The 139,590-nt window shown below is 47.2% G+C and overlaps 3 protein-coding genes and 1 long non-coding RNA gene across 4 annotated transcripts in view; all 4 read left to right on the top strand.

Moving 5' to 3' along the window:
- Positions 1–24,207: 24,207 nt before the first annotated feature.
- On the top strand, positions 24,208–28,990 carry LOC126537973 (endothelin-converting enzyme 1-like). The gene is made up of 2 exons (XM_050185089.2): positions 24,208–25,926; positions 28,599–28,990. The coding sequence occupies exons 1-2, from the start codon at positions 24,245–24,247 to the stop codon at positions 28,942–28,944; spliced, it is 2,028 nt and encodes a 675-aa protein (XP_050041046.2). The 5' UTR covers positions 24,208–24,244; the 3' UTR covers positions 28,945–28,990.
- Positions 28,991–46,073: 17,083 nt separating this feature from the next.
- Positions 46,074–73,063, top strand: LOC126538546 (tissue alpha-L-fucosidase-like). Its single transcript, XM_050185391.3, has 3 exons — positions 46,074–46,598; positions 59,881–60,168; positions 72,236–73,063. Exons 1-3 carry the CDS (start codon positions 46,258–46,260, stop codon positions 73,011–73,013), a joined length of 1,407 nt encoding a protein of 468 aa, XP_050041348.1. The 5' UTR covers positions 46,074–46,257; the 3' UTR covers positions 73,014–73,063.
- Positions 73,064–92,286: 19,223 nt separating this feature from the next.
- On the top strand, positions 92,287–102,962 carry LOC126538500 (alpha-L-fucosidase-like). Its single transcript, XM_050185352.2, has 4 exons — positions 92,287–92,376; positions 92,756–93,193; positions 96,472–96,759; positions 101,341–102,962. The coding sequence occupies exons 2-4, from the start codon at positions 92,853–92,855 to the stop codon at positions 102,116–102,118; spliced, it is 1,407 nt and encodes a 468-aa protein (XP_050041309.1). The 5' UTR covers positions 92,287–92,376; positions 92,756–92,852; the 3' UTR covers positions 102,119–102,962.
- A 22,232-nt stretch (positions 102,963–125,194) lies between these two features.
- The window catches only part of LOC126537614 (uncharacterized), an 18,372-nt gene continuing 3,976 nt past the window's right edge, over positions 125,195–139,590 (top strand). Inside the window, exon 1 of the long non-coding RNA XR_011893443.1 lies at positions 125,195–126,751. This is a non-coding gene — a long non-coding RNA (uncharacterized lncRNA). The remainder of the gene's footprint in view (positions 126,752–139,590) is intronic.

The raw sequence follows: 139,590 nt of genomic DNA, 5'->3' as shown, positions 1-139,590 counted from the left end.
ACGCCACCGCGTCAAATGTGCACAAAACCCTCTGGAGCTCCCTGGCCGTCGCCACATTAGCCACATTGACAGCTGTAATTATCTGTGACTCCCCTCAGAAACATTGGAGAAACTGCAGCGCTTCCCTTTCTAGTAACGTGCGAGGCCAGAGGGGACGCAGATGGAATTGTATAGAGGAGGAGAAGAAGCAGCTCCCATACAAGAGAGGGGGGGGAAGTGACGTGAGAAGGCAAGGAAACCTCACTACTATACGACAGCGGTTGCGGGGACACAGGATAAGCTCAAGTTCAAGGTATGGTACAACACGTTGCTGCTATTTCTGAAAAATAAACGTCACGTAAATATGCCAAGTGGGCAACTTATGCAGGGCGCGCAGAAGCAGAGCCGCATTAATTAAAGTGCACCACAGGGTCGAGGAGACACTACGGAAGCGCTCGACCATCAAATCAACACTTCTGTGCCCGCCACGTCAGCTTTGCGGCTATGGCATTGCTAGAGGTCGTGGATTTGATTCCAATCGCGGCAGCTGCATTTCGACGGGGGCAGAATAGAAAATGCATGCGCACTTAGATTTTGGGACACGTTAAAGGACATCATGGTGTCAAAATTAATCCGGAGTCCACCGCTACGGCGCGCCTCATAATCCGAGTGTGGTTTTGGCACGCACAACCGTATAATCCAATTCAATGCAATACTTCTGCCGCAACGCAATGTGCCATGTGAGGCAATGACAACGCTCAACCCTCTCAGAGGTTGTAAAATATGACCCACAACAACGCCTCAAGCAAACACCTGTCCCCGTGTGTTCTGTGTACTACGCAGACAAACAGCAGTGGTGCACGCAAGGTAGCGTTTAACATCAACTCACCACTATCGGGTTAGCCTAAACGTTGACGAAATTAGGCTTTAGCCGTCAACATCACCGCTAATTATCGTCACTTATAGCATCCAGCACGGAAAGCTTCACTTACATCAATTCCCACAGTGCATAGGATCTGCATAATTTTTTTCATTCCATCGCTCTCTGCGCGGTCCTTAACTTGTTCTCGAGCTTTTTTGTTAACCTGCAAGTTTCTGCCCCATATGTTAGCTCTGGTAGAGCGCAATGATTGTACGCTTTTCAACGACATTGGTAAGCTATCAGTCAGGATTTGATTATGCCTGCCGTACACATTCCAACCCATTGTTATTCTGTAAATTTGACTGTCATGCTAAGGGTCCCCTGTAATTGACCTAGATAATTGTGTTCTTGCACATAATCTACAGGATTACTCGCGATCATGAATTCTTGTTCCCTTGCCAGGCTATTGAAGATTATTAATGCGAGAGTATTGCTTGGCTTATTGTGCGACCCTGCCGTCACCAGAAAGCCGTGGCAGGAAAACTGCACATTAATTACGTTATCATCATCTAACTATGAAAACAAAAGAGGCTGGGGTGAGGATTCGCTCCTCTGACCCACCGCCACTGCCACAGGTCCGTAGCCGAGCCACAGAACACCTATAATACTTGGAGAAGGCAAACTGTACCTTCCACAGTGCAACAGAAATAAGAGTAGCGGCAGCGTCGTGAACTAAAGTATGCGATCAAATATGCCGATGGCGAAATCAAAATTAATGTCACCATTACATAGTGACCAATAAGGCCGTTGCAGTAGCGACTTGTGAGGAGATGGTTTCCAGCGCACACTTGAGGTCAAGAAAAAGGAGAAGGGAGGAGAAACCGAACAAAAACAAGAAAATGCCTGTAGCTAATCGGAAGCCGCGTAATCCCAGTGCCCACGGGACATATGAAGTAAAGGAATGTGCAGAACGGATTGCCGTAGCGTGGAAAGGCAACACGGGTGGCGAGGGCAGACGTTACTGTAGATGCAGCAGGTTATATCAGTGTTGCGCTTACATGGCGCCATAATTGTAGCTCCATAACTTCGTCAATTCGATTACAATATAAAGAGTAGGGAAGGTATGCAAGGAGCGAGATCATTGCAGTGCGTCCATCTCTAGTTTCGACTCGGCTAAAAATGGGGAAAATGAATTTACAACGGTATATATATCGCTTTTGCGCCTTTAATTCATTGACTGCATTGTGAACTGTTCTGATGTCTTACTTATTCTGTTAGCAGAAGCTAAAACATTGTACGTCGTGGAATTAGCGCTGTAAGAGTTGGGGTCGGGCATATCAAAAGGGTTATTTTAGCACCGTCCAGTATTGTCAACGGCACCGCACTGGTGCCAGAAAGAAGGACGGAGTTCTATTCGAAGTTGCCATAAATGCATGCGCGCGTCACTCAAACGAAAGCTTGCGCACACGCGAACAAACACACAAATCAGAATTTCCTTTTTTTTTTCTCAAGATTCCTTCTGCATATTTAAACTTATGCGAAGCGCTTTCAGCTCTGCCAAGATCGCGCCCCCTAGTTATCTATTTCTTACTAGATACTGTGACGCACATGAAATAAGGAACTTTCTTGTATGGTTAGGACTCTTGTGCATAATGTTTCCCTTCCGGTGGCAGTTGCCAGCCTGCTCCTCGCATTCCCTTTCCTATTAACTGTGTATATGTGTTAAAAACAAATAATAATAATATTTACTAATCGTGTAGCATTCGGCAAGCCAAGTAATATTCGGGTGAGTCGGAGTCCAACTGTGCCCGGCTTTGTAGAATTATGATGAGCCTACTTATCAGAATATATATATATATATATATATATATATATATTAATCTCAGCCTTACATTGAGCACAGCCTTGTAAAGTCACAATGTACGCAAAAATTAAAAAAGGGGTTGACATTCGCATTCTACAGCTCCTCCTAGCGTCATGAAATTTTGCACTGCTTCTTTGCGGTCTATATACTTAGTTGTTTGTGGCTAAACAAGCATCGCGTTGAATTCTGACGGAAGCGTATACTCAACTAGATGAGTTTCGCGAAATTTTCCGTGACAAGAACTGCCTAACTAGCGAAGATGTTTTTGAGATCCGTTACTTAATTCATCCGCACAGCCCTGTGGGGTCCTCGCACAATATTACAGAAGCAGAAACTTTGCCCTTCATTTTTTGTGCTATGTAATAAACCTCGGAGAATTCCATTGCTGCAGAGGAAAATTAGCGCAAACAAAGAGACAACTCACACAGGAGGAAAACACAAAGGCAAGCGCTACCTTACGACTGTTTAATAGCGGGAACGGTTTTCCATTTATACCACATTTTCATGCATGCGCGCAATAAAAATACGGAAGCATCGCATGTAGAACACGTGTAGGTCAAAGGCGGTTGCGCAAGATGTAGAACTTGAGTAAAGAAGTGTTATGTACGGCTCACTTATACAACGATCTCTGTTATTTTAAATAAAAATAAAGACTTCCAACAGAAATTTACGAGAAGCTTTGCCGCTGCGGCACTGAATCGTAGTTCATAGAGTAAAATACATTTCATTTCATTTTATTACCTTAAAGACCCACGAGGGGCATTACATAAGGGGTGGGTACATATCTTTTGGTGAGCAAATGTTAACACAACGAAACATGACTGGTAACATTATTGGCAAAGTTGGATGAGCACGTGACAGCTGCGATTTCGTTGGATAGGGTCGTTCCAGTCTGCTGCAGTACGTGAAAAAAATGATGCGGCAAAGGTGGTAGTTTGGGCACGAGGTCGGGAAACTTGAAAAGGATGACGAGTGCGATGAGATATGTAGGCTGGAGGGACGATGTAGGATGCGCGGCCTAGTGAACTATGGAAAAATTTATGAAACAAGCAAAGGCTGGCATTGCGGCGACGAAGTGATAAGGGCGATAAGTTGGATTCAGCTTTCAACGCTGGCACACTGATGTCGTAAGAATATGATGAATGGATGAATCTGGCAGCTCTGTTTTGGGCTGATTCGAGTGCATTTATAAGGTAAGCTTGGTGCGGGTTCCAAATGGGTAAGGCATATTCTAATTTTGGTCTGACAAGGGATTTGTACGCTAATAACTTCACATGTTTATGGGCTTGGCGGAGATGACGTCTTAAAAATCCAAGTGTTTTATTAGCGAATGAAATGATGTTCGTAACATGTGTGCTCCAGGACAAGCTGCCACACAAGGTAATGCCTAAGTATTTGTATGATAGAACCGGTTGTACAGGGACGTTAGCTATGACTTATGGGAAATGAAGTGGGTTGTGGCGACGCGTAAAGGACAAGATTTTACATTTTTGAGGGTTAAGTTCCATTAACGAATTGGTACACCATCCCTGAATGCGGTTAAGGGCGTCTTGAAGAGATGTTTGGTCAGAAACGTTATTAACCTTGCGATAAATTACACAATCATCGGCGAACATGCGAATATTACTAGAGACATGCGTTGGTAAATCGTTAATATAAATTAAAATCAGAAGCGGACCGAGGACAGACCCTTGCGGGACGCCTGACATTACTGGGATAGGATTGGAGTTGTGGTTGTTAACGGTGACGTACTGTGAGCGGCTAGTTTAGAATTCTTCTATCCATTTAAAGACCTACGTAAAGAGCGGACACTCGAGCCATTTCACGACGAGCAAGCAAAGGTCTGACCACCCGCCAGGGTGCGTAGCGATGTCCGCATCTACTTCACCTCAAATGTTGAGAGGTCATCGTATGCCTACGGGGTTACGTCCGCGCATTCCGTTTCCATAGAGACGTTGATGCTGCGCCGGTCATGTGCCGCTGCTTACGCCCATCCCACCGCGCTTTTCCACGCGTCGCCTCGCTCGTGCTAAGGTGTTTTCTCTTCTCAGGGGAGATAATTTTGCTGTTTCTTGGGTTAAGAACGTTCTTTGAAAGACGTTTGTTATGCTGGATGAGCGTATTTTGCACGTGTAGCATATAGTCCGAGCCGTGGCAGCCGTTTACCGTGCGTTTGATTTTGCACTAGTCTTTTCCGGAAGAGCATATGCGTGACTTCCAACGCGTAGCTCTCCACAAGTCACTCGCGAGGTCTTCGGTTTAAACCACAAGATTTGTTAGCTGTGGCTCAGCCGTACCATCGCACAAACGTTTTATTTGGCGCGGCTCGAGCAGTGTAATGTGCATTTGGGATCGTTTTGTGAAGGATATTTGCCTTACTGTATATGCATGCTGCGTGCGCCTGGCTCGGTTCGCAAGTGATGGTGGTGGTGCTGGTAATGGTGGTGGTGGTGATGTTGAAGCAGGCGGGGTTAGCCTGGCATACATAGCCGGCAATTGTTCCGCCTGATCCTCCTTAGAGTTGAGATCAGGGGTGTGTCACTAGGTGTCGATGAGCCCCGTGTCTCGCAGGAAGGCTATCAGCAGTCGTTGCGCTCTCTTCCTGAATGCCGCGGGCCCTCCGGGGAAAACAACGTCTTCAAAGGTCCTGTGCGTGAGACCGCTCTTTTGTAGGTTGGCGACCATCGCTTTTCTTTCTGTGTCAAACTGCGGACACAGCCAAATGAAATGTTCGATGTTGCCAATGTCACCACAGAAAACACAGAGTGGGGAAGAGCGAAGCCCAGTCTTGAATAACCAACCTGGGGTGTACGCGGAGTCGGTCCTGATGCGGTATAAAAGCGTCGCTTGTTCGCGTGTAAATCCATGAGTCACACAGGATTCGTGTGGATCCTTGTGCATCTCTCTAAAGTGAAGGCGGATTGCACCCTTAGGGTTTTGAAAAGCTTTTGGAGCTTTCGGGACACATGTCAGCGCTAGGCGTGCAAGGGCATCAGCTTTCTCGTTTCCATCAATTCCTACGTGTGATGGAATCCATTGAAACCTTATGTTAAATCCTTTGCTCGTGACACATTTACTTGACGCGTTGCTTGTCATGTCTAAAACATTCTTCTTGTAGTCTGTATGTGTCTGTGTCTTCATCAAGTGTGTGACCCAACATTTTTTCTGTGGAATACCCTATCTAAACAAGAAAACAAACGTTTTTGTAAGGAGCAACAGCTTCCTATTGTTTGCAACTGAGGGAAGCGGCTCAAAAATGGCAAAAGAATTGCGATAAAAAGAGCTCTGATCGCATTAGTTTTTCAATATGCATGAGCCAATCTAGCCTTGCTGAGGTTCTTTGAGTAGGTTGGTGGCTTTTTCAGTAAAAGGGTTGCGATCCGAGAGTTTAATGCGTCTATATGTACGGCGTGCTTAAAAATGACATATTAAAGCCCTTGCGCTGCACTATAGACGACGTAGTTGAACATCTTAGCAGCAAAAGGCAAACTAGAATCGAAAACATTGAAATCGAAACCGAAACCAAAATAGAGCTAAACCACGTGTCTAAAACCTTGAAAGGCAACATTAGCGGTCTCGCCAGCCGCTCGGTAAACTGGCGTCAAGGCATGCAGTAGCGGTCGATTTAGGATCCTTTTGCCACCTTGAAGCCTTTGGGTTCAGCTATAGTGAACTAGAACACCATAGTTCAGCGAGAGCAGTGGGGAAGTAAACATGTCCGCAACCGAGAATAGTAAGAGGCGATTGAAAGATTGGTGGAAGAAAAGTAGGGAAACGACAAGCAATGGAGGCGTACTGAAACAAAGCTCACAGTAGGGGTTCAGAAAGTTTGGTTATGGGAATTCATCGTATGTTTTCTTTCTTTCTTTAACATAGGATATTAATTATTAGACAATATGATAACAGGAGCTTGGTGGCGCAACCCCCACCCCGTTCCAAAGGGGACGCTCATAGCATCCATCCATCTGTCCAGCTTGGCCGCAGGGCTCTACGAGAGTGTCACCTCTTGACCTATATGTTTCTCTGTGCCTAGTCTCCGAAAAACGAGCCTCCCAACCCCAAGCAGTAACGTGGGCCAACATATGTGCGCCCGTGCCTTCTTCCTTGCTTAATTTTTGCGCATGCTTGCTTGAGTAGTCGTTCACCCAACGCTTGCTTTGGCCGATATACACTTCACCGCAAGGCATCGGGATGGCATAAAACACCTCTGGGGCACTTGCCGAAAGGCTTCTCATGCCTTGTGCGGCAACCTCGTCTGCTTTCACAGCAGACTCGAGGGCACAGCTTTGAAGCTGTTCGCGGCAGAAAAAAAAACTAGAGCCACTGGGATGGATGGCAACCTCTTTAGGGTTGTGTTGCACTACATGCTCATACGGTGCAACTTCCAGCCTCAACTTAGGACATTGGGCCTATGCCTTACCCTTCGTGCTCCACACTTTACTTTTTGCATTAGTGTCTCGGTTACAGCATCGCGACCGACAAAGAGAGGTCAGCTGCCAAAAGCTCAGTCAAGTAGTACAGGAGGCATACGTGAAAATATTGGGAAGTATTTAGAAAGATTCCACAGCTACATTGGTTCTCCGCAAGAAAATGAGAGAATTACATATCAAGAAAGGGGTGCGGCAAAGAGACACAATCTCTACGATGCTATTAAGCACAACCTTAGAAGAAGTATTCAAGCAACTATACTGGGCGCGAAAAGCGAAAATGCCCGTGTCCCGAGCATTGGGGGCAAGTTAAAGATTCCTTGGTGGCGAAAATTATGTGGAGTCCCCCATTACGGCGTGCCTCCTAATCAGTCATGGTTATGGCACTTAAAACCCTAGAATTCATTCATTTATCAGACTGGGAAGGCTCGGGAGCGAGGGTCAACGGCGAATATACCAGGAAAACTTCAGTTCGCGACGCGGCCCACAACTCGGTTGTGCGAGAGTGCATGCTTCTCGCACCGGTGGGGAAAGTCCGGCCACCGACCACAAAAATGGGCAAAAGGGCCAAAGGAAGCTATTCGACTTAGGATGGGTTGAATCGGCATACGGCGGGCATTACCAAGTCATAAATGTGAGCTTACTCGTATCCTCACTGCTGGCTGCTGAAGTGTTTTCTGCTGTTCTTATGTGTGTAGCATTAGTGTCTGCAATATTTATGTTTTCCGGATACTTGCAACTGTGTCAGTGCAGTGCGTATGTTACATAAACAAATGTTCTCGAAGCCAAGGATAAGTACTGGCATCACTTTCCTCAGGTGCACAGAAATTATAAGAGAACGTCGACGGTGACGTTAGATGACGCAACCTCGAATTCAATATATAAATATCAAGTTTTTCAGGATGCGAAGTGCATATATTTACGGCGTCTTTCTTGAGAAAACAAGCTGGGCAGTCTTGCACCAAAATAAAGAGCTCTTACTGGAGTATTGCTAAGAAAATAAGGTCTCGAATGACGTGCACAAGTTTTTGGAACTATCGGGAACAGGTCAAAAAACATGGCTGATCCCTCTTTCAAGGAATGGGTCGAACACGAAAGTGTAAAATGTTTTCGCAGAAGCTGTTGCATGTTCACTGTACGTGAAGAATTAAGTTGCAAGTAGCCATCAGCGGCACCCTGCCATCTCACATGGATCCTCGACAATTTCCGCACAAGCGAAAGTTGCCGAACGACCGGGAAACATCCGCCGGAGACACTGCTACAGCCCCTATTCCAGCCACTGTAACACTGCATTGCACGCGCCGGTGCACTGCGCAAACCCGCCAGAAACCACAGGTGGTCGCAAACCGTAAAAGCGAAACCGAACGGGTTGTATGTAAATTGCTTCGTCAACTCGTGGTCCGCTGCAGCGAAAGGCGCACGATTTGCCGGCCGGCGACCGTGTTGCAGGTTTCCTTGGCGCGCTGCGCCCTGCTGGCGAGTTGCTTCGCCGAAGGTACGTGCATATTGGTCCAGCTCCGTAGTGTCTCGTGCAGCCAGTTGAGTTGCCACGCGCTATGCTTCAGGAATGCGAGTGGCAGAGTTCGCAGCGTACGCCGCGAACGCGCGAAGGCGTTCTGATTTACGCTAGCGCGTCTCTCGCCGGACCAAAGCGAGATTCACCCGTCGATGTCGTTGCCTTTCTGCGCCGCTAAGCACAGCAGTTTTCTTAGTTGGTGCCATCGCAAGCGAAGCAGTAGGCGGCGTGTAGGCACTGTTGATGCATGTTGAAGCTGCCCTTCGTAGGCGACGAGGCGTGACAGGCTAATCGACGCGAAAGACAAAATATGTGCAGAAACTGCGTCGTCACCTCAGCAAAAGGCCAACACCGCCTATACCAGGCTACACCGGGTTGGAGTCTCCGCTGCGCTGAGAATGAGTGTCGTGATGCAGTACTTCACCTCAACGCTCGTAGATGACGTTACCATCCCTGTCAAGAATGTGAATTTTATTAGAATGTGAAGACGTCTGCCCAGCAGTCGATGTAGGCACCACTGGCCTCCTTGAAGCCCTTGGGTTCAGCGAGAGCAGTGGAAAAGTAAACATGTCCGTAATAGAGATTAGTAAGAGGCGATTGGAAGATTGGTGGAAGAAAAGTAGGGAAACGACAAAAAAAAAAAAAAAACACGGAGACGTACAAAGAAAAGTTCGCAATAGGGGATCAGAAAATTGGGTTGTGAAAGTTCATAGTGTTTTCTTTTCTTTTTTTTTTCTTTTTTAACCTAGGTAGGACATTAGGCACTATAATAGCAAGAGCTTGATGGTGCAACCCACCGCTCCGTTCCAAAGGGGACGCTCATAACACCCATCTATCCAGAGAGACGATATTTTACGAGTTCGCGCCGACGTCACATCCGTTACAGCAAGTTGATCGTGGACCTCGGCATAAAACAATTTCGTGTTAAAATACGAAGTCCACTTGCCCACAGCCATGTAATAGCACCCACGAGAGGTCCAAGAAACCAATACATGAATACGGTGGTCGTGCCGTATAGTCAGAAGTTGCTGGTGGAAATTGTATTAGTGTTTGAAAAACGTGGCTGAAAATGTTTCTACCTAACCACTGGGTAATCAGTGGGGAATATTACAGTTTCATCGCACGAGAGGCCGTTCATAATTTAACACAGCGAAGAAGGGTGATTGTCGAAGCCTCACCCCGCCTGCTTTTCTTGAAGCCTCTGGCTGCAGCTGTATGGAGAAATATCTCTAGAGCACAGCTCTTAAGCGCCCGTTCCTGCGTTGAGCGTTGGCGTGCCTCGGCATCGCCGGCGTAACCGAGCAAACGAGCAGAGCGAAGTATGAAAGAGCGAACGCGGAGCACCACGGGGGATGAAGACCGAACAGAGCGTGAGGATGAAAGCGGGAGAGGAGGCTGCAGTCAAAGAATGAGGCAGAAAGTGGAAGAGGAGGGTACGGTGAAAGTGTCAGAACAAAAGCATAGTGCCACTCTGCGGCGACGCTGCTGGCCACGAGATGGTGCTAGAGTAGCGCGCATCGACTCTTCACCGATGGCATGCGGCGAGTGCGTCTAACGATACTATACATGAAAACAAAGTGCTGCATTAGCGGAGTTCTGCTTACGGCGGCTGCTGTGAATCACGCCCTCGGGTCACCCACGCGCTGTCTCTTGTGTGATCTCCCGATTGGCGACGCATTCGCGCCATACTTCGCTTAGTTTGCAACGTGCCGCACGAGACAGATTGTCCGCGCCAGCGATATATAGCGAAAGGAAGTCACGTATAGAGCTGCTCTCAAATTTCGCATTAGGGAGTATCGTAATCATCAGTGAATTTTTTTCGACATGAGCACACAAATGTGAACTGATATACATCTTAAAGTTGTTTCTTCTGAAGTTTTTATTGCGGAACTGCAAATGAAAGCGAATCCTGCACGTATTCCGCGGCAGTCTAGGCTGCAGACGCGCCTACTTCTGCCTCAACAATATGGCTGCCGCGGCTCCACTCGCTCCCATAGGCGGCTACAGGGACTGCCACTCCGAAAGATTTATTGCGATAGCAATTCTGTGGACACTCGAGGCGCATTTCAGCCGTCGTCGTCGCCGTGGTGTTCCGTATCAAGCCAAAGGGCGATAATATCGTCGCCGAGCGCGGTATGCTCTATGCGCGAGTGACAGCTTGCGAGGGTGAGCCGACGATGGCGGCGCAATCTTGCGCGCCCAAGGGAAGAATGCGGCGAAGAAGCGCGCCACTTCCGTCGTGTGCAAAGCACCGAGGGGAGGGAAGGGGGGGCGTTCTACTTTGGCGGAGGCTGCCTATGACGCGGCCGTGCGGGCTCTATCTTGAAAGCGATATGCAATGGGGACAGGGTGCGCCGAGTGCTGATAGCTTCGTGTGCGATGTGTTCTGGCCGATTAGTTCGCGTTGAAGCGAGAGGGAGCAAGAATGTCAGTTTGCTCGCTGCGGCTGCCGCGCTTCCTCACTCCAGCGCTTTGACAGCGAGTGTGCTTGGTCATCGAGCGAGATATGCTCATGTTTGCTTGTGCGCGCGATACACCGTGCTTGTTAATTTAATTATTAAGCGAATGATTACAACGTTTTACGGCTTATAAAACTCCTATCCTTACTTCGTATAGCTGTCTACTAATTTGCTATGGCAATCGATACTTCGCCTTTCGGGCAAAATTGCGACTTTTGTATGACCTCCTTGCACTGCTCTAGCTCGGTCACACCGCCACCGTCTCTACCAGTCTTGCCTACTAGAAATAAAAAACCCGCAAGTCGAGACCCAAAAAAATTCTAAAACCCGTGATACGAGCATCCGAAACCCCTAAAAGCCCGCTAAATGGAAACAACAATAAGAATCACGTTGGAAATATTTTATTTCTTATTTAGTAGAAAAAAATTAAATTGGACAGAAAAGCGCGTTTCTTTTCATATATAATGCAATAAAAGATTAAATTATCAATACTAATAAGCGCTTTCTCGCGTGACTGTGAAGTGCGGAAACGTATTACGAAACAAAACTAAATATAAATACATTCACTGACCAGAAAACGGGTTGAACTACTGGCTAGTGATTGAAATTGCATTAAAATACGAGCTGTTTCATCTTGGTATGGTCGCGGGTCGTCTGAGCGTATTCGTTCGCTGACGCGGCTAAGTCCATGGTCGTTGCCACGGCTAAGCCCGTAGACCAGTATCGATCGTGCCGATCTTGTGAACAACGTGCTCGGGCGGTGTGTAACTGACGCAGCACGTATCGTTCAGCACTCCGGTGGCCCGAAGCCTCAATTGCAGAGTGGGCACACACGAACATGGTGAGGGACCCTTCAGCAGCGCATGAAACGTGAGACTTATTTTGCGGCACATTTTGTGCATTGTTTGCCTACCGGAGGAAAATGGTTCAGGAGCCGTAATCTTTCTATGTAGCAGCGTGCTCGACTAAATTCCCGCGCTCTGCACAAAGTTCTACTTTGCAATAGGGGCACTTGGTTCGTCTTGCGTCACCTGGAATTTTCATCAACCATTCAAATGGTTCAGGAGCCGTATAGCAGCGTGCTCGACTAAATTCCCGCACTTTGCACAAAGTTCTGCTTTGCAATAGCGGCACTTGGCTCGTCTTGCGTCACCTGGAATTTTCATCAACCATGCAGTCTCGAAGCACTAGTTCTTGTAGACATACCTCCCTGGATTTTTTTATGTATTAGCTATTTCACGTGGCAACGTCCACTTAAGGGCGCGTCTGGGAAAATGGTGAAGAGTGAATTTGCTAAGAACTGCCGAAACTGCTAGATATCTAGTCCAGAAGAGGCAAGGAGACATGGAGGATAAATGCAAAACACACAGTTTGTGAAGGAGGATAATTCCCTCGAACTTTCAAAGGGGCATGTATAAGCTACACATGTGCGACAGGTGAAGTGCGAATTATTGCACCGCCAGAAAAGAAGCCATCACATGAAAACCGCTAAAAAACCCGCCGCACGCAAGTGAACAAATCTTCCCGCAAGGCAGCGTTAAAGAAAGCTCAATTTAGCAGAAAAACCGTTAAATTGGCAACACTGCCAAAGGTCGCACACTCTCAACTTCAGCAAATCGCCACAGAGGGCGCAAACCATAGAGTTTCTAAATATAGTAGTATGAAACTCAATGGCGGAAACATTCACCGCGGAGCTTCTAATAAGACAAGGCATGCATAGTACCTTCACTAAAAATATTCCCTCGTTAGCACAATCTCTCCCGCTAGAGACGCCGTAGTAAGCACAATTTTAACCAACAACCTTTCTCCATACCTATCGAAGCGTTTTTATTACACGACAAATAATTCTAAATTATTATTTCTAATTATTAATTATACTCGTGAGTAATAACTCTTTCTTTTATAGCTATCGTAAACGCAAAATAACGTTCAGCATCATCGATCTCCCACGTGACCTCTGGCCTTTGTTTAAGATTTTTACCCTTACGTTCGCGTGCAGGCGGGTACAGATTAATTCGTTCGTACACTTACTCTGCTTGCTTATTTTGTTTTAAAACCATTTTATTGCGCTTCGATATCTCGCATTATTTAACTTGTGGTGAAGTGACGTGTTTGCGAGCGTAAATGCAAGCCCGAAAGCTAGGTTTTGGTCGTGAACCATGCGGAACATGTCTGCATCGAAACGGGAGCCGCATTCTGCTGCGACTGGGATCGGCAATACCGGTGGGTCGTTTAAGGTTGCCGCCTGGATCGTTAAGTAATATTGGTCAAGTTAACTACAGGTGGAGGCAAGCTAACGAACTAGATTCTGTATTACATATCGGCAGTCAGGACAGTCCACTGTTGTTTCTGAAATAAATATTTAACTAAAAAGAATTATGGGGTTTTACGTGCCAAAACCACTTTCTGATTATGAGGAACGCTGTAGTGGAGAACTCCGGGAATTTTGACCACTTGGGGTCCTTTAACGTGACCTAAATCTAAGTACACTGGTGTTTTCGCATTTCGCCCCCCTCTACATGCGGCCGCCGAGGCCGGGATTCGATCTCGCGACCTCGTGCTGAGCAGCCAAACACCATAGCCACTGAGCAACCACAGCGATTAATCTTTAGTTGCGAGTCAGCGTCAGTGTTTGTCGTCGTCTTATTCGTGTCTTACTTTTTTGCGCTGTTTATCACATTAAGGACACACTCTACGACAGTTGGTGGGAGAAAAGCCGCACACTTGCAGCAGTCCATAGTTATACACACACAATCATGAGAAAAAAAAAGTGAGCGATATCGGAACGTGCGTCACATTTTTCATCTTGTAGCCGTGGCCATGGTCGACTGAGTAGTCTTCTTTTTTTTCCGCGACCGCTGGCACCTTCTTTCGTCGCCAAAACCGAATCACCCTCTGGTAAAATTAAGTGAAAGTACTGAATTTAATGTAATATAGACATTGCACACATGGTGTGCGATTAATTGCTGAACTTCTTGCCTGGGTTATTGTGTCTTATGTGTTACTGTTCTGCTCCAATAGATCTTGTAGAAAGCACGTCTCGCGGGCTCCTTCTGCAGTCGGCTGTCGCTCAAGATGCGTTCAGAGCTGGTGTGCGGTGAATTGCTCACCATCTTGTGCGTGTTCTTGTCTCATCTGCTACTGCTCTGCCCCAACAGAGTCGGCGCAAAGCACGTTTTGGTGCTCATCACAGGGGCCCCCATCTAGACCAACAGCAAGGGGCACGATCCAAATTCACAAGGTCGTTTACACCACGATTAGAGCAGCGGATGCAGAAGTATTTCGATGAGATATCAAGTCGGCGGAGGCCTGTGTTAAGACGGAAAAGAGCGTCAGCCATCATTCCGCCAATACTGATATTAGCTCAGTCTTTCAGGTACTTCAACAAAGACTTTCAAGCAATTCATCGCGTTCAGATGCATCTGCAACCTCTGGACAAGCGCGGACAACGCTGGCCAGAAGAGTTCCGTAAGTTTACCCTTAACCCCTATTTGACAAGCCCAAAGCGTACCTGGCAAAAACACTTAGCCTTCCAACAATAAAAACCTCAAGAATCTTGATTATCGGCAGTGACAGGTATTTGTACGAAACTCCTTTCGGCAACGTTAAGGTAAAACTTGCCTCGCAAGTATTAAGTAACGGTGCGCATTTGGCAATTGAGGCCTTCATTGCTTTTAGCGCTCTACCTCCTACTGCCACACTCACAGGCAGCTTTGTAGAATAAATGGGCAGTCTGTTCGAAGCTTTGAACAGCCCCACAGTGCGCACAAAAGATCGGAAAAGGAGACACGCCGTTGCTTCGTCCACAGAGCACAATGAATATTTTAAGGCTTGCATGCTTTGAATTAGGTCCTGTAAGTTCAGTTGCCCTCGCCAGCCTTGGACTTTATTTGGATAGTGGATCACAATCAAAGGAATCTTGTTGCTGTGACAAGACCTTCAGAAGCCGTTTAATTTTTAAGTATTGTTGACATAGCGGCTGAACCAGGATCCCCTTGAGAATATATTCGGGCTCATCCGGCAGCAGCACGGTTGCAATGAAACTCCAAATGCATACCAGTTTTCTGCCGTCTTCAGGCACAATCTTGTATCAAAGCTTTTCAAGCTTTCTGACAAGAGCAACTGCGAGTATAGGGCATGGGTGTTCTTTCAAGCCACTTCCATTGACCAACTTTAGTCGAACGACTGAAGAGACACCTAGCTGCACGAGTGCTGTTTTTTACAGGATGGCCATCTGAAAGTAGTGAAGAAGCAATCGATGCGCTTGAGTCAAACATAGATTACTATGTGTGTGAATATCTCATGTGCATATTCCTAAGAATACGCAGTGCAGCTCATGCCACGACCTCCTTAGGGAAAATAGCTAGGACCTCACAACACCTGGCCAGTTTTTTTATGATGTTTAAAATTGCGGAAAGAAAGGGCAAAACCGTCGGTCATTTAGCTGTGCCAGCTGAGGCAGCATATGAGTAAGTCGTTAGGGTGGAGGACAAATTTACATATGCAATAGATGCTATTGCACGCCATCAAGGTGGCACAAGTGAGTCGTTCTTTATTGTGACAGAGGAGTCCTGCGATCCCTTATTTTGAAGTTAAGGCTGCAAGCAGCAACTTTTGCAGCTCTATGTCCTCATTTGGTTTCTTTAGCATTTGCAGTTTAAAACCGCGAATTAAGCTTGTCAAGGCACCTAAATCTGCTGCCAGAAGAAAACAGAAGCGGCAATAGGTATTCTGGGTTTTTGACAAAACTAAGCATAATATATCGTTTCTTTTTCGCTTCGACGACTCGTGGTTTTCGGTTTCCTTCCCTTAATCAGCTTCCTGGCCTTTTCAAGTTAATCAATTTGTGTGAAGTATAATTTTTTCTATCAATGCAAGGTTTTTCATTCTCCGTTCTTTTTGGAGATCACTCTTCTTCCTCTTCGAGATCATTCTTCTCCCTCATCCAGACATAAAGGTCAATCGATCCTTTGCTCATCCTTAATACTAGTCACTGTCTAATAGCATGATAACATACATGTTTATTTATTTATTTCAAAAGTACCTTACAGAGCCCAAGGGGAGCATTGAGTAATGGGGGCGTCAGTGAACAAATGACAAGAGAAAACAGATAGCTGTGAGAGCTAAAAATGTTTTTAATGATCACGTGCTTGCAAAACAGTGTAACAAATAAAAACGCTAAGTCAATACAAAGAGTTGTCGAGAAAGGAATGAAAAGTACAATTCACGGTAACATAAAACGCGATGTAACACTCGTGCAAAATAGCGTACATAGCGCGAGCACATAAAGCAAACAAAATTGAAACAACAATAACAACAAAAATAAAGTCATGACCCATATGTGACACGTATTATATGACATGACATATGTGCAAATGAATATATTTGTTATGATGAAGACTGTAGGTTCAGTAGTTGTCTGAATTTATCATTGCTAATTTGAGCAACAGTGCTGCTAGGAAGCGAATTCCATAACCGAATCGCTCGTGGTAGAGCCGAGAAGTTAAATGCGTTTGTGTTGCCATAAATGCGAGTGAGGCTTAGATCATTATAAAGTCGTCGTGATGTGCAAGACGCGCGTTCCAGTGGCAAGTTTGATGGCTTCATTCGGTGAAAATATCTATGGAGCAAGGACAGGAGTGCTATGTCACGTCGGCTACTCAGTGATTGAAGGGAACGGTCGAGTTTTATTTGAGCAATGCTTGACTGGTAGCTGTAATTTCGGGAAATAAATAGACTAGCTCGGTTTTGGATGGCTTCTAACATGCGGATTAAGTATTCATGGTAGGGAGACAATATAAGGAACGCGAACTCAAGCTGAGGGCGTACATATTGTACCAATGCTAATTTATGGATGTTAGACGGGCAATTACGCAAGTTGCCACGAATATACCCAAGAAATTTGAAAGCGTTTGCACATATGGTTGCAATGTGAAAGGCCCAGGAAAGAGTCGGTGTAAGATTCACGCCTAGATATTTATATTCTGATGCCTAAGGTACTATATTTGAGTTTATATAGTAGGAAAAGCTATGAATTGATGTTTTTCGCGTGAATGTCATTAGTTGGCATTTAGATGAGTTAAGTTTCATTTGCCAGTCTTCATCTCGTTACCATTTGGTAACGAGATGAAGGTTCTCTTGAAGGCTGCGAATTGGTCGATATAATATACAATCACCGGCGAAAACATGCATGCAGGAGGAGAGGTTATTGGGCAGATCATTGATGAAAATAAGAAAAGTCAAGGGTCCTAGTACGCTACCCTGCCAAAACTGACACCGAAACTGACATATGCAAGGGGTGACGTAAAATTATTAACGACTGTAAATTGCTGACGATTTGTTAGGAACTTACGAATCCAGGAAAGCGTTAAGCAGTCTAATTTGAGAACGGATAACTTGGAAATTAAACGGCAGTGAGCCACACGGTAAAAGGCTTTGGAGAAGTCAAGAAAAAAGCAATCTGTTTGAAGATTACGGTCCATGTTAAAATGCAAGTCTGTAGTGAATTCTAGTAACTGCGTCTCACATGACAAGCCTTTCCCAAACCCATGTTGGTTAATAAAAAAAAATTATTTGATTCCAGATGATGATATATGTGAGATGCAATGATATGTTCAAGCATTTTGCAGCAAATAATTGTCAATGATATTGGACGATAGTTTTCTGGGGAATTCTTGCTACCACTTTTGAGCACAGGTATCACTTTCGCAATTTTCCAGTCTAAGGGAAGCCGGCCTGATGATAACGACTGGCGGAAAATAATGCATAAAAATTTGCTAAATAGCGTGACTGTATTGTTTAACATTTTTGAGTTAATATTATCGACACCCGAAGGAGTAGTTGACTTAAGGTTATTTATGATACCTGTGATACCATGCTCTGTCCAAAACCTGGACTCAGGCATCGTCTCCGTGCTCTACAGCGCAGCGTCGCCGGTCAGTTTATTCGTTTCGTCAGTCGAAGCGGACGGCGGCGCTCTAAAGTATCAGTATATTCTAGTGTATGTTGCCATGTGCAATTCCCTTTCTTAAATAGCTGATGCGGCATCGGCATGTGTCTTGCGTTATGTGTTAGCATAACATGTGTCAGCCTTTGCACCGTGTGCTTTGTGGGATTTGACTTTTTCTTTATGTGTTTGGCCTTCAGTTCTTGCAGAGCGTTGTAGCTTATTTCTTGAATGCAAGCTTTCTCATACCCACATTTAATTCCTGGTCTCGTTAAGGATTGCTCTTCTCGCTCGGTAGCCTGAGTTTTTGCGCAAGGTAGACCGGAGTGAATGAGTGTAGGGTCTGGATTAGTTGCTATCCCACTTGGCCGTGGTCGCTGTACATGTGCTACGTTTCTTGGTTGTGCAGACCTGTTCAGTTGCAGTGCTTACCTTGAGTTCAGTCTCTCGAGGTAAGCATTTGCTCCTGCAGTCTGCACAGCGATATGACTCCGAATTTGCACGCACAATAATTGCTGCTCCCCTTTCGTGCTTTCCTGCTGCAGCCGTGGGCAAATCGTGCTTGTGGCCTTCCTCGGTCGAGATTTGGCGCAAACCAGCATACGTGCTTACATGGTCCGAAGTATATGAAGTTGATAGCCAGGTGGCCGGAAAGGCCAGCAAATGTGGCTCACCGAAGATGATGCCCACCAAGCATGTACATATTATGTAATTAAACCGAGCATGAATATGTTGAGACAAAGTAGGCACCAAGTGTGTGCGGCACATTAGCGGCCTCTAAAAGAACAAAAAGAGACGTGCGCGTTAGAAAGGAAGAACTCTAAAATGTCGGGTAGTCCATGTCACTGTGTTGGCTGCGGTAGCAGACGGGGCAGAAACTTCGAGGTTAACAAAAAAGATAGAGAAGATGCTAAGAACTGCCCAGGTGAGCTGGGGTACGAAAAATTATCAGTTAGCAATGTAATCCCCCCCCCCCTGCCGCCCCTTCGTATCACGTGCGATTTACTCCCAATTGGTAGCACGCCAATAAGTTTGTCGGCAGTTTCCATGAAAGGCGTAGCAATGATACTGAGAACAACGTATTGGGCAAATACATGAAGTAATTAAGGTTCGTAGCTCTAACGTCCTTGTAAATTGCAGTAAGCGTTCACTTACAAATAAATGAACAAGCATGGGGTCGCACGTGCACAGGAATATAAGAACAGATATTACTCATTGAGGGCGAAGAATCGACGGATGGATGGATGGATGTTATGAGCGTCCCCTTTGGAACGGGGCAGTGGGTTGCGCCACCAAGCTCTTGCTGTTGTACTGCCTAATGTCCTACCTAGGTTCACCAAGGCCACGCGTCCTCTAGTGGCGGTCCTACCTGCACATGCCATATACGCGACGCGTTTCGGCAGTGGCAGTATGGTGTGTTGTCGCTACATAGCTCCAATTGCTAATCGCATTAACGTTGACAGTCATCCTGATAGGGTTTCAGCTGGAAGTTCTTGTGCTGTTTTCAGACCGTGGCCATTCTGTCTGTGAAATTATCGTATTCTAAATTCAGTGCTCATTTAGTATTCTAAATTCAGTTTTTCATTAGGCTCGAAACTACTGACGTTTATATTTGCGCGGGGCCTCCGCGGTGGCGACGCCGGTCTGGGAGGCCATGATCAGCGTGTGACCATATGCAACGTGAGCGTGCGAGAACCAGAAGAAGAAGAAGAAGAAGAAGAAGAAGACGGAGCTAGCGGGTTGCGCCAGCGTACAGGCGAGCAAGCAACATTATTCCGACTTGAGCAGAAGGGATGTCGAAAGCCATGAAAGTCGAAGGCAACGAGGAGGGCAAGTCCGAGCGGAAGCCTGGCCGTAACACACCACATGGCGCGGCCAAGGGCCTCCTTCCGAGGGCCACTCGCAAGTCGCACAGCTCGCGACTTCCTTCCAAGCCGGACGAGTCGAATCGAGAGACGCTGAAAGAAGCGATGACCCCGCCGACCGAAGTCCTTTCCGCGGAAGATGCACGTCGCAAGGTGCCCCACGAAGGCAAGTATGACCAGGTCGGGCCAGATATTCCCACCCCTACTGCTGAACTCGACCGCGAAGCGTGTGCTAAGCGGGACGACCAGACGCACGATGGCAAGCGAGAGGCCGTCCGAGACATCGCACACTCCGAAACTGCGCCTTACGCCACGGTGGCTCAGCGGCACAGTCCGAGTGGCCCAACAGTCGACGTCGTAGGTTCCACCAGCGGCAAGACTGCACGGTCGACAAGCGACGACCACGGTTCGCGGTTGTTGATGTCAAGGGCGGACGACCAAATCCTGGACTCAGGCATCGCTTCCGTGCTCTACAGCGGAGCGTCGCCGGTCAGTTTACTCGTTTCGTCAGTCGAAGCGGACGTTGGCACTCTGAAGTCAGGGCAGTCGACTACTACGGCCGTGGCTACCGCCACGACTGACCAGTCAGTGGGCTTGGGAAGGGAGGCCTCTCGTGACAAGCCGTCGCAAAGGCGTCGCATACAAGGTCCGAGAAGACGCCCGTCGGCCAAGGCGATCACAGTCGATGACCTCAATGCCCTCGTGAGTATAGTTCGTTCAATATGGTGTTTACTGTTGCGCACGCTTTTACCTAGTTGAAGGCGAGGGAAAGCGTATTAAAAATACTTTATTCAGTCGGTAGTCTTGTATGGAAACACCTGAATTATCGTAGTTTGCTGACAGACATACGTCTAGCTGCAGTGCCGCTTGGACACCCCTCTGTAATACGGCCAGACATGCCTTCCAACAGGGTGTTCTGCGTTGTGCCTCCCCTTAGCGTTCCATTATGACGCGGCGTCGCGTCATAATGGAAGCTGCTCTGACTGTTGGAACATCGTTGAAAGTTGACGGAACTCGTCGGATGCGGTGGTTTCGGTGAATGCAGCCAGATACGTCGGATCGTGCGCGGACTCTTACAATCTGTGCCTCTTTGCTCCAATCTGCTGCTTAACTTATGAGCGTAGAGGCGTACAAGTCTGCAGTATGCGAATGCACACTGTAGTCGTACGTCGGAACCGTGGCTACCGCTGCAATGAGCAAAGCATTCGCTCGCGGCATAGAATCTATATACAATTACCATCGCGGTGGCTTAGCGGCTATGGGCGTCTTGCGCTGGAGTTTGAGGTATTGTAGCGGCGCCTGGTGGCGGCGCGGCAAACGACATCTGGGTTGTACCAGCTTGGGTCGTATTGAGCCCTGGCTGTGGCGAAGCACGTTTCTAGGCCGAGTTTTGCGTCGATTCGCACTTTTTTCTGCCCTGTTGCGAGTGCGAAAAGGCTCGTCACTTCTCACAGACCACGTCGACCACGCTGCGAGCTGGCCGCAGCCTATAGTTTAACGAAAACGGACTCTCCGTGTGCCGTGGGTCGTAATGCTGTAAGCAGAAGGAATCGGCGACGCCGATCCGGAGGGACCTAGCTCAGCATCGAAAAAGCGTCACCGTCGATATTGCTGCGTCGTGGGCTGCCATGAACAAGAAGGCCTGAATCCTAACATCCGATTCTATCGTTTCCCTTCAAGGCCTCACGAAGCAGAGCGTCGGGCGCGCTGTATAACTGCAGTTCGTCGCGCTGGGTAAGCGAAACTTCGCGCCATGCTGACTGCTTCACCTGTCTTGAAGCTTGCTTGATTATAGATCTGCGTTCTAAAATTCGGTCTTTTGCACCTACAGTCCCGACGGCAGACCGACATAGCAGCAGGCATGGCTGGTGATTCACGATTCGAAACCCGGCCACAGCGACAATTAACAATTCGACCGGTGCGAAGTGGTGAAGTGCCCAGGTGTGTGCAAATGACCACAAATGGCCGGGTTGATTCGGTGACAATTCACTACCCCACTACGAGCAGCACAGGTTAGAGAGTTAAATGTGCTCATACTTGACCTCAAGCGAGCATGTTGAGGCAGCGCAGCAAGGTAGTATTGATTACAGCAGATCGATTTTCGAGCGTTGTCATTAAAAGCTACATCAAGCGAGCAGCGCACAAGCTCGCGCTGCAGCGCGATTCGCACGTACGTGCGAGCTCATATGCATTCCATCAGTTATTACCAGTTACTAAAAGGGACAGATGGTCGCTACTACAACGCCGGCATAACTACTTGTTTAGCGGCATGCAGCCAACAAAGATTGCAGGAGACCCGCCGTTTCGCGGCATGTCGAAAGACCGCTGCCGTCGCGGCGCGTACCGTCGTGTGCTCGAGCAGTTCCGCACACATGATGTCTGCTTAGCGCTGCTGTGGATTCATTTATAGCAAGCATTTCCTCGCGTTTGTGCGCCTGAATCTAGCAGCGTGCAAACCTTACCTGAAGTTCCACTTCGTACGTGACTCGCTTCACTTGCGATTGACACCGCGCTAAAACTTCGCCGCTTAATTCTTGAACGGCATACACGTATTCGACACTGCATAATTTCTTCTTTTTACGCAGCGTGCCACTCCTGAAAAAATCTTCGGCGCCCGATATTCGCTGCAGGCCGTGATACAACACAACCGAAAGTGGCGGGTCCATATTGTAAACGTGCTTTCCGAAGCAGACGACCGAGCTTGGTACGACCCATTTTAGGACAGAGGGCGCTTTTTAGCACCTTTTTCGCAGCGCCCCCTGGGCAATGCAAGAGCCCCATGGTATTGCGCTGCTAAGCACGAAGTCGCGGAATCGAATCGCGGCCGAGGCGGTCGTGTTTCGTTGGGGGCTAAATACAAGAACGCCCGTGTCCCGTGAATTGGAGGCGTGTTAAAGATCCCCTGGTGGTCAAAATGAATCCGGAGTCTCCCACTACGGCGTGGTGGTTTTGGCACGTAAAATCCCAGAATTCAATCCATACAATTATTACGGTGTCAATGAGAAAACATAGTACAACAAATACGTACACGGCTGCGTTATGTATTCGGGAAGCATATATTGAATATCGAGAAGGCACAGTGCCTCAACAACCGCGGTTTTACGCGATTGGCTGACACGTTGGTGACGCTCGACGCCATTTGCAAGCGTTCTGAGAGAACGCCGCGCCATCTAACGCATGTTACGCTAACCTAACCTAGCCTATCGTGGGCGACATGCAAAGCCCATAATCCTCACGGCGTGACATCAGAGCATCGCCGGCGGCGTATCAGCCAATCGCGTTCAACCGCAGTTGTGAAGTTGCCTTCTTGAATTTCAATTACACACGCGGCAATTTCTACGTTGGTGGCGACCTGTTGTGGCACGGCGATCAACAAGAATGCTGTGTAATGTGTTACGCAACTCTTCGTACAAGAAAACAAAAAAATTAGTGACTTCTTCTTGAACGAAAGTTACGCACATGCGTATGGGTGCTGTTCCGAAATTTCTAAGCTATGCCGTCTTGTCTTACACCCCGCATTGTCACAAGCCGCCTAGTACATTCTTCGGGAGTCCCCTGGGCACGCCTAGCCCGCGCCATTGACCGGTCCTGTTCAGCTCGTGCCCGGCGCTTGCCGACGAATTTGGGGTCAGCCGACTCGCGCTCGGCCTGCCGCCGCTTGCGTTGCTGCTCCGTCCTTCTCGCTAGGCCTCTCGATCGCCAGATCCAGCGGCCGTGGCCATCCAGCCGTGATCCAGCCGTGACCACAGAACATGTAACAACTGCCAGAGGAGGTGAACTCAGCGCGCTTCCGCCAACGCTGGCCTCGGCATACAATCTATTACGCGCGGCGCCGCCCCCTTCTTCTCTTCCGCCCCCCCCCCTCCCCCCTCCCTCCGCCGAGCGCTCCTCCGTACTTTCCCCAGCGCGGGCTCCACTTCTACACCTCCACTCGCCTTCCTCCTCCGACGCTCGCTTCCTGCTCTCCCAATTCGGCGGCTTCCGTTAATCTCGCCGATTTCGCAGACGGGGAATGTACGCTAGCGCGTAAAACCTATTTGAGAGAGAGAGGGAGTGTACGCTTGCGCGTAAAACTTATTTGAGAGAAACAGAGATACACTTATTTCATTCTTTGAGAATACCCCCGCTATGAATATTGCTAACATGTTTACTCCAGCATGCACCCAGCCGTCATTGAAATAAATGTCACGCGCGTTTTGTTTGAGCACAGAGTTACAAGATGTCGCCACCACAACACACCTACCATGCTAAAAGCCTGTTAACTTTTTTATTGACGTGCAGTCGAGACCGGTCGCTCAGGATGTACCAACGCCCTCACCAGTATCTATGGCCGATAACCGCGAATTTGCCGTCATCGCCTGCGCCGTCGTCACTGTGATCGTCGTGATTGTGTGTGCCCTGATGGCTCTCTCGAGAACGATGCCGTCTGGAGCCCCGGAACCCGTGTGCGAGACGGAAAGCTGCGCCCTGCACGCACGGCTTCTCACCAAGGACCTGGACCCAAACTTGGACCCCTGCGAGAATTTCAGTGCTTACGTCTGTTCCGGTTGGTACAAGCGACAGCGTACTGACTACCTCCATTTCTCCAAGTCGACCATGGACGACGTGCGCAAGTCCTGGTTCCCAGCCTTCCACGACACTCTCTTTGAAGGCTCGCAGAAGCTCCGCGCAGGACGCAAACCGGTGGCCATGTACTCGTCTTGCATGGGCAGCCCTTCTGAATACGGCTCGAATTTGGGCATGTTCCGAACGTACATGGACGCCGTCAACCTATCCTGGCCAGAGGCACCAAAGAAGCCAGGCTCAGACGCACTTAGCGTTTTATTGAAGCTGGCGTTCCAGTGGCAGGTCCCACTGTGGGTGCGAATTAGGGAGGCCCGCTCGGCTCGCAGCTGGCGCTTCGCAATAGATCCCGCCCCCTTTCTGCCACTCATGAGACAGCACCACCTGAGCACAACAGAGGGCGCGTATTCGATGTACTGGGAGTCCTTCTACCGCCTTTTGAGCCTTCACCAGCGTAAGATTGACCCATCGACCGTCGAGGCGCTGCGCACCATGGAACGCGAGGTGCTGGAGAAACTGTACGCCGCCCGAACGCCTCAGATCCGGCACCCTGCAGTAGTTCCTGTTTCGAACATGGGCAACCGTACTGCGCCACTCACATCTGACAGGTGGCTCCGCGCTCTCGAACACCTGTCGCTCCACCCCACTGCCGCACCCAACGACATGGTACTGCTCAGCGACACCGGCTTCTTCGAGACACTCGGGAGCCTGTTCGCGCGGTACAGCAACGACCAGCTGCTGGACCTCATCGGCTGGGCCTTCGTGCAGCTGTGCGCGGCGGCGGCCGACTACCGGCTCCTGGTGGCGCGCTACGGGAGCGAGACGGCGGTGGCCAAATACAAGCCGTACTTCTGCGAGCGCTTCGTCGAGTCGTCCTACAGCTTGCTCGTCATCGCAATGTACTCCGTGGCGCGTTTATCCAGGCCGCAGCGCGAATCGGTGGACGCCGGGTTCGATAGCCTCGTGTGGGCCGCTGCGACCTTGGCCAACGCGACGACGTGGATGGACGAGGACAGCCGGCGGCTGACCGCCGAGAAGATGGCCTCGACGCGCCTCATGCTCTGGCCCCCGGACGAGTACCTCGACAACGACACCCTTCTCGAGGAACTGTACGAAGCATTCCCCAGCGCAGGCCAGTCGTTCGCAGACTATTGGGTGACCGCGAGTCATGTCACTGCCGCGGCCTACAGGTCGTTGGTGAACGCCGGCGCGTTCGGTTATGCGGTCAACTACGCGCTGCCCTACAACCATTACGACGGTCCTCTGGGCAAAGTGAAACTGGCCGTCGGTGCGGTGTCCAAACCACTTTACTACGCCGGCGGTACGAAGGCCATGTTTTACGGCGGACTGGGCTTCTTAATGGCGCTTAGCCTCGTACAGGCCGTGGACAGCGGAGGGCTCAGGTGGCACCCCGACGGGACGTTCGGCGACTCTTTCTTGTCCAGGTAAACGCAGAGAAGCGAGGTGCACTATGCCGTTTCTCACGTCATGCTCCTGACAGTTGCGCAGGTGATTGTCACCTCCATCAGGTCACGCGCTAACGCCCTCTCAGCTTGACTGCAACAAATCTGTCAAAGCTTCCAGTAATGCAAAAGAAGACTGATAATAACAGGCAATATATCGACTTTGCAATTGCGAGCGTGGGTTTTATTACATCAAAATAATTAAAATAACTGATTTATGTGAAGTCAAACTTCATGAATATTGAATTTGTCTCAGGTGGCCACTTTTGTCGAGATGGCAAAAGTTTGTTGCGTGCGGAGGGAGAGCATCGCCGCGACACCGTGTCACCCTCCCTATCGCGAGCCTGTGTTATCCGCGCGTTCCTTGTCCGCGCAAGCTCTCGCGTGTGTTGGAACTGTGCCTTCGTAATCGCTATAAAGAAATAATTGTATAAAAAACAGAATAAATTCTAGAGGCAGAACGTTGGCAGTAGTGAGTCTCGAACTTAAGCCCATGCTCAGAGGCCGCGTGTCTCAGCCACGCTAAACCAGCGCCCCTCGATAGCAGGCCTGTGCATTCGGCTTTATGACGTCATGCTACTCGGACCAAAATTTCCATTGGCAAACCCGGCGTGACTTCAAAATCAGTGCTGCTCACTCGGGAGCGTCCCCATTAAATTCTGTGGCAGCCGGGAAAGGTAGCATGACGTCACCGATCGAAGTACACCGGCGTTATACTGTCTAGGAGGCGTTGGTCAAGCGTGTCAACGCGCTCGTTTTACTGCGAGGCGTTCATAATTCGAAGGACCGCCCAGCGGCGTTCAACTGGGCATTGATGCTTGCGCATTTACAGCTCAGAAGTGCGTAGGTGCGTAGTGCGTAACTTTAGCTGGGAGAACCTGTACAAGCCGGCTTGCTGCACTGAGTGGCTAGGATTAGCTGCGCATGACCAGCCTGCGACGTCACGCGCTAGCAGCCTCTCAGCTTGGCTGCAACAAATCTCTCAAAGCTTCCAGTAATGCAAAGGAAGACTGAGAATAAGAGACAATACATCGATTTCGCACTTGACGAGCGTGCGTTTTATCACATCTAAATAATTAAGATAACTCATTTATGTGAAGTCAAAATTGCATGACTATTGCATTCGTTTCAGCTGGCCATTTTCACTGAGATGTCAAAACTTTGTCTTAATGAACCATTGGAAGTTAAGGAAAACATGAAAATGTAAACTTCGTCGCCGTCGCACTAGATATAGTATGCAAATGCATTACAGCACCCTTCCGCGTGAATTGGTGAAGCTTTCTTAAAGAGGCATCCATCCACCAGAAATAAAATTGAATTGAGCAGTATTATTTTAGTGTAGGTTAAACTGATTTTATTTCGATTGGGCAACCGTACTGGTTGACAATTCCATTGGGCTATTGCCGGAGTGCGTGTGAAAAGCAGAACAGTGGCAAATAATAGAGGCAATATGAACAATGCAGAGCTAGGGAAAATACTCAATAGTCGCTAACAATAATAACAATAAGTTTAAGGGAAGAGAACTAGTAGGACCCGGCAAGTAATTCCAATATTCAAGTACACAGGGAAAGCAGTTGTATTTAAAAGTGTCCGCATGGGCAAAATAAGGCGTGATGTTTAGATGATGGTGACTTCTAGTATCAGATGGTTTAGTGGGATTTAGGAAACTATCTGAAATAATCCGGCAAGGGGAGTTAATAATGCAAGGCGGAAACTCTAGTGATTCTGGCGTCGGCGACCTGAGAGTGGTTGCAAGCTAAGGAATGAAAGCGCTGTGGAAGTTGAAAAATCCCTATCGAACATATGCGGCATATGAAGGGAATCGCTTTCTTTTGGATGGCCTCGACTTGATTAATGTCGCATTGTTCGTGCGCGGACTCCACACAGCAGAAGCGCAGTCTAGTAGGGGCCAGATTAGTTATTTATACAACAGTAGTTTAGTATCCTTCGGTGCTGTGATCAATGTGCGGCGCAGATAGCCTACCTTTTTCAATGCTTTTGAGGTTAACGCATCTATGTGCTTGTACAAAGACATACTGGGTGTGAAAACGAGACCAAGGTATTTATATTCACTAACGCTTTGAATGGGAGTATTATTATATAGTTTTGCAAGTAAAAACGGAAGGCGTGGTTTCATTAGTGAAAGTCATAACGACGATGATTTATGTTCGTGTCATTCAAGAAAACGTACCGCGTGATTCTTTACAGAAATTGTTTAGATGTTGTATTTTAGTTTGTATGAGACATTCCTTTATCTTTGTTCTTATTGACTCGCCGAATGCGTTCCCGTGTTTTCCGGTTTCTGCCAGTGGTCGAACGGGTGGGGGGGAAGGGGGAGGGACCCTGCAAGCTTTCAGCAAACGCCTTTTCCTGTCGCCTCCTTTCGCACTGTAATGTGAAAAAGCAAAATAACTAAATAAATACAGTGGACAAGATTCGCGGCGATATCGCCTAAACTTACCTTCTTTCAGCTGCGCCGCCTCCTCAATGTTACCTCCTACTGGCATCTCGCAAAAGACAGGTCTGCGTACGCTGTTAGAAGGCGAACGACTACAAAGTCCCACGAAAGGAGCCGAAAAACGACACCGCTTTAATATAAGGTGGTATTCCTTTACAAATGGCGCGACATTCTCTGCGCGTTTGCATGCGAACAGAGACTCGACCACGGCGTTCGCCGACAAGGACGCGTGCCTGGACTCCGCGAAGGACGCCGGACCAAGCGACGCCGCCAGAAGCGTGTTTCCCGAGATCCCCGCGCTCGAGGTGGCCCACGCGGCGTACCGCACCGCCGTGGCCGAGAGCAGCAGGCCGCAGAACCTGGTCGGCGGACTCCGCGGAGACCAGGTTTTCTTCATGACGCTCTGCTTCATGACCTGCTCGCGCGAGCCGGTCGTCGACTGCAACAAGGCGGTGAGCAACTTTGCGCCCTTCGCCCGAGCCTTCGCCTGCCCGTCGGGCTCGCCCATGAATCCTGAACGAAAGTGCTCCTTCTTCGGTTGACTTTGCCGCACAGCACCCCACCCCCCTCCCTCCCTCCCTCGAGGACTGCGAGGATCGTCGTGTATAACCTGCTGTCTGCAGCCCAGCTGGTGACTCTGTAGGCGTGGCGCTTGCGATGCCAACACCACAGCGGGTGTGCGTGCTCATAAGCTCGTTGTTTTCCACCGCTCTTCGATACTTAGTTTGATCATCGTGCTATTTATTCGCTGCTCGTAAGAGCGGGACAATATATTCTCCGTGTTCGGTATTACTCCATGTTCAGTTCGGTATTACTTAGTTAAGTACAACTTTGTACAACTTGTACTTTGTACAGTTAAGTATAACTTGGTAACAGAGCACATTGCTCCTGTTAAAGCGGAGCTTTAACAGGAGCAAAGTGCCCTGTTAGGAGCAAAGATGCCCTGTAATAGTATACTCAGCGATACTAATCTTCAGTATACGTAAGGCCAAGCCCAGAGTACACCGTAGTTCGCCTAGGAGATTTGAGATCTGGTTTCTGGTAAAAAAAAAAAAAAAATCACGGTAAGTAGCCAACGTAAGTCAACGACCGCTTACCCGCCCTTACGTTAAGAGCATGAAATGAGTTTTATGAACTCGAAAAGTAAATTTGCATCACATCTGGCTCGCAGATCAGTCAATTGTGTTCCTTTGCGTCAAATTTCCGAAAATGCAAGGAGCTCTTGTCTTGGTCGTAGGAGTTACACATATATGTTAACAAAGCTGAAAAATATCACAAATACGTATAGATCTACTGCAAATCGCCGCGAAGCGCTCGTGAATGCGTGGCGCTGTTTAGTGTCTTTAGAAATAATTTACTATGGCCGATAGGTAGCTCGCAGCCAATGAAAAGAATGTGTCGGATAAGTTTATATAAACAAAGCAAAGCGCAGTGGCGGTGAGAAAGAAATCACCTTGGTTGTCTATCTGAAAATTTGACTGAACTGCACTAGGCTGTTTTGCATCCTCACTGTTTCTGACGTTAACATAGTTGTCCCTTCGACTCCTGGAAACAGGGCTAAGTACAGAGCGACGAACGGCATGTCTTAATTGATTGAATAACCATTTATTTGGATTTCACGTAGCCTAGGCTCTGAGGCCACAAGCTCAGATGAAATTAGCGACACCACCTCAACAGTTTATTTTGTAATTGCCAATGCATACACCTTGTAATGGTTTAGTATGCATTTTAGTGAAAAAAATGAAAACTCCAAAATTACCCATTGGAGCTGGTTGAACACTTTAGCCCCGGTTCGACATAGTAAGCGACATTAGCCACACCTGTATTAAGTACCTAATGGTGTTGTGGATTTGCCAGGCTGTGAGACGGCAAAAAGAAAAAGAAATACACACACCACACACACACACGGACACCACGAGAAACAATCGCTTGATGTGTATTTCTCCGCGTAAATTGTCGGTAGTTTTGGTTCAGTGTTTTGAGCGACACGAATCTGAACAGGGGCCAATGGGGGGTGCCATAGTTGAGGATGCTGAATAATCTTGATCTAGGGCTTCTTACTGTTAATTAGAACGTAAAGACACACGTGCCTGTAGTACTCGATAAAAAAAAAAAAAAAAACTACCGAAATAGCCGGGTTTGAAACCACGACCTCAGGCGAAGCAGCAGACCATTAGAGCCACTGAGACGACGCGGTGGGTTTCGTGAGTTCTGAATTGGCCGTGTGAATTGGCTTACATGCGGTTCCATTACCGTTTTGCCAATCCTTAGCTAAGAGGCAATTGCGTGACATAACGTGCTGCGTGCATAATGATATAAATGATTTCGGACGTCTTCCTTTAATGCGAGCTTGCGAAGAGAACGGAACTGCTCCATGCTGTTCAAGCTAATGCGCCTTACATAAAGCCTTTGATTAAAGCAGGTCTTTGAACGTTGACCAGTAACAGATTATTTTTTGCATTTACTCCCGTTGCTGACCAAGCCCTCAGTAAAGGTAATCGGCTTGTATACGTCCCCTAGGCCAAAAAAGAAAAAAAAGGAAAGAAAATAGTAATAGAAAATGTATGTCTGTAACGGTCATAGAGTTTCTAAATAAATACCCTAGGTACCCTATGTGGCGCGAGTGTCTACGAGGGCTCTCCTGAGTGTTGTTGCCTCAACCTACATGGAAATGACGGGAAGTACAGGCTTCGGATTGGCTTCTACCTTTAGTGGTGTTTTCTTGCGGCACAGTAAACGAAGCTATATTAATATATTCTCGCGTAAAATCTCATTTCTGGAGTACATTATATAATGCACAATACCTTACATAAAGTTTGTATGAATTTGACATCGAATTATGGTTTACCACCAGAGCACACCAGGGTTTGCATAGCTCTGCAATTCTGTTCCCGATTTAACGCCAGCGAATAATTATTTATTTTTACGACAGCAACAATAACCGTGGATGTGCTTATGTAAAAATACTCATTAAATATTTATAGAAATAAAAATTTTCTATTGTCGAATTGTGACAAGGTGTTGCGCCTTTGAGCGACATGCTACAAGCGTCGTCTGCTATGACGCCTGCTCGCTGCGAACGCGAGACATTTCTCGCAGACGATAGGCACTTGCCAACTGTCTCGCTCTTTCAAAACGCTGCGTCGGCAGTCACGATTGCTGAACGTCTTCAATTACTTATTAGCACGTCTGCTGCAGTGCTACCTGGGAAGCTTGTGGCCTCCTATACGAGTATGCGTCAATATATATTATGTTGACGTGTCGCTTATTCTGAAGCGCACGCCAGCAGTTGTTGCAGCGTGGCTTTGCGCTTACCTTTTTGCGACAGCAGACTACAGCCAGGAAGCAGCAATCGGCCCTACCACAAGTAAGTTCGTGTTATCAAGTGTCCTGAAACACACATTTCAATGAGCGCATAGACGAACAATTCGTAATGAAGCCCTCAATAAAATTTGATTGTCAAGCCACTAAAAGTACAACTGCGTATGTAGTAATCAAAATGCATTATGCAAGCAGTCAGCAGTCTTCCCATTGACTCTGCATCACTAGTACAAAAAAGCTACTGGCAGGTTATAAAAAACCCAGCTCATGTGTGTAGCTGAACTTTACAGCTTTAAGGCTCACACTGCAAATATAAGCACGTACAAGAAGCCAAACAGCTTGCAGCAAAGTAGTAAGTTGCATCTGCATAGTGATCACGCGAATAGCGACTGAGCGAAAGATGTTACGCGCAACGTTAAGAAATAGGAAGGGAGCAGTGCGTATCAGAGAACGAACGGAAAAAACCGATATTCTATTCGACGTTAAGAGAAAATAATCGAGCTGGGCAGGCCATATGTAAGCAGGCTATATGTGTAGGGCATATAACCGACGGACCGGTAAACGCCGGCACGATCAGTCTTTCCACAAGAAAGCATCAGTAGATGCAGAATTGTGACGCATTTTAATCAAAGCCCCACTTAAAGTTTTTTACAAGGCTCGCCATGTTTTCTACGTGCTTTGAAGGTTCTAAGCATAGAACATGTACTTAGTAACGTGCTTGTATCAGTAATACCTTCTTGTGGCTCTTCTGAAGTTTGATAAAGCAGGTAACACTACGGAGCCAGCCTGACACACTTAACAGACCAAGGTCAGAACAGTGAAATCACGTTCTCTCAACGTTTACGATGCCATCGCTTTCTCGTCGCAGGTTTGTCACCACACCGCGACACATGTCGGCCTATCCGCTAGCCCATCACGCTATCATAGAATAAAGAACCAGCTTTGGTGCTATCGTCACTTCGAGCAACAGAACAAAGAGCTTTGCGCAGCGCTGCCTGAATCTTGAAGATCCGTACGCCACAGGGTGTAAAAGCTGTGAACTAAAGGCGATGTCCGGAATTGCTGGGATTGGGCTGTACGTTATATATCTGTTTGTCCTATATAGCACATGGTCCGAGTAAGCGCCATGACCATGCGAGGTATTAGTGCGGCGTTAGCTCATTCCTTTCTTTTTCTTTCTTTTTCGAGAAAGAGGATCAGAAGCAATTTTTTTCCGGTTTTGTTCGTCTCGTTCGCTATATATGCCGCACTCACCCGTATTACAAAAAATTCAGCCTCCCAAATAGCCGTCAGATTCTTTTTATGCGGTCCCCTTTGGACATGACTGCTTCACACAGCCAAGAAAGGCAATGCTGAAGCACAAAGCTTACCCATTTGTCATGCACAGGAGGCTAGCATAGACATAGCATAGTGATTTCAACTCTACTAGACTTCAAATGCTCGAGAATGATGCCGGTGGCTGACAAAATTATTTTATACTGACTGGCGCTTAGGTGTTTCAAGGTTGCATTGCGTTGGCCGTACGCAAGCATCCACTCTTATGCTTTAGTTTCCACGCCAAGCGCTCGGAGAGCCGGAAGACTTTTCCAGTTCGGGCTGGCAATTCACAGACGCCGCTGCTCTTCGTCGAGCAAAAGCGGGTAAAGCCAAGATAGCTCGCAGAGCATACGCACATTGCGGCTGATGGTACGCGTCGCGTGTTGGCGCAGCCGAGAGAAATTTCCGCACATTGTAGTTACCGCTGCACCGAGAGGCTACATATAGCGGTTACGCGACGAGCTTGTATGAACTGACATCAGGTAAATTTCACAGACAGCGAGCTAAGACAAATTCCAATCGTTCCGCAGCACGCAACGGCAACACGTTCTCAGAGCGCCGCGCCGGATCGCCCAGGCCAGGGAGGAGGAAAGGCTCGCCGCGCGCCCTTTCCTCGTCGCCCGATGAAAAAGTCTATAATATTCTGCTGTGTGTGGTAGATCACGTGACAGATCATGCAAAAAAGCAACACTAAGTTATTTTAAGTAACACATGTCTTCAATAGTCGCGGAATAACTGGTAAGTAAGGAGTTTCATAATCGCTTTTAAAATACGAGGTTCCAAGTTAAATGGATGAATTTTTGCGGAGCAGTCGTTGGTGAGACAGCTTTTTGAAAGTGTTAGCCCCCCTTATTCTTAAAAAAATAACGCGTCTGTCCGCGTGTTATTTTTTCGGAGCTGCATATCTTTTCCTACAGTTCAACTGCACATTTATATATATTACGCCGTTTGGGGCCTATCTTGTTCGTCAAAGATAATCCTCATCTGCCTTGCCCGCATTTCCTGTTTTTAACGCTGCCAGACTAGTGTGTTCACTTCCTGCCTAGTGTGCCTTACTTACTGCCTAGTGCACGTTCACTTCCAAGTCACGAACGACTTGCGCGTTATCAGCATGACAGAGCATTCTCGACAGGAAAGTAGCGAGCTCCTAGTTTTCAGGAAAGGAAGTGCTAGCAAGGCAGATGACGATTATGGTTGCGGGACAAGTGTACACACCAAAGGGTGCAACCATTTTAAGACCTTTTTGTACGAAGGCGCATAACTCTCCGTACTTATTATCACTCGTTAACACAATGTTGTCCTAACATCGACTCCATGCTTTCATAATAAGTCTATGAACGCAAATATATATCTATTATCACAAAGAAAGCAACACGGATCTTGCGCAAAGTCCGTGTTCATTTCTTGTTTTTTCGTCAGTGTCAGTGTGTGCTCATTTCTTCAATGCACCCTTAAACAAATGTACACCCTTTGGGGCTTACCTTGCATTATAACAATAATCGTAATCTGTCTTGTCCGCTTTACCTTTCTTTAACGCTGCGAGCCTGGTACTTCGAAGTCACGAATGGCATGCGCATTATCAGCAAGACGGAGCATTCTCGACAGGAAAGTAGTGAGCCCAGTGTTTTCAAGAAAGGAAATGCAAGTAAGGCGGATGACGATTATCGCTGTGTAACAAGATAAGCCCCAAAAGGTGTACATTTGTTTAAGAGCGCGCTTCAATTCACCTTCAGTCATGTCATACTAACTAGCCCCAGTCGAAGCGCTTTTGAGTGTAATGGCGATGTTGAGCATTCGAAGAGTACTAAAATAATACCACATTTCGTTTTTGCGTGTGTGCGTGTGTGTGTGTGTGCGTGCGTGCGTGCGTGCGTGCGTGTGTGTGTGTGTGTGTGTGTGTGTGTGTGTGTGTGCGTGTGTGTGTGTGTGTGTGTGTGTGTGTGTGTGTGTGTGTGTGTGTGTGTGTGTGTGTGTGTGTGTGTGTGTGTGTGTGTGTGTGAAATGTAATGCCTAGCCCTCTCAACCATAACAAAAAATGCACGGGAGCCTCAAAGCGCCATAAATAACTTGAGTGTCGCAGCTTTTCTTGAGTTAGTTTCGTTTTAATATCTGAGGAGATTGCAGTGTCAGGACGTCACGGCGCAGAAAGTGCTAATGTGGGAACTGGATATTGCGACGTTTTGACACGCTGGGGCTTGCTGGGTCCTCTCCTGTGCTGCTACCTACAGCCGGGTCGGAGCGGGTGTCAGTGCATCGCAAAGTCGTGCTCCCACGTGACCACCTTCTGCATCATGACGCCGTGACACAGTAGAAACGAAACCAAGACTGTCCGTAGAAACGCTATCACAATAAATTGTTTAGGGCTATCAGAGGATTGCGAGTTTCTTCGCGGGCTTAGAGGTCCCAGGCCTTCATTTAACCCTTTGGTTGCCGTGCTTATAGAAATAGGTCAGTTTCATGGACATCTTTTTTACGTGTTGGTAAACATTTGTGTGCAAATTATTCTACTAGCAACATCGTGCACCGTCTGATATGACGACTGATCTTTAACTATTTGTCACATTTGGCAATTTTTCTGGCAGATTGAGGAGTTTAGAAAAATAAAAGTTCGACTCGAGGTATCGTCGAAACTAGCCTTCAATGCTTCAAAAATGCGCGCTTTTGTCCACTCGGTAAGGTAACTTTTAAATGACAGCATCATTGAAGACACAGAATTTTGTCTCAGCTACGTCGTCAGTTTTCTGATCCGACGTATAGGTAGTGTTAACAATGTCTGGAACGACGGTAGATACTCATGAGTGCGTGGTATTTTCATAATTGTGTTCAAATAAAATCGAGTCCAACTTTATTCACCCCCTCCCTCCTCCCCCTTCGGCTCGTGGGTTGCTTTTATACATCAGCGCTTCATTAACAGCGTATGTACAAATTGTTACCAGCAGTTCTTTCCGTCGTGTGGGGATTTACCTCGCGCAAGAACACACAGTGGATTTCAGACCGACCTTCCACCGAAACTTGACTGGCTGTCTAATATATTACAACTTGGACACAGCCTGTGCAGTTGCCCTTATTCATTGCTGTACAACAATGTATACAACGCTCCACATAAGTGTACAGCACGTGGACGCGCCAGCATCATTTGAACGCACGCTAGACCACTTCGCCTGCACAGCAAATGTGATCGAACGCAATAATCAAGTATGTGTTGGTTTCTGCGTGCTTCCTGACCTGACAACCATTGCTTTGCGAGCTTAAACAATGCAGTAATGAACAACCCAGGCGCCTGCTACGTTGAGTAACTAGAAATGGTCACTGCACAATAAGAACTTGGCGCTTATAACATTTGCCAAGCTACTGCTATTCCTCGTAGCATGGGATTGACTACGGCTCATATCGACGAAAACAAATCTTCGAAATAATTTTTCTGTTTTCGCGTGATCTGACCACAGACGTTCTGAACTAGGAATAATTTGTATATTTTGTATATTTCAGATTTTTAAACTCTCAGTACTTCTACTAAAGATAAGATATTATTACTTTCATTCGTTTTCCTTGCGGTGCTTCATTCATATGATAATTAAAAAAATTGTATGATCGATTGTCCCTACCATACATCCGTTCAAAACACCAGTGATCAGGCTATAACATTCAGTGTCGCAGTATTTGTTGGGCTACTACATCTGGAAATAAAAAGGTAAATCATAAAAGCAAAGAAAATGATCACATTTCTTGCAGTAATGAATAAGTTAGCACACCAACAGAACAGTGTAGAATACCGTGCGAGTTCGCATTTAAGTCTGCCCTCACCAAGTTGTCCGCGCACAATATGGGCCTTAGTATACAGGGCAGGCGTTTACTGGAGGTCAGCGTGTTGCCGCAACAACTATTTCTGAACGTTTGAAGATGCACATGTCTTCCAGTTCGCGCTTGGTTATAGATAGCTTTGAGAGAAAAAAAAAAAAAAAAACATGGTCATGAGTATACCTAACATCCTCTCTCTATCACATGTATAAATGTAGGGAATCTATACCAGGTGAACGATATGTTCACGAATTCAAATAAGTTGCCAAAAATATGCACTGCCGTGCAGAAAAGAAATATTTTGAACTCCAAGAAAACACAGGACGTGTGTTATGCAAGCCATACGAACAAGCTCGCATAATACCGTATGGACTTGGTTTATGAACTTTATTTTAGTGGCGGTCACTAGTTTAGTGGCGGTCACAGTAGTGGTAAGGCAGAGGTTACCTGAACCCAAGCGTTCGTTGACCAGTGTAGCATCGTGTGACATTTCCTTACATTGTGGTTATTTGCCAGCGTGCAACAAAATTTTCAGACAGTGTAGCACTGTTCAGAGATAACAATGACGAAGTGCGCTTTATGGTCGAAGCGTGGCGTACCAATGATGACGACAAGGAAAATAAAAATGGTTCAGATCCAACGCTCAGTTTGGAACCTACGCGGAGTGGAGTATTTGTGAAGCGGGTGAGTGCCGTAAGAATGGCCACATACTGCGATACATTTTGCAACAACTCGCTTGCGTACCTCTCCGGTAAATCAGAAAAACGCGGAAACCTACACCACGCGACAAGCGTCGTCGAGGCGAGCCCGGTTCACTCTGTCACCAACTTTCTACTACGCCATGGACGCCATCTCTGGGATGGACGCCATCTCGGAGATGAGAGCAGTTTACAATTGCACTGTGTCCAGGACATGCCCACCTATACAGGTAAGAATCCGCTCGAGCAGACGCACCAAACTACTGAGAAAGAAATGCGTGCAAATATTTCCTTTAATAACTGAATTATGTGTTCGTTGTATTCAAGATATTTATTACAGTTTGTTGTTTCACTCTGTAATTCACTAGAGAATAGAGCAGGCCCCCTATACAAATGAAGTGGTAGTATCACTACCCGTGTGCATTTCCATCGAGCGGCCAGGGTAAGACAAGAGACTATATATACATATAATTGAGAGAGAGAGAGAGAGAGAAAGAGGAGAAAGAGATGGAGAGAGTAAGCTTTTTATTGAAAAACAGAGTGGTTTTCTGGTGTATATTTGCACTCTAAGAAAAGTTTACACCCTTTGGAGTGTCCCTTCTGCAACACAACAATAATCGTCATCTGGCTTGATGCGTTTCCTTTCTTGAAAACGCCGCGCCCGCTACTTTCCTGTCGGGAATGCTATCATGCTGATAACGCGCGTGCCGTCCGTTACTGGAAAGTACCGGGCTCGCAGCGTTAAAGAAAGGAAACGCATCAAGGCAGATGACGATTATCGTTGTGTGAAAGAAGGGGCACTCCAAAGGGTGTAAACTTTTCTTAGAGTGTTGGGTCCTTCGTTTCCAAGTAAAACCCGATACTTATCCATTTTCGCAACCTGAACAAAATTTATGGAAATCCCTAGAAGATTGGCCTTTCCTAAATAATAATAATGAATGTAGGTGTTATGAAACTAGTGAACGCTGCCCACTTTCGGCGAGCAAGTCATGATGATATATTGTTCAGCATATTTTAATATGAATATGGTATATGCGTCTTTTCGCGTAATACTGAAGCAAGAACCGATATATATATATATATATATATATATATATATATATATATATATATATATATATATATATATATATATATATATATATATACCATAGAAACGTGCCAATGCGCTAGAAAACTAATTAACGCAGCGTTGACATTGCTCTGCATTGCGAACGGTAGCATTGACGCTGAGAGGTTGTTTACCCGTTAAAGCGGACGCTTGGCCGTTTTGGTAAGCCATATTGAAACAGAACAGCGAGGTTTTGACGGGGACAAGCAGGGAGAAACGACACGGACGAGCGCTGATTTGCAACTGAAGTTTATTGCTTGGAATGAAGAATATATACCAGCTCCAACCAATAGGAGAAACAAAAAAAGAACCATACATATATTCACAGTCAATCATACATGCTGCACTGAACCAGGGAGATAACTGTAATCATCATATCCGACCCCCCCCCCTCTCCTTCCCCCCTAAAAATGCCAGTTCTTTGGACGTAATCGATAAATAGGGGCTACTGACGCATGCGTCTTTTGACCAGGCGATGTGCGCTGCTTCGATGATTTGACGCGTTAGTTGGTTACTACGTTTACTTAAAACTTGTGTTCGAGTAAAGTCAGGGTGGCAAGCCCTGCTGTCGCAGTCTGTACAGTGGATGCCAAGACGCCCTTTCACAGTGTTATGCACATTGTTGTTGTGCTCCTTCAGGCGTTCATTAAGGCATCTCCCCGTTTGACCGACATAAAGCCGGCCACATGACAACGGAATGGCGTAGGCAGCTCCCTCTCTACAAGAGACGAATTGATTTTCACGTTTGATGTTTGAAAAGACGCATGCGTCAGTAGCCCCTCCTTATCGATTACGTCCAAAAAACTGGCATTTTTAGCGGCTGGGATATGATGATTACAGTTATCTCCCTTGTACAGTGCAGCATGTATGATTGACTGTGAATATACGTATGTTTTTTTTTTTTTTTTGGTTTCTCCTGTTGGTTGAAGCTGGCATATTTTCTTCGTTCCACGCAATAAACTTCAGTTGCAAGTCAGCGCTCGTCCGCGTCGTTTCTCCCTGCTTGTCTTCGTCAAAACCGCGCTGTTCTGTTTCAAATTGTTTACCCGATTATGTTACTTAGGATGAGAAAAGGGCGGCTAAATCGTCTGGCTGGCAATATACGATTCATTTCGTCAAAAGAGCGTACATCCGGAACAAGTAAAACAGAACAACAGACGAGAAAGAAAGTCCCGGCATATGGACAAGAAAAATGATCTCAATGCACATGATAACAATGGCTGCATTGTAAGGTAAGGAAAAACATAACACCTCCTGCGAAGTATGCCCTTGTGCACTATCTTTTGTAGTTTCTTCCTCTTGCTAAAGTCGAGAGAACAAAATACAAAAAGGGATCGCCAGACACGTCTCTCTATGTTGATTTTCTCAATGCGGCTTCCTTTAAGTGCATTAATAATGTCTGAAAACGAAGATCTGTAGAGATTATCTCGTCACATGATTTGCGAGCAGCTATCTTTGACATTACATGTTCCTGGTAGGTATTTCACTTGTTTCAATGGCGCGTTTGTATTCATGAGGAGACCATCGTTGTGGTAGTCCATTCTAAAAGATAACGGAAAAATCCCAAATATTGGGCTGTGAGACAACACCTACGATTCCTTCCCGGTTTTCATATTTAAAAATAACGCTGCCCGCCGTAGTTGCTCAGTGGCTATGGCGTTGGGCTGCTGAGCACGAGGTCGCGGGATCGAGTCCCGGCCAGGGCGGCCGCATTTAGATGGCGGCGAAATGCGAAAACACCCGTGGTGATTAGATTTGGGTGCACGTTAAAGAACTCCAGGTGGACGAAATTTTCGGAGTCCTCTACTACGGCGTGCCTCATAATCAGAAAGTGGAACCCCATAATTTAAAAATAACACCCGGTTTGTACCTCCCGACACCTTTATGTTGCAACTATAATTTTGGTGCAATTGCTCACAATACGCGACCAATGACAGCTGCTCCTGCGCAATACATTCTAACAAAGGACAGCATTATTGAGATTTTTCCCTGGTCGTTGTATATGTACAAAAATGTAAACAAGGTTCTTGAATGAGAGAGAGAGATGCAAATAGCAAGAAGGCTGGGAGGTTAACAAAGTTTCATTAAAATATTTGCCCTTAACTTGTTCTTTTCGTGGCCTTTACATTTTTCATGTCAGCAGCGTGGGGCGCTATAACGTAAAACTATTCCAAACTTTTATATTCCAATTCTGCACTCCGCCCACCGCGATTGGTCAAAAACATTTTTTGGCCACCCCCCACTTCACCTGTCTGTCACGCGACGTCACGAAAACCGCCATAGCTCCCCATCTGATATGACGTGTACACACTCATTATGCATAATTTGACCGAACAAAACAAAAATAGTTATTTCTGATTCAATGCCGTTTGCCATTAGCCCCCCAACTATTAGTCCAAAGTTTTCGGGCTGCACCCACTTCACCTGTCTGCCACGCGACGTCACTAAAACACAAAAACTCACCGCGTCGAAGTGACGTGTACGCGTTAAATATGCATTAATATGCCGAACAAAACTGAATTTTCTTCTGATTAGCCGCAGGCTGCTCCGTTCCGAAAGGAATAAAAGATGGCTGCCGCCGATCGCTCCGACACTCGCTACTCGCCCCTGCCGGAGAGCATGGGTTTATTTGCGTGTAATGAATGTTTTTGCTTGGCCGTGTAGCGTTTTCGAGAACTTTCGGCAGGTTTACGACCTCGCTCTGCCAACTCCTCTTTGCTGAGGATCCGTTTAAGCGTCATTCTTAAGCTTCGTTTACATGCCGCCGCGATTGTCGACGAGCCACCGCAAGCTAAGTAAGAGAAAGCGGACCAATCGCAGACGCCTGCACCAGCCTCTCCATCCGGCTATCGATTTTCAGTGCAGTGGCTCGGCCCCATCGAATCCCTCTCCACTTGAGCATGCTCCTCGCCTCTTGTGAGCCAATTAGACAAGACAAGCAGCTCAGTGCAGGCAATGTTATTTGTTTTTCAAGCAAACGAAATTGACCTCCTATGAACGAGGGGAGCATTTGATTGGTTTGTTCAGACGACCCTGCGGGTTACCGCCCGATGCTTGCGTCGGCGGTTACGTAAATTTGACGTCAGGACATTGGAATAAAAACATATTGGAATAGTTTTACGTGCTACGGCCCATGGATTCTTTAGCGCAGGTGAAAAAAAAATTTTGATATTCTTTTCTCTGACATGACGGCACAAATGAACCATCGCAACGCTTCGTCTCATCGGACCCCGCTGCGTGCTTTGTCAACTTGTCTGTTAGTATGTTGATTTGGCTTGTCTCTTTCTATGATCCAATGTACGACTTTAGAAAAGTCAATGCACCGATGGCGTCAAATGTTTGCAACAACATTAAGCCCACAAATTTCCGGAGTTGAAAATTGAAAGCACGATTTTGGAAATGTCAGTGCGCCTTTCGCTTCAAAAGTTTCAGAATTGAAATCCATGCGCTCCGTAGATTCCGCGGCCTCCGCGAGGTGCCACGACAAGCCTGCTCGCCATCTAAACGCCCTTGAAACTGTGCTCGGATGGGCCTGCTTGCGTTATCTGACTCCCGGTGCATGGGCGTTGCCGCGAAATCCAGCCCCATTTCGCAATCTTCGCGCTGAAATATCCTTTCGGTCGTGAAAAAGGGTATTTTAGACAAAAACCAGCATGATTTCCGGCGCCGTGGGTTGTTTTGGTCGGCGGCGCACGACAGCCCGAACAAATTTCGGGGGGGGGGGGGCTGAAGCCCCATAGCCCCTCCCCCCCTGGCTACGCCCAAGTGGCGCGTCCTGTTCTGATCGCGACAATATGAATGGCATGTAATAGTACATCTAACACGGACAAAATTGATATGTGACACATGAATAAAAAAAAAATCACTAACATGGAAATGCAGGTTCTGCAGAACCCTTGCACACAACGTAACAAGTTCACGTAAGATACAAATTGACGTATTGAATTTGTTCGCTTTGAATGATCTAATGGATGCTGTTCACAGAACCGCGATATCTGGCCTTGATGCAGAGCTTTTAATTTGTAAACTTCGTGCTTCCATTTTTTTCAGAAACGAATTTTCGAAAAAAATTTGCACGATTAAGGCCCTAAATTGAAATTACGCTTCCAACAGGCAATAAAGTTTAACTTTGCCGCTCAAATGCAACAAATTTCATTAAACTCGGTCCAGGGGTTATCCCCGAAAGGCGTTTCTGCAACTTGCCCGGATGTACTGGTTTGAGTGCACTGTGGCTTTTGGCTCAAGGTCACTTGAAGGTCGCCGACAGCGCGAGCTAAAATCATTTCATGCTTAAGAATGTGTGTGCGCACAACGCGCGTGGCCAACAGAATTAGCCAGATCGCGTCCCTGGCTGAGCCGATTTAGCGCAGCGGGATGGCACGTCTATCTGGTTTCGTTGCTTTTGCGGCCAAGCGTTCTGTGCCCTACACTCTTAGGCAAAGTTACACCCTTTGGCTTGCCCCTTCTGCCACACAACGATAATCGTTATCTGCCTTGATGCGTTTCCTTTCTTTAACGCTGCGAGCCCGGTACTTTCCAGTAACGAACGGCACGCGCGTTATCAGCATAGAACAGTTTACACCCTTTGGAGTGCCCCTTCTGATAACGCGCGTGCCGTTCGTTACTGGAAAGTTCCGGGCTCGCAGCGTTAAAGAAAGGAAACGCATCAAGGCAGATAACGATTATTGTTGTGTGGCAGAAGGGGCAAGCCAAAGGGTGTAACTTTGCCTAAGAGTGTAAGCAGGCCACCTTCCAGCCCTCTCACGCGTGGGAAGCGCATGAGCGCCGATATCATGGCCGCATAACAGTGACGTCGGCGCCTGAAGCGTCTGCACAATTGCTACCGCAATAAATAACGTTCGTTCGCAAAAAAGTACGACATTTATCTGAGCAGGCTATTGTCTTGCTCCGCGTTGAGTCATGCGCGAGCGAGACCTGGGCACTTCCACTGAAAGTGTATGCGTAGCTAGCCTGCAGTCCGCATCGACGATGTAAGACTTGCTGTTTTCGTGGCCATTGTTCAAGACTGCGTCACACCTGAAATGCGGATGTAAACACGTGTTAGCATTCACAGCATACTATTGGAGTATAAGTTCTGCTAAATAGAGGACGCGAGTAATCAAACGGCCGAGAAAACTACTGGACATGCATCTCGAGGTAGGCTTTCTATTTGGCTGAAACGAGGATGAACAGCGATACTTAGGCGCCTAATACCGGTGTCACACGTACACTTCTGATCGCTATCGGGACCGATCCGGATCGAAATTCGCGACTGCGATTGGCTCTCTCGCGCACTTTATGCAAAGGAGCCAATTACGACCAAGAAATTCGATCCGGGTCGGGCTTGATCACGATCAAAAGTGCGCCGTGTGACAACCATATTAGACAGCAGGTCTTTCTGAGGCACCTTACGTCCGTTGATCCAACCTTTATTCTACAGTGTGTTTTCGTGCATAGGCCTGAAAGTAGACTTTTTGTTCACTGAAAGGGCATTTTTGGCCTACGTCCTTCCATAAAGGACTAACGTGGTTAGTATGGACTTAAAACTTACTAAATAGTCACTTCATTACTTATCGAATCTTGAAATCTCGTGCAATTGTATTTAGTTTAGGGTGAATTCTGTAATCCTGTATTTTTATTTACTGAAGTATAAGCACATTTTTTCGTGTTCCTAATAAGCGTGTAAGAGAGCTTTCATTCGGGGTAAACATCACCACAACGTAAAAGTGCTAAAAATATTCTGTGAGAATAATAAAGAACTCTAATACATGCAGGAATTATTCGCACAATATGACCGGGATTAATTCCGGATTATATTCAGTGCAACCTATTGTTAACCAAAAGGATGTGGTTCGGTTGAGTGAATATTTGATGACCATCGTCCCAGGCTTTCTTATGCTCAGTGACGTTATCATTTGAGAAAGATAGCCTTCTTGCCGTTTTCTGATTTGTTCTTGATAATATCTGCATCGAATACCATGCCTCTTTTCATTTTCCTAGCTACTTCGTTAAGTCATCGGACAAACTACAACCCCCCGGGTTCAGCAGTGTGGCATGCAAAGTCTGAGAAAAATGCTAGTTGGGACATCAATTTATTTCGCCGTTGGTACTGAGGTGGCGTTTCTCGACGTGGGTGCTAAGCAGAAATGCTGGAGTAATTGTATATTACGTTACAGCGTGTTTAGGCCCAAAAACGATTAAATCACTCTTATTGCAATGATTTGCAAATGGTGTCCGCCTCTTCATGTAGCACAGCGAACGTGTCACAATTGCGATCTTTAACGCAAGAGATCCTTAACGCCTATGTCTCTCTCTATGAACAAACCTAGATAGCCCTGTACATGTCATCCAGCCGCCAGTGCGCGTGCGCAGACTTCACCGATTAGCTGTTCTCAGTATATGCAAACATTGGTAAATTGGTCACTTGTGCTTTATGGCTCTGTTACGGTGTCATGTCCAATTTAAGTTGTTTTATCTTCTCTCTATCTTTAAGCATATGTCTAATTTATAGAACCTACAAGATGAAATGTTGTTGCATTGCACTGCGTGTTGTATTGTATTGCACTATTCACCAAACCTGCATGTTCGGCTCATTGCTGTGGTGTCCAAGTTCCTCAAGATGTCCTAAACAAGTTTTTTTTCCTGGTCACCCGTTGCATTGCCTTTGTTGGTGTTTGCTGCAAATAAGTTCAAACTCAAATTGTGAAACAGCCTAGACAGGGAGCACGAAAAGCACACAACAGTTGCATGGGCCCGCACACTTCGAGTATTGTGTCTGGGATTCCTTTAGCGTTGTTCACACGTGTCACGTTTCACACAGGTGGTCTCAGTTTACTATCTTGGTGAGCTCTAGATAAAACGGCAGCTCAGTTTTCTACCGCTTGAAGCTTGGTTGCATTTGACGAAAGGTGTTTGAAAGGGAAGAAGCACTCTACAATAAATATAGATGAACATACTTATTACAATCCGCCTCCCATGTACGCCTCCTTTTCCTAACACGGCGACCAGCGTCGAAAGCACTAGTAACGTCCACTTGAGCTGGGGGGGGGGGGGGAGGGGGGGCAGCGTCCTGTGGTACGTCACTCGTCTTCTCATCAATTATCTGTCACTACGATTCAAGTCTTTATAAAGAGGTCATAAACAAACGTTGACCGTTGTGTGCTCTTCTGCCACTGCAGGTTTCTGTAAGCGAAATGCACTGTGTATTTGTGTTGATCGCAGTTTGCACGTGGAGAAAAAGCACTGCTCCAGCTAAGGCTATTACAGAACTAGAGCAATTCTGTTCGCGTTTGATTGAGCAGCTGCGTTGAGCAGATGGCAAACAATGGGCTCTCTCGTGCCGTTATTGCGTAAAAACAGTTTGAGATGACATACACGGTACTCACAATTGCGTAACTTTTTCGAATGACGGCTGCGCAGGATAACCTTTAGACGAACGGTGGCTGACATTCACAAAGTCCAGCTATTCGCTTCACCTGGCAGATCTTGGAACACTCAAGAACGAACGGCTTGATTGGCGAGGTGGAGGAGCCCACCAATACCGCGATTCTCAAGAGGCCGAAGCAACTTCTGGGCACGGATACCACGTGAACCACGTGCCGGACAGCAAAATGAGCCTGTCGACGGCGTGTCTACTTATTCTCATAATTTGTTGGGCGCTGGCAGGTGTTTCCTCGGCCGGTCGCTACAGCCCCGAATGGCAGTCACTGGATACTCGGCCTTTGCCTTCGTGGTTCGACGAGGCCAAGGTCGGCGTGTTTATCCACTGGGGCGTGTACTCGGTGCCGGGCTTCGGGAGCGAGTGGTTCTGGTGGAACTGGCGCGAAGGAGATCCCGCGCACGAGGAGTTCATGAGGTGCTACTACAGGCCGGACTTCAAGTACCAGGACTTCGCTCCGCAGTTTAGGGCCGAGTTCTTCAACCCCGACCGCTGGGCCGACATTTTCGCGAGGTGAGCGCGCTCTAACGCACATTTCCTTTTCCATGCTCAGCAGAAGATTGGCTCACACATCAGCAGTTGATGAGCTCCGATGGCTAAGGTCACTTAGGCGTTTTGTGGCAGTCAGTATGTTTCAGTAATTCGCACAGTTGCATCTTGTGGCAGCAAATGCTATTCCTGCCAAGGATGCTATCATTTTAAAATATTGCTGTGCGGACGGCACACAAGTAAAAGAGGTGAACGTGTCTGGTGGTTCGAGCGTATCCTGCCGGCCGTATCCTTTATGCATAAGAGCACTTGACAGACCCCACACCTTCGTTTCCTTTGTCTTCTAATGCCAGCGCACCGCCTCAAGGTAACGAGAGATGGCACTACAAAGTGACAGAAGCCGATTTTACGTCAGTAAAGATGTGAGAGGGCAGGCGCTCTTGAAAGGGCCGGATGTGTTAGCTCGTGGTATAATTGGCAAAAAGCTCACGGCCGCGTAAACGCTCTCACGACTTTCAGCAGGATGAATTCAGAGAGAAGCCCAATGGGTGCCACTCGGAGCCAACTCGTTGCTGGAGCACAGCGCCAAGCCACACTGGAAGCGTTCGCCATGACATGGGTTGGAGCATCACCTTGAGGGTATTTTAGCAGCACGGCATCCTCAATTGCTTGATTTGCTGCTGTTTTGCTGCAGCATCCTACCCGCCGTATCGTGCTCACCGTGATATCGCGATAAAGACGCGGACCACGCACCTTTTTTTTTGTCTTCTAATGCTGGCGGATATCTGTGCCTTCTAAATTTACCGACAGAGGGCGCTACATTTTTATAAAAATGCGCTTTCAACGCACTACCTCGCACTTATAATTCGATAAGATCCATACACAGCAGACTTTTACAGGTTGCAGAAAGAAAGTTACCAATTACAAATAAAAATAATTGATTCAAAAATATAATTGATAACTGTTACTAATTACTGGCCCACGAACGTGATTGATTGTTTTAACGTTAATTTCCTCCCTACTTTTGTTAACATTGCACAAATACAGTAAATAGAACGAGCTCGTCTGTCTTTATCAATGTGTGCTCAGAAGTCTGGCGGATTAGATTTCACGTAGAAATTGCCACAAGATAACTGAATTCAATTTCTCGACCTTAAACTTGGTTCACGAAGGCTCACATGGGTTGAGTGGTAGCGTCTCCGTCTCACGCTCTGGAGACCCTGGTTCGATTCCCACTCAGGCCATCTTGCAAGTTGTTTACCCACCGTGGTTGCTCAGTCGCTATGGTGTTGGGCTGCTGAGCACGAGGTCGCGGGATCGAATCCCGGCCACGGCGGCCGCATTTCGATGGGGGCGAAATGCGAAAACACCCGTGGTACTTAGATTTAGGTGCACGTGAAAGAACCCCAGGCGGTCGAAATTTCCGGAGTCCTCCACTACGGCGTGCCTCATAATCAGAAAGTGGTTTTGGCACGTAAAACCCCATAATTAAAAAGAAAAGGCCCACCATGTGCTGGATGTACAACCCAAGGGCTAAGAAAAGCCCTTCTACAATTTGACAGCGCTAACTCTGAACTCATCAAGAGGGGAATAGCTAACGCGTGGCTCAATTCGGCATTAATGAAGTCATGCGAGCGCAATGTCGTCACAGGTTTTAGTAATCACATTATCCGATTGGAAGACGCTCGACTTCCTCCATCCGTGATTACGGGTGTGTGCGAAAGGCTCTTGCAGAAGATAAAACGCGGGAAAAAAGTGCAGAAGTCAAAACAATGAACACGCGCGTAATACCACACGCACATAAGCAGGGGAAAACAGGGGGAAGGTGGGAGATGGAAATTTAAGACGAGTACAACGAGAACACGGTGAAAGCAGGAGCCAGCGTTTCGACAAGTAGACTTGTCTTCTTCAAGGCGACATATGGTTTCCTCGCCGCAGTATATAGAGGTGGGGTTCTTCTAAGGGGAGAGGGCGTAAGGGGGTGGGTGCGGCAATGTGCGAAGATGTATTAGCGGCGAGAGTGTCGAGTTGAGAATAAAGGAGTGCGGTGCACAAGGCCAGGAACACGGCCGTCTGTGAATCAAGTGTCAACAGCCGTGTGTCAGCCGGCGTGTCTGGGGGTCGTGGGCTATCGTGTCTCTGAAAGATATACAGTGAACTCTCACTTGAGTGAACTTCAAGGGACCGAAGGAAATAGTTCACTTAACTGAAAGTTCACTAAACTGAATATTCACTAGACCAACATAAGACATGGCATACAGAGTCAAAAGTTTGAAGTGCAATTCATGGAGCAAAAGACATGGCATCCTTAGTGTTAGAAATGTCTGAAAAGAATTTGTACATATCAACAAGTACAAGGTTCCTAACAGTTGAAATGCTGCCTTTCTCACTTAGAAAAAGAATCTGTAATCTTCTTCTGCACTTGTACTTTTAAAGCACAGGAAGTAACAAAACTGCCCAAAGAGTCAATGTTTTTGTGCACTTCTTCTGGAACAGCTTGCTGTTGAGACACAAAGTCTCTCAACTTTCCAATGTACCCTACAACCTCAGCTAGAATTATTGGGCTTGAAACTGGCTCGGCAGGTGCCTCTTCTTCATCGCACTCTTCTTCTTCTTCAGGACGAACCCTGGAAACAGTCTCCAGATCCTTATGTGCAGCACAGGTAATCAGTGCGCTGTCACACTGTGCGTAGTCTTCAAACGAAGTATTGCTATCGACCTCCAGCTGATGACAGATCTCTGTCCACATCGCGGAGTCTATCCTCTGAGCGAGTTCGTTAAACTGAAATATTGACTGTTCCGAAATTCGTTTAAGTGAAACATTTTTGCATAGAATCTGTAAGAAAACTGCCGGGGAGTTTTAAAAAGTTCGTTATTCTGAAATATTCGATAAACTGACGTTCGTACAACTGAGAGTTTACTGTAGTAGGAGGAGCGGCAGAAACAGGCGCTCGCAAAAAGAAAATTAAAGAAAATATAAAAACGGACCAAATAAATAAGCAAAAGAAAAAGAAGAAAGAATAACGGAAACCAAAAAGACGGAAAGAACTACCAAGCAACCGAACTAAGTGTTGTTGCCTATAGATTAAAGTTTCGCATAGCGAATAGATTCTAAAGCTGCCTTGAAACGTTTATGCCTTTTGAAACATATGGGTAACAGCGCAAATATACGACCACAAGAAGGAAGACACGTAATAATATGTGCGCACATGTCTCCCTTCTTGTGGTCGTCTGTTTGCGCTGTTACCCATATGTTTCAAGATGAACCAACTGGCCTAAGAAGTATTAATTTTGCCTATTGGTTGCAATGTCTTCAACGTACGGATAAGGTATGATTCTCTGTATTTTCTTTTTCGTTTAGAACGGAAATTTGACTGTAAGATGTAGGGTTTAAGTTCATCAAAGTTATGAGCTCGTTGGTTGCAAAGCTCGGCTACGGCATATTCAAGTTCTTTAGCTGTGTCCGCGCGATGTCCGTTTATTATGACGTTCATTGATTGTCCCGTTTCACCGATGCATTGTTTCTTAGAGAAGGAACATTCAAGCATATAAATCACATCCGAACTTGTGCAAGTAACAAAGCTGATTTTCGGGCTAGTTGGTACTGTTTACTCATAATGGCAAAGACTTTAGCGCAGTTCAAAAAGACAGTGACGTGCCAGAGACACAGGACAGCGCTACAAGTAAAGCTAGATTTGAGTGCGTGTGTATAACAATTTGGGGGGCTATTAATTTTAATGTCGCTTTGAAGACGCCTAAAGGTTTTGCACCTGCGGTGACAACATGCTTTTATTACGGGGGAATGATGTTGGCTGACTTTTGCGTGCACTAGCATGTCTTTAAAGTTCCAGTTGCAGCGATAGGTAACCCTTGGTACATCCGGGAAGGCTTTTCTCAGACGCTCGTTCCTTGATAATACTGGGTGGTATTTTTATACGATGTTACTTATGTTTGGGAGTGCATTAGAATATTTTGTTATAAAGGCTGGTGGTCTGTCAGATTCTGGTGTAGGCTGTTTCTTCGCTAATTCCGACTGTCTCTCCAATCTTGACGCGACATCATAAGCTCTATCGAGAGCAACTTGTGGATAGTTTCTTTCTGCTAGCGTTCTTTTAAGGTCATTTAGGTGGTGGATATAATCGTGGTCATCGCTGCATTGTGCGACAACGATTCCTTGATTGCAGTGTCGCGGGTGACGACTGTTGTAGTCTAATTATTGCTGGCTATCCGTAGGCTTCCGGTAAAGTGTTGTTCTCAGTTTTCCATTTTCTATGTAGACCATCGTGTCGAGGAAATTGATCTAACTAGTAGAGTCTTGTGAAAGCGATTAACGCTTAGAGTCGGTTAACGTAGAATCGGTTAACGTGCTTCTGACGTGTTCCCATCTTATAAGTATGTCGTCAATGTAACGCAGATAGGTGTGGGGTTTTAAAGGGTAGGATTTCAGCAGGTCTGCTTCAAGCTGTCCTGTGAAACTGTTCGCATACGAGGGAGCGAATGATGCACTCACACACATAAGCTGCACACAATATAAAGAAAGTCGCAGGCAGATACAATGTTGGCATTGTGTTTTCCGTCCCATGCAAACGGGCTAAGATTTGCTCTCTGATGGCGAATAGGCTGCCGGCTACATGCTTCAAAGAAGCACGCCACACGTTTCACCGATTGTGTTAGCGATGTAGTTTACAATATTCCCGTAAAGTGCGGAAAAGCTTATGTTGGACAAACGGTTACGATGCTTTAATGATCGAGCGAGAGAGCACCGGTTGGCGGTCAGCAGCAACATGGGCGGGCACTTGGCAGACAACTGCAAGCGCTGTAGTTGTGTGCCACTCCTGGGCAAAACTACCTTTCTAAAGAAGGCGAAAAACCGCACTGAAAGGCAGATAATCGAGGATTTCTTGATAAAAAGAGCAAGAAATAAGTGTGTCAGCACGTAGTCACCAGGATTGAGTGGCAAATAAATGTCACTCACAAATTATAGCTTCTAATCGCCGCAAAAATAGAACGTGCAGCTGCCTCATTTGGTTGCATGCTCGGATTGAGCCTGTAATGCAGGTGTGATTTAGGTACAGACTACGACAATTCAGTTCAGATCACTGGTTTATGAGCAGTGTTAACCCCCTATCTCTTTTGTTAGTTTATCTCCACTGTGATTACTTTGCACTTAGGTTTAATGTATAAAATTGCGTGTTCCTGGTGAATAAACAGTTGCAGGTTGGCGCCCCTATATGTTGTTGTGTCTCACTACGTCGTCGTCTGCTTTGCGCCGTAACTTTTGTTTTTAAGTTATTAACCAACTAGCTCAACAGGAAGTCTTGAAAGATGTAATTCGTTATGCGGATGCCTTATACAGGGTGTTTCAGCGAACTCTTTTGAAAAATGAAAAAAATTGCCTGTGGAAAATAGCACAATTCTAGTCCATGAGCTAGTCTACACGAAAACGCGGACATTACTTGAAAAAAAAAAAGAAATGGAAACCCATAGTCAATTAATAAAAAAAATCATCAATTAAGTTTGTACCCAATTATATTTTGGCACATATTGCAATTTACAAATTCTAGCGGTTGAGACTACGCGGTATATCCGCTTGAAAAGAATTGTGTGGATGGAACCATTTAGGAGATCATCATCATCATCATCATCATACTCATCATCATCAGCCTGGCTACGCCCACTGCAGTGCAAAGGCCTCTCCCATACTTCTCAAACTACCCCGGCCTTGTGCTAATTGTGGCCATGTTGTCCCTGCAAACTTCTTAATCTCATCCGCCCACCTAACTTTCTGCCGCCCCCTGCTACGGTTTCCTTGTCTTGGAATCCAGTCCGTAACCGTTAATGGCCATCGGTTATCTTCTCTCCTCATAACATGTCCTGCCCATGCCCATTTCTTTTTCTTGATTCATTAACTCACGTTTGTTCCCTCACCCAATCTGCTCTTTTCTTATCCCTTAACGTTACACTCATCATTCTTCTTTCCATAGCTCGTTGAGTCGTCCTCAATTTAAGCAGAACCCTTTTCGTAAGCCTCAAGGATTCTGCCCCGTAGGGCACTACTGGTATGACACAGCTGTTATACACTTTTCTTTTGAGGGCTAATGGCAACCTGCTGTTCATGATCTGGGAATGCCTGCCAAACGTACCCCAGCCCATTCTTATTTTTCTGATTATTTTAGTTTCATGATCGGGATCCGCGGTCATTACCTGCCCTAAGTAGATGTTTTACCTTACCATTTCCAGTACCTCGCTGCCTATCGTAAGCTGCTGTTCTCTTCTGAGACTGTTAAACATTACCTTAGTTTTCTGCAGATAAATTTTTAGACCCAACCTTCTGCTTTGCCTGTCCAGGTCAGTGAGCATGCATTGCATTGGTCCCCAGAGTTACTTAGCAAGGCAACATCATCAGCGAATCGCAAGTTAGGAAGGTATTCTCCGTTAACTCTTATCCTCAATTCTACCCAATCTAGGTCTCTGAATACCCCCTGTGAACACGCTGTGAATAGCAATGGAGAGATCGTATCTCCCTGCCTGACGCTCTTCTTTATTGGGATTTTGTTGCTTTAATTATGGAGGACTGCGGTGGCTGTGGAGCCCCTATGGACATCTTTCAGTATTTTTACATATGGCTCGTCTACACCCTGATTCCGTAATGCCTGCATGACTGCTGAGGTTGCAACTGAATCAAACGCTTTCTCGTAATCAATGAAAGCTATATTAAGGGGGTTATATTCCGCACATTTCTCTATCACCTGATTAATAGTGCGAATATGGTCTTTTGTGAAGTAGCCTTTACGAAATCCTGCCTGGCCCTTTGGTTGACCGAAGTCTAAGGTGTTCTTGATTCTATTTGCGACTACCTTTGTAAATACTTTGTAGGCAACGGACAGTAAGCTGATCGGTGTATAATTTTTCAAGTCTTTGGCGTTAGGAGATATGTGCTGTCAAATTTGCGGTAAAAATGCACTGTCATTCCACTTTAAGAATACATTGTTTTATACATTTAAGCACATAAGTAACCGGAACGCCAATGCATTTCTCCGCAACGTTCAAGGCCTAAGGCCCAAGGCCTAAGACTAAGGCCGGCAGTATCCTGTAGATAAATAAAAATAAATAAAATCTAAAAACTGGTGTCATATCCTGAGAATTCATTTCAAGTGAATCTGCCTTGCAAGCTCCAAGGCTAGAATTTGTAGACTGCAATATGTGCCGTAAGACAATTAGCTAGAAGTTAATTGTTGAATTTCTTTAATTACTCAATTATGCATTTCAATTTCTTGTGCAAATAATATCAGTCTCTTCGAGTAGACAGGCTCATGGGCTAGAATGTTCCCAGAAGCACCCGGCCATTCATAGCTTGAATATCATTATTCGTATCTACATATTATCACCACGCTCTCACAGTAAATTTCTGACACTAGTGAGCAGGAATATTAGTATCTTTTAGTGCCACCTTGAAAAATGACAGTACTGGGGAAGACAGATGTACTGGAATGTTTTTAAGAAATGCGTATGGTGCTTGGTTTTGAACAGCTTTTTTATTGAAGCGTAAATGTTTGTTGTCCGTTCATCACGTCTTCACTTCGAAAATCAAATACATGGAATAAAGCGTTGCACGGGGATTTTCAGGAATATCATAATTCACCTCCACTAGTAGCTTCTTAGCTCCATTTAATATAAATAGGTGGCGTCCGTCTATCCTAATATGAGCAAATTGAGACTGTCTGCTTTTGTTTCAATACGTAGGGAGTTAAGCACAGTGCATGTACTACGTAGGCAACGTAGTTCCGATAGATAGTCTTATTTGTTCGTGTAAGTTCTCGAGGAATCTGCGTAGTGCAATGTAAGGAAATACAAGGCATTGAACACGAGGGTAGAGCCACTTAGGGGGCGGAAATATCATTCAAGGGAAAAATGCACTGAGAGAATAACAGTTTGTGCGTTCTACTTTATTTTCCACTACCCTTTCACCGGCGTTGCAAAACCTTGCTGCATCCACGTCGCCTTATAGTATTTATCTAAATTTCATTAGTTCGACTAACTATATGATAACCTACAGCAGAATATTGACGTCGTTTGAACAAATGGTGACTAAATTAAATGAAAATGAGAAGCGAGTTACACTATGCCTTAACACGAAAAACAATTTGTGGAAAAATATTCCAGAACCTGTTTGCAGGCATATTATTTTATTACTCCAAGGAGGCGTTTAAAATTTGTTTCATTTTTGTTTCTACTATGAAATGATCACATACAAGACAATGCAAACCGGCACATCAAATATTCCTGCCAAGTTTCTACAAATTTTTGTGCAGCAACGAAATACTGTTAACGACTGTGCATTTAGGCACGTCTTCTGCTCCTAGAGATGAAACCAGTTTTACGTAGTTTTTTTAATTGATTCCGCTTCTGGCTGCAATACGAAGGACACTTTTGGCGGTCTAGGAAATATCTTGCAGCGAATCTCCCACCACTCAAACCGTTTCCAATCTCTTTAACGCGATTACAATGGAAATATATCTGTCTATAGCGGGGTACAACTGAAGACAGGAGAGGCCTCGCCCAGATGACCGAAGCGCGGCAGCCCATGCCTCCTCGACGAAAAAAATAGTCCCGCTGACGGGGTTCGGCCCGCTCGAAGCGCGGGCTGCATGTTCTCCGTTGGATGGAGTCACCCGCCGTCCGGCTCATGACGTCATTCTAGAGTGCTCGCCCATTGGCGGAGGTTCGTGAGCATCCGCCTTTTATGGGGGCATGCCGCTGCCTTTTAAAGTTGCACCCAATATAGCACTCCGAAATGAAATGAAATAGACTTCACACTCTGCGCTAACCCTGGCATCATACAAGATGTGGACGTGTTCGGCAAGGGGCGCTGCAGTGACCATAGGATGCTAAGAACTCGAATTAGCCTAGACTTAAGGAGGGAACGGAAGAAACTCGTACATAAGAAGCCGATCGATGAGTTAGCGGTAAGAAGGAAAATAGAGGAATTCCGGATCAAGTTACATAACATATATTCGGCTTTAACTCAGGAAGAGAACCTTAGTGTTGAAGCAATGAACGACAATCTTATGGGCATCATTAAGGAGTGTGCAATGGAAGACGGTGGTAACTCCGTTAGACAGGATACCAGTATGCTATGACAGAAGACGAAAGATCTGATTAAGAAACGCCAATATATGAAAGCCTCTAATTCTACAGCTAGAATTGAACTGGCAGAACTTTCCAAGTTAATCAACAAGCGTAAGACAGCTGAGATAAGTAAGTATAATATGGATAGAATTGAACATGCCCTCAGGAAAGGGGGAAGCCTAAAAGCAGTCAAGAAAAAACTAGGAATAGGCATGAATCAGGTGTATGCGTTAAGTGACAAAGCCGGCAATATCATTACTAATAGGGATGAGATAGTTCGAGTGGCTGAGGAACTCTATATAGATTTATACAGTACCAGTGGCACCCTCGACGACGACGGAAGAGATAATAGTCTATAGGAATTTGATATCCCACAAGTAAGGCCGGAAGAAGTAAAGAAAGCCTTGGGTGCTGTGCAAAAGGGGAAGGCAGTTGGGGAGGATCAGGTAACAGCAGATTTGCTGAAGGATGGTGGGCAGATTGTAATAGAAAAACTGGCCACCCTGTAGACGCAGTGCCTCATGACCTCGAGCGTACCGGATTCTTGGAAGACCGCCAACATAATCCTAATCCATAAGAAATGGGACATTCTCAGAGCATGAACAGGAGGTTGCCACTTTCCCTCAAGAGAAAACTGTATAACAGCTGTGTCTTACCAGTACTCACGTACGGGGAAGAAACCTGGAGGCTTACGAAAAGGGTTCTACTTAAATTCAGGACGACGCAACGAGCTATGGAAAGAAGAATGATTGGTGTAACGTTAAGGGATAAAAAAAGAGCAGGTTGGGTGCGGGAACAAACGCGAGTTAATGACATCTTAGTTGAAATCAAGAAAAAGAAATGGGGCATGGGCAGGACGTGTAAGGAGGAGAGAAGGTAACCGGTGGTCATTAAGGGTTACGCACTGGATTCCAAGGTCATGGAAGCGTAGCAGGGGGCGACAGTAAGTTAGGTGGGCGGATGAGATTAAGAAGTTTGCAGGGACAACATTGCCACAATTACCACATTACCGGGGTAGTTGAAGAAGTATGGGAGATGCCTTTGCGCTGCAGTGGGCGTAATCAGGCTGCTGCGGCTGCTGCTGATGATGATTATAGCTCTCCGTGATATTGTTCCTACTTTGTGACGTTTTGCCGCTCTTCAAAATCGTCTTTCAGCGTCCCTCCCAACCACGCTAATGTGTTTGCCCTTATGTACAGTTGGGATCGCAGTGAAACTCACTGCGCCACCTCCATTCAAACGTCGGACCATCCGTCTCTCGCCTGAGCGCGATCATCTCTAGGAATCCGAGTTCTTGATATCATCGTAGGAAGACAGTATTCACCAGATTTTTCCAATGTCGCCAGGATAAAGGAATTTCGGCAGAACCAATCTCAGGATGACTATCAAGGTGAATGCAATTAGCATTCAGACAATGTAGCCGAAGGCACCTCTATATATAGAATCTGTAGTGGTCGTTCTGAGATTTTATTTCTTCGGTTATATGCGACGTACAATGTCATTGATCGCCCCATTTCTCTGTGGCCTTTGCTCGCTGCGGTCGGCCGTCACCATGAGGATAGGATGACGGCGATATGCCGACGACACGGCGACGACCGTAAAAATTACGAGGATGCAATGACGTCGCTGGAATGACGAAGGCGGTGCGGAGACAGCGCCATGACGACTATGATACGGCGATTCTGAAGTAATGACGATGTTGTAATGAGGGCGTAGTTAACTTTTTGAAACGATGGTGGCGGTACGACAGCGTTACGAGGACGGCATGACTACAACGGGATTGAGATGACTGTATGACGAAGATGGAACCATCGCGGGCGAACGGGCGGGCGGGCGGGCGGGCGGGCGGGCGGGCAGGCAGGCAGATAGATAGATAGATAGATAGATAGATAGATAGATAGATAGATAGATAGATAGATAGATAGATAGATAGATAGATAGATAGATAGATAGATAGATAGATAGATAGATAGATAGAAGGTGCCTGAAGTAGGCAAACAATCGTAATGGAATTAAAATAGGGGGGCGTGTGTGTGGGCGATTACTGATTCGATTTTCCCTCTGACCGAAGAGCGCCGCTGATGTGCACTAGCCTGTGCAAAGTACCGATGCTGTGTAGTGGCATGCCTGCCCCGACTTTCCGAGAAACCGACAAACACCACTGGCCAAAAATTTTCATAGGTGCTGCAGGTTTTTTAAATTCTGAAACGGGCACTAAAGGCCGATACTAAGTCAAGCTAAATTGATAGATCAGTGCCAGAGAATCTCTAAGGCGTCAATATTATCGGGAACAGAGCCTTAATAATCGAGAAATTTAGGTAAATGCAGGAAATCGTTAGAGACTCTCCCGGGACATTCAAGCACTTGCCCGATGACGAAAGTACTCCTCAGTTAAGTTCCGTCGCTAGTACTCAACTACTCGTTGCGAAAAACATCATTGTATTGTAAGATGAAATAAAATGCTATATACTTGTCAAGTTGTATTTCATTTTTAGAAAGAACACATTGAAATTACCCTTGACAATGACGCGGGAGGCCGAAAGGTTTCGTTTTCGATCGTCTCTGCGCCTACCACGCTTTCGCGTTTCAGTAGTTCGTTATCGCGTAATGCTGCGCTGGTTTTGCTCGCTCATGAAACTCGCACAAACTGCAAGGAACAGAGAATTTAACTTCCGTGTGAGGTCGCGGAATGCCCAAACAGTCTACGCTTGACCAAAAAGCAGCTACAGCGGCGAATCCACCGCTCTGTCTAGGCTCGGTACCGCCGTGTGTTGGGCGCCGTTACTCACCGACGGCAGCAAAGGGTGGTGATGGCGTATGCAACGTCACCACTCCCCCGGTTGGGATCCGGGAGATCTGAATTTCGAAAAAAGGTATTCGTACCCTTCAGATGCAATTTTCTCGTAAACAGTCTTTTCTAGGCACGAAACAATCATTGCGAGGTTTCTGGAATGATATTCAAACAGTCCACGCCGACTTGGTATTTGCCTTCAGCGTACCTTTAAGTCTTGTGTCTGTCCGGCTGCAACTCGCGCGGCCGTATCTTGAGAGTGACCGGCGTTGGGGGCTGAGTCTTAGTACGTAGCGCCGACTTACCAAGACCTTTCCACTTTTTGTGCGTGCTGTGTGTCCTCGGCGCTCGCTTTGCGTTGAAGCGATAGACAGCACGAATGTCATTTCGCTCGCTGCTGCTGCCGCGTTTCCTCACGCCAGCGTTTACACGGCGAGTTTCCGCAGTCATCGAGTGTGATGTGCTCATGTTTGCTGTGCGCGCTGACACCACGCTTATTATTTAGTTAGCAAGTGAATGTTTACAACTTGACACGGCCGATAAGAGTGCTATCCTTACTTGGTACGGCTGTCTGCTAATTAGCTGTCGCAATGGAACGATCGCCTTTCAGGCGAAACGCAGCCTCGTCTTTCGGGCGAAACTGCGCTTTTTTTTTTTAAATGCCAGCGTCGAAATTACTCGCGCTAGCTATCATCGTCGATCTCTTGTTATGAAGCGCAGCGAGGCGGCGTTTTTTTTAAGTGACGGACTGGATGACTCGGGTACAGCGCTTTCCGTATTTTTGGAGATGTACACGAAACTCTTCCAACGGGGCGATGAAAAGAGGATATGTCAAGCACGGTGTACATCATTTATAAAAAACTGTTGACATTTTCTTGAAGCAGTCTGCTATAACCGCTGAGAAAGTCGCAAAGGCGAATTCATACATCCAGCCGCCTCTCCAAGTGAGTGCAAAAAAGAAGATATTTGCTGTTACTGGTGTATGCGTTCTGTGTTGCTGCGTCATGCTTTGTGGCTGAGTAATATTGAACATGTGACATTCAAAATAGCATTAATTTTTTTTTCTTTTTTGCCATTAAGAGGAGGAAGCAACTAGAGGCATTAATACCCTACCTGATGTCCCTGCGTCCGAACAAAAACATGCATTTGTCAACCTACGAGATGTGTGTTTGACGCAGGGTCACGTAGTCAACTAATAAGTGTTTCTATTGTGAATTTGCTAATGTAATCTTCGCCTTATATAAACTTAAGAATTCATCAAGAAACGTGCGCACACTCTACACATATGCACAAATATACGCACACCTTTTTGTCTTGCGATACTGGCGAGCCTTACTTACCCTGTAATCACTGCTGACTCATACAAGACGCATATGCCTTCTTCAGGTCGGGTGCACGGTACGTGGTGCTGACAAGCAAGCACCACGATGGCTTCACCCTGTGGCCCTCGAACGTCTCGTGGAACTGGAACGCCCAAGATGTGGGGCCGCATCGGGACCTGGTGGGGGACGTGGCCGCTGCCGTCAGGCGCCGCGGAGGGATGCGGTTCGGCCTGTACCACTCTTTGATGGACTGGTATCACCCGCTCTTCCAGGCCGACAACGCAACGGGGTTTTTGACTGCTTCGTTTCCGCCAGCCAAGACCCTTCCGGAACTCCTGGAGATTGTGAATAGGTTAGCCTTGTGTCGACATTTACGGTGCTCAGTTGACGTAGCATTTCATTATCATCATCATCAGCCTATTTTATGTCCACTGTAGGACGAAGGCCTCTCCCTGCGATCTCCAATTAGCCCTGTCCCGCGCCAACTGATTCCAACTTGCGCCTGCCGAATTCCTAATTTCATCACCTCACCTAGTTTTCTGCCGTCTTCGACTGCGCTTCCCTTCTCTTGGCACCTATTCTGTAACTCTAATGGTTCACCGGCTACCTATCCTACTCATTACATGGCCTGCCCAGCTCCATGTTTTTTTTTTAATGTGAATTAGCGTATTGGTTACCCCCGTTTACTCTCTGATCCACACCGCTCTTTTCCTGTCTCTTAACGTTCTTAACATTCTACGTTCCATCGCATTTTGCGCGGTCCTTAACTTGTTCTGGCGCTTCCTTGTCAACCTCCAAGTTTCTGCCCCATAGGTAACGTTTCATCGGTCACGTAATATTAGGTCTACAGAATAAGCGGATACCACACTCATATTCATTCACCAATATTTTCGCACGCTATGTACTCACTGAACTCAGGTGCACTCACACTTGTCGGCACAGACGCGCGTTCCTACTCATGCCCATTCCATGGTCCCAACACTCATTCACGCTTACTGGAACCCAGCCATGCTCATACGTCCATTCCCACTTGCGCGCACTCACTCACGCGCATACTCATGTCTACTCACGCTCGCTAAACAGCCACTGACATTCACGCACACTGAGAATCGGCGTCACTGACATTAGTTCAGACTCACGTTGGCCGGCACTCACTCCCGTTCATGCTCACGTCCACTCACATCCTTTGCCACTCACTAACACTCTATGTCACGCCTGGGAAATGAGCGTGAAGCAAGTATGAGTCAGTGTACTCGTGAGTCAGTATACCTAAAGCCGCTTTAACTTGGTAAAGTAGCGACAGGCCTTGAAGAGTGCCGCCTTCTCGCGCGCCCTCACCGAGGCCAACGCCGCGTCGCTGTTGGCCTACTGGCGTCACGTAGGACTTCGCGCCGGCTTCGTTTGTTCAAATATATATTACGGTCTTAAACCAGCTGCTATTGTCATAAATACTAGTAAAAGAAGCATAAATGACTTAATTAAAACATAAGTATTTTGAGAACAAGGATAACGGAATAAGGAAAAAAAGAGAGTAGCCTAATTGCAGATTTTCAGTGACATTCAAAGACCTGATCATTCGGACATATAATATTTCCGGAGTTCTTTAAATTTACATATTTCCAGCTGTATATTTTCTCTATTCAGTTTATTTAATAATCTCGGTAACTGATTTTCCAGTGTTGGAAGTCCATAGGTCGTGCGGTATGTTTTTACATTCCAGTATTCGTTGTAACGGGTGACATGGCTAGGGGCGTCACTACGTAAGTTCGCTAACTGTTTTAAGAATCTTGGCCACGGCGGCCGCATTTCGATGGGGGCGAAATGTGAAAACATCCGTGTACTTAGATTTAGGTGCACGTTAAAGAACCTCAGGTGGTCTAAATTTCCGGAGTCCCCCACTACGACGTGCCTCAATGAGATCGTGATTTTGGCACGTAAAACCCCATAATTTAATATCTTTTTCCGCTTTGTCAAGAAGGATTACCAGTGAAGCTGTGTATGTCGGCCCCTTTAATGGCGAACTGCAACTCCGCCGCGGGTCGGCCCGGTATTGCACTGGTTTTGGGGTCGGCTCACTTATGGGGAGTGTCTAACGCGTGCGTCACCTCCGCCGCGGGTCGGCCCGGCATTGCAATATCTACGGGATTCTTTTTCTACACGCGGATAAGATAGTGGGGAAAGTAGCCGTTAGCAGCGTGGCTGTAAAAAATGTTGCAGTTTTGCCCGAAAGACGAAACATCCATTGCCATGGAAAATTTGTAAATCGCTATGCGAAGTAAGGATAGCAGTTTTATGGGCCGTACAAACTTGTAAGCATTCGCTAACTCACTAAATTAACAAGTACGGTGTCACGCGCGCACAGGTAAACATGAACACATCTGCCTCGATGGTCTCAAAATGCTGGAGTGAAGAATCGCGGCAGCACCAGCGAGCAAATTGCCTTCGTGCATCTCTCGCTTCAACGCAAACGAAACGTCGAAAGCGCAGCGCATATGAAGTTACCGGCACTACGCGCACTCTGCGAACATCGGAGCTGGATTTGCAGGTGCGGCCCGCGCGGGCGCGCATTCTGGCCACGTCGCACATCGCTTTCAAGATACGGCAGCCGCACGGCCGCGCCGTAAGCAGCAGCCGCCGGAGAACATTCAGCCGCGTTCGCTGGCTCACGCTCGCAAGCTTTCACTCGCACGTGCAGCATACGGCGCGGGGTGACGATTTTATCGCTCTTGGACTTTACACGGAACCTCACGGCGACGCCAGAAATGCGCCTGGAGTGTCCATATAACTGTTATCGCAATAAAAAGCTCTTCGCGATACCTTCTGGCAAGCGCGACAGGTTAAGACGTGGGTTCAACGAATTAGGAGGGAGAACTGCGAAATGAGCGTGAAGCAAATATGAGCAAGTAAGTTGCGAGTCTCTCATTGTATAGCATGCGTCGATGCTTGCGTAATTTGCGGCAGGCCATAACGTAACAGATTATTTACTAGCCTTGTTTAGATCTAAGCCAATAGCTCTGTTTGACCCTTTCGTTCGTGTTCTTCGTTGGCGGTCGACCGTGAAGTTGCGGTAAAAGGCAACGATGAAAAGCGTGCGGGCTCTCCCGAAACGGAGTTACGGGACGCGTTCTTAGCCGAACGACATAATCATAGGTCTTTGAGATGTACGAGCGAATTCGCGCGAGATCTAAAGTGTGTTAAGGAGAAACTGTGGCAGTGGAGCGCTCGCTAAGAAAACGCACGGTGGCCCACTCGCTGCCTGGCTCGTTTCACTTCGTCATAACTTCACTAAAGGCATACCTCGCAAATGTTATTTCGAAGCGAGCGCAATCTTCTCAATGCATGCACCTCTAAATTACTGATGGTACAACTCCGCTCGCGACGTGAAGTGCGTCCCTTCGTGCACGATGAAATGTTACTAGAGATCAGTCACTAACCTGACGGACTAACAATAATTTACTCAATGTAAGCTCACTATGCTCTTGTTACCGCGTTCCAGTTCGCGAACGAATGCTAAAAAACTGATTTCATTTTCTATTTACGCAGAATCAATCAATCAATCAATCAATCAATCAATCAATCAATCAATCAATCAATCAATCAATCAATCAATCAATCAATCAATCAATTAATTAATTAATCATTTCAATATCAAAGACATTTGGTGGGTACAGACAAAAAGCCATTCATTAGGCTTGACGAGGTCTGCACCCCCGAATATTCGCAGACAAGGCGCATAACAAATGCAGCACGCCAACATAAATAAACTTTTTTTTTTTTTTCTTTATTGCCTTTTCACAAACGCAAACAAGAAGATCAAATACACGACATGTACATATTCTAAAAACACCAGCCACAGCTCGGCCAGTGTAAGGTGTTCAAAAGGGCTTCACAGAAGCCAATTGGTTTATTTATGTTGGCCTAATGGCTTCCTGTACTAGGCCAACATAAATAAACCGAACAGTGTACAGAAGTCAGGTGTGTATATATATATATATATATATATATATATATATATATTACGGTCTTAGATCAGCTGCTATTGTCATCAATACTAGTAAAAGAAGCATAACAACAAATTTCTGTGTAGATACAAACAATAAAATAAGAAAGAAATACGCTTGAGCACACGACAGGGTCACATGAGTACATGAATACTGCATGAGATTACGCATTCTATTGCGAAAGCAAAAAGCACCGATAAATAGAACGTCGCAGCAAAGCAAAGAAGACAATTAGGTGTGGCATGGTGTTATATTTGGAACTCTGGATTATTAAGCAGCGCAGGTATCTGGTATTTTAACATCTGAGTGCCGTACTTTGTACGTGTTCTAGGCACCTTCCAAAGCTCACGCATTCTCAATGTGCGGGCATGCTCAAGCCGGCGTACTCCGGACAATGCAGTAAGAAATGAATTGTTATTTTTCACTTCCGATTTATACCGTTTATTTAACATTATAGGGTAAAGCTCATTTACTGGTTATAGATTTAGGGCCTTAAATATTGGTTCCGGGTGTGTGTCGTATGCAGCATTAACGATGTTGCGAAGGGCTTTCTTTTGAAGTTTATGTAGTTTCTGAGTGTTTGTGTTGTCGTGCCCCAGACTAAATAGCAGTACGATAATTTCTACAAAAACAGGGATATACTTTTATATTCTGAGGCAAGGTGTGGCGATATTTGCACAAAACCGCTACAGTTTTTGAAAGTTTATTTAATGTTTCATTTACTTGAACTGTGCACGTCATGTGTTCTTCAAAAACGACGCCAAGACTTTTAGCTTCGCGCGATATTGGTATATCTGATGACCCGATTTTTAGACTGCTGGTTAAATTGAGTGCTTTGTGCTGAGGGCGAAATAAAACTGCTTTCGTCTTTGCAGCGTTTAAGTTTAATGAGTTAGCAACACTCCAAGTATGAAGTTTATTTAACACCACGTTGCCTTTTTCTATGAGGCTAGACGGATCAAACCCTGTTATGAAAGTACTTGTATCGTCTGCGTATATAATAAATTTTGTGTTACTGTCTATGTTTACTATATCGTTCACATATATGTTGAAGAGTATTGGGCCTAAGATTCTGCCTTGAGGCACACCAGCATGAATTGGTTCTACTTCAGATAGAAAACCGTTAACAGTGGTTTGCTGCTGACGATGATAAAAATACGATGTGAGAAGTGTTAGGAAAGTGCCTCTAAAGCCATAATGTTCCAGTTTCTCAAGTAAAGACTGGTGATTAATTGAGTCAAATGCTTTAGAGTAATCAATGAATATGCCTAGTGTGCATAGTCGTGACAAACGAAGTCCCGACTCGATGATCGGCCGCGCATATTTCTGTCGACTTTGAGGCACGAGGGACATAATAGTACCAGCACACATCTTCGAGCCTTTGTATATGCTTGGAAGACTGGCAAGCACGCACAAAGGCTAGCACATAGGCGGCTCTGTAGCTTTTAATAGTCTATCGAACTTTCGGAGCAACGATCGTTCGCGCCCTCTGTCAGTCTTTATGCGTCATATCTGATAGGCGCCGAAAATTCACCTGGTAAGGACAGTACGCATTAAGTCACTGAGGGCCTCCGGGGGCCGGTATGTCAGCGTTCGATCGTAAGCGTGTTATTTACAACCATTCGCGACAAGATCTTGCGACACGCGTTTGACAAATGTTGCGTATCTAATTGTAGCGTACGCGACACATTCGTAGTCTTCATGAGATGGCGTTAGCACTCATTTAGCTACTTTTTTTAAATGGTTATCCAATCAGTAAAAAAAGCTGCAGTTACTGAATTTGTATAATCCTCCATATTCTACGCTGTACACGACGTTACTCGGAGCTAGGAAGTAGAACGACCTTTTAAAGCCTACCGCCTTCGCTTTCTGTGGACTCGGCGAAACGTCGTCTGCTACGCTGAAGCATAGTAGGCGGCGCAGCGGTCGAGGAGGGAGAGCGAAAGAGAGAAGGGAATGGGAACGAAAGCGAAGCAGGAGAGTTCGCTACTTTGCGATGTTCCAGGGTTCTTTTTTTTTTTTCGGGGAACCCGTACGGGTTTTCTTTGTAGCAATTCCTGCGATTGGGTGGACGTCTCATTCTCCCTCTGTTAATAACTTCTCTCCGCCTTGCGGGTTTCCGAAAAACCATTACGTCAAACTCTTGCCTTTGCTTCGAGTTGTTGGCAAGTTCGACTTCGCCCGGCCATCTGCTAGCCGCCTGGTTAGCTGAGATGATAGAGCGACTGGCCCAGAAAGGCGGTAGTCCCAGGTTCGAGTCCCGGACCAGGACGAATTTTCTTTCAACTGCTAGGCTTTTCTTTCGAGGAACCCGTATGGGTTTCCTTTGTAGCAAGTGCTACAATTTGGTAGACGTCCCTCTAATAATATACCAACCTACGCACACGTCTGCAAATGGTAAATTAGCTTAACTTCAGAGCTCCGACCATGCAGTTCTTACTCAGCCGTCTAGCAATCCCTTTTACAACAGTATAGCTGTTATTCTTCACTCGGCTCCACGACACGCCTTTAATTAGCGCTCGTTTCATCGTCAGTGAAGCTGGATGACGGCACATGTTCACGTCTCTTTATATATCCCAGTTTATACTGTCCAAGCCCACAGGGTTTACTTGGTCCCTTCGAAGGCATTGGTGTAGATCTGTCTTCTTTTGTGGTTTTATATTCTACTGAAGTTAACCCTATATATTGCAACACCCTCTAAAAATAACTTTCAAATGTTTGCAGTGAGTTGTCTCTTGCATGACTCTTTGTTTTGTCTTTAAAAGAAAGCATTCAAAAAAGCCTACCTCGCTTCTTGTGTGCGCGCCGCAGCAGTGCTGCTGTCAAACATAATGAAAAGCAAATGATCGAGCATGTGGCGGCACTTCCTTTACAGGGTGTTTATTATGGTATGGCCGTGAAATTCATTCTAGCCATGAGCCTCGTGTCTGAGCGCAGAGCGGTTCGTCAGCGGTAAGCACATCGCCCAAGACAAGTTACCAAAATCGCAGTGGAAGCTATCAATTTCAACGTAAAGCCAACTCGAATCGAAGTAAATTGTAAGCGTGAATATACAACAGGCACCTCGATTAATTTCTACATGTCATGTTAATGACACAAACGAGCCATTACGGGGGCGAATTGAATTATTTCCCCGTGTGATTTCAAGCAACGCTTTAGCACTATGTTGCAAGCAGCAGGGAACCACTGTTTGCGTGCGCAGAAGTACAGCCGAAATCTAGATTTTGTAAAGATTAAATAAGCGCTAAACAACGATGACAACATGAAATCAGCAATATGCAATGGCAGGGACACGTTACTGACAACCAAGAAAGATAGTGCCAGATCATCAGGAATTTCAATGGTGTAGTAAGGACAGTAGATAAATTCTATACTGAATCGTACCAGAACAGCAACGTAGTCTTGTTTAGTCTTGGCTGCACAGAAAAATGTTGGTCCCGCGTGAAATTATGGTGCCGTGTGTTGCTTGGAGGGCGTCGACATCAACCACGCCGAGTACCAGGAACAAAATACAGACCTGACTTCATTTACATGACGATGCCAGACACCACACCGGCTCTGCGAACTTTTTTATGCCTGAGCAGCCGCAAGCAGCTGGCAAATTACCCCAGCACCTCCGAGGCAGCGCCCCCACATCTGCACCCTTGAGTATCTCCCACGTTGCACTGCATATAAAGGTTCAGTCGCCCACGCGGCGCACAATTCCTTACATAGCTACTAAATACAGGAGTTGCTTCTTGTCGGGAGGGTTCTTCAAGAGACATCAGGCTTGCACACTACGCAGTGTAGTCAATTGCTGCAGAGGACGGTGGGCCGAAATGCTAGAGTATCTTCTGGCGGTTGCCGCACCTCTACTCTTGGTGCTGTTGCAGAGTCTTTCTCAAAAATCAGTACTAAGTTCATCCGTTTGCGTTACAGCACAGCACCTTCCTAAGTGTGTACACTGTACGATACGACCTGGGGCACTGTGCCACGCTAGAAACTGTGGGAGACACACGTTCGAGATACCCAAGCACGAGTATCACCGATCAATGAAGGCAACTCCCTTACACGATGTTGGCGATTGAAGTGTGGTGCTTGGGGGTGATTACATTATGCATCATTGGCAGCAGCTACTTTTTGAGCGATGCTTAAAGGCTATAACTATCTTAGTTCTTTGGCCGGCCGAGTTCTGGACCGTTTACCTATGAACGTCTGGGCCGGATTAAAAGCAGAGACGCTAGGAGCGTCGCAATATTCAAACAAAGCCATATATTGGTCCTGAGCTTTGCGCAACAAGTTCTTGACCGCATGCATCGTGCGCTCTGCTTCTCCGTTGTACTGTGGTTGGTTGGGGCTACTAGTACTGCGTTCAATGCTATATGAGGCCGAAAACTGGCGCAAGGTCACTAGAGAGGAATAGTGATCCGTTGTCGGTACGCAGCATTGACGAGATGCCACGTCAAGCGATGATGCTCTTTAGGACTTGGATGGCACGCCCTGAAGTTGTAGCATTCATCGTGACGGCCTCATGGTACTGAGAATAGTAATACACCACTAGAAGGTAGTTCGCGACTTCGAGGTGAAACAGGTCGGCACCAAGTATTTCTGAAAAAAAGACTTGAAAACTGCGGTTTTGGTGACGTTCGGAATTATTTCTCGGCATGAATTCCGCTGTTCACATTTAGCTGCGAGGGTGCAATGTCCGTCTTTATCCCTGGCTACCATACCGATTCCTTAGCTCGTGCCGCGCACGTGTTCATACTTTGGTGGCTTCTGTGAATGAGAATCAGTCACTGCACTATATGCTGCTGGGACAACGATCGGAGTGCCCCTGAGCAGGAGACTATTACAAATTCGGAGGTCATACGTTAAGGCTTTTTTCATAGTTTTGTTGCTGCGTGCGCATGTCGTTGTGAAAGACCGATAAGCGAAAGTAACAGGCCTTTGTTCAGCTAAGGCCCCAGTTTGGAGCATAACGGCTCCCAAGCAAAGGAACTTAGATCCGCCGAGAGGACTCTAATGCCATCTCCGGCTGGACGTTTCTGAGCGCTCTGGAGCGCTCTCGCCAGCGGCGTCGTCTTCTGCTGGTTGAAAGAGCGTGCGCGCCCTGCGTTCGGCTGGTTCTTCTCGATTGCTCTCCTCCATCTTCGAGCGCTCTGAGGCGCTCCGAGCCCTGTCATCGGAGATGTCGTCCAGATTGAAACGTCATCGCAGCACCGCATCACTGCTGTTGGCGACGGCCCACCGTAACCGAGGCAACCTAGGCCGCTGCATGCTGGCGTCTCGACGAACGCTCGTCCCGCCTGCGCGTCCGCCGGTTTTCCTGGCAGCGCCGGGAGCTTTCGATAGACCAAACATCGCACGTTGGTAGTAGTCAAGTGGTTTTGCATGTGCCATTTCCTCCTCCAAGAGCGAGTCGCACGTTCGGCTTGCGCGCTTGTCCTCTACCGCTGAGCTCGGGGAACGCCGGATCAGCCCGACTCTGCTTCGGGGGATGGAGGCTACCAGTCGAAGATACCATATGGTATTGCAGATAATACTTGGCCATACACAGGCACGAGGTAAGCATATGCTTTAGTTTGTTGAAGAGAAGACAACTTCTTGTTCATGGAAACATGTTTACGAAGAGCTGCTTCTGAAAAGCTCTCTGATGGGAGCTGTTATTTCTGATACGTGAGGGAAGAAGCGTCCTAGATGTTTGATCCTATCTAAAAGGATTGAACTCCAGCCACCTTAGTTGGCGCGTGCATTTCTCGATAGCTTGTGTTGATCGGGGCGAATGCTACTTGCCAACGCCTCCACACCTAAGAAGCTTCACTTTGACGAAACCTGTACTTTTTGTTGAACGTAATACCTGCTTCAGAGAGAAGCTTCACTACTCGTTGCTTGCAGGAGTCATGCTCTTCCTAAAGTGCGACCAAAGACAAGGACGTCGTGGATCATGCAAACAGTGCCATACAAGCTCTACGGTATCGGGGTCATATACTTCTGAAAGAAATCATGTGCTGAGAAGATGCCGAAAGGCATCCGGCAGAAGCAGCAATGCTCATAATGAGGGATAAATGTGGTCCATTCTTGTCATTTTTCTGCGATCCTTACGTGACAGCTGTAACGTCTAATTTGGATAACAATGTGCTACCTCCGAGAAGCCAAAGATTTTGCCAAATGTGGGAATAAGAAGATGCTCTCTCAAGACAGCTTAGTTTAGCTTGGTGAGCTCTACGCTCAGTCATTACCGCCAGTGTCTTCACGCAAGACCGCTAAATGGGAGCACCAAGATGTAGGTGTATCAACAGACGGAAAGCCGGCTTGTTTCTCTAGATTGGGCGGTTTTAGGCGGACCACCTACTTAGGAATGCACCATTCAGCGTTGAGTAAAAACGGAAATTCGCCTCCCTTGAACTGTATCTTATATTCTTGACAGAGCCGAAGCCTTAGAATAAACTGTCTGTAGCGTTGAGAAAAGCATTTCCTTTAAAACAGCCGTGTTCTTCGAGGGTGTCTTGACTAGGGTCTATTTTTTCTAGACGAAGACATTTGGCCGAGAAACTTGATCACCAGGAGTCCCTGGACTGCTGGAAAACCAAAAAGCGGCACAGAAAAAGACCGCACCACTTATAAACGCTGCTGAGTTCACTTTCCTCTATAAAACAGCGTTGTCATGAATATGCCTAGAACACATCGTGACTTATGTCCCGGCTCTGGAGGAGTGTTGGTAATCTTATTGAGTGAAGGCGGCAAATTGGCAAAAGCGTCCTGGGAAAAGTGTCCTAGAATACTGAATCCTCAGCTACATAATTCACCTTCAAGACTTCACTGTTATCGTTGAGCATGCATTTGATGAACTCGCTTTGCTCTGAGCTATGAACGACATGTAGCTCGAGCATATCCATTGTGGAAAACTGCCTCTTCAGGGCACGGTAGACGTTTCGCAAAGACATTTCTTCATTTCGGAGATTTCATAACGAGTAGGGTACCGGATACACTTTGCTAGCATCTGGGGCACGGCCACAGTAATCCGATGACATTGGACCGTTTTTTTCGTGGCGTCGCGAGTTACACCGTTCTCGATGCGGTCGTTGCCACGCGAGTGAGTAGCGTGTAGGCTGAGCTAATGTGATGCCATTTAAACTTTCGAAAGCTCATTGCTCTAGTGTTTTGTGTTTTCGGCTTGCCTTGCTAGGATCAACCTTTCCATGAGAGTTAAACTCGGTTCATGACATAATTGATCGAAGAACTGAAAGTCACGCAGACCCACAATGAAGCAGTCGCTAAAAATCTTCCTTTAACTTTTATTGACGGGTAGCAGCATCTCTTGCAGAGCTTGCAAAGTTCATCGTAGTAGCTGGCCACCGTCTCACCAGGTTGCTGGACACATGTCTGAAACTGTACTGCATTGTTTATTTCGTGCCGATGGTTCACGAAATTAGTGGTGAAGTTCACAGCTAAACTCTTGCAGCCATTCAGGCCATAACTGAGGCCCAAAATCACGAGCAGTGGACGCACTTTGAACGGACGAAATAGAGCAATATTCCTACTTGCATATCGGCATGTGCCTTGTTAGGATGCGATGAAAACGCATGTTCTTCGAATCTGCTTAACCAGGTCGGGCAGGAAGTGGCGTTCTCGAAGTCAATATTTTCTAGCTGGCGCAGGGAAAGACCTTGCCACGATGAAGTGGAAGGTGTAGTTTTGTAACTTTATTCTTCACTCTAAATTGGGACTTACGATGTTCCTAGCAGGAAGCGAGGGCTCGACAGACTGGCTTGCTGGCTAGAAGATAGCGTACACGGCGCTCCACCTTAAGTCAACAGGCAAGAAATGAGCGCAGAAGGCTTCTTCCAGAAGAGCTTGGTCGTCGTCATGGACAGCCGATAACACTTAGTTTATCTCATTTCTGACACCATGTCGAGACAAACACGCCTAGTGCCAGGAACCAAAGACCACAGAGGATGGAATAACAGTGGGCAAAAGAGAGCGCGAATTTTTTACTTGATATTTTTGCAACCATTCAAGCAAGATATGTTTCGTGATCTCAAGTGCCAAATACTTTGTAGAATGAAAACGTAATAGGGAACGACATACAGTATAAAGCACAAACCCTTAGAAACCTTGAAAGTTAAAAGCGCGAAACGCACCACAGCCACCAACTAATCCTAATACGTCTTTAGCAGTGCCTCTAAGGGCCGATCGTACCAACATTAGCGCGAAATTGCCCTCGAGGTTGTTGTCAAGGAAACACTGCAATATAAATTATGGCTGTATACACTGCACTTAGATATTCTTGATATCTAATAAGTACGCCTTTTCGCATCGGTCACGATGGCTGTTTACGGACTTACGGAATAGCCTTTTACGCACTTTTGCAGTTCTGCTGCGTCGGCGACACTTAGTTTTGTAACTACCTGCAATATCATGAAATTCTTCCACTTGCAGGTACCGTCCAGACATTGTATGGTCCGACGGAGACTGGCTAGCGCCGGACACTTACTGGAACAGCACGTCTTTCCTCGCTTGGCTGTACAACGACAGCCCCGTTCGCTCCACTGTTGTGGTGAATGACCGCTGGGGCAAAGGTATTTCGTGCAAGCATGGCGATTTCTTCAATTGCAAGGACCGATTCAATCCGGGCGTGCTACAGCCGCACAAGTGGGAAAATTGCCTTTCTCTTGACAAATACTCTTGGGGCTACAGACACCATGCAAACCTCTCGGACTACCACACCATCAACGAGATCCTCGACATCCTCGCTAGCACGGTCAGTCGCAACGGTAACCTTCTCGTCAACGTTGGCCCAACCAAGGAAGGCATCATTTTGCCGATTTTTGAAGAGCGACTCACTCAGTTAGGAAAGTGGCTTGCGGTCAACGGCGAAGCCGTCTACGGATCTAAGCCCTGGAAGCACCAGAACGACACGGCCACGCCGCACGTGTGGTACACGGCCAAGTCTAACGTACTCTACGTGTATGTGATGAGGTGGCCCAAGAACGGGCAACTCATCCTGGACTCACTGGAAATGTCCCCGCATGGCAGCATTACGATGCTGGGGCTTCCTGCCGAACATCGGTTTACGTGGAAACCAGCTTATTTGATCGGAGACGGCGCGAAAAAGCGAAACCATAAGAGGGGCACGGTAGTCACCTTTCCCAAGCTGACGGCAGACAAGCTGCCCACTCCGTGGGCGTGGGTGTTGAAAGTCAAAGGCGCTCGCTAAATCTTGATTTATCGAGTACCCAAATAAATAAAAAATGCCGTATCACTTCGTTGTCTCCTTGACTGCAGAAATGATACCCTCTGTCACTCGCCATATAGCAAGAACACCGCCTGAGGAATTCACATGTCCACCATTTTTTAAGACATCAGGGTTTTAGTTCGCGTGGGGGCCACCACGTGGCCTACTAACCTTAAACTTTTGAGAGTTCTCGCGGTGACGTATAGTGATGATGCCAGCAAGATAAAAATAAAATAACTCCAAGCTATCCCTTAACACAGAAATTCACCCAAAGCTTGTCTCACCGGCGTTATCAGTGTTTTTGATAAAGAGTAGCCGCTCGTCGGCTGGAAATTATTTATCATTCTAAGAGCGTTTAGTCGCGACACTGCAAACACAGTGATTGATTCTGGGCTTTTCAGAGGTTTCGCGAATCTTTTTTAATGCTACTTTTTTAATGCAATTTTTTTTTAATGCTACGAAGTTGACGGGCTAAAAAAATCTTCGGAAGCCTTCCACGGCAGCTTTTCTTCAGTCGGACCACATTCTCTATTTGTTCTGAAGACTTGGCAACACAACGTCGCGCAGCATCTATGAGAGATATCATCGTGGACGGCTGAGGATTTTGACCTGTCGGTTTGATCATTGTGTCCCTAATTATTTTTCGAGCAATTTTCCTATCCGCACTCATCGGCTACCGCAGCACCGGGAAATCGAGAAAAGATGTGCTCAAGTGTTAAGGTAGACACATGAACAAGTTGGTCTGGCGCCTTGTAGCAAAAGGCACGACACATGAATTGTGCAAACTGTCTGTGCCATCATCCGTTCGCGAGCTATGGCCGAAGCTGTTCACAATAGTAGGTCACATTTACTTGCCAAGAGGCTAGCTACACCTTCGGGTATGACATATACATTACCTGCAGTTAGTTGTCAAGATAATGTCCCGTTACGGTTATCCATGTGCGGGAAGTAAGACTGATATTTAAGATGATTGTGCAGTAATACATGCGGAATCTTTCTGTTCTGCATATCGTATGCCATGCTGCCGTTTCGTCTTTATAATATAGCCACAATGTAAACTAGCATATACCGGGGTTTCTGAGTTAACTTGGACCTAGATTTAAAAATAAAAGCCCACGAGCTCTAGAGAAATCGTACCGACTGCGTAGTAGCGGCACTCGTGTGTATACTTACAGCCAGTATTTTTTCCATCACTAAGTGTTATAATTGCTTCTCATTTGTGAACTTTTTAATTATTGCTTGAATAGCAAACATGTCAGTTACAAAGTTGTAGGGCACCTTAAGTAACCTCCTAATCAAGCATTTATTTAGTGCTGAGGTGTGCCTGGTTGTTTTTTCCAAGAAGAAACAAATACCCGCGAAATATGCGAAATATGAAATAGATGGTGCGCACGCGCCGCTTCTCAAGCGCCTCCAGCAACCTGTGAAAGATATAGGGCTGCATTCGGTAACCGCCGTATCGTATAAGGCTTAGTCATGTACGATGAATCGAGAGGTTTCACGACCTAACTAGTGTGGTGCGATAAGCGTCAGCATTTGCGGACACAAGAATGTTGTGCTAGATCATGATGCACTCGGGGTAGCTTTAACCTTCGATTATCATGTTACAAAGCTACAAAAGAAATTCAACCAATGTTGAAAAAACGGTGCCCGAAAGAGCACGAAAAAAGGAAAGGCAGCTCTTGGAAGAACAGAAAAGAGCTGCTCAAGAGTTTATTTCAACAAAAATAAACCAAAGGCACGTAAGGCGTCTCAACCGCCCACGAAGAAATATCGAAAGGTGCAACTGGTGTAGCGATTTACCCTTTCTGTCTCTTGATCTCCGGAAAAGAGGCACAACAAAGCAGTCTTTTATCTATTCATACATTTTTGTCGCAAGCTCTTTTTATGTGAGAATAGGGTGACATCATGAAGGTAGGTTACACAGGCATGCCTATCACCAGTTCTAGGGGTTATTTTCCACTGCCACTTATAGCACGTGCTCAAACAGGTCACGGTTTGAAGCAATATACACTATTTGCTTTTTTACAACACTTCTGCTGTTGGAGCTTTGACCAGCGACGCTGGAATCTCACGGCAGACTCTGCTTATTTTTGCATTTAGCGCGTCCGATGCGGTAAATTTCGCTGCTAAACACGCGATCTTTCATGTAGCCCCACAAGAAGAAGTTCAACGGTGTCATGTCCGGTGACCTTGCAAACCAGGGTACAGGCCTGTGCCGGCCAATCCACTGCCCAGAAAGAAGCTTGCCGAGCCACGCCCGAGACTGAATACCACTATGCACAGGAGCACCATTGTGTTGAAACGCGTTGGTGCTCCTGTGCGCAAGTGGTGCGCAAGTGGTGCGCAAGTGGAACATTGTAACAGACATCGTGCATGGGGCCCTCGAGGACGTCGTTGACGTAGCGTTGAGTCGTTAGTGTGTTGTCAGCAAAAGACGTGTCCGATGGTGTTGCCATTAAAAATACCACACCACGCATTAAACGACCACTGGTATCGGTGTCGTGTTTGTGCCAGCCAGTGGGGATTCCTATCACTCGAGTAGTGCGCGTTGGGAAGATTAACTTCTGCGCTTCTGGAAAAGTTAGCCTCATGCGTCGAAAGCACCCGAGTGAGAAAGTCCGGGTCCTCTTAATATTTTGTTAAAATTCAATTGGCCAAGTCAAGTCTGTTTTCAAAATCTCGGTCGTCAAGTTTTTGATGAAGATGTATATGGTACGGGCGCACATGAACTTTTTTTATAACCCTCCACACTGATGACCTTGAGGGTCCGGTTTCCTCACTTGTGGACTACGCACTGGCAACTCGCCAGGGTCTTAGAGCGGCTCCGCAAGCCGATGGAATCGGACCCTACCTCAACGTACGTCGACGCGGCTAGGCACCACGAAGGTGGCTGAGGCTGTGCCTTGACGGCTTTCGGCCAAAAACTCAGTTTGCGAACGACCTTGTCGAAGCACACCGCTTCGTTGGCGGTGGCAAAGGCCACGGCCATTGCCCTGGTCATCAGCGAACGAGAGCGCGAGGGTAGGTCACCCGTAATAATTTCAGACTCGCAAAACGCGTCCTGCCTCTTTACGGTGGGTAACCTGCCTACAGCCGCGGCGCGACTACTCAAACCCACGCCAACATACCACCACAGCTTGGCCTGGTGCTCGGGCGACGCCGAACTAGAGAGCAACGAGAGGGTCGACGCGCTAGCTCGCGAACTTAGTTACCGAGCAGCGTCGGACGATCCCTCCCCGTCGCCCGCGGTACATATCCCGTTCCGCGCTACAGAAATTCTGGAAAACCAGCGTTTCAAGAGCCATAAATACGGGACGCCTCATAAGTGCCTCTCGGGGGAAGAGGCTGTCGATCTTAGAAAGATACAGGTGGATGATTATCCGCATTTGTTAAAGCTACACGCGCTACATTGGACGCGTTACCCAAACTCGTGTCCGTGGTACGGAGGTCTACCACATTTCGAGGGTATGTGAGGGGAAACCGAAAAGGCTAGATAATTGCCGAGGAACACCATTAATCCCCCGCATGGAGGAATGGGAGGTAGAGCTCTCCAATTCGGACTCACTAGTTCAAATGGCGCTTCTTAACCATGTCCTGCGGCAGACCGAGGCCAGGGGAGCCCAGGAACTGGGGCCCACCCATAGGGTCCCCAAGACCACCTTACTTTCTCTATAAACGTTTTCGTCATTATCATCATCATCACTGCACGATTCAACTGGCTTCACTAGGCCACGAGGCTTTCTTCCTTCAAAAGTAACCCTATTCTGTTGCCAAGACGCGAATGAGCTATCGAATTCACTACTAACCTACAAGACTGTGTGTATTTTTTTTTCAGCCTGTTAATTATTTGCGTCCTCTACAGCTATGCTGTGAAGGTGAATCCTTTGTGCTACACTGTACTAATAAGTAAACTTGTTTTCGCGTTATATTTGTTTGATAACGTTGTATTCTTGCTATCACTGTCGTACGTAATATACACAAAGAACTCGGACAATATCAAATGAAATGCTTGTTCTTCCCGTTTTCTCAGAAATAAACGCTTAATAAAACGCTGACGTCAGCCTGAACGAGATCAACAAGGTCCGTGGTACTCATCTTCTGATGCCTCTAGTCGCAAGCTTAATTTTATTCATGATATGATCTTGTACCGTAGAAACGTCCCCCTGATGTCTGCTATGTGCCAGTTATTATTGTCGAGCACTCGATATAAACCGTCATCGCGCAACTCCATGATACCATCGTGACAGGCCACTATGGCATCATGATCATAGTGGTCATCACGTGCCATGGCCACCACGGCACGTCACGCAAGAATGACCACTCCCGATTTATTTGGGTTGGTATATAATATTTTGTTCTTCATTATGCCGTCACACTTGAGTCTGCCAGAGGTTAAAAGATACGTCCATCTAACTTTATTGTTCTCTTAAGTCTCCTTATGTACCATGCGAGAGTTCTTATTAAGCTGCTTTTTCAACTCACTCGGCCCTGTCTCTCTGCTTATTTTCGTAAAGTGTGCGTCTATCGCTGTGGGTATCAAATGCGCCCAATGGTAAGCTACCACTCACGCCTTCCCGGCTACCTACGCGACTGATGTCGCCCCCGATAACACGTGGTGCAACATAGTGTCAGAAGTGACCATATCCCAAAGCAGGCTATACGAATTCTCGGATAGCAACCCGGGTTGGTTCATCATAATTTTTTTTCAGCGTACCATTACCTTAATCTTGCTTGCATAAACTACAATGCTTCCTCATCGTGTATTACTGTTTCGCTGTAACTTCTAGCCGTAAAATGTTTCTTTTTTAAGATTGTCCGCTATAGACAAATCTGTGACATATTCACAATTTTCATAGTCTAGATGGCATTCCTATTTATTAGTACTGTAATATGCTGATTTATTATAAGGCACTAGGCACAGTCTAGTCGCACCGGCAATACACGAACGCTGACTGTGCGCAGAGCCGATACAAGAGCGTCTTCTTCGTCCTCCTCTTCACTACAATGGCCCCCGGGAGAGAAGAGGAGTCATCCTAGCGACTTACGGCGTAGGTAGGATGAGGGGTTCATAGTACGGCTTAAGTCGGTTTACATGAACCGTGTCACGCCCGCGATGCCTAAGGTCGGGTGAAGGCGTCACAGGTTCTACAACGTAGGTTACAGCGGAGGTACGGCCTATGACGTGGTAGGGGCCATCATAGCGTGCAAGGAGTTTAGTTGAAATGCCAGGGCTGTGAGGCGGGACCCACAGCCAAACAAGGGAACCAGTCGGGAAAAGTGGTGTAAGCGCGCCACTGTCACGCCGCAGGTTTTGACGACCTTGAGCAGCGGTCGTAAGGGTTCGCACGAGCTGCCTACAGTCCTCGGCGTATTTGGCGGCTTCAGACACAGGCGTGGATTCGGAAGCGACAGGTCGGTATGGGAGCAGTGTGTCCATAGTACACGAGGGCTCTCGTGAATACAGCAGAAAAAAGGGCGAAAAGCCAGTGGTAGCTTGTGTGGCCGTATTATAGGCATACGTGACGAACGGCAAAACAGTGTCCCAGTTACTGTGGTCCGAGGCGACATGCATAGTCAACATGTCACCGAGTGTGCGGTTGAACCTCTCTGTCAAGCCATTCGTTTGCGGATGGTAGGCTGTAGACTTGCGGTGAACGATGCTGCATGCAGCGAGAAGGGCTTGGATTACTTCGGACAAGAAGACACGTCCCCTGTCACTGAGCTGTTCGCGTGGTGCGCCATGTCGAAGAACAAAGTTCCGCAAGATGAAAAACGCAACTTCGTGCGCAGAGGCTGCCGGGAGTACGGCAGTCTCGGCGTAGCACGTCAAGTGGTCGACACCTACAATTATGCATCGGTTACCCGAGGAGCTGCAGGAAAGTGGCCCGTATAGGTCTATGCCGACGCGATCGAAGGGCCGAGCCGGGCAGGGCAGCGGCTGTAGCTGACCAGGAGGGTGCTGTGGAATTTTACGTCGTTGGCACGCCGTGCAAGCGCGTACGTACTGGCGCAAGAAGTGATACATGCCGTGCCAGTACAAATGCTGCCTTAGCCAAATATACGTTTTCAGAACACCGGCGTGATCATTATGAGGAGCAGCATGAAAATAAGCGCATATGTAAAAACGCATCTGTCGTGCTATCACAAGGAGCCATTTGCGACCATCGGGCAAATAATTTCTCCCGTGTCAGGATTGGGGGCTCAATCCCATCGCTCGAGATCCGTTGCCAAGATTGGAGTCCGGCATGAACTCGAAGGTAGCTGGCCCATGCCGTCGTCCAACTTAAACACGCTGAGGACGTTGATGAAGGGAAGAACTGCTTCTCATCGAGAACGAGGAAAATGGGTTTATTTACAGAAAATTAAATCAGTCTAACATGACTGCTTAAGAAAAAGAGTGTCAGTCCAACATGACTGCTCAAGAGAAAGTGTGTCAGTCCAACCTGACTGCACGAGAGAAGTGTGTCGAGCCTCCGCCCAACAGCCGTTTTTTAAACACTCGGTCCTCCGGCGATACAAAGCAGCGAATGTTCGTTTCGTCATCGCAAAACTAGCCGCCTCCCGCGGACCGGTTTACGCACACACACACGCAAACACACAGGTGCGAAGGACTGGAGCCGACGACAGAGGGGAGTCGTTCCGGGAAGCTCGGAGACATTCTGGGTAGCTCGTTGTCCCGCCGCGGCTTGCTCATGCGTAGCAAAATCAGGTTCGCGCTGGGGACCTCGGGCACAATAGTTCGTCCGTCGAACCCGTTTCGTCACAACGGAGATGGGGCTCGTGGATGGAGGCGGTTTTCAGCCCAAAGCCCGCTTCTTCGAACGCAGTCTAGCTGCAGCGACGGAGAGTGGGGGATGCGCGCCTTGTCCCCCAGTCGTAATTGGGTGGCAATTTTTCCTTGCAGCTCGCCATTCTTAACAGCGCCTCCATGGCCCGAAAAATCTCGACTGTCTAGCGCTGACAACCGCTAGGCAGGAAGGGAACGGCAGGTGGTCAGGGGGGGGATTGATGTCTTGGCTCGCAGCGACCACTTGTGTATTGATGTCACCGCCCCAAAACCTCCAACAAGGACAGGCAACTGCAAAATGAACCCCACAACACGGCTCTGCGCCGAGATGACGTGCATTGGCTCTCACTTTAGACTCGCTAGGCTTCAAAAAAAAAAAAAACAAAAAGAAACAACAGAAGTGCAGAAACAAAAAATGCTGCATTTCGCTATGCCAATTTCTGAAGCAAATTCCTGCTGACGAATTCAGCAATCATGGAGGGAATCCTGCTAAATGATAGGGGATCTTCTTCGCTTAATAACATTAGCACTAGTAACCCTAAAATTTAGGCGGGACCCTCAAACGCAGAATTCAAATTAGCCTGCTCAAACCATCCGCATTGCTATGCAACTTTCCCTTCTTATATCTAACGTAGAAGTTGTACTCTTGGAGAGTGAGGCTCCATCGGAGCAAGCGGCCATTTTTGTTTGACATTTGATTGAGCCACGTCAGAGGACAGTGGTCGGTCTCGAAGATGAACTTCGCTCCGTACAAGTAACACGACAACTTCTGTGCGGCCCAAACTAAACAAGCACATTCCTTCTCTGAAGCGCTGTAGGCTTCCTCTCTTACATTTAGTTTACGGCTGGCATAGAGGATAGGATGCTCCTCGTTATCGTCGCCGACCTAAGTACCACGCCCATACCTCTGTCGCTTGCGTCGCATTGAACTATGAATTCCTTTGTGTAGTCTGGCGTGCGAAGCACAGGGCGAGAAACCAATAGCGTTTTCAAACTTTGGAAAGCGTTCTCCTTGTCCTTATCCCAGTGTACGTTACTCGGTGCTCCCTTTCGGAGGGCGTCTGTTAATGGACTTGCCATTTGCGAGTAATTCGGAATGTACCGTTGATAGTACCCCACAAGTCCCAAAAATGAACGAAGGTCCGTTTTCGTGCGCGGCTGAGAAAATCCTCCAATCGTAGCTATTTTCACCTCCGCCGGCCGTCTCATGCCCTGACCGACAACATGGCCCAGATAAGTAACCTGCGAACAACCAAACCTACACTTTTCCGCTTTCATCGTCAAGCCGGCTTCCCTCAACCGTGAGAACACCTGTTTGAGGTGCGATACGTGTTGTTCCCAGCTGTCCGAAAAAATTGCCACATCATCAAGATAGGGCAAGGCGAACTCCTGCAAGTCTTTTAGGACAATATCCATTAACTTAGAGAAGCTAAACGGCGCGTTCTTCAGCCCGAAGCTGAGTGCGAGAGGGCGAAAAGTGCCTACAGGCGAGATGAATGCGGCATAACGGCTGGCACTTTCTGAAAGGGGAACTTGCCAGTACCCCCGCACGAGATCTATAGTTGAAATGTATTTAGCAGCGCTAACTCTTTCAATTCGTTCCTCAATGTTGGGTATCGGGTAGAGCTGATCCCTAGTGATGGCATTTAACTTCCTGTAGTCAACACACGGACGAGGGTCCTTGTTAGGGGTTTCTACCAGTATTAGCGGTGACGTGTAGTCACTCTCAGCGGGCTCAATAACTCCCAACTCTAGCATGCGCTGTATCTCTGCCTCCATAATCTCTCTCTGTCTTGGAGACACCCGGTAAGGCTTTGATCTTACTGGTTCGGTCGACGTCAGCTCAATTTCATGCGTTATCAGTTCGGTTCTACCCGGTCGATCGCTGAATCTGTCGAGATATTCCCCTAACACCTCTTTTAGCTCATCTAGCTGCTCGGGTCTTAGAGCGTGCGAGCTTACCGAGTGCTCGACTACTTCTTCTAGGCCGATTTCAGAGTTGGAGGTCGCCCTATACTCCTTAAACTTGGTACCAATGCCATCCGGCTCTTTGCTGGTATAGTTCACGACTCCGCTCCGCTCTACATACGGCTTCATCAAATTACAGTGATATATCCTCACTTCCTTCCTGCGACCGGGCATTCTCAAAGCATAGTTAGTATCTGAAAGTTTGTGCAACACTTTAACGGGCCCGTCCCAGTGAACTTCAAGCTTGTTCTTTCTTGAAGGTTTGAGGATCATTACCTGGTCTCCGGCGTTAAACGTACGAAGCCTCGCATTCTTGTCGTAATAGAATTTGGCGTTCTTTTGAGCTACTCCCATGTTCTTTCCGACTAGTTCTTGGGTTGCGCTTAGCCGTTCCAGTAAATTTAGCACGTATTCAACCACTGTTGGACTCTCACCTCTTTCCTCCCACATCTCTCTTAACATTCTCAGTGGAGAACGGAGTGTCCTCCCATACACTAGTTCTGCTGGTGAGAAGCCTGTCGTTTCATGTGGAACCGTTCGCAAAGCAAACAAAGTTGCCGGCAGACAGTTCTCCCAGTCCTCCTTATGCTCGTAACAGAGCGCACGCAAAACTCGCTTAAGCACCGAATGCCACCTCTCTACACTGTTTGACTGAGGGTGATAGACAGAACTGTGTATTAACTTTACCCCGCACTTTTGCAAGAATGTGGAAGTCAGTGCGCTCGTGAATACTGACCCTTGATCTGCCTGAATTTCGGCTGGAAACCCAACTCGTGCAAACACTGTTAAAAGCGCGTCTACTACTTCGGTGGAACTGAGCTCTTTCAAAGGGATTGCTTCTGGAAACTTGGTAGCCGGACACAGCATGGTAAACAAGTACCTGTAGCCCGATTTTGTTTTTGGAAGAGGCCCTACCGTGTCTATTACAAGTCGTCTGAAAGGCTCTGTTATTAAGGGCACTACCTTCAGTGGAGCTTTCCATGTCTCTCCTGGTTTACCAGAACGCTGGCAGGCGTCGCATGATCTTACAAAGTTTTCTACGTCTTTGAAACAGCCAGGCCAGTAGTATTCCATAAGCAATCTTTCCTTTGATTTATTTATGCCTAGGTGGCCGGACCACCCATTTCCATGACAGAGACTCAAAAGGTCCTCCCTATACTTAGTAGGTACGACTAACTGATCTAAAATCCTACCCTTTCGATCTCTGTAGTGCCGATACAACAAACCTCCTCTCTCATGTATCGTCACGTTGCGCCTAGCAATACCTTCTTTAGCTGTGTCATGTAATTTAGCCAAGCTCTCATCATTCTTTTGCTCAGCTGCCACTGACTCTTTATCCACACGTGAGAGCTGATCAAAGTTCTTTGAGGCCGGTGATAATAACGACCCTGTCTCGCTTGTGAGTGCGTCAGCTTGCTCTTCCTGCAGGCTAGAACCTTGACATTCAAGTGCTACGCTCTCATTGAGCTGGTCAGCTGGCAGGCTCTCCTCAACTGTTCTTTTGTCCCTCGGGCCTAGCTCGGATTCGGGTATTGAAGTTATCCCCTTTTCTGCTTCCGCTGGAGGAGCTTGTGCATTTTCCACCGAAAGCGCCGCGATCTTACGAGCTTGGCCTCGGGTCAATGCTTGTACTATGCCCTCTCCCAGTTTGAGCCCTTTGTCAAACAATAACTGATTCGAACGATTCGAAAAGATGTAAGGATACTGCAGTGACAAAAATTTGGAAACTCCAGCCTCAGTCTCTAGCTCCCCGAATGGTCCATTGATTTTGACTTTGGCCATGGGCAGACACACGCTGTGTTCTTCTACAACCTGTTTTATCCATGCTACTTCTCCGGTGAAGTGATCTACCGTCACGTAAGACGGATGGATAATGTCCATCGTGGCGGCACTGTCTCTTAGCACTCGGCACGGTTTTCCATTAACTTGCAGGTCGTGAAGATATGGACTTAAAAGTTCCATATTCTCATCTTTTTCCTCTACGTAGGAGAAAACTACGCTAGACTTCTCGCAGTTTACAGCTATATGTCCCAGTTTGTGGCATTTGTAACAGCGCATTGGTCTAAAGGATTCGAATTTTCTTTTCTGTTATTTTTGTGCGGCTTCTCCGTTAAGTTTCGCCTCGCTCTTTTCTGCGGGCTTTTCCGCCATGTCTACAGGCTCCGATCGTCTAGTCTGCGCACCCTTTTTGAACGGAAATGGTTTCCGCGGTCCATTTCGACCGTCCCAGTTTCCCTCCTCGGCGTTCAACTTTCTACGGGTTGCGTACTCTTCGGCTAATTCAGCCGCCCTTTCCACAGTGTTTACAGTACCTCTGTCTTGCACCCACAGTTTCACAGCTTGGGGGATGGTTTTGTAAAACTGTTCTAGACACATGCATTCAATGATCATGTCTCTGCTGTCGTACGCTTCCGCGCTTTTAAGCCACTCGACTAGGTTGGCCTTTAAGCTATATGCAAACTCCGGATATCCCTCGCTATCTTTCTTGCCTGTGCTCCTAAACCTTTGCCGAAAAGCTTCGGCTGAAAGGCGGTATTTCTTCAGGAGACTAGCCTTAACTTTTGCATAATCATATGCATCCTGTGCACTCAGTCTGGCGATTACTTCCGCCGCCTCACACGGCAACATAGACAGCAACCGCTGTGGCCATGTATTCGGGCCGAAGTTCATCTTTTCGCAAGTCCTTTCAAAATTGCTTAGGAACAAGCCTATGTCGGTCCCGACCTCAAATGGCTTTAATAGCCTGTCCATGCGGTACGATTCTGCCTCACTTGATTGTCCCAGAGCGCCTTCACTTCCTTGAGACAACTCCAAACGTTTGCTTTCAAGTTCAAGTTGCATTTTTCTTAACTCGCGATCTTTATCGCGTTCTTCTCTTTCCCGTTCTTCTCTTTCTCTTTCCCGTTCTGCTCTTTCTCTTTCCCGTTTCTCTCTCTTTTTGAGAAGTTCCAATCCCATTTGAATATCTTCCTCACTGGCCTGTTCGGAAATGATATGCAATAATTCTGATCTTAGCATTTCCTCGCGTACATCTAGGCCCAGTTCCTCACCAACAATCAACAACTCGTCTCTCAGCAGTGTCCTTAACTCCATGACTGCTGCTTTACTGCCTTGATTCTGCTCTCTAAATCTAGCTAGGAAAACACAACCTAGCTAACACACAACAATCTAGCTTCCCTACAGTTCTAAACAGAACAACCACAAAATGAAGCCTAGAGAGTCAAAGCAAGAATCAAGCACTCACCGCAGATACAGCACCATGTCGCAAAGTCCATCTCACCGCTGTCAGCCAGTTGTCAGGATTGGGGGCTCAACCCCATCGCTCGAGATCCGTTGCCAAGATTGGAGTCCGGCATGAATTCGAAGGTAGCTGGCCCATGCCGTCGTCCAACTTAAACACGCTGAGGACGTTGATGAAGGGAAGAACTGCTTCTCATCGAGAACGAGGAAAATGGGTTTATTTACAGAAAATTAAATCAGTCTAACATGACTGCTTAAGAAAAAGAGTGTCGGTCCAACATGACTGCTCAAGAGAAAGTGTGTCAGTCCAACCTGACTGCACGAGAGAAGTGTGTCGAGCCTGCGCCCAACAGCTGTTTTTTAAACACTCGGTCCTCCGGCGATACAAAGCAGCAAATGTTCGTTTCGTCATCGCAAAACTAGCCGCCTCCCGCGGACCGGTTTACGCACACACACACGCAAACACACAGGTGCGAAGGACTGGAGCCGACGACAGAGGGCAGTCGTTCCGGGAAGCTCGGAGACATTCTGGGTAGCTCGTTGTCCCGCCGCGGCTTGCTCATGCGTAGCAAAATCAGGTTCGCGCTGGGGACCTCGGGCACAATAGTTCGTCCGTCGAACCCGTTTCGTCACAACGGAGATGGGGCTCGTGGATGGAGGCGGTTTTCAGCACAAAGCCCGCTTCTTCGAACGCAGTCTAGCTGCAGCGACGGAGAGTGGGGGATGCGCGCCTTGTCCCCCAGTCGTAATTGGGTGGCAATTCTTCCTTGCAGCTCGCCATTCTTAACACCGGTAAAGGACGTTGTCGCGTACAGCAGTCAGCGGCTTGGCGACGAAGTGTTCGAGAAGAGGGTGTGGCGGATGGGTCGTGGAGGAAATTCAGCATAGTTGAAAGCAGGGGATCCTTACGCTGCTCGCCCGGCATATCAGCGACGTTGAAGGCTGACATGGATGCGAAAAGCGCAGACGCTGAAGCCACATCAGAAGGTAGCGGTGATCGGGAAAGCACATCGGCGTCAGAATGCTTTGTGCCCGATTGGTAGACAACGCGAATGTCATATTCTTGTAAGCGAAGTCGGCTTAGGCGACCTGACGGAGCCTTCAGCGAGGACAGCCAGCAAAGGGAATGGTGGTCGGTGACAATGTCAAAAGGGCGACCATATAGGTATGGACGAAATTTGACGAGAGCCCAAAGAAAGGCCAAGCACTCCTTTTTTGTTACTGAGCAGTTGGCTTCTGCCTTGTTTTGCGGCTCGCATACGCGACGACGTACTCGTCATAGCCGTCTTTCCGTTGTGCGAGGGCTGCACCAAGTCCGATGTCGCTGGCGTCCGTGTGTACCTCTGTAGGCGCTGTGGGACCTATAGTGTCGAAGAATCGGTGGCGAAGTAAGTAGCCGACGTAGTTGCATGAAGGCTTCGTCACAGGAAGTTGACCACGCGGAGATGCCGTGGGCAGCGGTAAGCAAATTGGTCACTGGTGCGATGATAGTTGCGAAATTGCGCACGAAACGCCGAAAGTAAGAGCAGAGCCCTATACAGCTGCGAAGCGCCTTAAGAGTAGTGGGAATCGGAAACCCTGCGACCGCGCGAAGCTTGGCTTGGTCAGGAAGCACACCATCCTTCGATACAATGTGTCCCAATATTGTTAACTTGCGGGTAGCAAAACGGCACTTTTTGATGTTAGGTTGGAGGTCAGCAGAGGTGAGGCAGGTCAGTATCTCACGCAAGCGAACGAGGTGCGTCGGGAAACCTGGCGAAAACGCCACGATATCATCAAGGTAGCACAGACATATTTTTCACTTGTAGTTAGCAAGGATGGGGTCCATCATACGCTCGAAAGTAGCGGGCGCGTTGCAGAGCCCGAATGGCATTATGGTAAATTCGTACAAGCCATCGGGCGTGATGAAAGCTGTCTTCTCACAGTCATCTTCTGCCATCGGCACTTGCCAATAGCCGGAGCGAAGATCCAAAGATGAGAAGTACTCCGCGCCTTGTAAGGTGTCCGTCATCTATCCGAGGCAGCGGATAGACATCTTTACGAGTGATCTTATTGAGTCGACGGTAATCCACACAGAAGCGTATTGATCCGTCCTTCTTGCGTACTAATACTACAGGAGACGTCCAAGGACTGTGGGAAGGGCGGAGGGCGAATGACGCCACGGTGCAGCATGTCGTCGACCTGCTCGTTAATGATCTGTCGCTCGGCTGCCGACACGCGGTATGGTCGCTGGCGTACAGGAGGATGGGAAACAGTGTGGACGCTGTGAGTGACGGTTTCAGTACGCCCCAGAGATGGTTCATATTCAAACGACGAGCGAAAATTCTGAAGAAGCGCGAGGACTTGCTGGCGATACGGAGGCGGCACATCGGCGTCTACGACAGATTCAAGAACGTCTGACAACGACGACGACGACGAGAATGATGATGATGACGTGCACAGCACGGGAGAAGAGAGGGCGTCGAGTTCACAACAGGCGGTGTCGTCGGAAGCATCGATAATGTGAAGCGGGTCAAGGGGCTGAACACGACCTAGTGATTCGCCGCGCAGTAAGGTCAAAGGGTAGTCAGACGGGTTACACACAAGCATGGAGGTTAATCCAGATACAGTGGCGAGGACAGCAAACGGGAGAGGTAGTGCCTTGCGACGTAAAAAAATAGGCGACGGTGTAAAAAGTACTGTAGCGTTTGGCACGATAGAGCAAGAGACGGTCACAAGCACATACATTTCGGGTGGTATGTCCGTATCGCACACAACGGTGAGCTTGGAGGCTTTATTTTCAGAAAGGTCAGGCAGCGGGGCATCGGCAAGCGGGAAAAGCGCCACTTGGGCCCGGGCACAGTCGATTATGACACGATGGTAAGACAAGAAGTCCCAGCCGAGAATGATATCATGTGAACAAGAAGACAACACAAGAAATTCAACAACACAGACAATGTCGTCGATGACAACCCTTGCAGTACATTGAGCAAGCGGGGATATATGCTACGCAGTCGCGGTGCTTAGAAGCATACCAGACAACGGCGTTGTGACCTTGTGGAGGTTACGACAAAGCTTTTCGTCGATAACCGAAACTGCAGCCCCAGTATCAATAAGTGCATTTGCGGCGGTTCCTTCAACCAAAACGTCCAATAAATTGGGTGGCGACTGTGCAGGCCTTGTAGAAGTCGCCAAGCTTGCAGGTCGTGCCTGCGGAACTGCAGCAGCTAGTTTCCCTCGCTAGGTGACTGGTGGCGACGTAAGGGGGAAAGCGAGCGAGACGCTGTTATGGCGAACGATGGGTGTCGACAGGGCGTCGAAGAGGCGGCGAGAACTATGGGTCGGGAAGCATCACATGCCCGGTAGTATCGCAGGAATAGGCATATCCAGGCGTTGCGACAGCAGCATTAGCAGGTGGCATGCGACGATGGCAGAAGCGCGCAACGTGGCCGGCGACAACGCAAGCGAAGGATATGGGCCGGTTGTCGCGTGTGCCCCAAGGGGTCTGAACTGGGCGTCGAGACGGAATTGGAGACGAAGCGGGAGTAGTTGCAGCTTGAAGTCGCATTGGCGCCGGAAACGAGAACGTCGGCGGCGCAGGTCGCGCGGCGACTTCGGCATAGGTCAGAGGTGCAGCCACGGGAGGGCAGGGCTGAACTAAAGGTAAAGACCCAGCAAGTTCCTCGCGAATGGCCCGCCTAATGGGAGCAGCCAGAGATGTGTCAGGCTGGGGAGGTCCATCGTTGAGAGGCAGCATAGAGAGTTGGCGCGCCACCTCCTCACGAATGAAATCCTTAACCTCAACAGAGAGCGATGCTGCTGGCTTGGAGTGGGAGCGAAGCGTGAGGCCCGACAGAGAGTCGCCATGTGCAACAGTGCCGCGCGCTAGGACCCTTTGTCGACGCAGCTCATCGAAGCTCTGACAAACAGTGACGACAGCTGCGACAGAAGTAGGGTTTCGCGCCAGGAGCATTTGAAATGCGTCGTCCTCGATGCCCTTGTGGATGTGCTTCACCTTGCCCCCTTCAGTCATGGTGGAATCGACGCGGGCGCAAATATCCACGACATCCTCTATGTAACTGGTGCAATTCACGCCAGGCTCTTGAACGCGCTGGCGTAGGCGCTGTTCAGCACGGAGTTTTCGCAAGGCTGGGCGACCGAAGACTTTCGCGAATGCGGTTTTGAAAGTGGACCAAGTTTCCAGTTCCCGTTCATGATTGTGAAAACAGAGGTTCGCAACGTCAGCAAGATAGAAGATGACGCTACGTAGCTTCGTCGGGTCATCTCACTTTTTGTGATCACTGGCGCGCTCGTAGGTAGAGAGCTAACCTTCTACGTCAGTCTCACCTGATCCGCTAAAAACAGAAGGGTCCTGCTGCCGCTGCACGGCGCCGCACATGACAGGAGCGGCGGATGCTCCAAGCGGCTTGTTCGGAGCCTCGTTCATGGCAGCGGCTGGAGCAGTTGCCAAAGTTCGGCTGCGAAGTTCCAGGTTGTGGTCGGGGAGTGCAGCACCTTCCACCAAATGTAATATGACGATTTATTGTAAGGCACTAGGCACAGTCTAGTCGCACCGGCCGTACACGAACGCTGACCGCGCGCACAGACGACACAAGAGCGTCTTCTTCATCCTCCTCTTCACTACAGTACTATTATATTTACATTTTTCACTGAATCCATTATTTGGGCAAATACTGTGCGTAATTACAGAACAAGAAACCAATGAATGCGTGAAAATGTTCATTTCGATGTACATTTTGATTGCGTACCCAGCTTGTTCAAGCGAAGATGCAAAAAAGAAAGAATTCTTCAGGATTCGGAAGTTATTTTGTTTTAAATTACTTTTTTTTCGCTGCGTGAGTTGTCTTTTTTATTTTATTTACCCATGCGCCACGTTTGCGGTCGTTCCCGGCTGTCTCTTCGTCGCACAGCGCGTCGGCAGGCATGCTCCTGGCAATCGGCGCGCGCTTCGCAGTGCCAAACCCTCCGAACGTGGCGGCTCGATTCAAACGAGAAAATGCTGCGGTATGCTGAAGAATGTGTCGCTACGTTTGGTTCAGCCGCTTTCTAAACCCACTCTGGTAGGAACAACGCCAGTGTCGCGGAAGCGGTAGCATTTTGCTTGAAATGCTCCTTTATGTTCTAGAATAACAGCAATTATACTAATACACATTGAGATAATACAATATACTAATAGGCACTGACATTATTCAATTTATAGCAAAGTGAATATACTGCTCCTCGTTAGAGTTAAGTGAGTACTGATTCAGGCTGTAAAATGATGTTACGTCGCGATGCATTAGCTTATGCTTGTGTGTATTTTCTTTTATTGACTATGTGCAAGGAGATTTTGGTGTCTGCTAACGGCGCCGACAATTCCTTTCTCATAGTTTATAGAGGAGCTTAAAAAGACGTCAACTAAAGCATATATAAACATGACTACTGTAACGACAGTTCTAAAGTTCAGATCAGTTCACAGGCATTCGAGCGTACATGTTGACATATGCCCGGCGATCACCATAGGTGGAAAACACTACACAGAAGAACCACAGGAACACGATAATATGAGCGAATACACGAGACACGTATGCATGAGGGCGTTCAAGAGTAAGTCATCTCGACAAATACAGCGTAGTGATCAGAGTTACAGTAAGAAAATTTCATAACTTTAAGATATTCCCGCTTCTCCAAGCAGTTGCACTAACGCGCGTGCTGCATAGTGCTGTGGGTGTTCTGGCGACCGCGTACCCGGGATATTATCTAGCGATATCTGCCTCCTACCCAGAGCACGTACTTTCGCAACAAGGCCTTTTAGGGTGAATATCAGAACTCTTGCAGTCTAACAGCATGTTTTCTGCGTCCTCATCAGCCTCCTCACAAGAGCACACAGCGCTGTCGGTTTCTCCTGTCTTGAACAACAAGCATTTAGTACAGGCTGTGCCAAACCGAAGTCCATGAATTGTTCTCTCTATTGAGCAGCCGGCTTTCATAGATATCGTGAATTGCATGTTAGCGTCCATTGCATATAGCGTTGAGCTTTCCGCACCGTTTGTCAACCAAGTTACTCTAGACATTCCACCACAGAGTTCGCTTGAAAGACAACACGCGTCACTCGCCCCTGGAGGTAGTAGCGATGCTCCTGCATTTTGGTGAGCTTCACGCACCATGTCAAGGGCATGTTATGTACGCTGACATAACGCATGCACGCCCGCACGTACAATCACACGCACGTACATGCGCGCATACACACGCGCGCGCGCCCACGCACGGACGCACACTTAAATGATAAAATTAAGACATACCATACGGTCACCAAAATACGAACAAGTCTCAACTCACAACACTGTCAATTTTCCCGCATTTAAGCCGACCATTTCATTACTGTCGTGACATGCTGAATTCTATTTTAATGTATACTTGCATCATACAAAATTAGTGTCCGCCGGCATACCTACTCACACATAACAAGAATAATCCATGGAGAATGTTTAGCAGTGCTGGGATTCGGGATAGACCTTTCTGAAAAATAAGCCCGGTTGCTATTGGCAACAGGTTCCGCAAGCAAACGTCGCTGTCTGTCTGTGCCTATGCGCGTTTGTTGAACAAATATAATATGCCATGTGGCAATCATTACGCAAAAAAAAAAAAAGAGCGGCAAGCTAAGATGCGGTAAAGCACTAATAGATGTAATAGTTTTAGACACCAGTCAGGTAACGGGCTCTGAAAACCCGTTGAACAACTTCACATGTCAGTCTGCTCAAATATCAAAGTATCAAATATCAAAATCCAGATACGTTGTTGAATAGACGAAGCAACGCGCCGACGATGTCAGAGCCTGTGAATGATTCAGTGACACAGCTGATACATGTACGACGTTGTGTACAAATGAATCGTCATTGAGCTCGAGAAAAGGTTCGCAGCAGCCACGCGGTTGCAGACAGCAACGCGATGCCTGCGGTACGTCGAGCTGAGTGTTTTCCTGCTGAGGCTCTATTATATCTTATCCGTTGTCTAGCACGCGCACAGCCGTCGTTCAGAGCTGCTCTCACGTCCTGGCGAGGCATGTGCAAGATAGGGGCCTGATTTCGTGCCTGCGGGCGAAACGCTGATCGACTATCACCAGAGAGAGCAAAATCGAGAGAAGAGTATTTACCGAGAAGGGTACGGACACACTTCCTCTCTCCACATGATCTTCCCCTTCCCGATTTCCTGTTGTTTTTTTCTTTTTACTCCACACTTTTATACTTTCAAGATGAGTCGCATAGCAAGTGGGAATCTCTATATTTTAAGGTAAAAAACACACAGTCTCCATGAGAAAGCGACTTCGCTCACACTTTGGCTGGCTTTATCCCATTGCCGATTCGGGGCGTAAGTGAAGCTTTTTCTCTTATTCGTCTCACTGAGCCTTATCGAAAAACTGGCTTTATCTACCGCAGAATTCTGCTTTGCTGGCAGTTTGCGTTTCTCTTGAGTGAGCCATGGTATCTCTGCCCCAACAACAAGCAGCCAGTGGATGTAACGTTTAGGAATCGAAAGGGGACGCTTCTAATTCCCTGAACGGTACGCCACTGGCAGCGAGGACTGCATTCACCATTCGAATGTGTCGTCATGAAAATCAGTCTGAGTTGACGCTGACACAAACTCTGGCTAAGGCTGCAGGACTCGCTTGCAAGACTGTGCATTTGGTTGTTTTACGTCTTTGAATAGTGTCCGCATGTAGACTTCGACTGGCGATCACCAATTGCAGGTGCCTCCAACTCTGCATCACTTAAAGGGACCGGCTCAAAAAGGCACAGCGTCGGAAAGACCGCGAAGGTGAGCGCCCGGCAGGGAAAACCGCAAAGATGAACCTCTCGGCTTCGTGCGGGCTCCTTCTACTCGCGATGGCCGCGGCGGTGGGCTCGTCCCATGCCCGCCGCTACAGTCCCGACTGGTCATCGCTGGACACTCGGCCTCTGCCGCCTTGGTTCGACGAGGCCAAGATCGGCGTGTTCCTACACTGGGGCGTGTTCTCGGTGCCCAGCTTCGGGAGCGAGTGGTTCTGGCACAACTGGCATGAGATGCAGCCCGCGTACGTGGAGTTCATGGTGCGCAACTACAGACCGGGCTTCACGTACCAGGATTTCGCCCCAGAGTTCACGGCTGAGTTCTTCGACCCCGCTCGTTGGGCCGATATCTTCGCCAAGTGAGTGCAGTGCAGCCATGTTGCATGGCTATACTGAGCGTTTTAGTTTTGCTGCACAGCAATTTTTCTTAATTCCCCCGTGGCAGAAAATGCACATTAAGTTTTGGAGTAGGGTTTGAAACCGGACTTGTCCGTGTTCTGGCCCTGGTAAGAAGCGCAGAATGCGGTCCTGTGTCTCGGATTGCGCCGTTTAACGTGATGTAATTCTTGAGCTGGATTTCTCGAAGACGTGGTCATTACTTTTATAAGAAATCCAGATACGTAGCTGACTAATTGCCACAAATACACAATGCATGTATTTAAATAAATAATTTACGGTACATCAATTTTTTAACTGTAGCCGGTGAGCTTGCAAGGTGCATCCAATTGGAACGATTTCTCCGGATGATACCGGTTTGGAGATGTTCATTCCCAGAGAACGATAGAAAGCTGAGCTAGTTGGTTAGGATTCATTATGCGAAAAAGAGGTGAGGCGAGCAGACAGGACACGAGAGTAGAGAAGTAGACAACACGTGTTGTCCACTTCTCTACTCTTCTGTCCTGTCTGCACGCCTCACCTCTTTTTTGCATAATGAATTCATTCCCATAGTGTGCGAAATCACATTGGTGTTCCCGTTATTTTTATGCTTCAATACAGAGAACGGTGCTTTGTTAAAACAATTAAGGGGAGGAACAAACCACTTTTACCGCAAGCTTGACGGTGCATATCATGAATGCGGCGCCATTCTCAGAATTCGTTCCACATGGACAGGCCTTACAAACTCACGGACTACTCTTCGTAAATTGCAATACGTGCCATAAATTTATCAGCCAAGGTCTTACTTATTCAATTTCTAGCAATTAGTTTAGAAATTAGAACTGTGCCACAAAATCTGCCACAAGCAGTTTTGCAAAGTTCCCATAACCTAAAAAATTAACCCTTAGTATTTAAGAGTGAGACATGGCAGATAATTTAGCGAATGATGAATTCGGTTAGCCTAATACAGTTACGTATTTCACCAAGTAGTAGGCACTAAACTTCCAGCGGCGCAGACTATGGCTCTTTTACGCTAATTGTTGTTTTCGATGATTCAAGTTAGATCTTGTAAGCAAAAATATCTGTCATGCTGTATGCAGCAGTTTTCAGCAGTAGATCTCTCCTCGGAGCAGCTGCTACCAGAACGTGAATGTTATGGACAATTGCACGCAATGTTTACATACGTTTTAATGACTGGGCCCGTATTCCAAAGACGGTCTTGCGCTAAAATCGTTTGTAAAAAAATTGCAGCAAATCGTGATGCTATGCATTCTTTTAGCGAAGGTCCGCCAATGGTCAAGTTCACTGTTATATTTGGGGCCGAATTCACGAAGCCTTTGGCATCCACCATAGAATATAGTGCAGAGCTACGAAGGACACTCATACGGTTACGAAAGAAATCTTCGTAGTTAAGAAAGAAGGAAAAAAGACAACGTAATGGTAGAGAGACCGCCACATAATTGCGTTGTCCTCGGGTTCGATGGATTGACAAGGACGAACTCTTTTAAGAACTGTTCTGAGAAACCCAACTGCGCTTCCATCGTAGCTTTGTGCAGTGGAAGCTTTTCTTTTAAATGCGTAAGCATTAACATGCCTACCAAACGAGGGAAAATGTGCGTCCATCCATTCGGCCACCCGTCACGTAAGATGATCGCTTTCAATATAGTGCAGGCAGCAGCGAGCGAATTGACCTTCCTGTTGCCTCTCGCTTCACCACGAACTAAGCTGCGAGAACACGACGCGCAAGAAAGTATCAACACTCGTTGCACTGTGTCCCAGTTGGAGACCGCCCTCAATATAGGGGCCCGCGCTGTCGTGCCATACGCAGCCACCGCCGGAGTATGGTCGGTCACGGTTGATTATGGTTGGATGAGGCGCAAAAGAACTCCAAAGGCTTATAATGATAGGACCGTCATCAAAGCACCTGGCACCGCCACCTCCACTAGTTTGCTTGCCTCATCAGTTCACCCGGCGCCGTCGTCCGAAGCAGTCCGTGTCGCCGCGGCGCTGTCTTTTATACTGGTCGGATAAAGTTTGATAAAAGCAATAATGACACCGGGACATGGAGATCAGCAAGTGACACAATGTTTACGCATACTTAGGCAACACCCAGAGGAGTTCCTGCGTGAATTCTTTTGTTTTACCAGATTTCCCCTGCCTGGCATATTGCCGCAGAACTGAACATGATAGTAGTAAAGGTAGCACTAACTTAATTGACATAAAATTAAATTGCCCATAGTTATCTCATCGAAGGAATGCAGAATAAAAGGGTTCTATAGAACGATGAGCAATAGATTATATGTAAACCGGGCAGTAGCGATGTCGTCTCCATTCAAGAGAACGCGCCGAGAACGTGTAATACATTGACGTTAAGATTTTCTCCGAAATGCTCCCTCGATTCCGTGCAGAACAATATTAAACGCGACATCAGTTGTTTTCGTAGTACATTTGTGGTACAGGTATCTCGACACTGGGGATAGCTCCCATGATTTCACTAATACATATATGATATCAAGACGGTACGCAACCGCAACACCATGCCCTAAAGCAAATGACCGAAAAAATAAATTTTGTTAAAATCTGGCCAATAGCCAGATTTTAGTAGCAATGTTAGTACTACGATTTGGTCGGAAAGCCACGTAATCACTTTCAAGTAAGCAATATCGAGAAGCGGAGTTACCCTAGCTGTAGCTTCAGGTTTCTTCTTTTTTTGAGTAACAAGATCTAGTGTGTGGGTCTCTAACATATATGAGCTGCTTCGGCTGGATGGTGTAATCTTCTTTGGTCAAGGAAACGCCTTACTTTGTGGACAATTCACGAGGAAGGGAAGAATGCGACAGGACAGAGAGCTAACAACCGTCTAGTTTTATTTCTGGCACCGCAATATGTGTATTCAGAGGCGAAAGCGGGGAAAAATGAAAATTTTATCCTTTCTTTTCACCATTTCGCCTGTGAATATATATATTGCTATGCGTGCAACAAAACCAAATGTTTCTTAGTTAGCTGTCTGTTCTGTTGTCAAGCTTATTTTCTTCCTTGTGAATAACGCGCAAAAAGAAAGCGTTTCCTTGATGAAAGAGTGTGGTTTGGCTGCTCTGTTCATCCCTCTTCTCGAGGAAAAAGAATTGTTGTAGTTGTTACAAGTGAACATGTGTTAGTTGCAGTGTTCGAAGCTGTTACACAAAGGCTGATGATAAAATTTCCCACTATATCACCTAGTTTTCGCCTTCTGTACTGAAGCGATATTCACATGCGCATTTAGGTCGGGAGCCCGCTACGTGGTGTTGACGGGCAAGCATCACGAGGGCTTCACCCTCTGGCCCTCGAACGTCTCGTGGAACTGGAACGCCCAAGACGTGGGACCGCACCGGGACCTGGTGGGGGACCTGGCAGATGCTGTTAGGCGCCGCGGAGGAATGCGGTTCGGCGTGTACCACTCCATGATGGATTGGTACCACCCACTATACCTGGCCGACAAGGCATCCGGATTCGAGAGTGCCCTGTTTCCACCCGCCAAGGCCATTCCGGAACTGGTGGAGATCGTGAATAGGTGATCACCGTCACATTACAATGAATGACTTATTGGTCCTTGCTAAGCTAGATCATCAGTTGATGGGTTTGAAGATCTTACTAAAAATTCACAGCACCTTGTGCTACCTGCTGCCTGCGCTCGGTCAGCATGACCGCAAGAGACAGCAAATCACCGGTATAATCGGATAATGATGATGATATTAGTGTCCCCTTCGGAACGAGGCGGTGACATCCCGCGAAGCTCGCCCATCAAAACGATCGGCAGAACGCGCCCTTCAGTTGATACTGAATTCGCCCCGGTGTGCTAACGCCGGTTATCATTTTAATGATAAACGGCGTTAATCAATTAAATCAGTTAAATTTTAATTATATGCGAGTCGGTCGAAAAATTATATGTGAAACCAGAAAATCTCTTTCTCAAAAGATGGCCATAATGCGTATGTTAAGCCGATTGTGCGCGTGGTTTATAGCTGCTTACATAGTACTGTTCCCGCGATAACAATTGTCCGCTAACTCATTGTCCGCGATAACAATAGAGGCGCCGGCGCAAAGCCATTCTACGAGCCCGTCCGCTTTCACCGTTCCCCTTACGCCATGTGTAAATGGAGGTGCTAAACTTGGGTTCCAAATGCCTAAGCCTGTTGTAAAATGAGGTTAGCAAGCAGTGTGGGACGCCTTGGTAAGCACCCGAATATCGAGGATGAAAGGTGACTAAGGGGGACCAAAAACGAAATGTGCCACTCGTACACTAACTACGCCTGCGCACGCAGCCGTTCCTCCTCCGCTACCTATTACGGCATCAACGCGTTGGTTAAGCAACAAATTAAGCGGAAGCTCCCTAAACGGGAACTGTCGACGATAGGCATGTAGCAATATATGGCAGTCAGCGCGGAATGTATATGTTCAGGAATGTAACTAAGCGACTCTCTCTGCTCGCACTCCTAACGCATATACAAATAACTCATACTACATCAGTATAACCACGACACAAATCATTACATAGCACATTACAAGCCACGACGACCGCCATATAATGCTACGCATGTATCTAACAGTTCTCGTTCAGGAAGGTCCCGCTTAATCCTTTCGCTCCTTCGACTTCGGCTAAAGCATTCTTTTCTTGCCAATCGTACGGTCCGAATTGTTTTTATTGTTAATTCCGCCATACTAATGCACACTACGTTGCTTTTAATACACGCGGGCCTTTCGAATACCAACGAAAGAGAGAGGCAAGAAACGGCAGGGAGGTTAACCAGACACACGTCCTGTTTTCTACCCTGCACTGGGAAAATTGAAATTGTAAAAGCAAAAGTTGAAACAAGAATGTAAAAGAGCATGCACTAGTCGCGGGCACGCATGAAGGAGCACGCCAAGTCTACAAACTGTCGCGCAGACTGGTCGGCCTCAAGCATTGCAGCAACGCCTTCGTCGGTTCCTGCACCAGTGACGCGCTCGGCCATGGTATATAGTTCTTCCCTTCTGAAACCGGTTTTGAGTCCAGCCAGTTTAATTCTATCCGGAGATGGCGGCGCTGGATGTCATAACGAGAAGATGCTTCGGTGCCGCAGGACTCGCACATGTGCGTGCCAGACATGCCTATGTGGAACGAGTATGCTTTCGTGAGCGCAACCGCGACCCACAGGCGGCATAACAACGTTGCATGGGAGCAAGAAAATTTGCGATGGCAGTTGCAGCATCAAAAGGCACCTCACCAGGTCTGGCCCTATTGAGCTCGCAGCGCAGTGCATACAATGCGCGCTAACGATCACGTCTGCTAAGTATTACATCCCTAAGCGGCGCGAAAAGAGCTTGAATTTCAAACCTAACGCCGTTTCCCCTTCTCGGAGTGGGCCCCGCGCACTCAGCCGGAGAGTCGACGCAAGGAGGCCCGCGTACATGACAGTGCTATGACGTCCCTCAGAGGGACACTAAACTTTGAGAATTATTCAAGGCAACATCAGTTATTTGTTTAATCTGTTGCTTCAATAGACGAATTAAAATTTACAGAAATAATAAAGCATGTACACCGAATGTCTGTTTTGTTTTACTTTTTACCGCAGCAAGAGACAGGTATTTCCGTTTCGTCAGCTTTTTCCCACGTTGTGCAGTCACGCGCGCAGAGAACGAAACTATGTCATTTTCTACCGTGTTCCATCGTCGCGGTCATGCGCTTTCGTCCTCTCGCGTCTGCCTCAGTGCTCCTGATTGTGGCACTGATTTAAACCGCTAATCAGCTGTTCTTGTGCAGAGCGGGCAACATCGTCCAGTGCGCGAAACGAGACAAACGCAACAGGTCGTGCGCGAGACCGTCACCGGGAATGCGTCACTCAGCAAAAAACACGACAGAGAGAAAAAGAAAGAAGGTGGGGCTCGTGACGTATTCTTCACGCGGTACTCCGGCTCGAGTACGGGAGAACGCAGGGAGGGAATTTCGCTTCGGAGGCAAGACGGGGGCAAGTGGAGGGAGTGTCTATTTTGGCGGCGACGGCTCGCCTCCTGAAATCACGGGTTCGCCGCACTTGAAACATTTCTATCTCTGCTATAAATGAACTAATTTGGCAAATTCAAGCTCTAGAACGCTACCTAGAGAGCACGCGGCAACTTGCAGCCTATAACCAACATTTGCTGCGTGGCCTGGTGACGGGCCTTTTAACGAAGGATCAAGTTTACGTAGGTGGCACAACGGGGAAACTAGCACACGACCAAAATTTTTGCGTTATATTCCGAGCTATGAGATAAAGTTATCTTGCAACGTCGGTTCTTTATAGTGGGATGGGAACCACTCGGGTTTCTTTATGGGCGGACCGGGCTGCCTCGTCACGAAGTCATTACCAGTAATACCGGTATTTCTTGGTAGCCTCTAAAATATTGTGCGGTGTCCTTTCTCACGGGCTCATTGGTGATAATTTTTTGTCTACTGTACCGATTGGTGGTAAGTCCTTTAGCGCAGGACAAACTGCCAACTCACAAGGGCTGTCTTTGAGTCGTAAAATATGGCCTATTTGCGTGGTCGCTCTTTCAGGACCCGTTGTGCAGCAGCATTAGATGTTATAGGCGACAATTTAAATTTAATTGTGTCGGTCATAGGCGGAATGACAAAGGCACCTATTGAGCTGGCGGTTGAGACCGATTCATGTAGATTTGCATTCAGTCCCTATATGTCTCATTCAGAAGCAGCACGGTTGTTTGTTTTAAAACTATTCTTGGGTGATCGAGCATTTTAGTTATGCCCAGAATAGTAAGGGGCACCTGTGGCTGGTGGAAACACCACAAGGAAGATGAAAGTCTCGCTGCTGTTGTATATCATGATCGAATAGTGTCATGATGAGTGGCGATAACATTGGAAAACATCGCTCGAGGTCTTTGTGAGGGCACAAGGGCCAAGTGGCTGTGGGGAATGCGGGAATTATGTCGCATGACAAATAAGGTCCCCATTTACCAAACATTGAGCTCGCAGGCATTAGTCAGCACATATTGTTTCTTCCTACTCAAGCTATACGGAACAAAAATCGAATACCTGCGTATCCACAGAGACAGAAAGAAATGGCTCGCGATGCACGCATGAGTGCAGCATCATTTTGTGCAAATTGTGTTCTATGTGCACATTGTGGTTCGCTCTTGAAGGGAACACACGAGTGTGCATAATACGTTCAATTTTTTTCCTCTGGTAAATATGGAAGCTCGAGCCTTTGCAGCATACGAGTGGCGGTTGGTAGCGCGGTTAACTTTCTACATCAGTGTGCATTGCATCGACATATCTCCAACCAGCACTTGCAAAGAGTACTAGGAAAGGGAGAGCTGCGCATTGGCGTCTTGTAAAATTTGTCATTTCTTGCTTTACTTTTGCTGTATGACTAAATGAAATGAAGTAGTTACCTCAATCTATCCGTAGAAGTCCATGCATAACAAAACAGACGAGAATGAGGGGAGGTGCACGTGGCCTGCATGCTCACCCTCTCCCTTTCTCTTCATGGAGCGGGATGAGATATGCTTTCATGGCGGTGGTGTCACGGGCAGCATTAGTATGCGCTGTCAATTAAACACTTCTGACGCTCTTTTTCTTTGAGTGAGCATCCAAAGATTTTGGCTGAACTGTAACTGATGAAGGAGCTTCAATGGCTCGAATAGTCAAGACCTTCCAGTCCAGCTTGTGAGATAAAGACGCAAATAGTCATGGTGGGTGAGGGGGTAGGGGGATGGATTTCTTCAATGGTGAAAAGAGGAAGAGGTCCCCTTGTGACTTATGCGGACAAAATCTTATTCTGCGATAGATGAAGAGAAGGAAAATTTTTGAGACAGCTGGTCATGCAGACGGCACATTGCAGGATAATAAATGGGGCTAGAAAGGCACATGCCAGACTCTTGACAGGGAGACTCCGCAAAATGTATTTGTGTTCCGCAGTGGCGGTCTCAGATGCCACTTGTATTTCTGGACCTGGGTGCATTGTCCCTTAATTATATACAATCTGTACATTAGCAATCACGTTTCTTCATATGTCGCGTTATGCGTATGCTTGCAGACCAACATGGTTTTGCAGCGCTGGCCGAATTGGTGCAGGACTTTGTATATAAAATGACTGTTTTTATTTCGAACGTGCAGATACGAACCAGATATTGTGTGGTCTGACGGAGAATGGGAAGCGCCCGACACTTACTGGAACAGCACGTCTTTCCTCGCCTGGCTGTACAACGACAGCCCCGTGCGCTCCACCGTGGTGGTCAACGACCGCTGGGGCAAAGGCGTGCGCTGCAAGCATGGCGACTTCTTTAACTGCGATGACCAGTTCAATCCGGGCGTGCTTCAGCCACACAAGTGGGAGAACTGCCTACCAATTGACCAGCGTTCCTGGGGCTACAGACGCGATGCAAGCCTCTCGGACTACCGCACCATCGGCGAGCTCCTCGACATCCTGGCCAGCACGGTCAGCTGCAACGGCAACCTTCTCATTAACGTCGGCCCGACCAAGGACGGCATCATCGTTCCGGCTTTCGAAGAGCGGCTCACTCAGCTGGGGCAGTGGCTTGCGGTCAACGGCGAAGCCGTCTACGGATCGCAGCCCTGGAAGCACCAGAACGACACTGCCACGCCGCACGTGTGGTACACGGCCAAGGCTGACGTAGTGTACGTGTACGTGATGAGGTGGCCCAAGAACGAGCAGCTCTTCCTGGAGTCTTTGGAATTGTCGCAGCAAAGTACAGTTACCATGCTTGGGCTGCCCACCGAAGAAACTTTTTCTTGGGTGTCACATCAATCTTTAGCAGACGTGGGCCAACGGCCAGCAGCTAGGAAGGGCACGACTGTCTTCTTTCCCAAGCTCACCCCAGACAAGCTGCCCACGCCGTGGGCATGGGTGCTGAAGGTTGAAGGTGCCATCTAACTTTGATTTAGGTGAATGTTATTGCTCTTGGATGAACGACTTTCATGCTTTTCATGGTCTCGTTCATACTGAAATAAATTCCCCTTGCCGCATACTCCTCCGGAGTGACAGCGGCAAATCAGAAATAAACAATAACGTGTTGGGATATTGCAAGTGTTGCTCAGCGTGCAACTTGGCATTAGTTTAGTTAAGGCTTAGGGAAAAGGTCCTGCGAAAGGAGCAGAATGTGGAGAAGAACTGTTGCGGAAACATTCGAAGGTGACAACAGCAGCATGAGCAAGACATGATGACGACAAGAGAATCGATCACGGCAGCGTGACGAAAACGGCCAGATGGCTACAGAATGGCGACAGCGTGACGACGGTGAAATGGCAACGACGACGCATTTGCGCTATGTTCTCCATACTTTCTCATGCCACCGAACCCAGATATTTCTCCGACCATTCACTTTAGTTCATGGAATTTTCACCCACTGTGGCAGTCAGTATACTCGAACATACCTGGTGAGCTACATGGCTTTCCCCGAGAATGAAAGACTTCACTCACCCGCCAGCGCTGTATCGCTAACCTCCAAAGCAAAGACATCAACCCTGGAACGTTGGCAAGAGTGAGTACCGATCGTTAAACAATGACAAAGGGTGTAGCGCCGGTTCCTGTCATTTACTATGACAGTTTCGCGCAATTTATCTTCACGCATCTACCCCGACAGGCACGCTAACTTTCGCCCACTCTTTCGCCAACGTATCTAGAATAAGTGAATGGACGCACACTTGGATATATGCGTACTTTGTACACACAATAAATGACGAACTACATCGACAGCACACGAGTCGTCGAAGCTGAATGTTTCCGTTTCAGATTATTTTTATTCAAGATACACAGTTGGTTTTTAGGCGAGGGTCCCAAAGACAAACGACTGCAGAGGGACCCTCGCATAACTAGAAGATTGGTATAAAATGATGAATTAATACAGCAGTATAAAATTATGCAATCTACAAGTAAATAAAAAGTGAGCGAAGTAGGGAAAAGGAATACATTCTATTTTTATACAAGGAGTCGTGCATGTAAAATAAAAAAAAATCGCAGATTGCCAATCTAAATTGTATATACCTATTTAACAAATGAAGTACACAATTTCTATACAAAGTGAATTAATCAGGACATCTAGTTAAACAAAATGTAATTCTTAAGTTCATATTTTAATGCATGCAAAGATGTTGATGATTTAAGAGCATGGGGTAAGTCATTTCACAATTTCATTGCTGGGAAGGAGGAAGTCATGTTGCCATAGTTCGTGTTGCATTTAGGCAATAGTAAGTTGTGATTATGGGCAAACCTAGTGCTATCGGTATTTGTGAGCAACCTAGACTCTAATTATTGAAACGCGAGCTGTTTGTTAAGTAATTTAAACAGAGTGATAAGTAAAATAAATTTAAACAAGCCAGATATAGGAAGAATGAAGTTAGCCTGAAGGAGCGGAGCCACATTAGAGTAAAAATAACTGTTTGTAATAATGCGAATGGCCTGGTTCTGAGTGTCCTGTATGTACGAAAGGCGACAGTTATATGCATTTCACCACGAAGTAATGCCATATGTTGACTATGTATGAACGCAAAGTAGAAAGACAAAAAGTTGTAAACAGAAAAGAAAGGACGAGATTTAATTACAGCTCTTATACCAAAAGCAGTTTTTTGTTTAACGTAAGCAATATGATTACTAAACTTCAAGTTAGGGTCTAATTTTATGCCAAGGAAAGTTACATAATTAGCCGCTGGGATTAAATGATGGTCTATGGATACTTGCGGTAGATAAGGGAGAACTTTTTGAGATGTTTTAATATTCATCACATGAGTTTTAAATAGGTTCAAAATTAGGTTGTTTAAAGAACACCATTGAATAGCTTTGGTTAATTCGTTCAGTTTAGTGATTAGCATTGCTCACGATTAGCGTGACATGGAAATGGGGGTATCATCAGCGTAAAGGACAACGTTAGGACAATTAATGCAATCAGGTAATTCAATAATGTAGATACAAAACAATAAAGGCCCAAGTATGGAGCCCTGCGGTACCCCTTGATTAATGACCTTGACATTTCAATAAACGTCACCTATGCAGACTGATTGTTCGCGAACACGTAAGTTTCTGAAAAAAGTTAAAGGTGGACCATTCTAGGTTAATTAATAAAATATTATGATTAACGGTATCAAAGGCGTTAGTAAAATCAAGAAATACAGAAACGACGAAATTGCCGTTGATGGAAGACTTTAAGATATTTGTTAATGATAGTAAAGCTAAAATGGTTGAACTACTTGCAGGGAAACCGAATTGGCAGGGCTTTAGCAACTTAAATTTGTCTAAGTACTTGTTAATACGCTTCAGAAATATTTGTCCAATAATTTTGCTAAGTAAGGACAGAATAGAGATAGGGCGATAGCTTAAGACCTCTGTATTATTGTCACGTTTAATTGACAGGCGACTTCTAAATGAGGCCGTTAAAATCCGAGTCGTCTAAGGCGCAACGCAGCACTGACAAAAAACCAAAGCGCGACCCGCGACCTCGTAAGCCAGCTCGTCCTTGTCTTCTTTTGCGAGCAAGTGGCCCAAGCGCGTGGCAGAAGCGCGTGGGATTAACCCTCCTCCCAGAAGACCATCGACTCGATGCTAAAGAAATCGTTCACGGGAAGAGAGACTTGTCCCAGGAAAAACGCAATGGTCCGAAACCCATGACTATTCTGGTGTGCGATATGGTTTTAATCGCACGGCGTGCACAATCTCGGGCCACAGTTGTCGGCGTCGTGCTGGCTGGGTGCCACACGGAAAAACTTCATAATTGAGGTCACTCACTCGGCGAAGCACTTTGTAAGGACCGAACTACCGGCTAAAAAGTTTTGCCAAGAGGCCTTTACGGCGGACGGGGGTCGAAACTAACGCTTGGTCACCTGGTTCATAGTCAACGTGTCGGCGGCAATATACAAATGCGAAGATACAGCTTGATAGAGGGCAAAAGAGAGTTACTGGAAAGAAAGTTCACTGTACGCATACACAAAAACCTCGCAACAAGAAAATTGAATATAGGTGTAAGTCACCAATAAATCTAGGTATCTGAGGTAGGCTGGTGGTTGTTGGTATGTAGGGTTTAATGGCGCAAAAGCGACTACGGCTATTATGCGCCAACCACAACCTAGGTAAGTATTTAGGTATCTAGATATCTAAGAAAAAGCCACTGTATATAATGCGTCAAACAAGGCAAATAAACACGTTGCGAAATCACAGATTTACAGATCACAAAATCCTAACACCGGCCCCCCCTCCCTCCTCTCCCCCTTACAATCCAGCATGACGAAAGGCGGCGCGCTTGCTCAACGCTTTTTCCCTTGCACACACAAGACTGAGCCACCATCATCGGCTTGCGAATAAAAGTCAAAGAAGAAAAAATAAATAAGAACGTAGTTACCTTTGTTGGCTTTAGTGTCTTTAGATGGATGCTTTCGCGCCGGTGAAAAAATGATGATATTTTTTTCTGTGACATGATGGCGCAACTGAACCACCACAACGCTCCGTCTCATCAGACCTCGCTGCACTCTTTGTCTGATAGTGTGTTGATTTGGCTTGTCTCGTTGCATGGTTCGATGTACGACTTTAGAAAAGTCAATGCACCTTTGACGTCAAATGTTTATAACAACATTAAGCCCACAAAGTTCCGGAATTGAAAATCTAAAGAACGACTTTAGAAATGGTAATGCACTTTTCGCATCAAAAGTTTATAAGAACCTTACACCCACAAGCTTCGGGATTGAAATCCACACGCTCCTTAGATTCCGCGGCCTCCGCGAGATGCCGCGACGAGCCCGCTCGCCGTCGAAGCGCTCTTGAGACTTAGTGCTTGGATGGGGCTCCTTGCGTTATGTGACTCCCGGTGCACGGGCGTTGTCACAAAATCCAGCCAGAGTTTGCAATGATCACGCCGAAATGTCTTTTCGAGGATGAAAAAGACATTCTAGACAAAATCCAGAAAGATTTCCAGCGCCGGGGGTTGTTTTGGTCGGCAATGCATGTCAGCACGAAAAAAAATTTAGGAGGGGTGGCTCAAACCCCATAAGCACTCCGCCCCCCCCCCCCCCCCCGTCCACGAGCTACGCCCCTGCCACACTCGTAATGCGGTAGATGTGCCTTCGGCTCCAATCTGCGGCATGTTAGCTTTCCGTCTACTTTCATTTCCACTTTATCTTACTTGTTCATTTTAGACATAAGTATTCTCTCCTATGGTTTCTCTGGCTTTATTGTTTCTATGTATGGTTATAACTAGCAAAAATTACAGCATAACCCATCTCACAATGGCCGTTGAAGGTAATGCGAATATTATTCGAGCTATGTACCGACAAACCGTATTCCTGAAGCTACTCGACGCCTGGAAAATCGCCCACTCGATCCTCATTCCAAAACCGGGCAAGGCGCCTGGCGTCGATAACCTTCCTCCCATCTCGGTCACGTCGTGCGTGGGTAAGGTGGTCGAGCATGCCGTACTCAACAGAGTCGGCCGGTATCTCGAAGACCAGCACTATTTCACACACCACATTATCGGCTTCCGACCCGGGCTCTCGTCGCAGGATACAATGCTTCTGCTGGAACACAGGATCATAGACGCCGGGGCCACTTGGGACCTCACGTCGGAAGAAGTCCAGCTCGGAGAGCGTGGCACACCCAGAGCTCCATCCTCTCGCCGAAGCTGTTCAACCTTGTGATGATCGGGCTTTCCGAACGCCTCTCGATGATAGAACGCCTCAACCATACAGTATACACGGACGACATCACCATCTGGTGCTCCGCGGGGTCTGACGGCTTTATCGAATCCCCTTTACAGGAGGCAGTCGAAACCGCTGAGTACTGCCTCGACCACACGGGCTTCAAGGGCTCCTCCGCCAAATCGTAGCTGCTGATGTACTGTCCAAAACAACAAGCCAAAGGCCCAAGGGGTAGAAAACCTCGATCGAGCACAACATAGATGGTCGCCCCCTCCCCAGGGTAGACTCCATCCGAGTCCTGGTAATGATAATCGACGTGTGCCGGTCAAACATTCAAAGGGTCCACAAGCTCACGACAAAGACGGACAACGCGATACGAATCGTACGCATAGTGACGAACTGTCACCACGGCCTCAGAGAAGACAATCTGCTATGTCTCGTGCACGCGTTGCTCATACGTCACTTTACCTACGTAATCACTTTACCTACGCATCAATGCACAAGTGGAAACAATCGGAGCATGAGAAGCTTAATAAACTCATCCGAAATGTAGTGAAGCGGGTCCTCGGGCTCCCGATCACAACGCAGACGCATCGACTCCTCGAGCTCTTGGTGCACAATACGCCCGAAGAGATCGCTGGGGCTCAGGAGAGAGCGCAGGGGATACGACTGACGACCACCAAGACCACATCTTGCGCAAGCTCGGCTGCTTCTCACCGACCACTCAGGATTCGCCGGAGTTTACGCCAGTTCCCCGCGAGCTCCGCGATCTGATCACGATCGCACCCATACCGCGAAACGTACATTCGGAACACGATCGAGGTAGGCGCCTAGCCCGGGCGACCGCATTCCTCAAGCGCCTAGACAAGAAAGCGGACGACGTCACGTTTGTTGACGCCACTGCCAACCGCGGTGACCGAGCCTTCGCCATGGTCGCGGTCTCGTCTTTGCAGCGGATCCTATTCGCCGCCACGGCACTCACACAACCACGAGGTGGCGGAGCCAGTGGTCATAGCCCTGGCAAGGATCCACTACAAGCGAGAGGTGATATGCAACCACTCGAGACCGGCTATCAAAGCGTTGGGAAGAGGAGTCGTCTCCGACAGGGCGCTACACATCCTCCACGGCACTGATTCGTGCCCCCTCAAGCACCACACCGTCCTCTGGTTTCCCGCCCGCCTGTGTCAGATCCCGGGTGCCAACGTCAACGAGACAGCCCACGACGCTGCACGCGCGCTTACAGACTGCGACGTCACACCCGGGCAACCGCGTCTCAACGAGTTGGAGGCGAACAGGGACTTCCCAGTAACGTATACGAGATCACTAAGCACTTTTACCTGGGACGACGTCTCTTTCCGTCCCCGCCCCGGAACAGGCCGCAGTCGCCAACGCTACGCTTGTTACAGACACATACTTATCCCAACCCCGCCACGTTACACATCTTCACCTACCCAGACGTCTACCACAACGACCCGTGCCCTTCGTGCGGTGACACGGCGACACTCGCACATGCACTCTGGGAGTGTAGAGACGCTCCGTCCGACTCTACGTCGGACAAGTGGGAGAAGACCCTACGAAGCACGTTACTCCAAGGCCAGCGATGGGCCGTCTAGCACGCCCACGTAGCGGCCGTCAGGTACTCCCTGTCGGTCCCTGCGTGGGAGACGCCCGCTGCGCACTGACACGCATTCTGCAGGACCTTTACGAAAGTTTATCCAATCCAACAAAAAAATTTGGCGGCACATTCACCATATGGAAACGATTGGCGACGGTAATGAGATTAGCATTCTTTCTCGCGAGAGATGCTTACTAGTGACTATTAGTGATAGATCATTTTGATGGCGGAATTGTCGAGACAGAGACAGAGTTGTATGACATAATACTCGGTGCCACCTAACAAAATGTACAGCACGCTGGTACATGCAAACGGTGAGAAACGCGTGATGGGGTAACTGGGCTCCTCTCTCGGTGTTCTTTCTGGACAATCTGCGTCATCAAGTGGTGCTGCCGAAAAGTCCGCGCGTAGCCTCCGAGACGAGATGCGTGGCACGCCGATGCCGGCGAATGCTGAGAATTGTTCCCCTGCTTTCCGCGAAACCTGTTGCTTTTGCTCAGTCACCCAAGTTGGCGAGAGGTTCATTGAAGAGCGGTACATACGCAGTGCATTCATGGCGCAGCTCGCTAAAATGCTGGCGTGGAAGATGTTCATTGAAAAGCGGCACATTCTCACTGCATTCGTGGCGCAGCGTGATAAACCGCCGTGCTACTGTGCTTCAGGAGCCATTGTGACGTGGGCAGAATTCTGGGATATATTGTAGAGATATATTTCTTCGTTGTAGAGTGACACATTCCCAGTGGCGCATACCTAGTTACCCAATAGCGGCACACACCTATTGGTACATACCCAGTGACCAATCATCATCATCACCATCAGCCTGGTTACGCCCACTGCAGAGCAAAGGCCTCTCCCCTACTACTCCGAAAACCACGGTCATGTACTAATTGTGGCCATGTCGTCCCTGCAAACTTCTTAATCTCATCCGCCCACCTAACATTCTGCCGCCCCCTGCTACGCTTCCCTTCCCTTGGAATCCAGTCCGTAACCCTTAATGACCATCGGTTATCTTCCCTCCTCATTACATGTCCTGCCCATGCCCATTTCTTTTTCTTGATTTCAACTAAGATGTCATTACCTCGCGTTTGTTCCCGCACCCAATCTGATCTTTTCTTATCCCTTCACGTTACACCCATCATTCTTCTTTCCATAGCTGGTTGCGTCGTGCTCAATTAAAGTAGAACCCTTATCGTAAGCCTCCAGGTTTCTGCCCCGTAGGTGAGTACTGGTAAGACACAACTATTATACACTTTTCTCTTGAGGGACAATGGCAACCTGCTGTTCATTCAGATTCAGATTCAGATTCAGATTTATTGGTTCCAAAAAGAAGAGGTAATTACATGACATGACATCTCAGAATGCCTGCCAAATGCACCCCAGCCCATTCTTATTCTTCTGATTATTTCCGTCTCATGATCTGGATCCGCGGTCACTACCTGTCCTAAGTAGATGTATTCCTTTACCACTTCCAGTGCCTCGCTACCTATTGTAGATTGCTGTCCTTTTCCGAGACTGGTAAACTTTACTTTGGTTTTCTGCAGATTAATTTTTAGACCCACTCTTGTGCTTTGCCTCTCCAGGTCAGTGAGCATGTATTGCCTTTGGTCCCCTGAGTTACTAAGCAAGGCAATACCATCAGCGAATCGCAAGTTACTAAGGTATTACCCATTAACTTTTATCCCCAATTCTTCCCAATCCAGGTCTCTGAATACCTCCTGTAAACACGTTGTGAATAGCATTGGAGAGATCGTATCTCCCTGCCTGGCGCCTTTCTTTATTGGGATTTTGTTGCTTTTCTTATGGAGGACTACGGTGGCTGTGGAGCCACTATAGATATTTTTCCGTATTTTTACATACGGCTCGTCTACACACTGATTCCGTAATACCTCCATGACTGCTGAGGTTTCGACAGAATCAAACGCTTTCTCGTAATCAATGAAAGCTATATATAAGGGTTGGTTATATTCCGTACATTTCCCTATCACCTGATTGATAGTGTGATTATGGTTTATGGTTGAGTAGCCCTTACGAAATCCTGCCTGGTCCTTTGGTTGACAGAAGTCTAAGGTAGTACGTGTTCCTAAATCTATGTGCGATTAGCTTAGTAAATACTTTGTAGGCAACGGACAGTAAGGTGGTCGGTCTATAATTTTTCAAGTCTTTGGCGTCCCCTTTCTTATGGATTAAGATTATGTTGGCGTTCTTCCAAGATTCCGGTGCGCTCGAGGTCATGAGGCATTGCGTATACAGGGTGGCCAGTTTCTCTAGAACAATCTGCCCACCATCCTTCAACAAATCTGCTGTTACCTGATCCTCCCCAGCTGCCTTCCCCCTTCGCATAGCTCCCAAGGCTTTCTTTACTTCTTCCGGCGTTACCTGTGGGATTTCGAATTCCTCTAGACTATTCTCTCTTCCATTATCGTCGTGGGTGCCACTGGTACTGTATAAATCTTTATAGAACTCCTCAGCCACTTGAACTATCTCATCCATATTAGTAATGATATTGCCGACTTTGTCTCTTAACGCATACATCTGATCCTCGCCAATTCCTAGTTTCTTCTTCACTGCTTTTAGGCTTGCTCCGTTCCTGAGAGCATGTTCAATTCTATCCATATTATACTTCCTTATGTCAGCTGTCTTACGCTTGTTGATTAACTTCGAAAGTTCTGCCAGTTCTATTCCAGCTGTAGAGTTAGAGGCTTTCATACATTGGCGTTTCTTGATGAGATCTTTCATCTCCTGCGATAGTTTACTGGTATCCTGTCGAAATGAGTTACCACCGACTTCTATTGAACACTCCTTAATGATGCCCACAAGATTGTCGTTCATTGCTTCAACACTAAGGTCCTCTTCCTGAGTTAAAGCCGAATACCTGTTCTTTAGCTTGATCTGGAATTCCTCTATTTTCCCTCTTACCGCTAACTAATTGATCGGCTTCTTATGTACCAGTTTCTTCCGTTCCCTCCTCACGTCTAAGCTAATTCGAGTTCTTACCATCCTATGGTCACTGCAGCGCAACTTGCTGAGCTCGTCCACATCTTCTATGATGCCATGGTTAGCGCAGAGTATGGAGTCCATTTCATTTCTAGTCTTGCCGCTCGGGCTCCTCCACGTCCACTTTCGGCTATCCTGCTTGCGGAAGAAGGTATTCATTATCCGCGTATTATTCTGTTCCGCAATCTCTACTAATAACTGTCCCCTGCTATTCCTCGTGCCCATGCCATATTACCCCACTGCCTTGTCTCCAGCCTGCTTCTTGCCTATCTTGGCATTGGAGTCGCCCATCAGCTTAGTGTATTTTGTTTTCACTCTACCCGTCGCCCATTCCACGTCTTCATAGAAGCTTTCGACTTCCTGGTCATCATGACTGGATGTAGGGGCGTAGACCTGTACCTCTTGTTAAGTTTCACAAGACCTGCCACCCTCTAGTTAATGCTATAGAGTTCCTGTATGTTACTAGCTATATTCTTATTAATCAGGAGTCCGACTCCTAGTTCTCGTCTCTCCGCTAAGCCCCGGTAGTACAGGACGTGCCCGCTTTTTAGCACTGTATATGCTTCTTTTGGCCTCCTAACTTCACTGAGCCGTATTATATCCCATTTGCTGCCCTCTAATTCCTCCAATAGCACTGCTAGACTCGCCTCACTAGATAATGTTCTAGCGTTAAACGTTGCCAGGTTCATATTCCGATGGCGGCCTATCCAGAGCCAGGGATTCTTAGCACCCTCTGCTGCGTCGCAGGTCTGACCGCCGCCGTGGTCACTTGCTTCGCAGCTGCTGGGGACTGAGGGCCGGGGTTTAATTGTTGTGTTCATATAGGAAGTTGTGGCCAAGTACTGCACCAGGATGGCCAATCCTGCTCTGGTGAGGGAGTGCGTTACCGGTTCTGGTCAGCGGGATCAGGCCACACTCCAGGCCTGTTTATGCAATTTTATCAACACGCGGATTTTTTTTAATCCGGTGGAAAATTGCGCGGCACCGGGATTCGAACCGCGGGCCTCTTGCTCGTGAGGCGGGTTTTCTACCTCTACGCCACCTGCGTTGATGACCAGTGACCAAAGCTGGTATTAAATACGTTCATGAAAAACTAGCAGAGACCAAGTGACACATACCCAGTGCTCTAAGACGGCGTCAAAGAGTTTCTTCGGACTGCGGTACTTACCCAGTCCCCCATCTAGTTACCCATGTCGGTGTGGAAGATGTTCGTTGAAGAGCGACACGCGTATAAACATTGCGGACTAGTCAGTGACCCAATTTGGTCCGATGGTTATTCCGAACCTTGTTCCGTTAACACAGCAGCCCAATGCGCTACTCATTTGACCACGGACTACCCAGTGACCCAAGTAGGGGGGAAATGGCTAGGTACAAACATACATAGCTACACTCCCAAACATACATACAAGCATACAAACGAAGTTGGATACATCCCCCGGAAAGTGCATGAAGTAGCCTAAGAACGTTAATCGCCTTAAAAACGTCTGTAGGCAAAAGTGGGAAGCTACGGAAAAACCATCACAAGGCTACGAAAGCAACAGAGCCGGTTACCACCATTCATCTCGAAGGCCCTAGGCGTCGTTCATCCGTGCGTGGCACAGGAAATGTTGATAGTTTCGTGTGCGCGCATTCCATTGAGACAGTGGGTCAAGGGCAAGTGATTCCCGCTGTGGCTTCAGTAATTTACTTTGAACTTGAACTTGCGTGGGCCGCGAGCTTACGGATTTCCTGCAACAAATTTCTCCTTGCCTACCCAGCGTTCCCTGAATGATATATATGCGGCTAATAATGTTAGCATGACACCAGCTGCGATTTCTTCAATCACTGAGTCTGTTTCAGTGATCGCCCAGGCAATTAATAAGCACGATCTAGTTTTCAACTTAAGTTTTGATGTGACAGCTTGAAAAAATTCCCTATGCCACGACTCATGATGCTGTCAATGGCTTCGGAGATGATGACATTGATCAGTCGTCAACTATTGCTGACAGAGCCTTGGGTTGCCCTTCTGGATGGTTTTTGAGAACGTGGGTTCAGTTAGTCGGGCTTGCGATAAGACTCACATCGGTGCCAGCAACTGTTATATGCTCGTAAAACTTGCTGATATCACTCATGGAGAAACCTAAAGTACCAAAATTACCATGAGAGCTGCCATTTGCGTCTACACATGGAATTCAGCCTAGCTCATCAGTTAGGCATGAATATTGAAAAGCCTTTCTTTGAAGAAGAGGGCGAGCGAGTATGCTTCATATTTGACTTGCCACATGTGAATAAAACAACTCAGAACGACATCCAAGCACACGTGCTCATTGGGGTCGACGTTTTGAACAGGTAGCATATTGAGCGCTTTTACAAATATTTCGAAATGTGCCAAAAACCTGAATTGTGTTGTCAAGATTATCTTTGCGTACAAGCTTGTTGCCAAGTTTCGTGTTTACGTAATTGCTTCTTCGGCATGATGCAGCATAACGCTGTGAATTATAGCGATCGCTTCTTTTGGTTCATCTTCTTATTCGTTCTACTTAAAGGACCCCGGAAACTGTTCGGACAAATTTTGTAGACGCGTAGGGCACAGCTACAGTTAATCAATCGCACAAGAATTTGTGTCAAACGTCCCATATTAAGAGAGCTACGGACGATTACAAGTTACTCTCCTCTATAGCCATGTATTTTCTCCTCAACTCGTTCGCCAAGCGATCGGGACCAAGCTCAGCCTTCACTGGCTCTGCGGCAGGATGGCACGTCATATCGTCTACTTCTGGTTTTCTAGGAGTGAGCGCACGGAGCCTCTCCAACCTCTCCGCCAGCTGCTTGGCAGTAGACCACAAGCGAGAGCTATCGAAGCAGCGTGCGTTGCGAGAATTCTGCCGCAGCGCCGAACGTGTCTTGCATTCGGATAACCACAGGCGAGCTGGGCGTTTCGACGGAGCTTTAGCGTAGACGTACGTGATAGTCACGTACGTGTACGTGATTTCCTCATCGGTGTGCACGGTCCAGGCAAATGGTGGCGCAAAGCTTAAGATGCCGAAAAAAGAGCTAATATTGGTCTAACCAAGTGCGAAACGCCTTAAATATTTACAAAAACGTGTTAACAATTACGCTTCCGCGAATAATTTACACCTGCAGCAAAGAAGAATGCACTTCGTTACTGCCACTGTGTTTGGTTGAGCTCTGTGTCACCAGGTGGTTGCACCATGCAGACCATTCACGTTTGCTCTTCCGCTCATCTCGTAAAACGGCACGACCAAAAGGCCAGGCCTTGTTTCCTTGCGCTGTGTTTACCTGAATACCGGCTCACGAAACGGTATTCTGGTACTAATCCTCCGATGTATAGTGACAGCCACAAACGCGCAAATTCTGGCGCCGATGGGATAGCGACAGTCTGAAGCGCTGCAGCCACACGGCTCGTCTACTGCCTTGCAGAGGGAGACGATGCCGCAGCTCGACATATTGCCAGTCGCTACGTTTGCTGTCCACAACGCAACAAAGGCGAATAACAGTGCTCGCGAAAAGACTGAGACCGACACTGACTGCGGAGCTCTCGTCAAAATGGAGCACGTTGTAACACAAGCAGACGACGGTAGCTGTGTGTCGGAAGCGCTCAAGTGTAGTGAGAAATTGTTCGTGTGCAATCTCTTTCTGTTCATTTCTTTTTATAGAAACAACCTAACCAAGATTTCAAATATAATGAACATTTTTTCACCATAAAGTTGGAAAAATTACGGATGACGCGCCCTGAGCAGCCAATTGGATAGCTCGCCCTACTATTTATTTATTTATTGATACTGCAGTCCTGTTTCCAGGACCATAGCAGGATGGATACAGAGTGAAATTGAAACATCTAAGTATAAATGCAGCGGTTCATAACATTGGTCACTCGCTACCTGCAAAGGCAAGCAGTAACTGAACCACACACAGAAGGCAGGCGAGAAAATCATCAGTAAATCAAGCAGTAAATCACGCGCTACATAGATGGGACTCAAATAATTGCAGTGAGCATTGGGTTACAATGAAGTCAGTAAAATTAGTTCAATCAACAATGGTTCTAGGAAAAAAGGAAAATTTGAAGCAGTTCTTTTTAGCAGGTAACGGATGTTATTGTCTGCGAGTGTCGATGACGTGTAGCGTAACCGGTAGAAAACGCGATAAAGCGCAATGTATCAATGTTGTAGGGCCCTTTTATGAGCTGAAATAAAAATTTGAAACTGTATATTCGGCTGCTTTTTGTCACAGATCACAATCCACTTCTCTTGAGGAGTTCTGTAAAACTGAAGTGCGGCCATACGAATTATATATGAAACGTACTGCCCTTTTTTGAACTTTTTCTGTTTTAGTAATGTTTCTTGTAGTAAAGGGATCCCATATGACAATCGTGTATTCTAACATTGGTTGAAGGACAGAATTGTAAGCAAGAAAACGCACAGGAGGTGTAGAAAATTTTAGAGAGCGTCTTAGGAAGAATGGTTTTCGGAGGCAGTTCGCTGTGATAATGTCAACATGTTTGTTCCACGAGAGAGTGTTAGTAATGCAGAAGCTAAGGTATTTATATTCGGTTATCTCAGAAAGCATTATGTTTTCGGCGTTGTAGTTGTACAATAAAGGGTTAATTTTTAACGATATCCTCATAAAGACAGTTCTGTCAAAGTTAATTTCCATTTGCTATTCAGTGCACCATGTTACTATGTTTGTAAAGACATCATTCAGTCTAAATTGATCGTCAACAGAGGATTTTTTTTTCGTACAGGACACAGTCATCAGCGTACAGCCTAATACCCAGAGAAATTTGATCCACAATGTCATTTATATAAAGTAAAAAGAAAAGCCGACCAAGAACTGATCCTTGGGGGACGTCAGAGTCAATGGGCACCTTATCTGAACTGGCTGAATGTAATGTTACAAACTGACGGTGGGTTAGTCAAATAACCCCTTATTCAGGCGAGTAGTTTGTTATTTTGCAGAATGTAGCTTAGCTAATACAGCAATTTGTTATGTGAGATGTTACCGAATGCCTTAAGGAAATCCATAAGATATGTCTGTTTGCTTACCCTCGCAAGGTCATGAATGATTTCGACAAGGTGGGTATTAGTTGAAAATCCTCGCCTAAAGCCGTGCTGAATACAGGTAAGTAGCTTATGTTCCTCAATAAAAGTAGTTATATGTTTGTGAATAATATGCTGTAAGATTTTACAAGCTGTTGAGGCTTGCGAAATTGGACGGTAATTCTGAATTAGTGTTTTGTCACCAGATTTATGCAAAGCCCTGATTCTGGTATCCCGCCAATCGTCAGGTAGTGCAGCTTCATTTAAATATCTGGTGCACAGAACATGTAAGTATTTTGCACACCACTCAGCATAACATTTCAAGAAAGTATTTGGGATATTGACTGGTCCAGGAGATTTTTTCACCTCAAGGTTGAACAGCAGATTTAAGATGCCATGTTCACTTATTACCATATCAAGAATAGGAGGTACGGTCACTTCAAAGGGCAGAAGACGGCGTCATTAGGCCGAAGACTAGCGTCATTGCGGCAATTTACGTCAAATGGTTAGGGCAACTGAAAATTCAGCCGAGCGGTGTGCTGGGATCTGCAGCGATGTATATTTCTAAAGCCTTATCATAAATTACATGCTGTACACGGAGCACTTAGATGCGTCAATTAATTATCAGGAGGACCTACTCTAACGAGTCAGTATACGTTTGCACAAAATCGTCAAAATTGTTCCAGGATCCCTTTAAGCAATATGCCTGTTGTGCGTTGTTACTCGTCTCGTAAGATTTGGTAAACAGCGACATCTGCGACATTTTTCAGTCAGTTTCTGTACTGCAGATTGTGTTGATTGCCTGATGTGGTAGTTCGTCAATTTATTTCACTTTGCTTGTACTGCCCAAAATTAAAACTGTGTCCAGTTGTTTTTAGAATTTTTAATGAACAATATATATGTTTCTTCATTCACAAGGGGTCCCGCGTCCATTTCCTGGAATCACACGTTGCGCAGTGGTATTGCTACTTGCGGTAGTGTTTAGGCCAGACATCCTTCAGGCACAAGGATGAGTACGTCCGGGAGTAGGAGTGAAAGATAAAGGGATTGTTTTACATTATTTCTAGTGGCTCCAGATATGGAAGCACACTCCATGTAGGAGCATTTTAAATGTCTGAGTTCACTACATGTCTGAGCAGACATCCGGATGCGTCAGGACACACATGTCAGCAGAAGTCAGGACACGTCAGTGTACCAAAGATGTCCGCATTTAAAGCAGTTTATTTCCCTAAGTGACTGGCCTAGGGAATATGGTGATTGTGTCTCGACCAATCCCGATTGTTGAATCGTTCACAAAATCCCAACCATAACGTCGCACCGTGCCGCCGGACTCCGCATCCAATGTTGCGCGATCGCCCCCGCATACGAGGCAACGACGTGGTAATATGGGAACTTGATGTCGTCGCCGTTCCCATGGAAGTCTTCGACGTTGGCCCCTTTCATCAATTAGTGGGCGGATGAGATTAAGAATTTTGCAGGGATATCATGGTCACAATTAGTACATGACCGGAGTAGTTGGAGAGGTATGGGAGAGGCCTTCGCCCTGCAGTGGGCGTAACCAGGCTGATGATGATGATGATGATGATGATGAGTAATTAGTGGGCTCACCGGGACGATCAGCTTGTCAGGGTCAGGGTCAGTAGAGTGCACTTCGCGGTAGGTACCGCTTCCACGGAGGACGGCTGTTCTTGTCACCTCGAAGTGAGCTCCTCTTTTTGCGCGTCACAGTGTATGTAGGGCCCAGCCGTAGTCTGGGTGGGGACTGATGAAAGGGCTGCCACGTGGGAAGCAGGCAAGGAATACTGAACACTGTTTTGAGACGTAACAGTGGGAAGCGTCGATGCTGGCCTGTAAAGAGCACTCGCAATTGTGTGTATTCTCACATTTTACGAAATAGAAACAAACACCCCCACTTTAATAATAGAGAAATAAAAATTAATAGAGCACTTGTTTGAACAGTAAGAGCCAAAACAAAAACACCGTGCCAGTAGGACGTCGATGAGCGCAGCCGGGCGTAACACGAGCTGGCAATAAAACTGCGCACGCCTATAACCAAAACCGCAAGTTGGATTCCGTGGCTTCTTCCATCCGCTTGGTGCACTGGGCTCCATGGGAGCATCCTCTCTAGCATTTTTATTTCTCTATGATCTGGTACCTTCGAAACGTGTCAGAACACGCTTACGCATCGTGCTTTGGCTGCACTTTGAATAACCAGAAACGGTCAAAATTAACACGGATCCCTCCCATATGGCGACCATTTACCTAATGTACCTTTTTGGCCAGTTATTCCATAGTTGACATGCTCCTGTGCTGCTCGCATCACTCCCTCACAGGGTGTTGTTCATTCGATGCCCCTCCCCTTTTCGGCACGAAGGACGTGTATTAGGAATAAAATTACAATCGTGCAAGCGCCATTTTCACCATTTACTGAAATCCACAGCATCCTGTACTACTACGCCCTTCTGGTTTCAGTTGTCAAAGTGGTCTGATCACTCATACCACCCTTCTCGAAGTAATTACACACATGTAGACGCAGATCAAAGAAGTTCGCTGCGTTTCGGCATCCTTCGATATCAGTGCGGGCTGACTTCCCACCATATACCGAGCGAAGAACGATTGCTGACTACACGTGAAACGATGTAAACAATAGCATTACTCTCTTGGGATGTTGAGTGGAACTTTTCGCAGGCAAGTACTCTATAATAAAAATGTCAGTGCCCTTCTACTCTGGGAAGGATTACCAGCGAAGCTGTGTATGCAGGCCCCTTAATGGCGAACTGCACCGCCGCCACGGGTCGGCCTAGCATTGCACTATCTTCGGGATCGGCCCACGTATAGGGAGTGCTTGAAGCCTGCTTCACCTCCACCGCGGGTCGGGCCGGTATTGCACCATCTTCGTGATCGGCCCACTCATGGGGGCTGCTTAAAGCCTGCTTCACCTCCACCGTGGGTCGGGCCGGTATTTCACTATCTTCGGTATCGCCCCACGTATCATCATCATCATCACCATCATCATCATCATCATCATCATCATCAGCCTGGTTATGCCCACTGAAGGTGAGAGGCTTCTCCCATACTTCTCCAACAACCCGGTCATGTACTAATTGTGGCCATGTTGTCCCTGCAAACATCCTAATCTCCTCCACCCACCTAACTTTCTGCCGCCCCCTGCTACGCTTCCGTTCCCTTGGAATCGTCCGTAACCCTTAATGACCATCGGTTATCTTCCCTCCCCTATAAATGTCCTGCCCATGCCCATTTCTGTTGTCTTGATTTCAACTAAGATGTCATTAACTCGCGTTTGTACCCTCACCCAATCTGCTCTTTTCTTATCCCTTAACGTTATACCTATCATTCTTCTTTCCTTAGCTTGTTGCGTCGTTCTCAATTTAAGGAGAACCCTTTTCGTAAGCCTCCAGGTTTCTGCCCCGTACGTGAGTACTGGTAAGACACAGTTGTTATATACTTTTCTCTTGAGGGATAATGGCAACCTGCTGTTCATGATCTGAGAATGCCTGCCAAACGCACCCCAGCCCATTCTTATTCTTCTGATTATTTCAGTCTCATGATCTGGATCCGCAGTCACTACCTGTCCTAAGTAGATGTATTCCCTTACCACTTCTAGTGCCTCGCTACCTATCGTAAACTGTTGTTCTCTACCGAGACTGTTAAACATTACTTTAGTTTTCTGCAGATTAATTTCTTAGACCCACCTTTCTGCTTTGCCTCTCCAGATCAGTGAGCATGCATTGCAATTGGTACCCTGAGTTGCTGAGCAAGGCAATATCATCAGCGAATCACAAGTTACTAAGGTATTCTTCAGTAACTCTTATCCCCAATTCTTCCCAATCCAGGTCTCTGAATACCTCCTGTAAACTCGCTGTGAATAGCATTGGAGATATCGTATCTCCCGGTCTGACGCCTTTCTTTATTGGGATTTTGTTGCTTTCTTTGTGGAGGATTATGGTGGCTGTGGAGCCGCTATAAATATCTTTCAGTATTTTTACATACGGCTCGTCTACACCCTGATTCCATAATGCCTCCATGACTGCTGAGGTTTCGACTGAATCAAACGCTTTCTCGTAATCAATGAAAGCTATATATAAGGGTTGGTTATATTCCGCACATTTCTCTATAACCTGATTGATAGTGTGAATATGGTCCATTGTTGAGTAGCCATTACGGAATCCTGCCTGGTACTTTGGTTGGCAGAAGTCTAAGGTGTTCCTGATTCTATTTGCGATTACCTTAGTAAATACTATGTAGGCAACGGGCAGTAAGCTGATTGCTCTATATTTTCAAGTCTTTGGCGTCCCCTTCCTTATGGATGAGGATTATGTTAGCGTTCTTCCGAGATTCCGGTACGCTCGAGGTCATGAGGCATTGCGTAAACAGGGTGGCCAGTTTTTCTAGAGGAGGAAGGAGGAAGTAAACTTTATTGCCCTAGAAAGAGTAATTCAGCGGTCGCGCCGGATGTCTTCATCTTCTATTGGTTGATGACGATCTCCGGCCTGCATGGTTGGCGCCCCTATTCCAGGGCACCACTGTGCGTGGCTGCTCGTCGGGCATGATCCACCAGCCTCCGTTGGAGGTTAGGGTCTCCGCTGGAGAGCACGCTCTCCCACTGCTCCGCACTCGGATTTTCTATTTGGTGGAATGCCTTATTCGTATTGCACTCCCATGTGATGTGATAAAGTATGGGTATTGCGCCACACCACGGGCATGTGTCCCTGTATTGACTTGGGAACATTTTGCATGGTTTATGTAAATTTGGGAAAGTTCCTGTCAGCAGCTTTCGCCAGTAAACTGCCTGTTCTTGAGTGAGTGTATTGTGAGGCGGGGGATATCTGATCCTCGTCCCTCTATGGTAATTTAGTATGTCAGAGTACGTTGGAACAATCTGCCCACCATCCTTCAACAAATCTTCTGTTACCTGATCCTCCCCAGCTGCCTTCCCCCTTTGCATAGCTCCCAAGGCTTTCTTTACTTCTTCCTGCGTTACTTGTGGGATTTCAAATTCCTCCAGACTATTATCGTCGTGGTGCCACTGGTACTGTATGAATCTCTATAGAACTCCTCAGCCACTTGAACTATGTCATCCATATTAGTAATGATATTGCCGGCTTTGTCTCTTAACACATACATCTGATTCTTGCCTATTCCTAGTTTCTTCTTCACTGTTTTTAGGCTTCGTCCTTTCCTGAGAGCATTTTCAATTCTGTCTGTATTATACTTCCTTATGTCAGCTGTCTTACGCTTGTTGATTAACTTGGAAAGTTCTGCCAATTCTATTCGACCTTTAGGGTTAGAGGCTTTCATACATTGGTGTTTATTGATCAGATCGTTCGTCTCCTGCGATAGCTTACTGGTATCCTGTCTAACGGAGTTACCACCGACTTCTATTGCACACTCCTTAATGATACCCGTAAGATTGTGGTTCATTGCTTCAACACTAAGGTCCTCTTCCTGAGTTAAAGCCGAATACCTATTCTGTAGCTTGATCCGGAATTTGTCTATTTTCCCTCTTGCCGCTAACTCATTGATCGGCTTCTTATGTACCAGTTTCTTCCGTTCCCTCCTCAAGTCTAGGCTAATTCGAGTTCTTACCATCCTATGGTCACTGCAGCGCACCTTGCCGAGCACATCCACATCCTGTATTACGCCAGGGATAGCGCAGAGTATAAAATCTATTTCATTTTTAGTCTCGCCATTCAGGCTACGTCATACGCTGCTCGAGGCTCTACATGAGCGTGATCACTCCTGTACGTTACGAGTTTTGTAAATTGTTGTATAATACAGCCGTTTATATTTTTTTTTTACTTTCGATTTCGAAATGCACTAAGGTTTGTTTCTTACATCACGGGGTTATTTTGTTGAAAACAAGAGCGCTGGAAAAACAACTAACATCTGTTACCGGTGTGCCCTTGCGTTTACTTAGTGTTTGAGGAAACACAAATATATGGCTTCATGCACGTGAGCGTTTCCAAGGCTAGTAACGACATACTGACCTTTACAGAGCCTGTACCTTCACGTACTGCTGCGTTAACGCAGTGCCGCGGGCCATTGATTGCACTTGTCTGCAGGCACAGCGATTCGACGCTGACTTCGGTTTCTCTAATGGAATAGTAAGCTGTAGGGCGTGTTAGTTTGACATGAGTTTTGCAAAGGGGAGCGCAGAAGCGTTGTGGGAAAAGGAGACGTGGACAGGAAAGACGCTGACTTGCAACTAAGTATATCTTCAGAGACAAGGCGATTTCACACAACCCAACAAGATTCGGGAAAAAACACGGCGTGACCTTGTCTTCACAGCTCCTCTCAAGCTTTCTCGGTTGTGCGCCTTTGTAAAGGGGCCAGAACCAAAACAAGACCCGTGGAAAGAAACACACGAAACTGCTCGCCTCCTGTGCTGCTGAAGTTGTATATAAGATACCAGTCGGCTGTGGGATAGCTTACATTGGGCAGACGGGGCGCTGTGTAAGTGGCAGGCTAAGAGAACATTCTTCATTTTTAAAGGCCGTGAGCAACTCCGCGCACCTTCCTGCACACTACAGGGATTGTGGCTGTAATCCCCTTTTCAATAAAACCGAGATTAAAAGCAGACTCGAAAGGGAAATCGTCGAGGCAGGCCAGGTTCACGCTCGCGCTAACCTTTGTATTGGTGCTCCGTCAGTGAATCTTATGGGTAAGGAATTTGTGTTCCTCGCCCTTGCCTGAAGTTTCTACGCCACCTCCTCTGTCACTTTCCCCCCGAATGTTTTTTTGGAATGACTTTTGTCAGGCCACTTGCGTGTGCCGTTGTTGCTATGACAGCTGTCATTATTGATGTAGTGATGCATGCCCCGTTGTTAGGCAAATTATGTATATATATATATATATATATATATATATATATATATATATATATATATATATATATATATATATATATATATATATATATATGTGTGTGTGTGGGGGGGGGGTGTAAACATTCTTTTTACAATTCTCGATGACAGCGCATGCGCAATAACGTTCCTGGTGGTTTGTCTCTGAACATGTACTTAGTCTCAAGTGAGCGTCTTCCCTGTCCACGTCTCCTCTTTCCGCAACGCCTCTGCGCTCTTTGCAAAAATCGTATCTAATGGGCTTGATGACGCAGCATATGATGTGACCGGCACGGAACGTAGCTTCGCCTTCATTTACACACATTTGCGTCTCTTTCCGAGAGAGAAAGTATGGTTTGCAGCGAAACTAGAGGGCCTGACGTGCTTCGCTGCTCGAGATGCACACACTTGGGACATCGCCTTATCACCGTCTCGGCAGCCTTTTTGACCTACTGTCGCGCCGCCTATAGTCGCTGGAATTACCGATATATACCACTACGCGAATACACGCTTACAACCACCCCCCGACGGGGTGTGCCGGACAGCACCAGCAGTAGGAAAGTCGGTGGAAAGGCAAAGAAAGCTTCGCTTTAAAACCAAGTATTCAGTATTAGGCTTTATTGGCACACTACAGGGGAACCACGATACTATATCCTCCCCCCCCCCCCCCCCCCCCCGCCACTACACAAAAATCACTCACGAGGGTAGAGGCCACTGATTGGAGAGATCTCTGGGCAAGAACCCTCTTGAGCTTAAACCTTCTCAGTCAAATTTGCTCCACCGCATACGAAGCCAACTGCCCGGGGTGCGGTCAAACACCTACCTTCTATTACAGCTCTCGGGAAGGTGAACTCATAACGACAGTTCCCAAAATTATATATCCAAGTCCGGAGCAATGTGAGGCACTGCTGGCCAGCGACCTCTGCGAGAAGGAAACCGGTCTCGCGCAGCGAGCACGCAGGGGAGCTGCCTGATGCCTTCAGGTAGCACGTGTGGGCTTTTGCCCATTTGCCTTCACCCAAGAAGTTCACTTAGACGCGACTCCTGCGGCAGAAAGCCAAGACCGTGAGCGGTGGCGCTGGTTAACGCTCCGCTGTTTAGCTCTACTACATAAGCATATCTATCCCAGAAAGTGGATGGGGAAAACGGTGCCGTGGTGGCTCCATTGGTAAGAGCATCGCACGCGTAATGTGAAGACGGGGTTTCGTATCGCGCCAGCGGTTAGTTGCTTTTTCATCTACTTTAATTTCCATTGATTTATCGCTTGTTTAATTCAATTAAAAACAACAATCAATTTCCCCAATTTCTCCTTGGTGTCATTGCATCTTGGCTTTTTATGATGTCACTCGCGTAAAACTGGGGCCCTAGGTTTCCTTTGTATTCATATATATATATATATATATATATATATATATATATATATATATATGAAAGAAGAAAGGGGGTTAGCCGAGGGGTCCGATTTTTATTAGTCATATAAGAAGCCAAGAAACACTGACACCAAGGACAACATAGGGGAAATTACTTATGCTGAATTGCTTAATAAATGAAACAAAGAAACGATAAATTAATGGAAATTAAAGTGGATGAAAAAACAACTTGCCGCAGGTGGGAACCGAACCCGCAACCTTCGCATTTCGCGTGCGATGCTCTACCAATTGAGCTACCGTGGCGGCGTTTCCCCATCCACTTTCTTGGGTATTTATGTTTCCTAGCAGAACCCTTGGAGTGTTAGCCTTGGCCTCACAGACCTTGGCGGCGGACGTGGAACGTCCTGTAAGCCGCAGGCGTCACGAGAACGTGATCTTTTTGCATGAAGACAACTGGTCAATAAACCCACCCACGCTATCTTGAGGCATCAATGTTGCCGGACACACAAGCTCTGGAGGTTTCAGAGCAAGATCTAGAAGAATTGCAAGTTTCCGTGATTTTTATATTATTTTTACCTTTTACCACAACATTTAGTAAAGGTCAGTTGGAACATAACGCCAGCCACATCAGCCAAACTAACCTAATGTTCTTTTTTTTTTCTTTTCAACGTCCCTTTCGCGGAAAATCAATTTTCCCCCTGGCACACGGCGGCGCTAACAACGACCCTAAGCTGCCGCAAGCAGGCACGCCTGCAATGCGACAGAGGCGCTACCGGAATGCCGTCAACGACCGCCGCTGTGCCACAGGCTCGCTCCGCTCGTATCTTACTTAGATTGCGAAACTGCGGATAAGAACGCCTACCAAATTTTCCACGAGCACAAGTTGCGAGCGAACCGATTAGTGTGATGACATAGACGGGAGCCACGTACGGCTGCCGCAAGTGGGAACAGAGGAAAAAAAGGCGCGGGACTTCTTTTCGTATTCACTCGCTATATCGGACTGCCATTTTCCTAAAGCAGAGGCGCATTTCGTCGCGATCAGCTGGGCGCCGCAGACGTCACGGCGCTCTTGTTTCCAAACACGAAGGAGGGGGCGTTATCAGCGTCCTTCTTCGCGAAGCACAAAGACGCGTCTATCGCCACACTGTGTAGGACACATATGCAGCAGTCGTTGCAACTGGTATCGCGGATCGATAGCATCTGACGGAAGTAGACGCCCTGGCAGCATTCTCTTTCATTTTTTTCTCTATTGTCCTTCTCTGTAGATAGTGGTCGCGCAGGATAAACGCACCGGCAGGCAAACGAGCCACCCTCTATAGTTGGGTGCAGACGACGCGGGTGAGGAAGCCTGAGAAGACGCATCGCCCATATTGAAGGCTTTAGCTTGAAAGCCGGGAGAGGGTGGGGCGCGGGGAAGGGTGGCGGCTAAAGGGGGTGAGGCCGGCTTATTTTCTGCGCGGCTGCGGAGAGCGCTGGCCAGCTTAGCCCTGTCCGTGTCAGTGACCCCTAAACTTATTCCTACGGCAGAGCCGAATTCCATTCAGCGTTGCTTCTACTGTGACTTTCTTCCTTCCTGCCGAGAAGCGAAGATGAGAAGATGCAGCTGTCAGGCGGGGGTCACGACCGCGAAGTCCCAGTGACAGCTGCCATGCCGCTGACGTGCGTGTGTGTGGTCATCCGCAGGATTTTTGCCTTCGGTGCCAGAGTACGACGAGTATTTTCAGTGCGCTCTTCCGGGACGCCTATCTACTCGAAATTGGCAAAAGTGACGAAGCGGAAGTTCAAGGAAATGGAATACAGGAACCGCGGCACCGACCTACGTCGGTTCCTGTTCCTGAAGACGGTCTCGAGGAAGACTCGCTCCTCTACGCCCACAGCTAAACGCGACAAAGGAAAAGCTGTGAAGTCTGACAGCAGAAGTTCCCGTCACCGCGCGAAAAAGAAGCGGTCTCGACTGGCCGCGCAGAAGAGGGCAGCGGAGTTCAAGTTCACTCTGCCGGACCGAGCAAAAGAGTAAGCTAAGCCAAATGTTCCTTGCGCATGAGACGTGTAACGATCATGGTAAGCGTAACTGTTTGTTAGCGCTCCTCGTGATCAGATAGTATGCCGTGGTCTTGATCCCACCAAGCGTAACGTATTATACTTGATAAGCATTGTTTGATACCTCGAAATGCTTATTTACGTGCGAAAAACGTAACGCAAACGGGGTAGTAACGTCTCTTACATTCTGTTGAGAAATTGCTGTTCTAAAGAGCACCGCAATACAACGAAGAATTAATGCATTACTACACCAGTTATTTAAATTTCATCGTACCTTCTATTAATTTTCTTTTGCACAAGCCATCTCTCCGTGGCCAGAAATAAAGGTGACCGGGTTGTCTTAAGTTTCCTTGAGGTGGAGTGGCGTTAAGGTTAAGCAAGATGAATTCTTGGATGTGTCCCTTATAGCAGTAGCTGAAAACAAGTGTGATCACTATGAAACGGTACACTGAATTCGTTTTGGACAGGGACAAATCGTGATGTGAATATTTGAGTATATCGTTTGAATAAGTAACAAGTTCCCCACGGAATGTTTGGTCTTATTGAACATTTGTACGCCCGGCGAGTATGTTTAGGCACTCTAGCCACTTGAAAGTAATTTGGTTGTTCCCTTTCATATTTGCTGGAAAAAGAACACGCTGATTATACCGAAAAAAAAATCGTACAAGCTAGTGGGATCGCCGCCATTCGTACTAATTACTATCAAAATTACATAAATGTACGCTTTATAATACGGCGCTCCGATTCATTAAAATGCCCTGAGACAGACTTTGCATTGCAAATGCTTCGATCTCGTATCACGCGGCAGCAACGCTAGCCTAGATTCTGTCGTAGCCAGACACGGCGAGTGCGCATAGAAATTGCCTGGTGTTGAATTCGGCACTTTAAGAGTGGCCCCCACTGTGCTCTACAGGCTTGATGGCCTTCCGCTCGACGCTGAATGCACAAAAGTTTCCCGGGAAAGATGAGTGGTGAACAATGGGTGAGCCCTGCTTCCATTTTTCGAACAAGCAACGGGATCTCGTTGTTGATTAGCATACAGGAGCCCTACCTTTGTTACACCAGAGCTCTTGCTTAGACCCGCCGCGGGGGCTTAGCGGCTATGGTACTGCGCTGCTAAGCACGAAACCGCGGGATTAAATTCCGGCTGCGGTGGCCGCATTTCGATGGGGGCGAAATGCAAGAACGGCCCTGTCCCGTGCATTGGCTTAGAGATACCCTGGTGGTCAAAATTGTTCGGAAGCCCTCACTACGCCGTGACCCATAATAACATGGTGGTTTTGGCCCGTAAAACCTCTGCATTCAATTCATATCTTGCTTAGAAAAGTGACTGCATAGCTATGATGCACCAAGTCAACTTTTCAAGCTGACACAAGATAAGGCAGTGACGATGGATTTATGGCACAACTGATGGCGGGTTTGGCGTCATTAATTACATATATAGGTCGTAACTGTTTAATCAAAATTAAAGGACTTTCTTTTAAATTTTGCACAGTGTTCCTACATAACATAAATCGACCTGTAAAGGAATACAGTCCTAGGTTTAGGTCAGGTGACAGCTGAGGCTTCAGGAGGACATAGTTTCTGTGGGTCGAAGTTTGTTCAATCCCGAGCTTAGGAAGTTACCTATCTGCTTCATCTGCGCTTCTCAAGATGGAAAATTTTGACAGGACGCTTTTCTAGGGACTATCTACGGTCAACAGTGAAATCAAATTAGCTGTAGGCTTAAGATATGGAGTGTCATATCTTCTGTTATCAATCTTTGAGTAGTCAAAAAGGCTACAAGAACTTCTCACGTGACGTGACATATAGCAGGCGGTACATATCGGAAAATGTTAAGAAACTTTCTAAATACGTACACGCGTATTAGCAGTACTTTGAACATGGAGCCAACTTTAGCTGGGTTCTTCCTTAATATAAATTGTAATCGCGAGTTTTATGCCTTGTTTTGTGTACTGTGACAAGTGGTTATGAAAGATCAGACATGCTAGAAGACCGCTGAAAAAGCTTTTACGTCTTTTTCTAGAGAATCAAACAAATAATCAAGCAAATGACAAGAAAACAGCAACAAAAAGGGATTGGCTATTGTTGAACGGGAATAGGCCTGGCACACGGAAGCGATGACCGAGCTAAAAGAAAGAAATGTGCGACGATGCGCAGCGGCGTATATACGGTCATTATTACCGTACGTACTCGAATGTACACTGTAAAATATTTTACACCCTTAAAAGTGAAAAAGGGTGCAAATGTGTCTATAACTCACACCCTTAGGGTGTTATTTATGTAACTGACACCCTAAGGGTGTGAGTTATAGACACATTTACACCCTTTTCCACATTTAAGGGCGTAAATTATTTTAAAGTGTAGGCGGCTAGTTTCCTTTAAAACGTGATGATTTGGAGTCGGGGGTGGCCTCAGATTCGAGGACGTTGCCCAGAGCAAGTTCTGGCTACGTCGACGTGCCTTGTACAAACCTAATTCGCTCAATCAGGTAGTGAGCACTGTGGAGGAGACATAGGCCGAAATTCGGTGACGTATTTCTGATAATGCGAGCATTCCGGAAGTTCTGCATCTCGACGGTGTTGCAGTTTTCTTTTTCTTCTTTGCCTTCGAGTGTAATATTTTTTTTTTAATTCAGCTTGCGTTTGAGGAACGTTCGTTTATTTTCTGACCTTTCAAATTTCTGGGGTTGGCGTAGAATCGAGGGTGGCTTAGATTATAATGAATAGAGCAGCTATATAAAGCGTGTGATTTCAACCGCCTACCAACTTGAAAATAATCCGGAAGTGAAAGTCGAAACTATCCAGAGCGAGCCAATTAAAAGCGAAGGAACAAGTTTCTAACCTTCGTGTTTCTATTCTTCAGATTGCCATGCGCTCTTCTTCATTATAATAATGCGAAATGTTTAAATTGGGTTTTACTTGCCAAAGCCACGATCAGGCTATGAGGTATGACATAGTGGGGGACTCCGGATTAATTTCGACCACCTGGGGTTCTTTAACCTGCCCCCAATGCGCAGTACCCGGGAGTTCTTGCATTTCGCCCCCTTGGAAATGCGGCCACCGCGCCCGAGATTTGATCCCGCGACCTCGTGCTTAGCAACGGAATATCATAGCCGCTAAGCCACTGTGGTGGGTCTACACAAGAACTGCAGTGTAACAAAGGTAGAGTTTGTGTCAGCTAATCCACAACGAGAGTCCGTTGCTTGTTCGAAAATGGAATCATTGCTCACCCATTATGCACCACTAATCTTTTCCTTGAAACGTTTGGGAATTCAGCGTCGAGCGGAGGGCGATCAAGCCCGATCAATGTAAAGCACCGTGGGGGCAACTCTTAAGGTGCCGAGCTGAACATCGGGTAATTTTTGTGTGATCAGAACCTCTGTCCTTTTCAGAACCCATCTCTCATTTTTCATTCAATAAGTAATCACTTCTCTGTGGCACACAACTACGGGACTCTCTCTGCTATCTCGTGCATCCTATGGGTCTACCTGGTCGTTTGTCCCGCAACTTCATTAAAATGGCTTTAGGCCCCTTATATGGAAACCTGAACAACACATGTTTTAAAGTGTGCAACGCGTCTCAAGGAATAAGTTGAATATGTGATACCTGAAAACTACACCTCTGCCGCGGGTCGGCTCGGCATTGCACAATCTTCGGGGTGGGCGCACGTATGTTTACAGCGGGTCGGCCCGGTAATGAACCATCTTCGGGGTCGGCTCACGTATGAGGAATGCTTAAGGCCTGCTTACCCTCCGCCGCGGGTCGGCCCGGTATTGCACTATCTTCGGGATCGGCTCATGTATGAAAAATTTTTTGTCTACGCGCGGACGCGATCCACCAGATCCTAGGCATAGAAAGCTTCGCTCTAAATGTGAAAGACTATAAAGACAACACAATCATAGACAGGTCCTAGGAACGCAGGCTAAAATAAACGCACATTTACTGCTACTCACAAAGAATTTATCAATTAACTGCCGATGACAAAATTTCGTAGAGTCTTCAGAGCCAATTTTTGTTGTTGTAGTTGGAGTTTGACCAAGGTGCAAGCAATTCTTTTGCAAAGAAAGGACGCTTACCTTATGTCGCTTATGGAGTTCATACTGCAAGATATTACTTTCTGCTGGGCATGTACACCCTTTGGGGCGTATATTTGCCACACAATAGTCATCTGTCTTGTTTGCGTTCCTTTCTTGAAAACGCTGCACTCGCTACTTTCCTGTCAAGAATGCTCTGTCATGCTGATAACGGGCATGCCGTTCGTGACGCGGAAGTACTGGGCTCGCCGCGTTTAAGAAAGGAAATGCGGACAAGGCAGATGACGATTATTGTGCGACAAAAGGGTGTAATTTTGCGTCAAAGTGTAGAAGGCAGTCGATGGTATTCAATGGCGCGACTGCAGACCACGATTTCATTTTTATACCAAGCATCCTTCATCGATCTAGCAAGGACTAGGTTTACTAAATCATTAATCAAGCCCAATGATAAGGGCGTCAGATTTCGTCGTGTAACCGTATGAGTTAAACAGTTGCCATATGTGTGTTTGTGGACCACATTCTTCGCAATATCAGTTTTTTTTTTAATGAAAGCTGTTGAGGGGCTTCTCCTATACTTGACAACCGAGTTGCTGTCCATGCGTACACACTTTCGACGAATTGAGTAAGAATGGAAATACCAGAAACATAATTCACCTACTGCAACGCTAAATACATGCCGCTGGCAGCGAGAACGTCGGGCTAGCCAGGCCGAAGGAACCAAAACATCACTTGCGGCAAGTCGTCGTTATCGCCAGGAATACAGGGTGAGAACGAGACCCGTGACCGTCTCGTCGCGACTGCTTTCAGGAGGGATGCTTCATCAGCTGTCGCTGCCACTGTGCAGTTAATTGCGCTCATCAATCAGTCATTGTTCAGTCACTTCAGGACAAGATCTTATAAAAAGGTATATATGAAATATATATATAAAGGTATATATAAAATATATTTTTATTATTTTTTACGCTTCTGTATGTCGAATAATACTCCTAGGACCTGCTTTTTGTTTTTATACTTTATTGTTATTACTATGACTCGACTTTGTTTGTTAATACTTTCTGTTCCTAGGATTGCTACTGCTGTTGTTAACCGTATTAAGTGTACTTTTTCTATGTATTTAATGTTGGAGCTCCCTCCCCAGTCTTTGACTATGGGACCTCCTAGAGTTACTTTTTCTGTGAAACATTTCAAGCGCATCAATGAACTGAACCTGAAACACAGTGCCGTGATGACCCTCGTACTTCCGCAAATTGGAAGTCTCACTGAAAAAAAAGACATGATGAGGAAAACATTGCATGGCATGTTAGTATGATCGGAATATCGGATTCCTATACAGTGTTTGTACGCTGTGATATCTTAAAGAGAACAAAATATTTCAACCACGATGCCTACCTAGCCAGAGAAACGGCTCAACTGTACGATGTTCCACAGTGCACAATGCTTTACGGCATGTACAGCCTCGTTCACTCTTAGGGTGAACACGGCTCACCGTGGCCGCGCTCCGCGGGGCGCCAGTGCGTCCGGCGCGGCGGCGCATCGAAGCGAAGCGGCGCAGGCGCACACGGATCTATCATGGGAGGTGCTTTCGCGTCCTCTGCTACAGCGCTGGAGCGCGCCGCTCCGACTTTGCTGCAAAGTGCACTTCGCTAGAACCAGGTGACTGAGCGACCGAGGCGGCGTTGCGGGAAGGCGCACTTCACTAACTGGAGCATCTTCTAGCTGGTTCGGTCTACAGCTTGTGAACAGCCTGCTTAATCAATATACATTCACAGAAACAAGCTTATCACCACATAAATCACTTAGCATGTTTTTAATAAGTGATGAGGGTAAAAATAAAGTCATTTCTTCGCGCTCTTTATTAGGCTGGTGCCATTTTATTTTACTCTCACAGCACTTGGTGTTGTGCATACCGAGAAACCTATTAGGCGCGCTCTTCTTCGTTGGAGTCATCATGAGATGAGCCTAGCGCGCCATTTCGCGCATGTCTTGATGCTAGAACGAATTTGCTTAATTGACCTAAAAAAAGCGACCGAAACCCGCAATAAATTCTACAGAAAGTTAGAGAGCGATTGTTGAATCATGCATCATCATGTTTGCCATCGATTTTACCATTAAGGAGGGCAATAATATTACTTCGACAGCAACTAAGAAGTGACATCCGCTACTTCGCGACTTTCTTATTGACGCGTTAATGTCGCTGGCAGGGGTGCATGGAGCGCTTTACACGATGTAGGAAAGGGCTCTCCCCTGCATAGCAACTGATTTGGCGGCAGTTTTACTACCCCTTTTCATCTTTCTACATCATATAAAAAAAATTCATTTTTGTTGTCACAGATTGGTTAAAATCGCCGAAGCGGTGCCGGTCCTTTGACGTCTACCTGACGTGAGAAGTCGCATTCTCATTTAGAGGAATCGTCGGTCAGTTATTTGATTACATTGATTAGGTGGAGTGAAACATGTGGCGCCGTCGTTTATTTGGTTGTTTGTTTTTTTCTCCTTGGAGTCGATGCACGCCGCATGCGAATGCCCTTTCTGTCCGTTTTGAATAGGTAATTGAAGTGGAAAATCTATAATCAACATGTCTGTTTTCTAGCTTAAATTACGTCTTGCCGGGTAATTAAGTCGTTACTCGCTTGTATTTCATTTCAGCACTTACTCGGAATAGGTCATACACATATTCTCACTAGCATATAGTTGTGCGATATGCGTCCCGAAGCGGCACATGGCCTCTGCGTTACGCCATATAGGTGGGCATCGGATAAATTTGGAGAAAAGGAGGAATTGATTTCTCTTTTTTTTAGGGGTTAGGGGGGTGGCGAGGCATAGTGGTTAAAACCCATATATGAATACGGCACAGGAACCCTTGCCTTGAACAAGCGATACTGTTGCCGTCGTGGGGAAGTGGCCGGTCCGTGTGTTGGACGAACGTGGCCACGATAATTAAACCGGCGGTCATGAGGCCGGGCCGGTGTCGTCTGCCGACAGCATGCCGGTGGTCGGCCAACGGGCTCGACATTTGTAAAAGCCAAGCCCGGCCCAAGCCAGATTGCCATGTTCGGGCCAGTCTACTTTTTAACTGACCATGGGCGTCAGCCGGATCTACCGCCGAGCCCCCCCCCCCTTCTTTTTTTGGCTTAGGTCATGCTACTCCATTTTAGCTTAATATGGTGATGTGGTGCAGCCAACGGCTGCTCAAGTGAGTGACTGGCCGCTCACGAGTTAGATTCTGGGATGACTCGTCAAATCGAAAGACACCAGAGGTGTTTCCATTAAACGCATTTCTATGGACTTGCATGATGAATTGCATTTTGTTCGGTTGCCGGTTGCCGTGGCACTTCGGCGATAAAAACGCTGTAACAGTGCAGGATTTTATTTCCCCGGTCCACTTTCGGAAACTGGCCATGTCGCGGGTACCAGAAAAAGAAAGACGACGCATTGTAGATCTGTGCCTACAAAACTATTCTCAACGAGTTATATCGTAGATGACAAAAAGGCCACTGAAAACAGTTAATCGAATAGTCCAGGCTTACAAGAAGGATGGAAGAATTGCGGATGCTCTCCGTAAAGCCCGGCAACAGTGACCACTGAAGCTGAATACACGACCATTGTTGCGGCGGCTGCTGCAAACTCGACCTTTGTCGCTCGGGAAATTAAGAACAGCCTCTGGCTGGGTGACGTCTCTGACACGACTATCAAGCGTCGCCTCTACGCCCCAGCCTAATAAAGAGCGCGAGAAAATGACTATTTTTACCCTCATCACTTATAAAAACATGCTAAGTGATTTATGTGGTGATAAGCTTGTTTCTGTTAATGTATATTGATTAAGCAGGCTGTTCACAAGCTGTAGACCGAACCAGCTGGAAAATGCTCCAGTAAGTGAAGTGCGCCTTCCCGCAACGCCGCCTCGGTCGCTCTGTCACCTGGGTCTAGCGAAGTGTAGTACTTTACAGCAAAGCCAGAGCGGCGCGCTGCAGCGCTGTAGCAGACGACGCGAAGCGCCTCCCCGAGGTCCGTGTGCGCCTGCGCCGCTTCGCTTCGATGCGCCGCCGCGCCGGACGCACTGGCGCCTCGCGGAGCGCTGCCACGGTGAGCCGTGTTCACCCTAAGAGTGGACGAGCCTGTACATTGTCGCACATCAGCGGGAAAACGCAGCACCTCATCCTATTCAAACGTGTACTTGTTTATCTTACTCGGATGACCGCTTTTCACGGTCTAACAAATGTTATCGCTCAGCGCGGGACGCGCCCGCGTCTATCGGAAGTTTCTCGAATGTTATCGATGGCTTTTTCTTCTGTCTGTTACTGAAGCTTGCGTAATGTGATTGCATGTGCGACGTGAATTGTGTAGAACGTTTTGGAAGACACGCGGGCACCATTGATTACTGTGGAACCTTCAATGACTGATGTATAAAAGCCGACGCGCTTGACCGGCATATCAGATTTCGACGATCGCCGACCGTGTTCGCCACTATTGCTGTGCTTTAAGTGCAACTTGCCTTTGTGTGCACAAGTTCGCCCAATAAAAAGTTAGTTTCGTCATTTACAGTTTTACAGCTGTATTATTCGCCGTCACTACTATGTGACATCGGGTGGAGGTGCTAGTGCGTTCATGTACCGGACGCCCCCGCAAAGCCATGAGCCAGCTCGAGCCACGAAGACAACACCAACGTCGCCAAGGACCAGCGAGCTAGCCGCAGGCTGCAAGGACTACGCCCGAAGCACGGACCTTTGTCTGGAAAGATCAGGAAGTGCATGGCCACGACACCAGTTACAATGACAGCCCCAGTGTGGCCAACACCGATGGTGCTGCAGCAGCCCAGGGAGCCAGCGACGTTCCGCGGTTTAACATTTGAGGACTTGGAAAGGTAGCTGGAGACGTATCAGAGGGTGGTTACATTTAGCGGCTGGAACAATGATGTCAAGCTACGACATGTATTTTTCGCATTGGAAGACGCTACCAGGACATGGTGCGACAATCGAGAAGCCACCTTAAGGACATGAGGCCTGTTGCGAAGCGGCTTCCTGCAGGCATTTACAAGCGTCCCGCGAAAAGAGTGAGCGCAAGCTCTACTAGAAACCCGAGCGCAGCTGCCCATTGAGACCATCACGATCTTCACGGAGCAGATCGATGGCCCGTCTATTCCAGCACGCTGACCCGGAAATGTCCGAGGAGAACTAAGACCGCCTACTCACGCATGGTGGGAAAGAGGAACTTTTCGCCGGAATGATACGAAGCCCAACAACGAACGTCGACGAGTCTCTCCGCGAAGCCACCAGCACCCAGAAGACACTGGAAATGCGGAACAAGCAATTAAATCGCAGCACGAACGCAACTAATTTAGCCGGAGTTCAATCACTGGCCACCAACGACCTGCGCGAGTCTATCAGAACGGTTGTGCGGGAGGAGCTTCAGAACATGTTCCCTTCCTCGCAGCCTCTAGTGGCTTCGCTTGCCGACATCGTACGAGAGGAGCTCCAACAATCACTCGGAGTACCTCAGTCGCCGCAGCCTCAGCCGGAAGCGATGACGTACGCTGCCGTAGCCCGCTGTCACGTTCCCCCTTCGTGCCTGCGCCAAATCACAGTGACGCCACAGTTCTGTCGTCCACCACCACTACCGCCATCACGCCAACCCATCGCCCCGCACAGCATTCCAAGAAAGACTAATGTTTGGCGAGCCCCCGACCACCGTACGCTTTGCTATCACTGCGGAGAAGGCGGTCACATCTACCGCCGATGTCCTTACCGGGAGATGGGACTTCGAGTGTTCTCTGTCAACGCACCGCGCCCTCAGCAAGGTGAACGTCCTCGTGATATCGCCGACTACATTGCCGCTACTTAGTGGAGCCTCGACGACCTGCCCGTTCGCCGTCACCAGGCCGCTACCTATCGCCGCAGCTTCGTCCATACACTGGCCCAGCCCGGGGCAGGCCCATCATCCCATATCCGGAAAACTAAAAGCAACAACTGATGGAGGTGCTGTTGCTGTTCCTCGAACTGACGGAAATCCTCCGTCGCCGACGAAGACGCCGAAGAGACTATCTAGACGACATAACGACACGCCGCCATCCCTACGAAGCCTGGAAGCAAAGAATGAACCGACCGAAGTCCTGACGACGCGACGTATACCAGCCACACTTTAACGCGATGCAGCGGTGATCCGACGCCAAGACTTAACTGCAACGCAGCGCAAAGAACCACCAACCTCGACGTGCTTCTCAGCGGTCACGCAGTCACCGCCTTTGTGCAAACAGGAGCCGACTACTTCTTCAGTGGATTGTTCGCCGCCGAGCTGAAGAAAGCCATGACTGCATGGGACGGCCCTCAAATTCGGACAGCTGGAGGACACCTCATAATGCCGACGGGAATCTGCAGCGCAAGAATTACAGTAAATGCCCGGACCTACCCTACAACTCTCGTTGACCTCCAACAGTGCTCGCGAAGCGCAATTCACGGCATGGACATCCTGAACCAACACGGTGCCGTCATCGACCTGAGGTCGAAGTCGATAACGCTGTCCTCAGACCAAGCGATGCCGACGGAGAGGCCTTGAAGTCGGCGTGCCTTGAGTTTACTTGAGGACCAAGTCAGCATCCGGCCTCGCTCCAGCATTGTCCTTTCCGTGGGCAGTGACGCACCCACAGACGTAGAAGGCGTCATCGAGGGCGGCCAACGTCGACTGCTCGACCATGAAATTTGCGTCGCAAGAGGGATCGCTTGACTGCGCGGAAGGAAAGCGAACGTGATGCCGACAAATTTCAGCCAGGAGTTCAAGCACATCAACAAAGGCGCGATGATCGCATACATCGAGGGAATTGTGGATACCAGCAGCGCGTTTGTCCTCTCAGATTCTGCCACATCTACCCCGACGACGATAGTTCTCGAATCAAACTTCGACATAAATCCAAATCTCCTCCTGAGTTAACAGGAACAGCTCAGAAGTCTTCTCCGACGAAACAAAGGTTGCTTTTCGACGTCATCGAGTATTCGAGAAACATCAGTTGCAAAGCATCGCATAATAATCGAAGAGTGCGCTCGACCACTTCGCCAGAGCCTTTACCGAGTTTAGACGTAAGAACGTAAAGCTATTAGGCCACAATTCGACGAAATACTGCGCGATGATATCGTCCAGCCGTCGAAAAGCCCGTGGGCATCTCCTGTAGTTTTGGTGAAGAAAAAGTACGGAATCCTACGTTTCTGCATCGATTATCGTCGACTGAACAAGATTACGAAGAAGGACGTTTAGATCGGCTCTGCAATGCTAAATACTCCTCGTTGATGAACCTCAAGTTTGGCTACTGGCAAATATCAGTCCACGAGAGTGACCGCGAAAAACCGCCTTCATCACGCCAAACGGCATCTATAAGTTCTAGGTTATGTCATGTGGACTGTGCTCGGCGCCTGCAACGTTCTAGCGCGTGATGGACACGGTGTTAACAGGAATGAAGAGGCAGACCTGTCTTGTTTACTCGGATGACGTCATCGTCTTCGCCGGCAATTTCAATGAGCACCTTAGCCGGCTTGCGACAGTACTAGAAGCCATTAAGTCATCAGGGCTCACTCTGTAGCCGGAAAAGTGCCGCTTCGCTTACGATGAGCTTTTATTCCTTGGCCACGTCCTCAGCAAATCTGGAGTACGTCCCGGCCCGCAGAAGACAGCTGCCATCGCAAAGTTGCCGCAGCCCATCGACAAGAAGCCAGTGTGTACATTCCTTGGCGTCAAGGAGCTTTCACGCATCGCTGTTCTGCTGACACATCTAACTAAATGTGATGCCGAGTTCAAATGGGAAATGCCTCAAATCGACTCATTTCAAGAACTTAAACGACGCATGCAGTCGTCACTGGTACTTCTGTACTTCGACAAGGACGCTGATACCGAAATCAACACTGATGCCAGTAGCCTAGGCCTCGGTCCCCTCCTTGTCCAGAGGAAAGATGAACGGGTGATAGCTTACGCTAGCCGGTTGCTGTCGAAAGGGGAAGGCGATTATTCTACGGCCCAAAAGGAATGCCTCGCCATCGTTTGGGCTCCAGCAATATTTCGCCCTTACCTATATAGCAGGCGAAACAGTCGTCAGCGACCATCACGCGTTGGGTTGCCTAGCCAATTTAAAGGACCCTTCAAGACGCCTGGCGCGGTGAAGCCTCTGACTGCAAGAATATGACATCACTGTAATCTAGAAGCCCAGACGAAAACACTCTGATGCTTACTGCCTATCACGAGCCCCCACTGATGCACTGCCGCAAGACGACGAGAATGACGGCGCCTTCATTGGAATAATAGGCACAGAAGATTTGGCTGAACAGCAACGAGCAGACCCGGAGCTAAAAGCCTCGTCGAGTGATTGGAAGGGAACACCGACGTTGTCCTTAGGGCATTTCAGCGAGGATTGTCTTCGTCCTCGCTTCAAAACAGCCTACTCGTAAAGACGAGCTTCTGTCTAGTCCCCACCAACTACCTTCTTGTTCCCTCAGCGCTACGTCCAGAAGTCCTGCACGCCCTACATGACAATCCGACCGCTCGGCACCTGGGATTCTCTGATGCAGTCGCGGATACAGGAAAAGTATTATTGGCCGCGCCTTCCCGCCAACGTCACCCGTTACGTCAAGACATGATGAGGCTGTCAGCGACCCAAGACACCACCGACAAGGATTACTACAGCCGATCAAGCCTCCTTGCCGACTATTTCAGCAGATCGGCATGGACTTGTTGAGGCCCTTTCCGATGACAACATCCGGAAATAAGTGGATCGTCGTGACGACGGACTACCTCACCCGCT

Source organism: Dermacentor andersoni, chromosome 3, assembly GCF_023375885.2.
Source record: "Dermacentor andersoni chromosome 3, qqDerAnde1_hic_scaffold, whole genome shotgun sequence".
NCBI lineage: Eukaryota > Metazoa > Arthropoda > Arachnida > Ixodida > Ixodidae > Dermacentor > Dermacentor andersoni.
This window is presented reverse-complemented; position numbering and strand designations above follow the sequence as displayed.

Coding starts and splice junctions, on each gene's coding strand:
- LOC126537973 (XM_050185089.2), top strand. CDS start 24,245: ATGGCCGATAACCGCGAATTTGCCGTCATCGCCTGCGCCGTCGTCACT. Junction 25,927..28,598: donor GGCGACTCTTTCTTGTCCAG/GTAAACGCAGAG, acceptor GCATGCGAACAG/AGACTCGACCACGGCGTTCG.
- LOC126538546 (XM_050185391.3), top strand. CDS start 46,258: ATGAGCCTGTCGACGGCGTGTCTACTTATTCTCATAATTTGTTGGGCG. Junction 46,599..59,880: donor TGGGCCGACATTTTCGCGAG/GTGAGCGCGCTC, acceptor TGCCTTCTTCAG/GTCGGGTGCACGGTACGTGG. Junction 60,169..72,235: donor CTCCTGGAGATTGTGAATAG/GTTAGCCTTGTG, acceptor TTCCACTTGCAG/GTACCGTCCAGACATTGTAT.
- LOC126538500 (XM_050185352.2), top strand. CDS start 92,853: ATGAACCTCTCGGCTTCGTGCGGGCTCCTTCTACTCGCGATGGCCGCG. Junction 93,194..96,471: donor TGGGCCGATATCTTCGCCAA/GTGAGTGCAGTG, acceptor ATGCGCATTTAG/GTCGGGAGCCCGCTACGTGG. Junction 96,760..101,340: donor CTGGTGGAGATCGTGAATAG/GTGATCACCGTC, acceptor TCGAACGTGCAG/ATACGAACCAGATATTGTGT.